General features: G+C 41.8%; 1 protein-coding gene across 1 annotated transcript; it reads right to left on the minus strand.

Annotated features, from left to right (window-relative positions):
• Positions 1-16,291: 16,291 nt before the first annotated feature.
• On the minus strand, positions 16,292-113,875 carry adam19a (ADAM metallopeptidase domain 19a). Its single transcript, XM_028984612.1, has 23 exons — positions 113,645-113,875; positions 94,651-94,730; positions 67,379-67,455; positions 50,995-51,073; positions 44,302-44,378; positions 40,086-40,269; positions 37,735-37,800; positions 35,404-35,475; positions 35,121-35,287; positions 33,063-33,147; positions 32,181-32,323; positions 31,097-31,274; positions 29,131-29,220; positions 27,773-27,968; positions 27,154-27,262; positions 26,772-26,976; positions 26,194-26,271; positions 23,915-24,023; positions 20,776-20,917; positions 20,170-20,266; positions 19,770-20,018; positions 17,921-18,099; positions 16,292-16,885 (listed from the first exon to the last, which is right to left on the minus strand). Exons 1-23 carry the CDS (start codon positions 113,772-113,774, stop codon positions 16,834-16,836), a joined length of 2,844 nt encoding a protein of 947 aa, XP_028840445.1. The 5' UTR covers positions 113,775-113,875; the 3' UTR covers positions 16,292-16,833.
• Between the last annotated feature and the right edge of the window lie 9,071 nt (positions 113,876-122,946).

The following is a 122,946-nucleotide window of genomic DNA, read 5'->3' on the forward strand; positions in this document are numbered from 1 at the left end:
AGCGACTTACAACGTGCTTTCAAATTACCATCGATGAAGAGATCAATTCCGGTTCACTAGGACCCCAACTATGAATACATCTATTTTATTCACTCTGTTGTAGATTCTGTACACAAAGTTCGACAGCAAGAAAATTACAATTTAATCTAAATATTCTTTAAAGAGGAAGGTCTTGAGCTGTCATTTGAAGGTGCTCAGTGACTGAGCTGTTCTGACCTCGAGGGGAAGTTCATTCCACCACCGAGGGGCCAAGACGGAGAAGAGTCTAGATGAATGTTTTCCTTTTACCTTCAGAGATGGAGGGACCAGGCGAGCAGTACTGGAGGCTCGGAGTAAACGAGGTGCAGTGCGAGGTGTAATAAGGGCTGTGAGGTAGGATGGTGCTGCTCCATGTTTGGCTTTGTAGGCCAGCATCAGTATTTTGAACCTGATGTGTGCAGCTACTGGGAGCCAGTGGAAGGAACGTAGCAGAGGGGTGGTATGGGAGAATTTGGGAAGGTTGAAGATCAGTCGTGCTGCTGCATTTTGTATGAGTTGTAGAGGTCGGATGGTACATAGAGGTAGACCAGCTAGAAGGGAGTTACAGTAGTCCAGTCGTGAGATTACTAAGGACTGAACCAGTAGTTGGGTGGCCTGGGTTGACAGATAAGGGCGGATTCGTCTGATATTGTAGAGAAGGAATCTACATGAGCGGGAAAGATTGCTGATGTGAGTTGAGAAGGAGAGTTGGTTGTCTATTGTTACGCCAAGGTTGCGGGCTGTTGCAGAAGGAGAGAGCTGCGAGTTGTCTAGGTAAATAGCAAGATCCTGATGTGGTGAAGTATCTGCTGGAATGAATATTAGTTCAGTTTTGGTGGGATTGAGTTGGAGGTGATGGGCTGCCATCCAAGATGAGATGTCTGTTAGACATGCAGAGATTTTGGAAGCAGCATGAAGATCAGAGGGAGGAAAGGAGAAGAGGAGTTGTGTGTCGTCAGCATAGCAGTGGTAGGATAATCCATGTGAGGAAATGACCTCACCAAGTGATCTCGTGTAGAGGGAGAAAAGGAGAGGACCTAGCACCGAGCCTTGAGGGACACCAGTGGAGAGTCTACGTGAGGTAGAGGTGGATCCTTTCCAAGTCACTTGATAAGATCGCTCATCAAGGTAGGAAGCAAACCACTGCCATGCTGAGCCCCGAATTCCAAGCCTCTTCAGGATTGACAAGAGAGTCTTGTGGTTAACGGTGTCAAATGCAGCAGATAGGTCGAGGAGAATAAGAACTGATGACAGTTTTGCCAATCTGGCTGCATGTAGCTGCTCGGTAACCGCCAAAAGGGCAGTCTCGGTGGAATGAGCTGTTCTGAAGCCAGACTGGTTAGGATCCAGGAGGTTGTTCTGTGATAAATGGAGTGATAGCTGGTTGTAGACACAGCGCTCAAGGATTTTGGATAGAAATGAGAGGAGGGAAACTGGTCTGTAATTGTTAATGTCTGTAGGATCAGCAGTGGGTTTCTTTAGGATTGGAAGAACCCTGGCTGTTTTGAAGGCGGATGGTATGTGGCCAGATGAGATTGAGCTGTTTATGATATAAGAAATGAAAGGGATGAGGTCAGGGGAGATAGTTTGAAACATTGCAGAAGGTATTGGATCTAGTGGACAGGTGGTTGGGTTGCCTGTGGATATAATCTGAATGATTTCATCAGATGTGATCTTAGAAAATTCACCAGGATTTTTGAGGACCCAGACTTTGGAAATGCCTTATGCAACTTGGACAATATGGATGATGTACCAGCTATTGCTACTGTTAAAGTGGTGCCATTGCTAACCAGCCTCACATCAGAGGTTCTGGAGCTAAGTAGCACCGTATCAGATGTCTCAATCAGCTCTGATGACACGGTTATCGTACCATCATCATCAAGGACACAGGGCTGGCCACAGTTTTTCAGCATCCCTGTTGACATTGAATGTAGGTTAAGACAGGCCAATCTGGCCTATCTTAAAGATAAAGAAACATTCAGGTGTCCTTGGGACATGAAAAGCAACATCCTACTGACTGACAAACATCCATGCCGTACTGAAGCAGGATCTGTAGATAGCACCACTTTCTTCAAGATGGGAAATTTTCAGTAAAAATTACGGAAAGCAGGATGTAGAGAGGTCTCCATAAACCCTCCAGAAAGTGTCGAGAGCTCTCAAAAGGCCCAAAAGATGTGAGGTGAATTACTTACCTGAGCCACCAGTCAGACCGAATGAAGAAAGAAACTCAGAAAGGCAGCAATAACTTTGCTCATAGAAGAAATGAAAGAATGGCATTTAAATTAATTAAAGTCTAAATTAATTGTCAAAAATTAATTTTGTCAAAAAAAAAAGTCTAAATTAATTTTGTCAAAAGGAACGCTGGCCAGCTCTCTTTACAGAAAGGCAGGTAAGTGTTCACATTTATATGATTTAGCTGCATTTTTTAAATCTGTCCATTTTCAACCCAGATCTGTTTGTGGTCACCTGGTGCTGTCAGAATGAAAAATGAAAGAAAAGATAGTGAACTGGCAGCTAAAGCTTTCCAATGGGGTCAGTGTTACATCCTCTTTGTATTAAAATAGTGACATATTATTGTCTACTTGGTGTTATACAAATCTTTCAACCTGCTAAATCATGCTTTTATGGCAAGTTAAAGCAAGTTTGGTTGTGAACTACCATCTAACTGTTTCTAATTCCCTGTCTTGCATCAATACATATTCCATTTTTTTTCTACTTTCTTAGGTGTTTTCTGAGTTTAACAGGATATCTGCAACAACCCTGATTTACTTTTTCGAAGTCCTCGACTGCTATACACCACGCTTTGTCTCAATGTTCAAGTCCAAACGGGGAGATGTTGGAGAGCTGCTGAATTGACTTTTGCAACAGCTAGATTTATGGGTGAGTCCACATTAGGATGTATAAGTAGTGATGTTAGCAGCAGAATAGCTGTAAGTTGTGGATGCAAACAGCATACTGGTGATTAATTATTGAATTATGTCCTGGTTCACCCAAAAAGTTGAAAACGGTGTTGTCTACTCATTTAAGTAAAAATTTTATTTGAAAATTTACATTATATTTATAGCATTTATCAGACCCCTTTATCCACAGTGACTTACAATCAGTAGTTACAAGGACAGTCCCCCTGGAGACACTAAGTGTCTTGAATAGGGACAGAATTTTAGTTAGTGGGATTTGAACCTGGGTCTTCTGGTTCATAGGCAAGTGTGTTACCCACTAGGCTACTACAAACCTATGAACTATTACGCGCTAGGTTATACACAAATATTTTTTCCTCTGAAACAAGATGTTACTACAATGTGCACACTGGTACTCTGAGGCCTTCCAGTGCTTTTGGGTGATGACCCCAGTGGCTTCTACCAACCCTTTTGGTATGGTCTTGGTATGGTATGGTTGGAGCAAACATTGCTTTAAAGTTAAGGAGAAATTTAATTTGCTTTTGTATTACCAAATGTTGGGTATCATTACATTAATGATGGTGACATCCCCAAGGGATCAGCACAGAATGGTAAGTCATATTTACCTGTTGTGTAATTGTGCACATGTCTCCATTGGGGTGCTGACGGTCATTGGCAACCACATGCCAAATCTCATCTACCAAGAACCATCTACAGGCATCATCATTGAGGGAAGTCTTGTAATGGATGATCTTAAAAGAGGAACTTTGCATCTTGTTTGGGTTATTGCATGCCTTGCACCTTGATTATCCAAGAAGTCCATAAAGAATACATTGAATCTCATTCAAGATGTGATGCTTGGACTAGGTCAGAACAAACTACTACCAAAATTGCAACGTTAAAATTCAATAATCTGCATGGCTATAGCACCACTAAAACAGACCCTTGCATTTCTTTTTGGTGTTTGTGGTGGAAAGTTGTTTTGAATTAGGCTTGTAAAACCTACAACTTTTGGAGAAAGTATTTAGCTAAAAATAAGAATTAATGTCATATTTCTCGGTCTGAGATTGTAAATATCTTGCTTTGAGATTTTCTGTTACCAGATCTGGTCAAGAGATGGAAAAATGTAGCTCACACTTGTGGGAGTGTGGTGTCATTTTCATTGCAAATAGTTTTTTATATTTAATGTAGAACTTATTTTAATTCTCTTACACTGTTTTGTATGATATACTGCAGTTTTGCAAAACGTATTTCTCTTACTGTTACTTTTATTTCTCTCACTGCTCTGCTCAGTAATTTCATAATTTTCAGGCGTCTGTTTAGACTACTTGAAGAATTTGTTTATATAACTGTGTGTGTTATTGGCTAGTGTTCATGATTAATAATAAATCATTGAAAGCCTCATGTGTAAGTGGTGCAATTGTAAATACCATGTAGAAAAGTAAATTTCAGGCAATCTGTTTCCATGGTTTTCCCAAGTAAGATCAATTTGCTCTTCAAGTAAATGTAACTATGGATTCCAGGTTTGAGGAATTGTTTGATCTGTCAGCACAACTTCATAACCTGAGTTATAATGACTAAAGTACACTTAACATGCAATTGTTAGTTAGGTGAACAAGAAAGTATCTGTCAAGTAATTGCACAACATTGCCTGTAGCCTCAACTCTCAAGTCCTTGTTCACTTTCGTCTTTTTTCAAGTCAATCGGGTTCCTAGCTTTTTAAAAGTAGGATTTACTAATAAGATTTTACAGTGCAGTTTTACATGGAAGGCAAAGTTTCTAAATTAAAAGTTGCATTTTCTTTCAAAAACTCTTATTTATTTTACTATTTTATTTTCTCTTTTATTGAGGTTGAAGAGTCGCGTGCACTTTCATTATAAAAGCATCTTATCAACAAAGCTGTTTGGAGAACATACAGTGCATTTCCTTTGAAAATAACCAGATTGGCCTTTTAGCTTATCTAGTATATTTTAATAGACACACACATTCACACACTTTGGTCTCTGCTGTAGATACACACGCACACACACACACACACACACACACACTCTTGTGTTTCCTTAATGAAAATTAAATTAGATCTTAAACCAGGGGTATCATTAGTGTGCGCTGTAATTGGATTTATTTGGGTAATTACTCTTGGCTGGTTGTGATAATGGCTGTTCCCCTGCCGTATGATAACCGGTGGCAGTGATGCGTCAGGGTTAACCCCCATTTTACCAGAACAAGTGAAGCTTTGAGCTAAGCACTCCACTAAAAGTGCGTTCATCAATGGAGATGTTGTCATGGGTTACACACCTTCTGAACACATTTCTTCTCCATTCAAAAAAGTAGGTGGCGGATGCGGAATCCCGCATTTTATTAACAGCACCAAACTTTACCTGCATATTTATACCGTGAACTGAAGAGCTTTAACTGTGGACACCACATAACACCCAGCAGTGGTTAATAACGGTGGACGGCCGTGATTTCAGTGCACTGACTCAGTTATTTTTTTTGCTCTTCTCCTGCATGAGTTGTGACCTCCCCCGGTGTAATTCATCAAGCATTCCAAAACTTCCAGATTAAATGATGGCAAAAGCAACCCGATTCTGTTAACAAACAGAAACAGACAATAAAAATGAGTATTTTCCCAATACCTTAAACTGTTCTTTGCATTTTCAGTCATTTTTAAGTGCCAGGGCACTATGGTCAGCAGATAGTAGTAAAGCTCTGTGCCTGTAAAATCCCACACATTGTGAATAATTTAATATGCTGGATATCTTCTGTACATTGTGATAAACTGGTTTTACTCTTTGTCTGACATTAAAGCTTTAATATACCCTTATTTTGATAAATTGCTCAACTTGGATCGTTTGGATTCACTCGAACTTAGGACCCATATTTCAGTGAACCAGTGAAACATGCCACTATTTTTTATTGTTCCAGTGTCAGTTTAAGTTTAATGTGTATTTAGACCAAGGCCACATGTTTTCATGGTGCTAAATAAGATTTCTCAGTCCATATTGGTCAATGGGACATTCAGTAGCACCATTTTTTTTGTTGTTTGCATCTGTCTATATAGCATTAACAATTATGCCCAATGCAAGTCTTCAATTGGAACTGGAATTATATTACTGTAGCATCGACTTATATTACTTGGAATTAATATAATCACATGTGGTGTGGGAATAAATAAAAAAGTGGGTCTACTTTTTCTTCCACATCACTATTATAAAGTTCAGATTATTTCCACAGTGGTTGTTTTTTTTTATTTCTTTTTTTCTTTATTTTGTTTGCAGGGGCGGGTGTTCCTGTCTGATCAATCATTCCCTTTTGCATGATTAATATTTGACGGTTGGTGAGCACAAATGAACATCTGCCGTGAAGAGTGGACAGCTGCTACCAAACAAATGATGGATGAAATGGTTGAATTAATGACAGAAAATGTCATCCAATTGCCGTGACTCCACCAGTTTTCTAGGAAAACTGAGTAAGTTGCACTCAGAGTTCATGTGAGGTTTCAGCTCTATACCGTCATTGGACAGCTTGGGCTGCGTTGGTGAGGACGGCCTGTTCCACTCACGCCGCATTAACAAGCACACGAGGGAAGAGATGGGATGAAAAAACAGCTCCTTTTACAGCTTGGAGCTGCAGATCAAAGAAGGCCATGCTAGCTGCATGCTGTGTTCTAGCGAGTGGCCAACCAGCAACAGTGCTGTCAAACTGACCAACGTCTGGTGGACTCAGACACGCTAGACATGGGCAGTGCACAACAACCCTTCATTTAAAGACATCTCTGATATGTTGTTGGATTACCAGAACCTGTTCAAATGACCTGTTAATAAATATTGCTAATGAAACCAGTAAATGAGTTAACAAATCACAAAAGTATGAAGGATTTCATCATATAGGCACTCTGCATTCATAATTCTGAAAGTACTGAGGACTTGATGAATTGTTCAAATGAATGTGGATGCTCTGGCAGTCACTGTACCACAGCCAAGGTGCCACTGAGGTCCCGTTGAGCCACCGTCCCCACACACTGCTCCCCGGGAGCCTTTCATGGCTGCCCACTGCTCATCAAGGGTGATGGTTAAAAGCTGAGGACACATTTCATTGTGTCACTGTGTGCTGTGCTTGCTGTGTATCACAATGACAAAAACAATCACTTTGCTTCCTTGTTTAAGAAATGGTATTTGGTGTTAGGGCTGGGATCACTTTGGGATCACTATTTATCAGACGCCCTGATCCAGAGCAACTTACAGTCTGTAGTTACAGGGACAGTCCCTTCTGGAGAAGCTCAAGGTTAAGTGTCTTGCTCAGGGACACAATGGGAGTAAGTGGGATTTGAACCTGTGATTTTGTGGTCTTCTTGTCCACAGGGGAGTATGTTACCTACTAGGTGCCCACTTCCCACTACATACCACTCAACACCGATCATGGTCATTGGGTAGCGAGAAATCTCACCACCCGTCTGATTGGTTCTTTGAATGTGGACTGTCCACCTCTGAACTTGTGCTCTTCATTCTGGACTTTGCATCGTCTACTGTCAGCATCAGTCAGATCTGTGACTCAGTTCAACTTAACTGGGTATTCTGCAACTCGACCTGTTCCACTCAACAGTTCAGGTTCTCTAATTATCAACTACCAATTAAGTAATCATTAATCATATCATTTTCATGTAATTCTATAATCATATAATTTTCTGATTTATTCAGAGGCCAATTAGATTATTCTTTCAGCACCCAGACTGGGGTCTTATTGTCAGCTCCTTCAACAGCCCAAAATGTCAAAAGTGGAAGACTGCGAATGGATTGGAGAAGAACTATGCTTTTCCACCATGCTGCTCATTTATATTTCCCATTTTCTTCCAGCTCCGCCTGGATTCCTGGTAAGCTGCTGAAATGATTCCACTCTTGCCCTTTTCCGCCCCTCTTTCTATCTTACTCTGCCTTCTTTTACTCTGGTTGTAATTAATCACAAAGCGTCACCCATTTGCAGTGGCAGGAGGAGACAGTGACTCAGTTTAATTAAAGCTGAAAACAGGAGTGTGGAGAAGAGGAAACATTCACATTCTCTTTCTTTTCTTTTGTGCATTTCTTTGAAACTGAGCTGTATTTTTGCCATGTAAGTAGGTTCGGAGCCACCTGATGGGTGAATTATGCATTTGCACGGGTAACAATCCCAGTTCGTGCCCAGAATATGCCTTTACAAGGAAAAATAAGTCCCAAAATACCCTCATCTGTTCAGCATTACGTATTCTGTACTGCAGCACTTCAAACGAACAGCTCCACCAGGAACAAAAAGAGGTTGACAAGGATGCTGATGTTCACATGATGTACACTATAAACTGATGAAAAAAATAATCACTTGTTCTGTTTCTGGTTTTCAGCTGCAAATACACTTGACACACATGCCTACTAACACGTTACTCCTACTGAGTTACTGTATGACGAATAGGTGCATAATCCACATGCCGACACTGACAACCCCACATACTCTGCTATGCTTCTGCATGAAGGTCTGGATTTGCACATGCAGGGAATTGTTCTTCAGGTGCCGGTGATGAATTTGAGCAAAGAAAGTATTTCACTATGTTGCATAAACTGAAATATTAATAAATCTCCATCTCAAAATAAATTTGTTCAGCCCGTTGTTGCAACTATTTTTGTCTGATATGTGGATACCTCTGATCTCCTGAGAGAAAGCAATTCTCCATCGAATCCTCAGTGTTCTTGTCATTCTACATTTAACAATTATTATTAATATATATGATTATTATTAACAAATATGATTAACATTAACAAGTGTATTTTGATTAGAGGTGGGCATAAATTAATTTTCTTAATCTAGATTAATCGCACTGTAATCTCGGAATTAATCTAGATTAATCTAGAGTAAGCAAAATTAATATAGATTAATCTAGAGTAAACAAAATTAATATAGATTAATCTAGATTAAAATGGCTCATTTGAATTCTGCCGAAGGCATTCAGAATATGTATGCTACCCAAATAATGACTAAAAGTAAGTCTTTGAGAACGGGTTTCTCAAGCCAGGTGGCGCATTAGACCAGGGGCTCATCTCCTGTTTCCAAAATGCATCACAAACTGCTTGAGAAAGATGTTCTACTATGATCATTGGTGATGAAAATAAATTATGTTCAATAAGATGTACTTGTGTTTACCAACTGTTTATTCCATTAAATAGCTGCATCCATGTTACCACGTCATGTTTGATGTGGTAATTTCACAGATCGAAGACTCGTTCTCGCCCCCTACAGTGCAATTCGGCTAGGTATACATCCGCACTAAAATATCAAGGTGAAAGTCATCATAGTGTAGCGGTTCTTCTTCTGCGTTGTGTAACTTTTTTATTTCGTTTCTTGAACCGCAAATGATGAGCTGACACCCAAGAGATTTTCTGTGCAAAGTGTATTCTGTACAAAAAGCAGGATCGCGTCACACATCGCGTCTTTCTGCACCTCTCTCTCTCACAACTCACGCCATGTGTCCAAGAGAACTGAACATTAACATAAAGCATTCACAATTTACAATACTGCATTCCTGTACAAAAAGCAAGGTCGCGTCAGAACATCGCGTCTTTCTGCACCTCTCTCTACAATATACAGTATTAAAAGAACATAAAAAATTATTCACAAAATAACACACATGCAAAATATTCCTAATATGTACATAAATTAAAATGAAAGAAATAACTTTTTGCACACAAACCCCACACACCTCTCACAGCTCATGCCATGTGTCCAAGAGAACTAAACCGGGTCTCAAAAACAAAATAAAAGTCTTTAGAAAATAAGAAAATAAAAGACACAAGATAGAAGAAATATACTTATAAATCTAGTGTAACCATTTAACTCACAATAGCACAATAGTTTGCATAGTATAGACCCAGCTCCCAACCCCACTTTGTGAATAGATTAACGGCGATATTTTTTTATCGCCCAATAAGAGTCTCACGTTAACGCAGCACGTTAACACCGATAACGGCTCACCACTAATTTTGATATCTGTTATTAACAGGGCGTGGCCCTTCGATTAGCAGTTTTGTACAATAAGTACGTTTTAATTTCAGGTAATTATATTTTGTGATTATGGTAATCCAGTTAGACCACATCGTCAGCATGGATGAGTGGGAGTGCTCACCTTGGGAATGCTGCACCTCCCTCTCTCACATACACACACACACACACACACACAACACACCTGCACCCGATCACCAGCACTTATCGACTGAGCACCATATTGAAGGACACACCCTTCGCCTTCACTCCCTCCCCTCCGTAGGACCAGGAGTTGTGCATTTGTGCAGGTTTTTAAAGTGCAGACTGGTCAAATGGACATTGAAAAAGTGAGTTTCATGTATACTGTGCATTTCCTAAGTTCCTGATTGTGTGCACATGTTCTGTTTAGTATAAATGTGTCCTTTTCATGTCCTGTCCCCGCCCCATTCATTGTGTGTTTTACTGTGTCCTGACATGAATGTCCATGTGCTTTTGTTTGTGTGTGTGTGTGTGTGTGTGTGTGTGTGTGTGTGTGTGAGTGTGTGAGTAAGTGAGTGTTGTGAGAATGGAGAATGAACTTGAAATGAAGTAGTCACACTGGCCAAACTATTTTGATGATTTAATATCTCTGGGCAACAGACATGTTCATCTATGAAAAGCCTGGATTCTGATTGGCTGCAGCCAGGTCACCTGCTGCTGCACTGTTATATCTAACCAGCATCTCATAATGACAACCTGTCCTTGGCCAGTTTGGGCCATTCCTCTTTGCAGCACCTCTCAAGCTCCATCAGGTTGGATGGGAAGCGTTGGTGCACAGCCATTTTCAGATCTCTCCAGAGATGATAAATTAGAATCAAGTCTGGGTTCTGGCTGGGCCTCTGTGAAGGACATTCAGAGAAGGACATTTGAAGTCACTCCTTTGATATCTTGGATGTGTGTTTAGGTTGTTGTCCTGCTGCTCTGGAGAGTGCTCTGGAGTGCTCTGGAGCAGGTTTTCATCATGTCAATCATCCTGACTAGTCTCCCAGTTCCCCACAGCATAATGCTGCCACCACCGTGCTTCACTGTAGGGATGGTACTGGCCTGGTGATGAGTGGTGCCTGGTTTCCTCCATATGTGATGTCTTCCATTCACACCAAAAAGGTCAATCTTTGTCTCATTAGACCAGAGAATTTTGTTTCTCTTGGTGTGAGAGTCCTTCATGTGCCTTTTACTAAGGAGTGGCTTCTATCTGGCCACTCTACCATACAGACCTGATTGGTGGATTACTGCAGAGATGGTTATCCTTCAAGAAGCTTCTCCTCTGACAACAGAGGACCTCTGGAGATCTGACCCATCAGGTTCTTGGTCACCTCCCTTGTCCCCCAATTGCTCAGTTTATTTGGCCACCCTTTGACTATGTATTTCATACCTATTTCATGTTAAAGACAGACAAATACTTTTACATTTACTATTATGTAATTTCTTACAGCAAACACTGACACTGTAATACGCACATATGAACGTGAAGTGAAGGTCATTGTGAAACACTGCAGCACACGGTGACACAACGAAATGTGTCCTCTGCTTTTAACCATCACCTTTAGTCAGCAGTGGGCAGCCATGACAGGCGCCCGGGGAGCAGTGTGTGAGGACGGTGCTTTGCTCAGTGGCACCTTTGCGGATCGGGATTCAAAACTGCAACCTTCTGATTACGGGGCCATTTCCTTAGCAGCCAGGTCAACCACTGGCACCACATGTGTACCCGGTCTGGTTTTATTTAAAAGAATCACTTCTGTGAGTCACATGTATGCAGGCGGTGTTTTTATAGCTGTAAGTGTGCCACAACCAAATTGTACAGAACATTTTGTCCAACATCTCATCAGGAATACAGAGTACATCTCCTGCATAATTAGTTATCATAAAAGTAATTTTCCTTTTCTCCTCTCAGCTTCACTTCTGAATGCATTTCTGAATGCTAAAATGTAATGTTTTTGTTATGATAAAGGGGGCAGTGGTGGCGTAGTGGTTAAGGAAGCGGCCCCGTTATCAGAAGGTTGCCGGTTTGAATCCCGATCCGCCAAGGTACCACTGAGAAAAGCACCCCACACACTGCTCCCCGGGTGCCTGTCATGGCTGCCCACTGCTCACTAAGGGTGATGGTTAAAAGCAGAGGACACATTTCGTTGTGGCACCGTGTGCTGTGCTGCAGTGTTTCACAATGACAATCACTTCACTTTAAAATATAAAACATTTTTATTATACTGTTCTGCAAAACATGGTCTTATCAACAACAATAAAAAATTGTTCATTAATCAATGCATTCCCCAAAAAACAATGATTAATTTCATTATGTAGCATTTTTGTTTTGTGCTTGCATGAAAGGATATAAAAATCTGGTGTATTTTGGTGGTATTACTTGATAAAGTTTTCTTAGTAATTTCAAGCACAGATGCCACCTAAATATGTCAATGTCAACTGAACTGGCACATTAAACCCGTCTGTATTGGATAGCTACCGCCTCTTCTCCCTTCCTTTTCTTTCCAAAATTCTAGAAAGAGCAGTCCTGGCTCAACTTTCTTCATTTCTCCACAAACATGGTCTTTTCAGTCTGGTTTCAGGAAAGGACATTCGACTGAAACCTCCCTCCTGGCAATGATGGATGACCTTCGTGCTGCAAAAGCTGCCCGCAGATCATCTGTCCTCATCTTACTTGATCTATCTGCTGCCTTTGACACAGTTAATCACAAAATTCTTCTCACCACACTCTCAGATTTAGGAATTACAGGAACCGTACTAAATTGGTTCACCTCTTATCTTCAAGACAGGTCTTTCAAGGTATCATGGGGAGGTGAGACATCTGCCCTCTCTAGGGTAACCACAGGGGTTCCACAAGGCTCTGTCCTTGGCCCCCTTTTATTCTCAATATACACTCGCTCACTTGGTCACATCATTCAATCACATGGTTTTTATTATCACTCTTACGCTGATGAAACCCAGCTCTATATGTCTTTCCCACCAGAAGATACCACTATTGCAACAAAAATCTCAGCCTGTCTCTCGGACATATCAGCATGGATGTCTGAGTGACACCTCCAACTCAACCTATCCGAAACTGAGATTCTGAACTCCCCTCAGCAAAACCTCTCAATTCAAATTGGCTCACTACTGTTAACACCCACGCGTCTGCAAAAAGCCTTGGAGTTTGGATTGACGACAAACTGAGTCTGAACCATCACGTTGCTGTGATCTTCAGATCCTGCAGGTTCACTTTCTATAAACATTCAGGCAATGGTCATCTCTAAACTTAACTATTGTAACTTTCCTGGCTGGAGCCTCTGCAGTCAACATAAAACCACTCCAGATGGTCGAAATACTACGAATAATGGCAAACCAAAACAGGAAAACAGAGAAAAACAAACAAACACCGACAAGCTGCGTCACCTCCTAGGGGAAGCGCAGGGGAAACCGGAAGTGATGTCAAAAGGGAAGTGGTAGGGAGGTCCCATTCTGACGGTCCCACAGCAGGGCTGAATTTTTTTTTTTTTTGCCTAGCACCTAATTTCTGAGCATGTTCTTTTCCTGACAAGTTAGGCCTTATCAGGGCTCTTAGTTTTGTAAACTCAAAATGTATAGAAACCAAACGAGAATTGGTAGTGTCTTCCTCTTGTAAGTCGCTTTGGATAAAAGGGTCTGCTAAGTAAAGCAAAGTAAAGTATAGTTGTACACATATTTAATTGGAGTCATAGGCTAAAAAACACAAACATGTCATCTGCTTTAACTTCAAAACAGGCTTAAAAACATGTTTTGCCCAATTTTTTTAGAAGATGGAATTAATAATCATATATGGAGAAAGAAATGTGCAAATGTCTTAATGATTGGATATTTGGTTAATTAATTCCAGCATACATTATAGTTATAATTCTTCAACTATAGTTTTAGTGATATAAACCAGTAAATGCGTGTGTACACAATATTCTCAATTGCTCTGGCGTCCTCGATTGAACTCAAGCCACACACAGAGAAAAGATTGTTCCAAACTGACCGCTAGATGGCGGTAATAACATTCATTTCAATAGGCTGGGTTGCCAGATTGGTGGATTTCAGTTTTTTTGGCCTGTTTAAGGTGAACAAAAAGATGAAACTTCATCTCAGTGTGCATTACATAAACATGGGTGATGTCTGTTTAACAGAAGACAAAGACAACCAAGGAAGGGGTGCTATCAGTCATTAGTGAAGATAATTGAAAACGTCATACTACTGGTCTAACCAGAAAGTTTGAAAGTCACAAGTCCTTCAGGCCATGCTTTAAACACACAGTTGGTGTCAGAGAAAAGCTGGAGGCACTCACTCACTATATTGTCCATTTTAATGTATAGGGATTAGCCTTATATAATTAAAGATGACCTTATAGCTGACACTTACATTGAACCTGTGAATGCTTTGGACAGATCAACTCTTTTAAAAATCTCAGTAGATCTTTGTGGGTGCACGGTGGCATAGAGGTTAGTGACCTGGCCTCATACCTCCAAGGTTGTGAGTTAGAATCCTGGATCAAACTTTGTGTGTGCAGAGTTTGCATGCTCTTTGGTTTCCTCTAGGTTCTCCATTTTTTCCCACCATCCAAAGGCATGCACACTAGGTGGATTGGTGAATAGTGTGTGTGTGTGTGTGTGTGTGTGTGTGTGTGATGTACACCTGAATGCGCTCCTGCCCAGTGCCTAGTGTCACAGAATGGGCTCCAGCAGTTAAGGATTGTGAGTGAGAGAGTAGTTGTTAGTGGTGTATCTTTTTTTTAAGCCTTTGTGGCAGAAAATGTTTGACAGGTTTACAGGACCTGATGTTCCTCAATGTCGTTGCTAACATGGTTCCAAGTGATTGTTGGTGTTGTGGCTAGTAGGTTAAGGCACGGGCCTAGTAAACAGATTCTCAGAGATCCTCAGTTCAAATCCCAATGGTGCTTTCAGTGGATTCAGTGGACACAGCTACAGCCTCTTTCTTAAGTGACTAAATTGTGGCTTATATTAGAGTAGGAGGTGGAGGACTGTGGTGTTATGTTTAATATTCTTCTATTTGTGCAAGTAGTTCCCTGTAGGCTTTTATCTTGAGAAATGGAGCACCTTGAGAAAATAAGCACAAATTACAAGCCTTCAGCCACCCGCTCAGTGCATTATATTGACAGGCAGAACATTAAGTGAATTGGTTTAACAGCCTGTTGCATGTGTTCCTAGCACATGGATACATGCATAAATTGACCTTGCAGTGCAGCCAAGACTTTTTTTTGGTCCCCAATGTCAATACTTTTCCATTTACAGGAGCCTCCAAAGAGGCTGTGTGAGAATAGGCCAGCCTATCTTCTAGTGTTATGAGGGTAGGTGGGGAGCAGCAGGGCACTTATTTATACTGAACCTCACCCCAAACGCATCTCATTTCATTAGGATCACGTCACCCAATCGGCTTGGCATAGAGCCCCAGGGGTTGTTTTTGCGCGCCGGTAATCTTTTAGAAAACGTCCGTGTCAATAAATCTCCCCTCTGAGTCCCATTTCTCCCCCCACACAACAGCTCATGTGATCCCACCAACCCCTCAAACCTGGCCAGGCGCCCTCCTGATGCATCATTGCTCCGGGATAAGTGCGCACCATATCTCATTTCCAGTGACTGAAAGCCATTACAGAGTGAACAAAAAAACTGGTGGATTGAGCGTCGTCCATCTCCTTTCTGGTCTCAATTTCCTCTGTCTCATGTTATCGCCGCCATTGTAAGAATATATCAGAGAGTCAAACTGCGTCAGCCACATCCATTAGTTGTCAAAGCATTCCAGCTCTGACGGTGTCTGTCTGCTGAGGGTGAACAGGATATTTCAGATCGAAGTCCTGGAATATCTCTGCCTACGGTGTCCCTCTGAACACAGAAGCAAATTCAAGGGGCAAGTTTTAAAAACTATTATAAAACGGGAAAAAACACTGTGTTCTGTTCCTCTAGTGATTCAGGTTGTTTTTTTCCTAAACTGAGAGAAGCTTGCAGCTTTCTAGAAACCTACAGTCACCATATCAGGGAGATTTGTCTATTTTTATTGTAGTCTGTGTGTTTTTTTTGGCAATATTCTTCATGCATCTGCAACCAATAACTTGAAATAGTTGAATAAAGAGCAGACCTGCTCTCCGCCCGACATCAGTGACGTTAATATCCTGCAGTGATCATGCCTGCAGAATGACGGCAATCCACGTTATTCAAGTGAAGGCTTCATATGCCCATCAAGATGACTCAGGGTGAACAATGAAACTGTGGCCTTGGTAAACATTTATCCAGATTTCAGAGCGAAGCTCTCGCTGTGTCAACCTTGAAATGTTTTTCCCGTTGCACAGTTCAGATTTACACATTTAAAAGCAATTTAATGAGCATTTGCTGCATTTTATTATGGCATCATAATTAAAATAAATATGAAAACATTCCTGCATGGACAGTTTTAGTAAAAACCGGTGACTTATGTAACAAGACAAACGAAAAAGAACAAATGGTATTAAATGGTAAACAAAACATACAAAAAACAAACACATCTTTGGCACCATAATACATTTACATTAAAGACATTTTTTTTTTTTAAGTAAACAAAGACAGTTATCAGTTATCATAAAAAAAAAAAAAAACTATGCACGTAACACGTAAACGAACTGACACATTTGGTGACCACCCAGCGGTAACATGTTGTCTCAGTCTGCCATTCCCTGTGCAAAACCGCGTCGTACACCGGGTAAGGTCATCTTCAAGCTGGATGGGGTCTGAACCCCCGAGGGGACGTCCGACTCGCCCCGAGCGCCATCATTTACTGAAACCCCATTGGACAGCCCATCCCAGTACCAGGGCCTGGACAAGGCCTTTTAGTGCAAATAGGCTGACTGCAGTCTCTGCTGAGGTTTTGCACTCCCGCAGGGTCATTTTTTGAAAGGTGATGAGGGTGTGTTTGGCTTTGCTCCTGGTACCGGTCTGAAAGATATCATAAAAGAGAACAAAGCTGTGGTTTATCATGTGCTGCTGATGTTTTTGCTTCCTCTTGAGCTGGTTATTCACATCATCATAACTGTGAATATTATCAGTACAGTTATGTTTAATACTTTATTAGCCCAAATACAAGGTAACCCCCTTTTCTAAAGACTACTTACATTAAAACAAAAGACGACCCCCCCATTTTTTAAACATATTTTTATGATGAAGAAAAAACTAATATCTGTGACAATGTGGTAGTAATGACGATTTTACATACTATTATTTTATAAATATATGCATTAGACAACATACATAGATTTTTGCTGTGCTACAATCATCTTATTTATTATTTTTAAAAAAATGCATTCAATGTTCATACTGTTGTCATGCTGTCTGCCATGGAAACGTATCCATCTTGGCTCTTTTTGATTGCTGCCCTGTCTCCAAAAGCTTGTAGGAATAAGGGTTGGGTACTAATTTCCTAAATTAATTCGTTCTGTGGCAAAGGGTGGTGCAAAATGAGCCCAGGAAATAGACAGACCTTTTTTTTAGGCGGCTCTGTGTCACTTCAAAGACTGAGAACATAATTACACTATTACATGGCAAAGAAATTTTTCTTCTTCATTGGTCAGTTTTAGGATTTTTTTCATAATATGCATTTGCCCTCATTTATTTTCATTTATTTATTTATTCTCATATGTGTTCTCTTCCAGAAATAAATGCATTAATCTGAATTAAAACATTAAGCATTGTTTTAATGAATTAACATAGTTAACACAGCTAGTTAACACAGCTGTAATGTACTGTGTTGGGTCTTCACATATGTGAAGCCTAGAGATCTATATAATCTCTATATAAAGATGGTAGATTATCTTTTAATAAAAGGTTGCCTGACTGAACTTTTATTGTATTTTTTATTTACATTTTTGAATGTCAGTGTTTGCAGGGACCCTTGTCATAGTTAAATAAATAGGTTTTGGTTGGTCCTCACCAGCACCAGTGTTCCTGAAAGGCCAACTGGTCTCCATTCCTCACCTGAGTGCTTTAAATGGAGGCACGGCCGTCACCATGCCTACGGGCTTGGGGCCAACGGCAGGGGGCATCATCACCAGGAGGCCACTGGATGGCTTGGGTGGGACCCCACGAGCAGGGCTGAGGGGAAGAGGCCTCTGAGGTGGAGAAGGAGATGCTCTTGGCTGCAGCTCGGACACAAGCTGAAAGAAAACCAGAGATGGAAATGTGGTGTTCATCTCACAGCTGAGATCACTGTTACCTTTCTATTTGCCTCAATGTTCCCAGCAGTCAATATTTAAAACACAATGTTTGTGGGTGGCAGAACCACCAGTGCCTCTTTTCATTTTCCTCAATGCAGTCTTTACAGTTACTCTGAACCTCTCCTAAATGAAGTCTTGATTGCTTCCATAGAAACTGTCATTTAATTTCCAGACACATTGAAACTTCAAGTTGGATCCACCAAAGCTAAAGTTAAAATGAAGAACAAATTGAATTTGTAATGTTGTTTTTTTGTTAAAATGGAGGACACATTGGCAAAGAAATGGGATTTATCTTCCACAAGCTGTTTCAAACCTCCTCTCCTTCTTTTGATGAGTCTTTTATCAAACAAAAGCACGCACCTTGGGGAGACAGGGGAAAAGAATTGAACCTGTGCGCAATATTGCAATCGAAGTCAATATGATTTGGAACGTTTTTTCATTTTTCCCCCACTGCTACCTAAACGCATTGCGCCGTGATCAATGAAACTCAGAAGAATGGTTAATTTTCCAAAACATGATTCCCACCCTTCAGTTCTGGGGCAGTGGTAGGCATCCCAGGCACCTGTCATGGCTGCCCACTGCTCACTAAGGGTGATGGTTAAAGCAGAGGACACATTCAGTTGTGTCACCGTGTGCTGTGCTGCAGTGTTCCACAATGACAATCACTTCACTCTCGCTTTTAATTTACTGCATTTGAATGCAGTATCCTTGCTCCTGACACAAGAACACAGAAAATGAGGGATCAACGTAGGGTCCGTTTCTCAGATGGCAGAAAAAGAATTGGTCTGAATGAGCTGAGCAGAGGCTTAAAGCAAACTTCATTTATTTGTTTTGTAAGCTCAGTATATATAGTCCTTGGCTGCTGTGCTTGGACTTTTGAACACAAACGATGAACAGTTATATAAGAGATGTGTGGTGTGTGTGATATGAGTAAGCTAAAGAAACACTCAGCGCCCACAGAGCAAGTTAATATCTTCAGATTTATTCACCTGCTGCTATCCCCCTCTTTCCTGCTTTAAACATCAAAATACATAAAGACATGCAACAAAATATATATATTTCCCCTGTGACAAGTTGAATCTGCGCGGAGGAAAATATTTAATTACTTAAGGTTCCAGGTTGGTACTAACTATGATAAGTGACTGTGGTTTGCTATTCACGCCTGAGTTGAGGCAGAGAAATTGAAAACCCGAAAACACAAACTAATTTAACACAACAGACAAGTGAAGAGCATAGAGAACAAATAAAAATAAAGTGTTAATTAGGGCAGACAAGACATGCAAATGGATCTTAAAATCACCAAATTCACCATTCTTAAGGTTAAAGCCATTATTCAAGAATAGGATTTAGTGCAGTAATTAACCACAAACTAATATTGAAGTAAGCCTTGAATTAAACCAGTGGTCAGTAGCCAAATATCATATCAAGGCCATTCATTCATTCATTTATTAATTTTTGTGGGTTTTTTTTTTTTCCGCTCACTCTTGTTACTCGTCCATTGTGTTATGATGTTTAAAGAAATTGTTTGGTTAGCATGTGCATTAGCTCTTAACAGTAATACTTTTTTGAACATTTATTTCGTTTAAAAATGAGAGGACATGGACTCTTACCAGGGGAGATCGTGTAGGGTTGAGGGGGAGGGGCTTTTTCGGCGGGCTCAGCTTCTGCGAGTGCGCTGGGGACTTGAGAGGAGTGGCGGCGGGCTTGTTCACAAGAATCGGCCTGGGGGGAACCTTGATGTCCCGCGGGGTGTGAGGAGACGGGGCGGGACGAAGGGGACGGACTATGTTGACTGGCTGCATGCCGTTTGGGGGGGGAGCTGGTCTAAGTGGAAGCACCTCTTTGCTGGTGTGAGGAACCTGGTCAGAGATAAAAACAGGCAGAGTTGGAGGTAGATAGTTTAAAAGTGAAAGAAGAAAAAAAAAGAAAGAATTTCAAGGACCGCTGGACAGAGACGTATTAATCATCTCCAGTCTGATGTCACAGTGAAGGTCATGCAAAGTGTACTACCTTGATGCCTGGGCCCTTATTGGATGGTGCCACCACCTTCAAGTGGAAAGCTGGGTTCAAGTGACCATTTTTCCCCTTTTCAATCGTTCCCACGTTTCTAAGAGAAGAGCAAGAGGTAGTAAATGGTAGTAAAAAGAATCTACTGCAGAATTGGTATTTTCCTCACTATGCTATTTGAAAAAGGTCTCAAGGTGTCAGGGTTGCTGGCAACAAAGTATTATGTCCCTTGGAGACAGTAAATTGTCCTTCCCAAAGCCTTAAAAGTTTCTCTCCATATGACAAGATAAAAAGTTTGAGGGAAAAACTTACTGAGCAACATCACTGCAAGTATTCAGATGCAAACATTCCTCAACATGCAGTAAATGTGTGAATAAGTCTGCTTTGCACCAACACTGTGGATCTATTCACCATATAACACAGAACACCTCTGATAAAGTATTCGGTGATTAAACACAACCTTTTTCTTCAGATTTGAATCAGTTCTTCAAAAACTAAAAACTTGCAGTGTGTGTGTGCACCCTGCACCCAATGACCCAGGATAGGCTCTGCCACCTGTGAGCCTACTGGTTTCTACTGAAAATGAGGGAGAAAGGAACAGTTCAGTACCTGCTGGCCTTCGCCTGTTCTCTCTGCGACAGCCACCTGTGGTAATAGGAACTTTTGATCTTGTAGCAGTACAGCATGGTGAGGATGGCAGGAAGGAGGACCAGGAAAGTGAAGAGCAGTCCGATGACCAAGCCAAGCTGACCTGAGAACAGCGAGGTACATCAGGTGCATCACATCACATGAAGAAATGAACACTTTTTTTTGTTGTTGTTGTTCTTTTGTCACATGAAATATCCTTTTACTGCTGAAAGGCGGTCCAGGGCCATAAGTGCTAACATATGGTGCGCAGAATGTAAGATGACAGATCCTCTCCGAGCGAACAGCGTTTGTGTTTGTTCAGCAAGTGGTGGGGGGGCAGAACGAGGAGTCAAGGCTACATCACACAGAGACGTGCTCCATAAGCATACGGGCACAGACGTTCGGATCTGCAGGCCTTGGTGGGGAGGTGCTCGTGTAACTCACAGATGGGTTTTTTTTTGGGGGGGGCTCTTCGGTTTTGATGAGAGCTCAAATAAATCCTGCAGATGTAACAACCTCTAGTGCAGGATAAAGTCAAAACATTTGTTGAATGCCCCTTTCAGTCCATTTTGTCATTTGTCTCCTCCACAAAATGCTGCTTCAAATCTGACAAGAATTACAGACTGGAACTGCACATTATGTGAAGGTGTTTTAGCTCTAACAATCCTAGAAGACTAACAATCCTAGAAGCACTTTCACTACCTTCGAACAAAAGCTAAAAACCTTCTTTTTTATGTAACTAATTTGCAGATCAAACGATAGACATCTTAAAGCACTTACGTACTGTACTAGTTTAAAGTTGGGACACACCTAATCTGTCGTGGCTATGGAGACTAGTACAGAGGCCATTTTGAAGAATCTGATGCAAGAAGCTTTTTTTTTTTTTTTATAGCAGGAGAACTATAGTATGTTTGATTAATCTCTTTTTTCAGAGTCGCATCTTCATGACTGCTTTGTTCATTATTGTCATCTTCAAAACTGACAACACTGCTTCCCTCAACACTGCTCCCCTCCTCACCATATCATACAGCCCAGATCTCCACAGCGCAGAAGCTCTCCCATCTCCCAAACCTGAAGTGGGAGACCAGTATCACCCACAAACCCAGCAGACCCAACAGTCTTCCACGGGAGCTGCTGATCCACTTCTACACTGCATTCATTGAGCCTGTACTGTGCTGCTCCATCACAGTCTGGTATGGAGCAGCCACTAATCAGGACAGGAACTGACTGTAACAGACGACAGAAACCACCACCAGTGCCCCCCTGCCCTCCCTCCAAGACCCGTTCCTCTCTTCCTTCCAGGAAAAGGGTAAAGAAAACATCACAGATCCTTCACACTAAACAACTGCAGCATTGCAACTGCACTTTATGTACACTTGTTTTATTTCTTTAATCCTTTTTATTTTTCTGTATATAAGACTTTGACTATAATGTTGTTGTTTTTTGTGCTTGAGAGACACCATCAGACACATCTTCAGTTTTGTTCTATAACATAAAAAATGCAAGAACCATAAATAAATACGTGTCCAATCTTTTGTAGTGGACAATACTCCGGATGGAAAAAGCATCTGCTAAATGCTGTAAATCTAAATAAAACTTTCTTTTTCTGATCATGGAGAAGTCAAGAGAAATGGAGAAGGTTAAAAGGTTTATTTCCAGTAATTGTTCCTGCCATTTGTGCTGCCTGTTTCTGACTGGCTAATTGACAGCGTAGCAGAGAAAAAACCCTACGGAGTTCGGACCTAAAACAAGTCATCATGGTCTTAATTGTTAAATAGCACTCACGGTGGTTACACAACCCTGAAGCAGCGGGCTGCTTGGATGAAGAGTGAGATGGAAAATAGGACAAAGACATACTTTTGGTGTTTCAAACTTCAAGTTTAGTTTCTGTTATGTCTTGTCAGTGAATAGGCAATCAAAGCCCAGGACAAACAGGTTCACCTGACCTGGTTTTCGGGACACTGTCCTAGTTTGTGAGTTTAAATTTGTGAGGGACAATCTCGAAGAACTGGGATGTGGGGTGCATTTGGGAACGCTCTCAGTATGTCCGGTCTAATCTTCAATGCCTGTGTGCAGTGATGAGAGGGGTACTGGAAACCACAGCGAATCCAGACATGAATGCCATGTTCAGTTGGGAGCTGTGGTGCACCCAAATTCGACTGCATCTTCCAGTAAAAGCCGCAGTGCGTACAGAAATGCTTGCTGATGCTCATTTGATGTTTTGATCAATAGCACAGCCTACCCAGTTACAGCTGCCGTATTCAATATCTTCCTATATTCTCCTCCCTAATGAATTAAATAACATGAGGAAGCTGTGTGTAATATTAACAGGAAGAGTAGTAAATGGGATTTTTTTTTGTTTTCCAGCTATGAGACGTTATTAATTGCCAAATGGATGCTCTAATGTATCAAATGCAAAGCAAATACTGATGATAGTAATAACAATAATAGTAGTAATAATGGATTAAGTGTTTAACAATTGTCTCAGTTAAGGACAGTATCTGTCTTAAGACCAATAACGTAAGCCTTAAAATCCTGTACAAGTCTGTATGGTTTTGCTACCACATTTCATCTGATATCAATACTGAATACAAAATGCACTGTTAATTGTCTTTATTGAAATTCTTTATCACTTAAAATGCTATTATATTTTCATGGAACCATGAGGGCCACAAAACCTATTAAGTGCCTATTTAAACTGTTTAAAAGTTGGACACTGTAGAATATGTATTGATTTTATCAGCAAACCTATTAAAATTATAGACATACTTCTTACTTCTAGCCTCCCGAGGTGCATTTACAATTTATGAAAGTGGTTTTGATAGTTAATATTGTCCTTGTGAAGCATGTTATAAGGACACAGTATGAAATAGATTTTTATTTCTACCTAGGGCATAATTTTTTGTTGAAAATATGCTTATACACCAAGTCCAAGAGTCATAATATTGACAACCAAACTGCTTTTTGTGTTTTTGATGGTCTAATAAAAGAGAAGCGGTAAGAAGTTTAAAAGAAATCATGTTTAATGTTTGGAATTCACATATTCCAAATATTAAATTCCCGCACTGGAGAATGACATGAATGGTTGAATTATTGGAAACGATTAAAAGAAGGAACTCACTGTCGCTCTGGATGGGCCCGCTGTCAATACTCCCTCCCAGTCCCGGCTTCTCACAGAGAGGAGGCGCCCAGCCCGGGTTACAGTGGCAGTTCCTGTTACTGTTACACACCTGCATAGTCGTCATACAAAACACGAGCAATGGTTACAAGCAGTCAACATTGAAGTGAGTTTAGTAACCATACTAACAGATTTCTTTCAGTGCATCCTTTTTTCTTTATAAGTTTATTACATGTATGCAGCTACGCATTCTTTTCATTACACACTCTATGTTGTGGGAAAAACAGGCAAGTTGTGCAGCAGCATTTTGGATCATTTGGAGAGGTTGAATCGCACTACAAATTGCGGTTTGTAGATTACAAGAGACAGAACAAATACTTGGGTGGCTTGCATGTAAGAAAATGGACAAATCATTCTAATGCTACAGAGAAGATGATCGGGAATGAGAGGAGGAAAAGAGGGAGGAAAAGGACAAGTTATTGTCCTACCCCAAGGTTTAATGCACACTCAAAGCAAAAGGCCGCAGGCCAGTAAAGGTCATTCTGCCATCCTGCCTTTGTCTCAGTCATCCATGCGTTGCCTTACCCCTCCAGTTCAATGCAATTCAGATGATGTTGCAAACAAAAAAAAACTGCTAATCCGCACTCAGAGACATTCTGAGCTGCTGGCCTTTTCAACGTGACTGAGTACACAAAACAAAGCAAAAATAAAAAGACACGGGTGGAGCGAGAGCAGAGGAGAGCAGGAAGGAGGACAGGAAGGGTGGGAGAGCAGGAAGGGATTAGGAGAGAGAAAGTGTGTGTTTATGAGCTTTGAGGCAATTTGAGGCAATTTGAAAGCGCAAGTCTTACCACTGCCCTGGCTCCTCTAATGGAAGGACTCTGCTGATATTGTTTAATGTGAGCAAAGGGATGTAAACAGAAAGATTGAAATAGTGCAGGCGCAGCTTAAAAGGATTTAAGGGTGTGAAATTATGCTCATCTTTTTGCCGGGGTTGACAAACATGACCTGCCGAAACGGGGGAAAATGTGAATTGCTGTCATGGAGCTGGATAAAATAGCCTACCCGACATACAAGATTTTATTTGAAACCTACTGAAGATGTCTTGGGGAACCTGCAGCACCCTAAAACTTTGATGGTGTATCGACAAAAGGGTGCATCAGAAGCAAGAAAAAAGGTGCCACCGCTTATCCATGGCTCCTCAGGCTCCAAAATAATTAATAAACCAATTTCAAACTGAAATCTTGATTTGAAACAATTAGCCATTTTAAAATTAAATTATTTTTGTTATGCAGCACATCTGAGCAACAAAGGTTTTATTTTTTAAGTTCAGCAAGCAGAAGTGTCTGTTGTGTCACTGTTGTTGATAGGTGCACATGCAAACACACGAAACCCAGTTACATTTGTGGTACAGAAACTGTCCTTTTGGAAAGTCCACAGCACATATCCTCACAGCACTGACCAATTCTGCCAGCATTTGCTCCACACTGATTGGTGAACTTAAATGCAATCTGAGAAAATGTAATTAAACTGTTATCCCAGAAACGCACATATTACACATCCTATCTAAATGTTTTAATATAAATATATAAATATATAAATATAGGGTGGTAGTAGCCTAGTGGGTAACACACCCGCCTATGAACCAGAAGACCCGGGTTCAAATCCCACTTACTACCATTGTGTCCCTGAGCAAGACACTTAACCCTAAGTTGCTCCAGGGAGACTGTCCCTGTAACTACTGATTGTAAGTCGCTCTGGATAAGGGCGTCTGATAAATACTGTAAATGTAAATGTAAATGTAAATACAGACACCACAAAAACATAAGAAAATCACAAGAACCAAAAACAAGAAAGTAAACAAGACAAAAATAAGCTCCAACTGAGGACAAATGAAAGGTGGCCACTAGCAGCAGGGGACACATGCCACTCAATTTCCAATGTTCATCCTGACTATGACTGTAATATAGTTTCAGACTGTTTTTAACCTGAGTCTGCAAAGCTATTCCTCCACATCTCTGTGCTAAATGACTTATTCTTGCTGTGCAAACCAGTCACCCTGAAGAAGCGTTAATCCTCCCCTGCTGCACACCTTCCAACCTTGGTGGCCAAGAGCTTCATTGTGAAGTCCAACAGAACGCCAAGTCCTCAAACATGTGCAATCATCAAATCACGGGGCTGAGAATTAAAACTAGAACAATTCTGTCAAGTATGTCTTTATGTCTTAATGTGTCACTTGAAACCTGACTAACGAGTACGGGTCTGCAGAAGGTGACACTCACGCCGTGGCCATGGCAACGAGCAATGCAGCTCTCCAGCTCTGTGAACGACGCGTTCTGGCAGCGGCGGTCTTTGCACACCTACAAAGGAAAAGAAGGAGGCACTTCGTTAATCAAATGTTCTGTCATTCGTGTGTTTAAACATCTGCCGCTATCTTGTCGTGGTGTGAATCATTATGCTTCTAATAAAATCACTGCCCGGATGTTTTTCAAAGTTTGCCTCTCCCCGGTATTCAGAAGCCCCTGGCGCAGTCATTCTTTCTAGCTGTTCTAGCCACTCTTGTCCACCTCCCACACCTTTCTCTTTGCTGGCCACTGACAAAAAGAGTCCCACTCTGACTCATGGTTTCCTTTAGAAAGAGTTGCTTCTTTGTAGACCTTGTCTCCCCAAGCTGGACCTTGGGTTCTCCAGGTGCCTGGCTTTCTGTAAGCTGCTTTCTAAAGGTATACTTTGTGGATGCAGATATTGAATAATATTTATGTTGACCTGTCTGAACAATACTTTACGGTGAAAATGCACTCAGCTAAGAAAACTAAAAAAAAACATTGTAGAGGTGTGTTAACGTTAGAACAGAACCCACCTTTCCTTCTCCACATTTGGTGCCAGTCATAACCAACCCGGGGTCTGGCAGGTCCCCCTGGCCCTCCAGTGTGGTGTAGACATAGGTGCCCCTGCATTTGACGTCCATGCCGTTTCTCCGGATGGTGGTGTCGATAGAAACAGCATTGGTGCCCTTTGGCTTCTTAGCAGCACTGTGGCACTGGATTTTCCCACACTTGGCATCACTACAACAATAAATCTCGATTATAACCTAGAGGAAGCACGACTGCATAATAAAATGTTAATACTGGTATCTTAAATAAGAGCTTCATGCATAATCTGCATGTTTTGCAGACTCTTTCTCATGCCAAAAAAGGAAAAGAATATTGTATTGTGTTTATATATTTCATACTTAACTTCACCTTTTATGACATTTCACATAGTTGCCTTGTGCATCCTTTCCACAGTTCCCAAATGCATTTCCTGCCACATTGACATCCTGGAAGCAGGCATCGTGTGCAGGACGGGCACCTAAAACAAATGCATAAATAAAATGCATTTCAGCACAAATACCATAATACATTGCTGATAAAGTTAGGAAATAATTTATCAGCTGCAGCATAGGTAGCATGAAGGATGATGACTGTGACTGACAAGATTTTCTCTGAAATGCCACAGTGCATTAAGTTCACATTCTGAATTTTGCAACCGCTGTTGATGGAAGGTTTTTACCCAACAGAGCCCCATAAATACCCCAATAATAGACCCCAATACACCAAATCCCAAATACATGTTCTAATGATGGAAATATGATAATATAATGGTTCATTGCTACAATTTAATTTTATTCATTTTTTTACATTTTATTTTTGCATATTTTCAGTCATGCAGAGTTTATTTTCCTGAAAGAAAGACAAAACAGAGAGTTTGTATTGTACGTGGATTTAAACCCAATGACATTGGCTCCAAATGGAGTTTATTGCCTAAGAGCACACATGCAAAATAAAGTCCCTACTTCCCCACCCTGGTACCGATACCCACCGTAGCCCCACAGCTGCAGACACTGAGCCTCGTGGGTGAGGCACATGCCGTTATAACAGTAGGCATGGCTGTTCTGGCAGGAAGAGCCGTCCAGCAGGTAAACGTTAGCGGGGCAATACGCCGACCCACCGGTGCAGTACTCCGGCAGATCACATGATCCTGCGGCACCACGGCACATTGTGCCGGACTGCTTCAGCTGTGGGAGAGAGTGGAAACACCAGGTTCAGTAACAACACTGCTCCACCCCTGAACAACCACGCCGTTGGCCCTGATTCTGTCCTCACACCCTGCATCTCTGCTCTACCTCTGTGCAGCATTATTAAGGTTCTGTATAACGCAGTGGGAGATTACAGGATTACATGTTTATTTCATTGCAGATTAAGGGACACGTCACAATCTGTTTTCCAGGAAAATAAATAGAAGATAATACACTGCATGTTTGTGTCAAAATGCATTTATATTCCAATCACTTACAGGGTTCACAGTAACTCTACGCACCCTGCAAGGACACGACTGTAGTGGATATTAGAAAGTGCCAGACCGACTGACAGCGATATAAACACTGACATTTTACGCCAGACAACCTGCACATATAATCATCGACATAAAGCCGTATTGAAACGCTCTTGTTTGGCGGAGAGCAGATGACCGCCGTCATTGACCACAACGTAATTGAATAAGGGAGCCCGGGCCGGTAAATGCTGGAGAGGTGTCATAATTTACCAGCATCTGCTGGTGACATTTAGTGGCGCCTTATCTGCCGCTCCACCTGATGTGTGCTGACATTTCTCCTCTGAGTAAGACAATAGCGCACATTTATACAGAGGGCTGGAAAGCAGAGGAGAAATGGCACTGGTGCACTGCACTCCAAAAGTGTGTATATGTCAGGACTGAAGAGATATGTGAACAGGACGCTATGACACTACAAGCATTTTCATTACAAAACATTAAAGCAAAATTTACTAAGTGTCGGTAAAACAATTACAAGATTTTCCTTCAGTGATGTTATGTGACATAAAATGTGTTCTTGTCATTACTTGCCTCTCTATTTTAATTCACCTGAAAATGGAAAAAAATCCATTGCAGTTATTGCTAAATATTTAAAATTGCCACAATTTTTTTTCCACACTTGAGATTTGGACTACTACTGGGCTTTGTGTGCGCGTGTGTGTGTGTGTGTGTGTGTTAAGGTGTTTCTGAGAGTGTGGCTACCTTTTTCTCTAGAGGAAGAAAAGAAGATGAATTTTCTTGTGTGTGTTTATGTGTCAGAGGGAGAACAAGAGTAAAGTGAGGCTTAAGGAGTCTGTGTGTGATGTCAAACAACTCAGAGTATGTGTGTGTGTTTTCTGTGTGCGTACCTTGCATCCCTCACAGCACACCCCGTGGGCACATTGTGCTTCGGCTCTCAGGGTGCAGTTGTTGGCGTTGCAGCAGTCGTTGGTGCACTCCTGTCAAAATTTACATAAACTGAGCAAACACAATACACTCTCTCTCTCTCTCTTTCTCACACACACATGCACACACACATGCAGAAAGTCCATGTCTAATTTTTGTTACAGTGTCCTGTAAAGAACCATCACTCAACACCTCCACCCACTCACTTTGTCACTCACTCAGTGCGAGTCAAGCTATTAACAGTAGACACACACACACACCCACACACACACACTAATAGCCATCAGCTCTCACTGCATCTGCCTGGGGATGTGTAATACCAGCAATTTATCTCCAAAAGTAAAAGGTGGAGTGGAACAGGGCAATAGAGAGGGGGAGGGGAGCGCTGCCACCAATTTCAGGCCCTGTCATTTAGAGATAGACTGATATGGACGCTACTGTGGCACTGTCTATGGCACCAGTCTGGCGTCCGCTTCTCCCGGGGGCACCAGGGGCTCTTAACCCCAGTCACAGCAAGGGGAGAGGTACACAGCTGAGTCCAGTGGATCAGAGTAATAAAAAAACGCACTGACTATATCTACCGATGATTCATAGTAGGTGTGAACACACACACACACACACACACACACACACACACACACACACACACACACACACACACTGCCTACACTGCTAAGTAAGGCTCTCAATAACAGCTGGCCCACTTATTTTGACTTTCCTCCACTTGGAAATGAGGGAACAGGTGCTCTGAATGTGAAGGCGGTGATTAAGGTGTCAGAGAGAGGGATGACTTGATGCTACCTTTGGTGCTCTGAGTGTGTGTGTGTGTGTGTGTGTGTGTGTGTGTGTGTGAGTTACCTGTAATAGGATGTGCTGACCTTGTTCCCATCACTCAGTCACACGCCACCACACCTGTCTGACAGGTATTTCTATCTACTTGTTTCTGTTTGGGTCCCTGTTCATTGTCCCTGTACATTTTCTGTTATATTAAATGTTCACTTTTTAACTGCCTGATGTCATAATTCATTGTTTTCTGCCTAATCTCATATTTTGGTTATATTAAGGCTTCATTTCTGCTTTCGGTGTGTCAGCAAGGCACAAGGCGATAAGAGGAGGACACTGTTTCTGAACAACAATACAGATAAAGTCTGTCCCGCATATAATGGATTATGCGGAGTATGTTTCCTTGGCCAAGGCTATTATCTTCCAATAGCAGGCCATCTTCAGAAGATGCTATCTCGTGTACGCCATTCCCCCTCACACACTGAGGCTTTGTACATGTTGTTCTCATTCATAATTGAACGTAATGGTACGTAATTATTAGTTACCTCCACACTGTCATTTCACTTCACCCTCCTAGTGCCCTGCACGTCAGCAGGCACATCTTATACAATCCGTGTATAAGATGGTTTTGCTGCTGATTTATAATGCTGATTAAACCCTTTTGACTTTCAATTGACCATCATGCATCATTACGAATTTCAGGTTGAATTTGCATTCTTACATTCAGTTTGGATCTGGGATCATGTTCATTCCTTTAATAAGTGCCTCTGTCTGTTCAGACTGGACTTCATCTTGTCCCTGTGTGCTAATGCATGACCTGAATGAGTCTTAATCGCCTAAATGGGTCCTCAGAGGTTGCTTTTTGTGTTTTTTTATTCTTCAATAAGCTGAGCTGTCATCTGACGACAGTGCATACCAACTGTGTGCTTTCTAAAATGGAGCTGATTTATTCGCACTTAACAATTAAACCTGCTTTGGCCACACACACACAACTAAGGTACTCAGAGGAAATAATCAGAATTTTCCAAGGGCAAATCATCATTGTTTGTTATAATGGCAAAAGTCTAAAGTCTAGAAATTATGGACAGGTATGAGTTATGGACAGGTATACTGATGATCCATTAAATGTGCCGTAGCTCTCCTTACCTCAGGCTCCCCGCAGTCACACTCCTCTCCTTCCTCCACAAAGCCGTTCCCACACCTCCTTCCTCCAACAAGGTCCTTCATGTTAGGCATGTTAAACAGGCACATGCCTCCTCCCTTCTGGAAGTAGTTGTCCAAATCCCTTTTGCTGCAGCCACTGAAGACTTTGGGAAACGGGTGCCTGTCAAAATCAACAGACAGCGGAATTAGATTTTCCCATGTTTTATTAAAAATAATTTGGGTGGTGGAAATCCTAACAAGGAATTTGTGTTTCATTCAGAAATCTAAAGGGGTTTGGTGCAATTTTTTTATTTGCCCTTGAAAGCATCTGGCTCCTCGATCTGTCTGTGAGCTCACGTCACGGCCTTGGCGTAATTACTTTTTTTCTGAAAGTTCTTATTCAGTTAAGAAACTGATGCCTCAGGTGAATAATCCTCTAACCCCATGTCCACAGAACCAGGAGAAACGATGAATTAACGGCAAGTCAAATTCCATTACAGTGCTGCGGTGAAATTGGACAGAAGACCTTGGCCTTGATTAGATATTTTTCCAGGCCGTGGCCACTGTCGATCTGATTGGACCAAAAGGAAACATTCGAATAGTGTGAAGCGCAGATGGTGTCTGAAGAACAAAACAACAACAGATCAAGGTTAATGATAGTTTACTTCATGTACACCTCCCACCCTTCCGGCGAACTTTAAACCCAAGGTTCACAAATGAAATCCCTTTGGAAGACCCACAGCCAATTCAGAGTCATCTCTTAGAGTTTTCATGCCTTTGGATGACGTGAGGACAACAGAGAACCCAGGTGACAGCTACATGAGGAGGGCATCTATGTCACAATATAGGAGGTGTGGCTACTACCAATCGATCAACACCCGTGGCCAGCTCACGGATTGCATCTTCCAGTATTCCCTTTTTTTATAGGCCTAAATGTAACATGATTATGTGTCATTTTGGATTTTGTTAAAAAAGAAATGATTTTCAAACAAATATGGTAGTTTGAGCATGATCTAATTGGCCAAATTTTATGCAGATGTTTCCACAAATGAACAGAGCACTGTAAATGGTTCCTACTAGCCCTCACCCAGTTGCAGCTGCCATCACACAGCCGCCCTGCTCAGCAGATGCCTCCACGCAGCAGCCGTCATGGTCGTGGCTCATGCCAAAGTTGTGCCCAATCTCGTGAGCCATGGTGGCCGCCGCTCCAATGGGGAACTCTGAGTGGTCCTGCAGGATCGGGGACAGGGAGAGGTGAGATGCTAAGACACGCGCGCGCACGCGCACACACGCACACACACACACACACACACACACACACACACACACACACACTGGGGATGACTCAATCTCAGGGCCTCCATGACAGGCAACATGATCTGATAGCAGTTTGAATGCTGCCCTGTTTCTGCAGGCAGGGATAAGCATTTGGTACCTCAGTGTCACGACAGAATATGACACCTCCCCAGTGAAGCCTGATGAATAAATAATGCTCCAGACTGAGTGTTTGACCTTATCTCACCTGCCAACATGCCTCATAAGCATGATAGAGGACACAAAACTGGCTAGAACTGAGTATTTCAGGTACACAACAGGAATGTTAATGAAAATCAAAAGTCAGTCAGTCACTCACTCACTCAAGGGCTGTTTCCCAGAAAGCAAAATCTATTCCTGGAATAAAACTGGGCCAATTTAAAATAAAAAGCAGTTCAGTACAGTCCCTACTGCAGGGCTCTTTGAACCTTGAGCTAGAATCCAAACCAAGCCCCGGATACACACTGAAATCTCAAGGGCCGTGTCTTCAAAAAACCTCTCTGATGTCATACCTCAGCCCCCCCGATGGCACACCATCACAGGAATGCAACGGTACATTAGCCTTTTGTTTAAGGAGCTAATAGTGGCAATTAAAATCCAATCAGGCAGGGTCGACCCAGAATGCTCTGGGCCCTCGCTGCCCTCTGATCCTCACCACGTTGATGCCCCCGGAGTTCTCGTGGCTGCACATGCCTTCCAGCGGTGCCATTCCGATGGTCGTGCCTTTGAATATTACCCCCCTGTCGCAAGAGGACCAAACCAATTAATGGGCAAATAAACAAATCACTAAGCCAACATGCAACACCACAGCAGAAAAAAGCGCATTGTGAGTGTGTGAGCGTGTGTGTGTGTATGAGCGTCTGCATTGCACAGATCAATAACTGCTAAAACAAGACTGTGGGGGGGGGGGGTCTAGTGATTTCAATCCACTCTTCACTGGTGTAAACCATCTCTCTGGCCTGTTGATTAAGTGCTCGAGAACAAACAAATCAAGAGTTGGTGAAAATCCAAAATGAACAAGAGGACGTGGGGGTGGGGGGTGGGTGTAGACGGTTCTTGCTGTTATCTGCAGACTAATTATCCTGAGCGCTTTCAATTAACTCCCCCCCCCCCAAAATGTGCTTGAGCAGCCAAACTGTGACGCGTCTTTGGATGCACTGGAGTGTGCTGATGCAATTATTGCAATAAATCTGACAGCTTTTGGAGTTAATAAGGTAACAGTCCAGCGATCCATGGCCGAGCTGAGCCACATTTTCACCCGAGCCGAGCCTTTGATGTGGCAACGCGTCTGATGAACCTGCATTTCTTGATCCACCATGTTCTGGTTTTTCTGTTTGGAACACCGTTTGCACTCTGGCTGTGCTAATGAGAATTAATTGGTCCGGTAATTAGACCCCCCGTGTTGTGCAGAGAACAGCCGGTCTGCGGTGAGCCAAAAGTTTTGCGTCCTCTTGGTTTCCCACTGATGTGAGAAGCTCACCTTTGCCAAGTTCCTGAAAGCGTGATTAGCTGCCGTTAACACATTAACTTAAACAGGAAGACATGGGTGTTTATAAATGAAAGACAATGATGTGCCTGGCTGTGTGACCGCAAAGACCTTAGCAACATCCATGCTCTCCACATTCCTCTTTTCTAGAGCCCCAGCATGTGCTGGTTGAAGGAATTATTATTTATTTTTAACATCTGTACAGAAATGTTCAGAAATGTTTATTTACGTTTGACATCTGTGTGACATACAGCACTGAGCAAAGCACCATCCCCACACACTGCTCCCCGGGCGCCTTTCATGGCTGCCCACTGCTCCCTCAGGGGATGGGTTAAATGCAGAGACCACATTTCACTGTGTGCACTGGGTGCTGTGCTGTGGTGTTTCACATGTGACAACTAATTACATTCACTTTCACTTTAGACAAGGACGGTGAGTCCCAAGGAATGATGTGAATAGCTGAATATGAAGGGTAAAGGCAGGAAATAAGGGGCAGGTCATACCAATCACACCGGCAAAATGCAAAACTTCTACACTAAATTAGTGGTGCCCCCTGCTCACTGCAGGACACAAGGATGGGTGTAGAAAATGTCACAATGAGCAACATTAATGAATAATTTTGTATAATATATTTAAAATACACCTTGTAGGAAGTTCATTGTGATCTATGAAGTCTTGACACAGATATTACAACTGACAATTTACAATGTTTCTGGCATGGATACATGATCTCATGGTTTTTAATTTGCTAAAAATAAATCTAAAAAATCTGTTTTATGTATTTATATCTAAATTACAAAGTAGCTTATAGTTTATGAGTCCATAATTAAATTTTAATTGGTTTGTTTTTCTGTTTTTTCAAGTTTTGTGAACCAGCAAGATGCTTTTCAATGAAAGATGAACCCCCATTGTTCATATAGACATGCTGTATTGTCTATATTATTGTATAAGATTTATTGACCGTTTATTGACGACAATGTTGTGTACAATCTATTGTCACTGGTCACAGTAATTAAGGTGAGTGATGCTCCAGATTACCTGATATCCCTGTGTTGTTGTTGTTGTTATTCATCCTAGCATGAATATTAATGTGAATACTCTGTGTTGTTGGTGGAAATGTTTCATGCTAGAGGTAGGGTGGCATTGTGAGGAGGATATCAGTGGGTGCATGGGCAGCCGGGTATAATCTGGTGTGAGAATTTTGTGTTTGAGGGTGTCTGCACTCACGTGAGGAGCTGGGCGTTGTCATGCCTCTTGCGAGACTTGAGCTTCTGCCTCCACTGCAGGAAGGACCAGAGGGTGGCATTAGGCTCCTCGGTGATGATGCATTGGTCCCGCTCTGTCCACACCTCCAGCCCAATGAGAGGCACACGGATGTTCAGAGCCCTGTAGAACTGAACACACGAAAAACTACTCCTTAACAAAACCTCTGGGTTTCAGCGCTGTTTTATTTTGCAGCAAAAAAACATTGATTCCACGACCGTGTATATAAGATCATTTAGTTACATACCTTATCCACATAGTTGGCAATTTCCATGATTCTCTGTTTTGTTCGCTCCATGTCCTTATTTTGTCTTTTGTACTGAATTAAAAGAGAGGTTAAAAAGTCTTCATTCAAGCAACATAATCTCACCCTTAGGTAATTTTCATAATTCCCAAACTATTTACACATGAACCATATTAAGCAAAATTTCCAGTAACTCATCACAAAAAGGGACATCGTTTGCTTTATTTAACTCCATGTCGACAGGAAAGCAAAGTCTTTCCAAACAGGACTTGTACAACAGTATGCTGAAATATGACGTCCCTGAATCAACAATAATGCATGCACACTGCAATCACATTAAATACTCTTAAATACCAGTGCTAGTGCATTTCTGGGTTTGCAAAAAGTTTGGCACGTCTGTGCCAAAAAGTTTTGTACACTGTGTGTACAAAAAATAAACATGGCAAAACTTAAATATGTTTTACATTTATTTTCCTTAATAGGATGCCAAATTCAATTGAATTCTTAATTTGTAATCAGAATATGAGAAAAAAAACAAAAAAAACAAATCATCAGTAAATCGACAAAGGAAAGGGAAAAAAATTACAACAAACTGTAAAAAATAAACACAATAAACAATAAAATGAATGCCTATAAAACGAATGTTTATTCATTTAAATAATAAGAGCAGTTTTGGCAACAAATTACATCTCTGTTTCACGTTCGGTCAATAAACTGCAGATTTTTGTACAATATGTCGCTGCATTTACTGAAGAACTTACAGCCGATTTCCTGCCGAGAGAAGCTCTGGATGCTGGAATGTCCCCGTAGTGTTCATTTCATATGATTGGGAAGGGGTAATTCACCGGGATTTATTTTACTTAGGTCCAGACCCAAAAGCTGGCCACGACCTGCCGAGAAAGGTGTAACTTTTACACTCTTCCTCTTCCTCGGTCAGGATAGACTGGTAGACACGTAATTTGTTTCGCCGCTTCCCCTGCCTTCTTGCAATAGTATATTGCACTATATTAATATTAGAACAGACAAGCAATTAACCCATTTAATTTCTTCATAACATGAGTGCATTGACAGGAGATAAATTGTTTAAGAAATCTACTTTCACAGAGACATTCCTCCTCTACTCTTTTTTTTATACTTTTTTATATTATAATATATAATATTTATTATATTGGGACATATTTTAAATGCTCACTCCCCGTTTGCAAGCTCATTTACATTAACCTCTGTCTCCCCTCCCGTGTACCATCGTTTGAGCATTGCACGAAGATAAAATAAGAAATATGCTGTGATTCAAATCCAAATCTTTTTTTTTTTTTTTTTTTTGCAGTTGTACCATTATTTGAGTGTTTGCTTCAATTTTCCATGCACAAAGACAGGCATTATACGTGCAAGTCATTATATGACTGTAAATTGCTAGGGGAGAGAAGGTGAGGCATGCAGCATTGCTTTCACTCCACATAATCTTTGCTTTCAGCGTAACTGCTTACTCTGCCCATTGCCATGTAATAAAAAGCCTGCTCTCAATTATAAAAAAAAAATACAAAAGTATAAACATGTAGGCTGCATTGCAACAGAACAAAATTATCACAATATGATACCATTGATAATGTGCAACAATATATTATGGAAGTTTTTTTATTTTGTTTCTCTTAAATTATGTATATAGTGATTAATATTTCAAGCTATGCTGCTGCTTAAATATCATAAACTAATCAACCCTCCTGGCTGGGAGGTGTACCGTATGATCGACTACACCTTTCTTCTGTCCCCACAGTTGAGGAGAGGGTGAGAGGGAAAAAGCAAAACAGGACAAACTGCACAGGGAGGGAACGAAGGGGAGATTGCCATTGTTTTTTTTTATTTAAGAAAAATTACATTTGGGTATCAAATCCCTCCTATATTGAAACAAATTACACATAGAAGCTTTAACATGCTGAAACCCCGCTTTCTGCTTCCCTGCTCTCCCACACCTGTAACGCTATCAATCTGTGTGACTGGAGGAGACAGTGCCACTTCAGAAAGGCCACTCCAGCGACGTGCCCTCTCAAACGCATATGCGTGGCTCGGTGTGTGTGTGCGTGCATGTGTGTGTGTATGCACACTTGATACCGAGCACCCATTATAGCATATCTGCTCATGTCGCCGGAAACAAAGTCCATGTTCTCTTGGCTTCTATTCCAGGCTGGTGAGCCACTGAGTGTTATGTGATTTACGTCACAGATCCGGCGTGTGTGTGGGCTAGAGGACGGTGCCTTGTGACAGTTAGAGGGGTCATTATGACTGTGCAGTCGGAGTGAGTTTTAGTCATCAATCTGCTTGTTAGAATTTGCTTACCAGGGTATAGTCTGCAACGATGTACAGCTCCATGTACTTGGTGGTGCCCCAGGCATTTCGTCTCACCTGCCGACCCAGGTATAACAAAATCACTTTTAAAAGGTGATCTAAACAAAGGTACACAAAAAATTTATTGCATGCTTTCAAATGAGAAGCAATGGTTAAAATATGTTGTCTCTAACCCAGTTTTGTTTGTCTGTTTGAACTTTGACCATAGAGAGGTTATTATTTAATTGAATGGCATTGTGCTGTTTGTTTAATGGAGGATGTTTCAGATTCACATCTTTAAATACAAATGGTCAGTACAACACTGGCAATTAATATGCTAAAAAAAGATGTAAATAATGCTCTGTTTTGGTACTTCTTGAACCTTCACTGAGCTAGAAACAATCAGCTGTGTTTTTTTTCTGGCAGAGACATTGGGGACAAACAGCAGAAAAGCACAATATGCTGGTTCCTGGAATTTTTTTCCAGTAGGAACTGCTATTGCATCCATATTGCAGGATGAGCTGTCACATGATGAGTTTGTGCTGTACCTCACACCATACAATCCTGTCTGTGAGTATATGTCTCTGCCAATTTTAATGCTAATTTGCTCATTGAAAGCATGGTTGGAACCAGCTTAAATCACTTAAAAAGATTTTTTTTGGTTGCAGTGAAATCTTTTTTTAAAAGGCATTTAAGTCTTACCTTTCACTATCTGACCCAATTAAAATTAAACCTGAGATCAGCTGGTGTCAGCATTGCTTTGGGGGTTATCAAGATTAGTGAAAAGCTGCATTATCTCACCACATGTAATGAGAAACTGCCAGCAAATCCCTTATAAAGACAGAATAAAATCCATTTTTAAGATAATATTCAACAGAAGTCGTATCTTTAACACTGGTGGCACAGCACTCATATTGGTCTCCTCTAGCAGCAGTGATGTTTCCGTAATATGAATAGGCTATTTGTTAGTACATTAGTATTCTGTCTGTTTGAGGAAACAGATGAGATCCATTCCTCTTTGTTGAAAAGGCCGGAGCTGTAACCGGGCAGCGCTGTGATCAATCACTAGCCATTCATCTCAAAGCCTCATTAACCCAGAACAACAGCCTGGGCCCTGACAGTGAAGACGCCACACAGGATTTAATGAGACATTTCTAGTGTGAATAAGACAAACAATGCATGTTATGTGTGTTCTTGTGAGAGTGCAAGAAGGGGAAAAAAATAAGCCCTAGTTATTACTTAGCTGACCACTGACAGGCAAATAATTGTTTTTAGAAGGAATGTAATTTGATGTATTGTGGCTAACTGAAATAACCTTTGTAAACATAACCTGTTGGGCTGAAAAAACTCCTTCAGTATAATATATGAAGAGCTACATTGTTTCGACAATTTTGAGAGAAGAGGAGAGGAGAGACATGCCAGCAGAGGACAGAAGGGGGAGAGACAGATAGAAAACAGATCGCCTCGGGAGGTCTGCGACTGCTCTGGTCTTGACAAGCTTGGCTTTTGGGGTTTTATCAGCTTTCAAGGGTAAACTGTACTGCCAGTATTTTCCTTCTTCTCCTTGGTCCAATTAAGACCTTCTTTTCTCAGACAGGCGGTTCCAAACCCAGAAGGGAGATTGGATATGGGTCTGCTTCTGTGTGTTTTCTCCCCGTAAAGTCCTCACATTTCCTCTTTGCTACAGTTGAGATGAGATGGGGTAGCGAGTGGCGTTTGTTCAAATCAAGATCAATCATCTAGCCACGGGGCAGCCATTACTAAAACCCTTCAGCTCCAGGAAAGAGAAAAATTCGCCATGCCGTCGCATAGCAACAGGTAACTCTCCATGTCAAACAGGTGAAAATATAAGTAGAAAGGTATGGCAGCTACAAACATGGCCTTTTGGAACAAAGGCATAAAATCGGACTTCAGTGGTACAGTCTTTTTTGTGTGTAACTCTGCTTCTTCTAGCTGGGAGCAATGATTGCCATGAAGTTAGACGTGACACGCAAACTCCCTTTTATTGATAAAGTGATTCTTTCTATTAAGGTAGCCTGCTGAGCTTCAAATGAAGCTGAAAGAACCAGCATGTTCTCTGGTTTCCCTTGGAAATAAAGAGAGAAGTTTGCTAATTTCATGTGGGACATTGTGAGGTGGAATGGACCAAACAATACACTTGTATAATTGGCTACTTGTAATGCAGGATTTTTATTGTTCAGTCTTGAAAGAGTACAGGCCATTTCATTTTTATGTAAAATGGCCTCCAACCACAACACTGAACAACTGGAATATGCGAGATCTGAATACAGCTTGCTTGGATGGAACATTGTGGCTGAGCTCAGCTGGGTTCGCTCAGTAGTGGCACTGGCTTTTGTCCTCACCCTTTGATGCAAAGGTTGAAGGAGACCGGAGATGAGTTTGGATTGTCCAGTCTGATCCCAATGACCGCAGGCCCCGCCCTTGATTTTTAGGTCTTCAGTGTGGTAGAATGTGTGGTATAGAGAGTCCTGACCCTCTCTAGGTTCCAGGTAGTATGTGTCATTTGAGTTCAAGACTATCAGGCCCCTATATACAAAAAACAGAAAACAAATTGAGTTAAAAGAACAGAACAAATACAAAATTACTAATTCAATACATCAAATATATTGATTTTCAGGCAGTATAATGATTGTCAATACTATTGAAAGTGTTAATTGGCATAGCAGTATTGATGTACAATTTATCAGTACAATGCATGTTTTGATGTAAGTACAGTCATTACATAGATAGTTGAAAGCATGCTGAGTGGGTCCAACTTCATAACTTGCTAATGTATTCAATTTGGCAATGGTGGCATTTAACAAATAATGTAGTTGTTATGAGGCAGTATAGGGTTTCATTACCAACAACTTGCTTTCTAAAAATTAGAACATTTATGGAACACCACCCCACTGGGCCTGGACAACATGGATGCTTGTTTCCAACAACATGACTACTGAAAACAGCAACAGTTTCTGAGTCATACAGTCACGGTGTTGTCATGTGAATAGACCTTAATGAAATTCTTTCAAAATCACTATTCATTATATAAATTCCAATAAACTAAATCCCCTCTTAGAGCTTGTGTTGTGTTGTCTACTGATTTATTTTGTATTTATTTCTGAAACAAAATGCTGATGGCTTAATGCACAGCTATTGGAATGATTATTGCTCTTTCACTAGAGTGCATTGCATTTGGAGTGCATTTTTTACACCACAGGGTTTGAAACCTTAAATCACTGCTTGGACTGAACTAAGAATCTGGCCTGTCTATTCCAGCAAAGACATACTGGCCTGTCTCGGCATAGGAACACCACAAGGCGGTGGCAGAGCACTGACACGCTTTGGTAAAACCATGTCCCAGTGTGCATGTGTTTGCCATTTAACGTCCTTGACAACTGATTTGGGTTGAGTTAAGCTCTTTTGCTGATAATGGTTGAGGTCGTGACTCGGGCAGAGGGCCTTCATCCCAGATCAGCTGCCAAGGGCATGCAGCAATCCAAGCACACCCTCAAACCCTCCAGCATCAAAGCTAGTGCTGATAAGCTGCCTCTGTGGAATTTAAGGAAAGAAAGCAAGAGAGAGAAATAGAGAGAGAGGGAGAGAGAGACATCCCACAGGACTAAGAGCTAAAGAAGGCAATTTACAGTCCGGGAGCTACTCTCTCCATCAGCAACTGTCAGGCGCGAGGACAAACAGCACACAATTCACACATGGCCACTGACACAAATACAAAACATATGCACACACATCCCCTAACACAAAAACAAACAACCTATTGCAATAAATCATATATTTGAGTTGAAGATTCAACCATTTTATACACAAGTGGCCGTGTTATTATTGAATATTTTTTATAATATATATATATATATTAGGTATTAGATAAACACCAACACACAGTGTGTCATTCCTCAAATGACCAGTGACCAAACTTCACAGTGGTCCAGGTTCTATGAAATTTTTACTTCTGAACATTTCTAAACAACTGAGAAGAGGTCGAGGTATAACGTGGCATACAGAAAGCAGCAACATTTGATGTTGGTCTGTGTTGTTAGGGGTGTATTAGGATAAGGCTGAGAATGGTCCATCACCCAAAAATACTCAGCCATACACTCTATACTTACAAGGGGGCTCTATAGGGTATGCGTTTCTAATAAAGTGTCAGGTTAGAATGTGTATCGACCCACAGAGTGAACCTCGACTCCAAAACCAGGCTCCATCAGTCTTACAATACATGCAAATCCAAGAGTGGTGGTGCAAGAGGTTGGTGTGTTCAGTTGAAATTACTGCCGGGCTCATCTGTGCAGAATAACAAAGCCACGCAGAGCGAGTGTAGAGGGGGAATATGTGGACGGAAAAACCCGCTGACTGAGGAGAGGAGGTTTATTGTTGGCAGAGAGACCTCGCCGTTCCCACTGTGGAAAGTTAGGATGATTGCTCTGAGTGAGAACGCAAATGTGGACAATGGACGAGCCATGACAGCGGGGCTGTTTAGACGGGACTTGTTCTGCTCCCGCCAGACGCTCTGACTCACCCACATACAGACACATTCACGACTTAATCAAAAGCAAATGGCTGGTTCTGAGAATGCATGCAATCACTGCAAATTCCACAATCTCAGCACTTTAGAGTAGCAGCGCGTTTCCATGTTCTACAGCATTTTCCCAGAAAGGTTGGACAAATGTAACTTGAAAAGTTTCAATAGATATTTTGATGTATTGTTTTTTTTTAATAACATGGAATTATTTACTACTGAACAGGCATGCAGTGGACAGAGGACACAAGCAGTACGCTCTTCATTAGGGGTGGTTAAAAACGTCTTGCACAATGCAAGAAGCAATGAATGTTACAAAAACACCATCATCAGCAGGAACCAGGCATTATTGATAATTCAGTACTGACCAAAACAGTACTGATATTTAATTCTACCAATACCATTCATACCTAGCATTGACTGGAATACATCAGGCAGCAAGTGAACAATTTGCTTTAGATGGTTGGTGTGTTGGAAGCAAAAAACATCCTTACAAGTGTAAGGATTTGATCAAATTTAACAACAGGGTTCTATGCACTGATGGCAGTGTCCCCTTTGATTGGGATAATGCACCCTGCCACACTGCAAAATGGTTCAAGGAAGGTTTGAGGAATACAAACCTCGACATCTGTGGGATGTGCTAAAAAAGAAGTCTGATTCGTGGAGGCAAATTACAAGCTTACAAGATTTAAAGGATCATTACTGACAGCTTGGTACCAGATACCACAGTATACCTACAGAGATCTAGTGTAGTTCATGCCTTGATGGGTAAGATGTGTTTTTATTTGACAGTAAAATGAGGACCAACTCAGTATTAAGCAGGTGGTCATAATGTAATGGCATGTTTTTTGTGCACCAGTATAAGTATACATATGAAATATAATTACAGGGAAAGGTATTAATAATATTTTGTGATCTGTGATCCACCAAAAGAGCTTCAGGGCCTTGTGGAGGTATTGACAACAGTCTTCAGTGTCATCTGGTGGAGACTATCATAGAGCTGGTGTAATTATTTTATAAAAATTAGCAACATTATATCCAGACCCTGAGTACATTGTGGTTCTGAAAAAAAGAACCATTCCATATTGTTTCATTACTTGTACACAGATGTTAATGGCATTGTGGGAAGTATGACTTCTAACAACTGCAGCTTTTTCCTGGAGGTTTGTCTAGACTGTGAAAAATGTAATTTCATTGTTTTATGCTCGTGTGTGTATATATATTACATTTTTAATTTCAAAGCTTCTCTATGCTGTGAGCATTAATGGATTACTCATCCTGGACTATGGCAGCATCTCACTCACACACAGTCAGCACTGGGATATTAGTCGGGTTTCTGCATGTTATAAGCAGTATGGCTATATTAAAATGACACGCTGTTATTAAAAATAATCTTGGCGAAACACTCCTCTCTGTCAGCATTCTGTAAGCATGCTGGAAGTGGTGGGCTTAAATTTCTAATAAAGACGGATATGGAACAAATGTGAATTCTTTGATGGAGCACAAGTAATGAATCAGGCCATGGATGGTGGGAGGGGGGGTTCTGAAAATGAATTAATCTTCAAAGGAGTTCATTTGCTTTATGTTCACATTTGACTGTTTTGCAACAACAAAATCCACATTTAAAATTTTAAAGCTGTTATTGAGCTATGGATTTTTTTTAATGAAGTTTTGTGGCCTGAGGTCATAGTGACCAAACAAATACAGATCAAGTTTTCCTTAGTGCAGGAAAATTAGTTTGCATGGCTGTATTTTAGCATGCCTGTGCTTGGCAATACATGTTTTTAATTAAACTCTCAGCTCTGGGCCAAAGCTGACATCAAATCAAATTTCAATCCGAATGGATTATAAGTAGCATTCTTATAATGACATTTCAGTTTTATTCACAATATGTCAAACCTCAGAAAACCCCACTCTTGTGTATTATCCAGGGAAACACGTCCTAGAGAGGTTTCAGGCCTAAATCGGACCAATAATAATACTCAAATTTCAATCTTTCAATTTTGTTAAGATTATGGTATACAAAGCTTTAGATACAGTACCTTACTCCTGAACATGTGCTGACAGCAACCCAGGACTCATCGTGGCCTTGCACTTGTCCATGGTAGTAACAGTGATCCTGGGGAGAAGACAGAGGGAGGCCAAGAAAAAGGGGCAGACAAACGGAAAGAAACATAAGTTGGAAGCCAAGAGAAGGAAAATACAGAGTGGGGGGAGAAAAAAAATGGCACTGCACAGTTTTCTTGTGGAACAACACTTACTGGTAGAACAACCTTTAGGCACAGCACTGCTTTATTCCACTCGTCCTCATTTGCTTAGCATTTAATGAGTCAAACTACAAGATTTGACTGCAAAATTCATGCTAACTTTTGTAAAGAATGACAAGTCTGAATTGGGCCCCATGGTGAGGTCTGAGTCGAGCCATGTCCTCAGTGAAGTTTCAATACACCAGGGAACACATCAAACATGCTGGTGTGTGCATTTGTTTGTGACAGATCTGCCAACACCCAAAGGCTCAGCGCAATCACAAGAACAATCCCTGTGTGTGTGTGTGTGTGTGTGTGTGTTTTGGGGGGGGTTCAGCCAGTTTGTCGGTTAAACACACAACGATATTCCAGAGGCAGGGAAGAGAAAAACTGGAATTCTGAAACTAAGGTAATTAGTGTCAAAATGTTACACTAATGCTCGGTCAGTTGACTGAAGCCTGTTACCATAGAGATGGGAAGAGATGTTGCCAAAGACAGACAGAATAATAAGACAGAAAGAAAGAAAATATGTCAGGACAGAACATGGATTCCACCTCTGTTATTAGATCAGTGTAATTCTGCATACAGAATACAATCAATGGTCCATTCAATCACTTGCTGCCCATTTAGTGTGTGTGTACAATTAGTGTGTGTGTGTGTGTGTGTGTATATATATATATATATATATAGTAATTGCAGTTTTTCAAAAACTCTGCATGTAAAATAGTTGACTACACACAGTATATATAGACCACATATAGGCCTGTGCAAGATTTATGAGTGGCGGCTGTCCTGCTCTGACGGCTTCAGGCGCGGGCCAAAGCACGGCACATCCGTCACTCTGGTCAGTCTGCGGCACGCCCCGCTGGGCAGTCCGCCACTTTCCTAGTCTCAGTTATCGCCGGGAACACCTGAACTGTATAACTGGTCTCCTTGACCCCACGGTAGCTTTCGTAGGCCGTCGAGGTCCAGCCGCACGAATTCGCCGGGGGAAGGGCATACATGGAACCTTGGAATCCCACCAGACTATGGTGCAGGCGTCCTACCGACAAAAAAAGTCTCTTCGGATCTCAGCGGGGTGCCATCGGCTGCGTCCAAATTTGGTCGGGTCATTCTGTCACGATGGCTTGACGTGGCGAGGAAGAAGGACGCATACGCACAGCGTCACAAGACAGGGGTTTAATACATGGTACACACGACAGGGGAACATCACCAAACAATGACCCGATGGTGAACAGACACGAACAAGTATTACCAATCAGGAAACCGGACCGGGTCATGTCAATACTTTTATGAACTATAAACCACATTTGACATAATCTAGATTAAAAGGAACTAAAGTAAACATTTTCATGTGCTATTAATATTTTTGTTGTTTGACTCTCAACTAGTAATTCCTCATTCGCGCTGCTCCCTGGAGCGTAAAAGAACATATCGCTCCTGCTGACCTCTGACACGAAGCGAAAGCTTCTCTCATTACATCAGCATTGGTGCAGGACATGATTACACAGCTTCATTTTTCAGAACGGCCTTAAATTGCACATAAGTGACAAATCTTGCTTATATACAGCGCTTTGTTGGCCAATCAGACCATGAAATTAGCTCATTTATCCAAACAGTGGAGCCGACGTGAGTGTGCCGAGGACATGCAAATCAATTGTCACTGAAAATGCCATCAAGTCTATGAAATATTCTGCCCCAGAAAGTCTTGTTTGCTACAAATAAAACAACATCTAGGCGTAAACTGGCACAATCTCTGTGATGCACAATAAGGACTATATGACCATTATTCAGCCATGCTTCCCCATTTTGGCCCATTTGAACTGAGTTTTCTAAAAATGTCCTTTTTTTCATCCCATAAATCCAAACCTGGCCAGTCTTGGTTAAATGCACTTAATCCAAAACGAGGAGAATCTCAGATGAAGGCATAAATAACTTCCTCTGTGCAGATGGCTGTGTTCAACCGCTCGAGGAGCCTTCCTAATTTGTGTGCACTGAAATATTAACGTGAAGAAGCTGGAACGATACAAAAAAAAAAAAAAAAAAAAAAACACTTCAGTTTATTCCAGTTACAGCAAACTGTTTATGACACTGTACACATGCCTGACAACGTTAAAAAACAAAAGAAGAGTAAAATGAAAATACAAGTCTTCAAATCCTTTGCCGCACAGCTCATTTGCATAGAAACCAAATCTATGGTAAATTAGTGTCAAATTATCCAATTACCAATTAAGCCTGAGGGAACTCGATTTGAATATTGGGAAATTGCCTGGAACTAATGCCGCCTTGCTCCGCACTGCCGCCAGCTTATCTACCGCACATAGAGTGCTGCTGTCACCCTGTAGTTCAGCCAAAGACGTAGTTCAGGACAAAAGCCTCATGGATCATTTGTTCGCTTGTGAAGTGTGAGCTCCCGTTTGCTGTTTTTTAATGCTCGCTGTGTCAAAAAAAAAAAGTTTTTTTTTTTCATATTCGTTTTATCCCTCTGTTAAGGTGAAAGAGCTGAACTGTGACATGGGTTTGTGATTTTAACACCCAGGGCGCTTCATCCAGATGTGTGCGTACGATGCCACATATGGCTGCAGTAAAATAAGCTAAGCAGGCAACGAATATAGGCAGACCCTCCCGCAGCATATAATGTGACACCCACAATGCATGCTGAAGATAGGGCTCACATTTTCCCGATTGAAGTGCTCCATTATCCAGAGACCGATTCATGGATAAACACTCTAGCACATTAAGAGACGCTGAACAGTGCTTAAAGGGAAATGCTTTCCTTACATTTTTTGGACAGTTTGACAATTCGCTGAGAGATGAGGCGCTTCCTTGAGCACCTCCAACGCTACCAAATGTACACGTTGATGTGCACGGGCATCTTAACGGATTTGATTCTTCAGTCAAGTGCATCTTTCTTTAATGGTTTTGTGCTCTTCAGTTCTGTTTGCAGATCATAAGAAAACTCCACCTATTGTGTTCTTGTGTCTATTAACTACAATAAGATGTCAATAACTACAACAAGACTACAATAAGCATGTGCACCTCATCCCCCCTTCACTCCTATAGCACCCACAAAGGACATTTTTAAGCCTTATTATTTGCTTTTTACACTTACTAAAGTGACGTTTGATCATACGTCTTCATCACACAATATTTCCAATAAAATGGCCAGGGTGGTGTTTAGTGTTCTCATAGACTGAATAAGAAACAGCGATAAAACCAATCAGGTGTGTGTACACACACATACTAAACTAAAATGCATTTGTGCTGATGTTGTCTGTATGGGTTTAGCCAGCTGTCAGATGGAGGGGTGTTCGCTGTCTTTGGACAAAACACACTGGATTGTGTAATGGATTTTCTCTAATGTCTGCATGTGGTGCTGCTGACAGTTTAATTTTGCTGTTATGAATTAAGTATCCTCGCTTGTTCTTGTGATTGCGCTGAGCCTTTGGGTGTTGGCAGATCTGTCACAAACAAATGCACACACCAGCATGTTTGATGTGTTCCCTGGTGTATTGAAACTTCACTGAGGACATGGCTCGACTCAGACCTCACCATGGGGCCCAATTCAGACTTGTCATTCTTTACAAAAGTTAGCATGAATTTTGCAGTCAAATCTTGTAGTTTGACTCATTAAATGCTAAGCAAATGAGGACGAGTGGAATAAAGCAGTGCTGTGCCTAAAGGTTGTTCTACCAGTAAGTGTTGTTCCACAAGAAAACTGTCATACAGCTGGGGGTGTTCAGGTGGGTGTTTAGAAGTACCTGGTTTAGTGTTAAGGTGGTAAATCTCAGACAACTGTGCAATTTTGAACACTTAGCATTCACATTTCAGTTTATTAAGTTATATTAAAACATATGTATTAAAGTTTGTAATTGTCTTCATCACTTAATTGATCCTGATGGACATTTAAGCATTAAGATTACATAGCAGTACCTCCAGGACTTCACAGGTTTTTTGAGGAATGTCTAAAATGTCTACTTTTGCTATACATTTTCAAAGGTTTTGCAATATATGTTTCCAGTTAGAATAATAATTAGAATAATAATACCTGTTTGCAATATTTGCATATTTGTTCACTGTATACTTGCAATATTTGCAATATTGTGGTCTATAGCAGTCGCTAAAGCATTTCACTGGATATCATACCGTGTATGAGAAATAAAATTTGAATTTGAATTTAATTCCTTTAGCAGATATAGTGCACATGCATAATTTCTTCAGAATATTTATTGGTCAAATGTATAGAAAAGCTGTGATGTAAAAGTATTAAATCAATCATATAAATAGCAATTTGCATAAATGCAATATGAAAATTGTAATGACTTAGTATTATTGCAACACCTGTAATGTTTCTACATCCAAGACTGTCATGCTCAGCAGTCTGGATTGGTGAGCCTGAGAGAAATGACAAATCAAATGTTTCTCAAGTTAAAGCAAAAAGAAATATCTCTACTGAAAACACTACTGAAAATGCATGCCTAGGTGGCAAAAAAAGTAGCGCTTTGTGTTTTGGGCACATGCTCCTCTGTCTGAATTAAAATATGTGATTAATTCTTTGTACAAAAAAAGGAATTGCATAAAAATGAATGAGTGACATTCTTTGCGACATCAACATGCATTTAAAAACACTACAGTTCAGTTAAATATTCCCCTTTGTTATTGCAGACAAAACTCTTAGAACAAGCAGTGTTCTACTAACAATAGAGCTAATTACTGGATATTTTCAGTCTTAATTTCAAATGTGCTTTTATTTTTTGTAAACAGCTCCATTTTGAGTGTAGGTCATTGTCTTAAAATCACTAATTTAAATCATAATAGAAAAATCCTACACAATACAGTAATAACAACAATACAATATAACAATAAAGCACCAATAAACATAAAGAGAACAGAAATTACACTCCACAAAGCAGTTGCTATGCAAAATGGAACTACTTTATATGCTAAGTGATTTACAGTGCATGAAGTAAGTAAAAAAAGTAAGATTGCTGTAAGTAAAATAAGTAACATATAAAAAGTTTTTAAGGGCTTATATAACTGCACCCATAAGTGGTTATGGAAAGTAAGTGAGTGAAATGAGCTAACTGGCAGTAAATCCAACTCAAAAAGCATAGAGAAGAAATCCACCACCTTTGTGTGTTAGTCAGTATCTAGGGCACTTCATCTGACCATGAAATGACACTCAATGTTTCATGCCTTAATGAGAGTTTGGAAAATGACTTGTGAAAACTACTGGTGGGTAGGTCTCCTGAATTGATTTCTGCATTTAAATGAACAAACTGTGAGCAGGTCTTCACACAGACTGCATTCACAATGCAGACAGTTTCTACTGGATTTTACGCATGCAAGTGTATGTCAAAAAGTGAGAGTGTAGTGTGCAGATGTGTGAACTGGTGCAGAAAGCGATTAATGGGAGAGTGTTGTGCTCATTATCGTTGGCAGATGAGGGCTCATACACGGATCTGATGGCTCGCAGCATTGGCTGCCATCATTTTGCCATCTGGAATTGAAAGTGCTGCTCTTTCACCTGAAGCCAGCTTCCACTTGCTTGCTGACTTTCATAGTATAGTTAGCAAATACCTCAACAATGGAGAGACAGAACGTTTAGAGAACCTGCCAGCTGTGCTGGTAGGCCTGACATTTTAACACAGGCACAAATTCAAAGCAAGCCATTTCTGGATGACGCCCCCCCCTATTTTTCTTGTTGACAGCACACGTTTTATTCACATATTTTCTCCATTTGCACATTAGCTCTAATAGAAGAGTTTCACATTTTCATTATCAATGTCTTTTAGCATCGTGCAGCTGAGACATTTTCATAACTTAAATCTGATTAGGAATACTGACAAATTTGCACATTTTCCAGAGTGATGAGGACAGTGTGAATGTGAGCGCAATCAATGAGAAACGATTGAGCCAAACCATTTTTACCATTTACCATCTCTTCACCAAAGCAGGGCACAAAATTTCTTATGAATATTAATTGGGCTAGTTTTTGTTTTACTCTCTTCCATGCGCCGCTTAACAATAAAATGCTGAATTAAATGTGAATCGTCAAGCAACAAGGAAAACACAGCCACACTTATTAAGAGTGCACAAAGCCTACATATGCTTTGCAGTTTAATTCCATGTAAGGCAGACTTGCTGTAGCGCATTGGAAGTTTCTGGTGTACGGTAATGGCCCCATGCCTTATTATAAGCACGATAAGCACCACATGGAAAAAAAACTGAGGAAGAAAGAGAATATTTCTCTAAGTCATGATATGAAAGGAAGTGAGTGTGGAGCTCAACTAAAATGCATCTCTCAAGACCAACAATCATACAGTTATTCATCTAAGAAATAGCTAAAATGCCACAGGCACCGTGTGTATGTGTGTGTGAGTGTTTGATCATGAGGAAAAGCAAGTGAGTGTTTGTTTGCTTGGCAGAACGTGGAGCTAAATCATCATGTGATATAAATTGTGACCAAGTGTGTGAACGTGCTCTCACCGTTTGATTGGTTGTGAGGGTCAGCGCCGTTCCGTCCTCACTGTAATGAGTTTCGCTGAAGTCTTCCCCCAGAAGCACCCTGAGAGAAAAGAGATGTGTTCATATTCTCGCCGTCATCTTCGTACAAACAAAAAAAAAATCATAAACTTTCTTTCCTAATGATGGACTTCCCCTGGACGCTTTGTTCCCGCTTTGTACATTTACTCTACAAAGCAGTCAGTGTCCCGCTTTGATCTGCTGCATGCTGCTGTCGTCGGCAGCCTGGTTAACACAGACTACGCACTCTAGCTGACCTTCAATGCTTCAGCAAAAAAGGAAAATATGTATTCCAAATGTATTTAATCTCCTGTTATCCATGAGAAATATGAGAGGGATTCTGATTGGCCCATAGGCTTTGTAGCATGCCTTGTCAATTGCATGTTAGTTAATGATGAAAGTTGGGCATATCTCTCTCTTTGTGTGTGAGACAAGAAGTCAGGGATGAGCAAGTCGTTTCATTGCCATCTCTTATACCCCCCTCCTTTGTGATATTCTCCCACGTTTTATCGCCACGTTTGATATAAAAAAAGAAAATCCGCAATCTGCTCAATTAAATTTAGCAATGTGTCGCTTTTGAGGTCTAGATATTCTGTTGATTCGATAAGGGCAGAAAGGCCAAGGATCCCAAAGTGAATCCCTGCTGCTTATCTTCTGACTCTCGCCCTGTCACTCAGTCACGCTTCTGAGTTTCCGAAGACACGTTTCTAAATGCGCCACACTTTTTCCAAAGAAATCTGTTCTGCTCCAAAAACAAATAGCAAATTTGAAGGGGGCATCAAAAGGCCTGCCTAATCTTCCTTATGCCACAAAAGACAGTCATATTCCAGATTTGTATGGACCGCTGAGGAATCTCTACCCGATGATCCCAAAACTTTAGCGTCTCTGTTGACATGACTAACTAAATAAGACTTAGTGGGTCACTGTGAATGAGAGTAAGGAGGGAAGACATTAATGCTGTAACTGCCCACATGAGCACAGTGTTTTTCCATGAGGACCTCTAATTGTCAGGTATGATTCTTGGCACTATGTCCAGAGTGAATTAGCAATCAGGAAGGGTCCGTAATTTGATGTAAAAGAAGCCCCCGGATCCTTTCAGGATGGATTAATCCACACGTTTTAGAAGCTACAATAATGAAAGGAAAGAACAGCTTTCAACAGATCTTTGATCTGTGAAAGGGATTTGACTGTGCTCCCTAAAGCAGCATGTGACACTGTCCCTTCTCCACAAAACGTAAAAGTAGGTGTAGCTTTCAGATATGTATGCAGAATTAGCCACAAAGTGCTTATTGCTATATCCTTGCATCTACCTTCAAAAATGCCAATTATAAGAGTAAAGGAGAGGGACAGCTTCCCAAAACTGAACAGACAAACAAAGAAATTCATAACCTAGGCCATGACTATTTTGTCAAATTAATTAATAAAAGCAATTACTTACCATAGAAACATCCATATTCAACAATTTTAACATTTTGCATTTAAACAGAATAACTGAGTTTTTCTACACCAGTTAAATAAAAAAGTAATCATTGATTTAAACATTGGAAGCCAAAGAATTCTTTTTTTTCACCTAGCACCTACTGTAATACCAATTAAAGGTCCCCTGAAAATTTCACTTTGTGAGATTATTTAACATTTAATCAGTTACCCTAGTCTGTCTATTGTCCTGCAGTGGCTAGAAATGTCCATTCTGCTTCACCATTCAGAGAGCAGCAGCTAAGATAGTCAGATCTGGAATTTCCCCCTTTATGTCGTTGTAAGGAGAAAGGTTACCTACTCTTTTTTTTTGTGCCCAGAGAATTTCCCACCCCTAAAAAAAGGAGCTCAGTCACTGCTTACATTTACATTACATTTACAGCATTTATCAGACGCCCTTATCCAGAGCGACTTACAATCAGGAGTTACAGGGACAGTCTCCCTGGAGCAACTTAGGGTTAAGTGTCTTGCTCAGGGACACAATGGTAGTAAGTGGGATTCGAACCCGGGTCTTCTGGTTAATAGGCGAGTGTGTTACCCACTAGGCTACTACCACCGCTTAAAATGTGCAAAGCATTGCAGTGGGTTAATTAATTTTTTCGGAAAAAACGTCAAACAGGAAGTGTTGATGTCGTAATTTATTAGGAGGACCACTAAGACATATATAAAAAAAACATTAAAAAATCATAATATGGGACCTTTATGGAGTTTACATCAACTATGATCTGCTTCACTGCAAGAGACTAGTCGCTAATTTACTTCTTCAATGGTGCTGTCTGTTCCTCTCATGGTACCACTTTCATAAACCTCCTGAAACTATAGTCAAGTACAAGTCAAGTTTCCGTCGTGCTTCCCTGCCAGTGTTGCCACCGGCGTTGTACTATTATTGAACTTCTTTTTGGTCAGGAAGACGTAGGCTGGAGCAGATTCATGTACCTGTTTAAATGTAGGTGGAATCAAAGCTACTGAAGTTTGTCATGTTCACACATCGACATGACTAAACAGCCATACCCCACAGAATAAAACGGAAAACAAGTCGTTTTATATTTAAATGATGGCATGAATGATTGCATTTGAAATTAATCTCATAATTGATTAATCACAATGCAGATGATCAATGCAATGTGGAATATAATTTATTATATAATAATGACATTGCTTGGTTACTTACTGGTGTCAGCATAAAAATTCTATTAAAAAATAGTAGTGACTGTGGCTGCATGATCTGAGGACAGTGACACTCATGGTAGATGTAAGGTCTCATCCACACAGACTATTTTTGTAACTATTTTGTAACTGTGCTTGACTTGCGTTTCACTGGAGTTCGCCTGTTGCTGTTGTTGCTGTTTAACAGCAAGAAAAACCCTGCATGCAACGTCATTTGACTCAATCCAAATGCGCAGCTGACCAAACATACGTGTGGACTTTCATTTGCTCTAATGAACAGAAAAACAGTTGCCGTTCAGTGTGTGCTCACCTGACTCCATAAAAATGTTCAAACGTCCATGTGAACGAGGCCTAGCTCCCATCTCACTGATGTATTTAAAAACATAATTTGAATGAAGAATGATTGAAGAAATTAAGAAAAATTATTGGATGCACCATGATTCATTGATAATCGGTATCGAATTGTGAGACCAGTTATTTTTTTCTGGCAGGTTCACACCACTTTCTCCACAATCTGTTTGAAGACCAGACTGGTAATTAAATATTATATTTGATGTCAGCATTTCAGATTGCATATATTAATACTCAGAGATGATCCTCAAAGAGTGAATCTTTACATAAAGGTTGTTTGCCAATAAACTTAGCTGATCATCTGATAACACTTCACATTTTAATGTGTGTTTTTGTGAACTATGTGGGACAGAGTAGGATAGAGCAGAGTAGAGCCACAACCTGTCGATAGACCAAGACATGGTAGCGGGCAGAGGCAGGAAAAAAAGAAAACCATTGACACATAAGCTGTGACCTTTGGAATCTTCCAAATGCAACAAATTCTTGGGAATGGGAAAGTTAAGATTCCAGGAGCTGCAAATGTTGGTGGAATTCTGAAAGGCAGCAACAGGCATAAAATGCCCCACCACTGAGGTCCAAATGCATAAGGTATGATATCTATGCACTGTGCATTCCAACAATGCAGGATTTAAAACAAGCTCCACTATGACCTGTTGGCCAAGCAACGCCACCCCCCTCATTAGCCTACCAGTCCTGCCATGTGCTCTTTACACCTTACAAGGATTTTCAATTACACAATTCTGGAAAAAGTGGCTGGATGATCTGTATGATTTAAATTGGTCATATTTTCCCAATCTGCAACTATATGTTGATGTAACGTATTGGCATCTCTACGAAACTCTGCTGTCAAATGTGATATTCATCTTAATACACAAAAGATTTAATCCAATGCATGCCAGCCTGAGGGGTCAACTTCCAACGTCTTCAAGTCATGTCAACTGAAGCAGGTTTTATTGTCACATTTATTCTCCAGTGATATTTAAAGGCAGTGATATTTTTCTGACAGAAAAAGAACCTGTGAATTGGGCAGGATAATATGCATAATAAACAATTTTAGTAGAATTGCTTATTCACATTTCTCTCACTGTGTGGACAACTAGGCTCGCTCATTAGGCAGATCTGGCCTGAATTTTTCAGCTGAACTTTTATTAGTTGTAATTGTGTTATTGTGTGATATTGCACTGAACATGCTGATTATATTTGGTCCACACAACAGCATCTGTGTTAGCAGGATGCTGTAAATCACTCACTGAAGGCAAAAAGAGGAAGAGACAGAGGAAGCACAAATTACAAATGACTATTGACTTTTTCCGCTCAAGTACTCCGGAAGGAGCAGCTGCCTTTCGGGGCTCTTGATAACACTGACATGTGCTTAAAATAAATGAGCACGTAAATGAATGACAGAAAGAGCATCACTCCGGGGCTCTCACCACATCAACCTTTTTTAAACAAACCCTGAGAGTTTCCAGCCACATGGCACTCTCTTACAAAGGCTCTAATTAATTCAGTAAACTACACTGCCATTGAACAGGGTCGGGCCCAGCTTGGCTTGTGCGTCCATCTGTAAACTTGCCTTTGTTTTCCATTATGTTTATCTGGTACATGCCCAGAGGGCAGAGAAAATACGTCCCAAAAACTGAGGAAAAATCTGGTGCAGTCAGTATTTTTCTCCTCCTAGACCTAAATGCATTCCAGTTAATCTAGCTAAGAAAATATCTGTTATTCATAGAGTGCCGCAGGGTTCAGTTCTTGCTCCCCTGCTTATTATTACATCGCTACAACCACTTGGACAAATAATTAAATCCACTTAAATGGATTCCACCAGTAAAGCCACATGCATGTGTTGTGCTATGATGCAGAGCATTGAAGGGATGCACTGCAATGCAGCGCAGAGCACGGTGACAGAAATAGAAAATCACACTTTGCAGCAGCAAACTCTGTGCACAGTGCATGTTTTTCCTGTTGAAAGTTGGTAATTGCTCAGTCTCTCATACCTAACCAGCTCTGCTCAAATGACACCAGAAAGATAAGGCCAAATAAAAATAAACACGGATAACAAAGGCCGGGTAAAATTAGGGTAAACAGGTAGGTGTTTACTTGTTTAGCTTATATCTCCAGCTTATCCATCTAAAACAACAGCACCAAGAGTCCTACTAGTCTAGAAATGAGAAACACTCTTTATTTGGAGCAGAATTTTTTTAGTCCTCAGGATCTCGTCAACAAGCCATTATTGTACCGCTGTTGAAGAAAGTGAGGGTTATTTTGTTCATCTGAAAACTATTCTCGTCATGCTGCTTGTAGGAAAACTGCTGGCTGCATGAAGCAGAGTTGTCAGCATACAGCTGTATAGTGGAAAAACGGAAGCGAGGGAAATGGCTGCATAGGGGAAATGATTTTTAATAATGTTTCGCAAATGCGAGCATGGCTGTATCTGTGTGCAAGCAGCACTTTTCAGAAAATTTGTTCCTTATTGCCTGGTGTAACAATGACTGGAGAGGCACCACATTGGGTGTGATACTGTGCATCTGACCTGCATTAAAGTCGCATCTGCTTAGTAATTTTGATGTTCTTTTGCCACTAAGAACAGCATTTCTGTGAGTCTGGCTGATACTCTGCTGAAATTATATTTCATTGAACAATGAAACTTGGCCCAGGGTTTGTGAAAATTCAGCTTCGGCTTTGCCAACAATAGTCATGTTCAATATTTGTCCTCATTTACATAACCAACAATTCCAAAAGGTGGTAGAGGCCTAGGAGTTAAAACACCACCACAAACTCACAGGTTCAAACCCCACTTACCACCATTGTGTCCCTGAGTGAGACACTTAATACCTAGGAGGACTGTCAGTGTAACTACTACTGATTTTAATTCACTCTGGATAAGGGTAATCTGGTAAATGCTGTAAATGTAAACTTGATCATCTCTGTTGACCTCCTGATTGTGTACATCTGTCTTGTTGAGTTTAAATGTATGCCTGTTGTCATGTTCTCATCGGGTCATTGGTCGTTTCCATGTACCCATGTACGTGCTGGTTATTAAATCCCCTTCATTATTAGTCATGCATTTGTTGGGGTTTTTCTGCAGAAAAAGCAATAACATTAAAAACATCATATGCCGTAGGTGACTTCAGTTTGTTGGTAGATTTCTTTATTTTAATTGACCTAATTTATCCATCCTGCTTACTAAAAACAGGAAAATGGTACAACCTCTAAGGAAACACAATGTTAGGCGAATGCTATGAAACTTTAAAAATTCTCGGATCTCAAATATGATTCATATCATTTGCAGATTATGAGGACTTGGCAGTTTGCAACCTTTTTGTGGCTTAACAGTTTATCTAGATGAAAACGTGAAATGGAAGATGCTCAAGCAAAGAAAGACAAATTAATCAAAAGAAAAAAAAGGAGTTGTGGATGCTAGGTGACACTTAACCAGGCGGGATTTGTAGATGTACTTTCAGTTAACGTATTGTCTATTCTGGGTGTGAATCTGTCAGTGATGGAAAGATTTAAAAAAGAAAAACAAAAAGTCAAAAGGTCATAAATGTCAAGTTAAGATCTTTGTGCACATTTGTTTGACCCAATGATGAAAGACAACTCATGGTCCTACAATTTTTAAAGTTAAAACCCTTTTTCCCCTTATTTAGAGTGTTATTTGAGAGCAGTAAATGGACAAAAAAAAATTTTTTTAATTGTCATGTTCAATACACTTGACAAACTGCACTCCACATTAGAAGCATAAATGTGTGTAGAATTGGCTCTGAAAGTTATCACTTGTTTGATAAGGGCATTTTCAAGAAAGTCTGCAGAATTAGATGAGCTAAATGACATGACTGAAAACTATTAACTACATACTACAAACTGCAATAGTAGCTTCTGCATAACCACAATCTTCAGGCTCAACAGACCACTGCCGATGGCCAAAAGAGCACCTACAGAAAATGAACAAATAGCTTCTAATATAGACTTTTTACCCCCACTACAGATCAAAAATATCTGATAATGGACCAATTAATGCCAATCTTCTCTGAATTACCAACACTTGGGATTTTCTTCCAGATTGGTCATCTCAGTGGTAAGTGATTTTCTGTCTATACTTCTTGCAGAGTCCAGTTCAAAATGCAACAGTATTTACAAGGTTACACACCCACACATACACATGTACACACACACACACACAAACAGTTATGCAATTGAAACGTGCATTGAAGTATGGCCTGAATCCAGATTCCACGAAATGCTTACAGTATGTCAGTAACATTAGTGCACAAAAATACATGTAGCATTCCTTGAAATAAAATGAAAAAAGCCTATGAATTGTATGTGACATATAAATGCAGACACTTACAAGCATGATTAACAAATTCCTCACTCAGAGCATGTCAGGAATAATCACAATCCTGCAAGGAAGCATTTGGATTAACACCTGACCAAACCCAGCATGCTGTCTCAGTTTCATCTCCATTTTTTAAAAACAAATGACCCCTCCAAATCCCTAGTCAGAAAAAAAAGAATGCACAGACACCTTTCATTATTATTATTATAATTATAATTTTGCTTTTTCTTCTGTAGCGAGTGACAATGATATTTGACAGACTTCGTAAAAACATTCGGTGGCTTCGGACGATTACGGCGTGCAATGGAACATGTTGTTTTTATGTGAAACTAATATCACCAGCAGCTGTGACTCCACTTTTATTTCTTAACACGAGAACCGGAGAAGATGATGGATTTGTCAAGCAGAGGGAGGAAAATAAGTTGTTGCTCAAGACTGTGGCAGCTACACGTACGCAGACACATACACACACACACAGGAACACATTCAGCTCACCGCCAAACAGAAATTCTGTAGTTTCAAACAAGGAAACGGAAAAGTCCTTGTGGATGAGAGCGCATTTCTTCCTTTTCCCTCTCGCCATCAGAGCGCTGCTATTGTTCCCAGCCTTTATCTGACACAGGCAGCACAGGCAGGCCAGCTGTTAGCTGTCTAACCCCTACAGATGATGAAACGCAGCCAAGGCAATGTTGCAGAGTACTGGCAGAGAGAGAGAGAGAGCAAAGGGGGAGAAGGGTAAGGAAACGAAAAGCAGAAGGAGTGTGACAAGAAAGAGAGAGAGAGAGAGAGAGACTAAAACGATGGTGGGAACAACAGAAACTGACCCAGTGACCCACTGAGAGTCCCCCGTGATTTAAACGTTTCCATTTGTGGCCGTTCGCTCAGCTCGGCTCAGACTAACTCCCTCCCTCTCCAAACTTTTTAACCTCGCCCGCCCAATCCACCCTCATATGTGCCCGGACCAAACCCTTGACTGGAAACACATGTTATTCATGGCTTTTATTTACTTTTGAAAACCAGTCAAGCTGGATGACCCCAAAACGCTATGAACTAGTTATCTGGCCAATTAACTGATTTCTACTCAGTTAATTGGCCAGAAAAGAGAGTAGGCCTCAAAATCCTTCACTGTCTGGGTGGGATGAATTTCACATCAGTGTTATAGGTCAGACCCATCACAGGAAGCGACACTAAATATTTACATGCTAAAAATTAATAAATTATTTGCAACTATTAGTAGATTAGTTTTGACAGCCGTAACAAAACCACCACACAACTGTTGTGAAGGTGCTGTGCTGTGCCAGGCCTCTGCAGCTGCCACATGGACAGAGTGAAATCAGAAACGGCTTCCTTTTCTTTCCAAGCGCCACCGCTCATAATGACACCTTCATGAAAATGGAACGTAGGCTGTCGAGGGAGAGCAGCGGTGTTGTAGAAGTTCAAATAAATACATGTAGCATCACACAAGCAATTTTATAAGAGTGTCTTGCATCATGCTCTGCGTCATTTCTCAGGCGCTGTTTTGTAGAATCACTTGGAGAGGGCATTATAATGATTCATTAAACCATTGAGCAACTCTGCAGGCAACGAGACACGATAAACATAAGTTGTCCAAGAACAAAATCAATCTTCTGTTCGGAGAAAAACACAAAGCCAGAACTGCTGAAGGAGCAGCGGGTTGCGAAAGTGTCACGCAGATGTCATACAACTGCAGTCTGCAGTTGAGCTGAGGTCTAAGGACCCACTCTGTTCAGGGTTAGGCCAGGACGCACCCTGTTCAGCGTTTCCTGGAATGCACTGGGCCACCCACACAGGCCAGAAGGGGATCTTTCTACTACATGTGGTGCTCACATAACATTCCTCTTTCCCACAACTAGCCACAGATCTGAGTTTTGGAAGATTCTAATATATTATGTATTACGAGCAGACCCTGTAAATGCTCCAGAGCACATTTTTGATGTTGCTGTTGACCTCAGACATCATTTTAAGGACATCTTCCCGATGTTTTGATCTGGAAGATGTGTAAACAAGAGCTCTAGTTCTTATGGGTGACCTATCCCAAGAATCTACATCAGAACACAGTGTGTAACATTTAAAAAAACATATTTGACTGCTTTTTCCCTTTTGGCTTCTTAGTACAATGACACTGCTAAAACATGTTTTCCAACTACTTCTGCAAGCATGTTCACTGGATGCATATTGATACAATGGTCCATACAATGCTATTCTAATTCCATGGCTAATTGTAGCCTAGTGGGCAAAAAAACTCACTTATGAAGCATATGACCATAAGTGGCACTGCATAAGAGCAACAGCTAAAATGCATTATCAGGGAAGGGACATTGAGTCAACTCGGCTTGCAGTAGGTTCATTGTGTACATGTGATTTTACAGCTGAAAAACAACTAATTCTCTGTGAACAGAACATTTCAACTTTGATTTAAATGCATTCCACAACTATAACTGCTAGAAGAAAATGACAACTCTGTATCAAGCCATGTGTTATATGGAAATATGTTATGAATGCGAGTTTTTTTTTGCACCATTGACACATTAAGCTTTTCATGCATGCATCATATTTAATCCATTTTCACTTCCTGCCCCAAAATAAAGCCTTTTGAACATGCACTCCCACATGAGGATCGAAACCAGGTTTTTTTGGTTTATGTTCTCTGCATGTAAACCGCAATGCATAACCCAGTTTCCCTCATAGCACTGATATCGTGGAATCCTCATAAAATGCCTGTGATATTCCCAGACAGCTCGTTATTCTCATAGGTGAATGGGGGGGGATGAGGAGGTGTTGACGGTGGGTTTGCCTTGTTACCATAACAGGCAATCAGTTGAGGCCAGCTCACCCTCAAAGCCAGACCCGGCAGTGGAGCTGCAGTCGAGGAGCCGACCGCTCTGTATAATCAGGACGTGCTTCTGCACGCCTGACTGCACAAACCTGTGTAGTGCTAATTGGCCGTCCCCTGTGTTTACGACCCGCTGCCGTCCCCTGAAGGGCCGTGGTTAATCACGCCTGGGGTCCTGTACAGTGAATCCAGCAAGGGCGTGATCACAGTATAATTGTACCTCGCACAAGGCGTGCTGGTCTCTCACTGTATCATCCTTCTCCCCCAACGTCCCACACTGGACTTTGAGAGGGTCAAAGCTATCGTAACCGCTGTGGTCAGCGATCTATGATGCCTGGAGTTTAATGGTGCTCTGCTTTCGTGACAGCATTGTCAGGGAAAGTAAATTCTGATGCACTCTGGTGCCAACGCAGTTTTGCAGAGTCTCTTTAAATATCATTGCACCTTTTTGACCCTGACTTTTGGCTGAATGCCGTTGCTTAGCAACAATACATCGTAGATGGAGACATTTTTTAAAATAGGTTTCTCGCTATAGTTTTTTCCAGCCATTGTTAATGAATGGTGGAGTTGACAATAATCACAGCGAAACTGTGCCACTCAAGGTTTTTATTCTTCTTCATGTGGGCATTAGTGACCATGGCAGCCAGTACCAACATCAATGGGTACCTCTTTACATGTATCATTGCTCAATTCTACGATCCCATGTTGCGTGTGTGTTTTTATGTGAGTGTGCTGTGTGCAATCTGTTGTATGTATTTGACTCAAATGAAACCGTGACTGTAATCAGCAGCGCAGCTTGCATGGAGTCATTTATTATTGTCCCACTTGTGCATCTTATCATCTCCTTGGCATGGTGGAATTGATAGCAGTTCCCGACAGCTGCACGTGCGATGAATCAGCAGCCCCTCTGCCACTAGTTAAGAGTCTGTCATTAAGCCAGTGTGATTCAGAGTGTTGCATGTGCAATGTCAACAGAAGGGGCATTGTGTAGAGCTCTTGCTCCAAGACAAAAGGCAGAGCAGCAGAAGAAAATGGTGAGCAGGAACTTCCTCATCCTCTTTGAACAGTTTTACTCTGACTGCTTGTAAGGGGACTGCCTCTCCCTCGCTCCCTCTCAAAAGCCTCTCCTTCCCCGTGACAATGCGCCTCTTGCAACGGACATGGTGAGAGTCTGAAGGTCAAACAGCTGCTCCCCTGTCAACATCACTTCCCCTGCACACGGCCAACAGCGTGGCCCTGCCGAGGTACTATTCCAGCCACTGCCACTCAAACAGCAGCAGCTGTTTCCTCCCTCCCTCACTTCCTTCCTCCATCACTTCCTCCCAAGGTCTGCACCAATCTCAATTAAACGTTTTTTTTTTTGTTGTTGTTGTCTGCTTTGCATGGAATCAAGATCAGTAATCTCACAACGGATTCTTCAGCACGGCAGCTATGGGTAACAGTTAAAGTACAACTGGAACAAAGGACATTTACACTAATTATGCCAATTAGCAATTGTCTATTTGCTGTGTGCTTAGATTAATAATACAGTGCAGAACGATTGGACAGATCGCACATTTTTGGCCGTAGCTGTGTGTGGTGTGTATGTGAGTGGTGTGCTGGCACCCCAACCAGGGTGGGTCCCTGGCCTGCACCTAATGGGCTCCAGCACTGGGTATTGGATTCATGGTAGCTGAAAGTGAGTGAGTAAGACTGTTGCTTTGCTCCCTTTAGAATCAGTGGATGAAGTAAATCTGGCAAACCCAGCATATTCAACGTCTCACTGAGCACTGCTGTTGATAAAAAGGTGTCTCAAGGCCACCACCATCGTGCCCATGCTAATCACGAAACACATGAAGATCCTGCTGCCCTCCACCCTAGACCCAATGCAATTTGCCTATTATCTGAACCGCTCCACGGTTCCATCCCATCTCCCACCACCCATCCTCACCACCTTCTATAGAGGGACTACTAAGAGCATTCTGACCAGCTGAATCACTGCACTGCATCGGACTGCAAGACCCTACAGTGAATAGTGAGGACGGTTGAGAAGATCGAATTCTCTCTTCCCTCCATTTACCACACACAATGTATCAGGAAAGCCAAGAGCATTGTGAGGGACTCTATACACCCCTCACATGCTCTCTTCATCCTCCTACCATCTGGAAAAAGGTACCAAAGCATTTGGACCCTCACTGCAAGACTTTGCAACAGCTTTTCTCACAGGCCATTAGACACCTGAACACTCAGGGACTTTCCACTCTGAACTGACAAACCCGCTCTACCTCTTATGTTCAGAACATTTCTCTATTTCTATTTCAGCAGTATTTGCAAATTACCACAGCAGCATTTGCACATTGTTACTCTGCAACTTCATGACTTGTTTCATCACTCTCTGTATTGTTATTCTTGCAATGCCTGTGTCATGCCACGTTTGCCCTTTATGCAGCCGGTTTGTTGCACACGTGCACTTTGTCAGTATGTAACTTTTGTTTAATTGTTTAAATGTTACATGTAGCACCAGGTTCCGGTGAAACAATGTTTTGTTTCACTATGTACTAGCTGAAATGTCAAAGTACAACTTGAACTATTAACCACTGTGTGCACATGCATTTGCATGAAATTCCATAAGAATAGAGGAAACATGCAAAAACTTTAAATCCAGTACAGAGTCACTATGAATGGACAACAAAGCAGGAAATGAATTGTGTTAATCCATGGAGACAGGTTTTCAGAAAATACAAAATCTAATCAGCAAATAAACACACAATTTGTTTCTGCTGTTATTTTTTATTGTGTAATGTATAGAAAATACCATTTTGTCCTGCAATCTCAAGCGAGATTTAAATTTAAAATGATTTCTTACACTGTATGAATGTAAACATTAAGATATTGGGAGATTGATTCACACTGAAGTGGAACAGGAATTTCAGGCAGATTGTATGTTTGAATGTGCAATCCTCCGCACTCTTTCTTTTACTCTATGCTTCTCAACCCCATATTTACTCCATTTGCCGCCCCCCATCTAACTGCTTAGCATTTCCTTCCCTTTAACTTTGCCCCTGATTTTTTTTTTCTTTTCAGATCTTTCTCCTCCCACCTTTTGTTTTTAGATGGTGCTGTTCGCTTGTCTCCCTTTTATAAAACGTGATAGCTTGACCACTCTTTTACCAAACACTCAATTACCCTCAGCAAAGGGACAGACAAGAGCCTCGTAACGAACGTCAGTCTAGCTTAGATCTGACATCCACTATGGCTCAAGCAGATTACAAGATCAAAGCCCATTATTGATTTTAATCACAATAAAAGTGAGAGCCGCAGGCAAACACAGACAAGGTCTGTGCACCATGGAAAAAGAAAAAAAAAAAAAAAAAAAAAAAAAGTACAAATCCTGGCATATCGATCCTTACCTGCGATAATGAGGGCAAAGGGACACATGCTCTGAAAACATATCAAACATGTTCTTCAAAATCCACTTATTCACAGGGGATTACTCCTAATTACAGTCCAGCCAAATCCACTGCCTGATGCCCAAAGAAGACAAGGCCTTGACTGCGCTTTGATATGTGCGCTGAGTATTAACCGCATGTACAATGCTCGTTTACATAGAGCCAGATAGGGCACGAGTGAAAGAGAGAGTGAGGAGGAGGCTTAATGGATGCATGGGCCTCATAGTTATCACAAATGGAGAGTTTTTTTTACCGTAATCTAATACACTGCAGAAATTTTAAATGAAATGCAGCCACTAAACAACGTGGTCACCATAATTGCTGAGGTGATTGTGTTCATGTGTTTGTGCCTGCGTGGCCGATAAAGAGGCAGCAAGAGTGAGAAAAGGCAGGATAATTAACAAATGGGTATTAAAGGCAATTAATTACCTGATATGTGGGGGTGTTTTAACAGTATCATCACCTATTCAAATAAGATTTCTTTCATGGCAAAATACAAAAATAACTAAACGCTTTTATTTTTAGATGTTTTGGTTTGGTTACTACTATTGTTATGAATCAATACAAGAGCTGTACAAATCACAATTCAATGAAAATCATGGCTACATTAAGTTAGAATTTAGATCAAGATTCACAAATAAACAAACACAGCTTCTTCTTGGATGGCAAAACTAGTTTTTTTTTTTGTTAGTTTTTTTTTCATTTTTCGATAAAACACTCAGGTTTCAGAGGGCAAGGAGGTAGCAGGGTGACAATGGGTGACAAATATGCCTATCAATCAGACAATCTATAAAATCCACTTAATTCTAATGACTTCTATTTCAAGACCCTGATTGGTTCCAGAGGGACTGTGTGTAGTTACTGAAGTTGCTCTGGAATGTAAGCAAATTGAAGTTAATGTTTTTGTTTTATTAACATTTTGTTCCTCTTCTAACAGTTAACTGCCACCAAAAAAGACTCTGGAGTGGAAAGTTGCAAACAAAATAGTTCAAAAACTGCATAATCTGTGTGTGTGTGTGTGTGTGTGTGTGTGTGTGTGTGTGTGTGATATATATATATTTCTAATAGAATACAATTAGCATATTTGGGATCACCTGACAACATGTCTGGGGTCATAAAGACAGATTGAGAGTTGCATGACTACACACTGTGCTGAGACACACTGCAGAGACTTGATTTTTATACAAGAAATACAAATCAAACTTTTTCAACTATGTTCCTATTAATGATGCCAATCATTTATAGTACATAGTTTTTAGTGCATTTTATGCATTCCAGGCAGCTACATTCAAGCTTTTGTCCTCCTTGCTTCTTACAAGCAAAATTACAAAATCCCTATAGTCTGCTCAACAAAAAGTCAAACAGTTATTTCAGCGAGACTTTGAAAAGGCCAATCTGCAAACCTAAAGCTAGAGTTATGCAACACTGAAAGCACTTCTCGGTTATGGAAAAGTTCGGAGATGAACAGCATAGGCTGAGCTAGAGAAATCCCGGCCCAACTGTTTAAGAAGTTCACCAACTTCAGGATCTTGTTAAGAGCCTTAAGACAGTCACTCATTAACCTCATCCTTCTGTTCTATGCTTTTGCTCTGTTAGATTTGTCTTTTCTGGCATCTTCTCTGACCAATGTTCTCACAGTGTGGTGTTCGAATTTTAAGGGCTGTCTGGGAAAGTCCTGCCCATGGTTCTATGTCTCCAGTACAGGGTTCCTCTGGGTTCGTTCTGTGTATCCATGGGTCTCCTGACCTACATTTTGCCGGCCAGACTAAACCATGCACACCTCGGGGGCCAGTGCGGGGTTAAAATAAACATTACACTGGGTGCTGTTATGTGAGCCAGTGGACTCAATAGGGAAACAAATCCATCCCCCTTGCAGGAAGTCTTGTTTCTTCAATCCCCAACCTGCACTGTATCGTTAAAGCTCAAGAAAAAGAGTTCTCAAGAAACAGTGCACCGTAAGTTGAGATCTCCTTTCATTCCCTGTGTCCATCATAAACATGAGATATTTGCCATCGTTCACGCTATCATATTCTTCCTGTCTCCTCCTATTGAGTGGGAGGTTTTCCTTGGCGTTAAAACAAATAAACTGTATAGACGAAAAGACAAAGCAGGCCATAGAGATGTCTACATTTTAATATTTACTGAGCCTTATGTCAGTTGAGTGAAGCCGAATGACAGGATTTTTATAAACATCGAGGAAGTTGAAATGCTTGGAAATCACTTATACTTCAGGCACATCTAATATCGCTCCACTGAGTTAGGGAATATTGGATGTTTTCATAATGTCTCTGGGCTATCCTTTTCACAATCTTTAATCAAGTCTGTGTTTTTTTTTCTCCCTCTTTTTCTGATATTCATACATTTAATTATTCTTCCTGCAATGGCACCACCAATACTGCTGAATTAAGTTGTTTAGTTGGTGAAGATGTGTTGCAAGAGATAAAACGAACATTTACATTCATCAGAGAGTTAATGAATCCTCAAGTTTTTGGATCCATCTCTGGTCGCTCTGTATCTGTCCTGCTCTCCATCTTTCTTTCTTTCTATTTGTTTTTATGCGTCCAAGGGTGTCCTTCCATATAAAAAATGATGCAAGAATGATGGAAAAGGCTCATCAAGGGTGTCAGAACACTGCCCGCAGACACCAATGTGCTACCGCAGAGGCAGCATCCTTGGCCGTGACTGGAAGGATGGAGAAGAAGAGAATATGAACGAGAAGAGAAAAAGGCCACTCACTGATTACGCTCAACTTGCAGAACGAGATCAAGGTCCGGCGCTGAGATGATTATCTCACCCCATTCTGGATGTTGATCCTGCAGACAGGGAGGGAGGATACAGAGAAAACACATTTAGGCTCCGTTTAGTCAAACACTGTCATGCTATTGCCACCATTTGTTGCCATTAAGACATAATTACCTCCATTTAAATGAGTGCCTTTTAAGAACAGTCACAAAGGCACTCTATTGCAGAGCTAAAGACTCACCTGCTGCATATGTTTAAAATGTATTTAACTCTTCCAAGTATATTTAAATATTGATATACGATGACATTTACCATTTCCACTGTTATTATATATTACATTTTTGAGACATAGTTGAACTAGAGCAGTGGAGTAAACATCATACAACCCCACATCCCCAAACAAGAATCCTCCAGATCAGCCAGACATGACAAGGCACACATTGTAAAAAAAAATGCTATGAAATAAAAATGCAAATCAAGAGGCGTTCTGAAGAAGAATTCCAAAACTAAGTGAAATCACTGCTAAAGAGACGGCTGGAAATGATGAACACAAGACGAGCTGATGAACACAACCTTTCCACACCCTCACCTGTCAATTTGGAACCGTCTGACTGAACAGACTGGCAAGTTTGTTTATTTATGTGAACAGTTTGAGAAGCAATGAACAGAACAGACATCCTCCAGGGAGACCAAAAAAGAGCAGCTGCGTTTTATTTAATATCCCAATAGGCAATGATCACACTGCACAGGAAATAGTCTATTAGATTTTTTATCTAAAGAGACTTCATGCAAGTTAACTAATGCCAATTAGTTGGGTTACGCAGACTTGCCACCAAAAACACTTCCAAACAAGTGAAGTGATTGCCATTGTGATACACTGCACACAACAAAATGTGTCCTCTGCTTTTAACATCACCCTTGGTGAGCAGTGGGCAGCCATGACAGGTGCCTGGGGAGCAGTGTGTGGGGACGGTGCTTTGCTCAGTGGCACCTCGGTGGTACCTTGGCGGATCGGGAACCGGCAACCTTCTGATTACGGGGCTGCTTCCTTAACCGCTAGGCCATGACTGCTTCGAGTAGACATTAGCAGAGCTCTTCACTGAACATGGGCACTGCTGATTTACCATCCAGCTCTACACCCAGTACATTTTCAGTTGTTCTTTACTTAACTGCTCAAGCTAAAGTTGACCAGAGGTTGATCAGTTAATGATGTAGGTCGGGTATTGTTTAAATTGTATTAGTAAATTGTATTGGTTCCAGTTCTCCTTATTGGTTAAAAAAAAAAAAAGGACAAATGATTTTATTCTGAACATTCAAACACTCCTAGCAGAACTGTATGGAGGAACATTTTTTATTTCATTATAAGTAAATGCTTTGAGTAAGCAGACTAATTGAAAAACATTTAAATCTGGCATTTCAAAAGTCAAATTCCTCTTCCATTTCTGTTCCTTTTTACCAGCTGCATTTATTTTTCTGAAATACTACACAAAGCCGTACACTTGTCATAATGTACACAGTCACGGGTTTAACCAGAACACCAGACTGTAAATGTCATCTTTGCTCGAAATAAATAAAAATCCATGATTAAAATCCAAGATGAACATATGCCTAAATGTTAATCCTAGCAATCAACAATGTCTAATCAAGTTTTCACAGTACATATTCTAGAAAAAAACATGATCTACAACAATATATTTTGATTTGACATCTGAGTAAAAATAACCCCAAAAACACTAGTAACCCATTTCTGTGTAACCCATTTCTGAGGTCATACCCAGCAAAAACAGGCCCAGAGCATTTTTAAATTGTGACACAAACTGTCACAGGTACACACTGAATACAAGCTGCACTTGATAGAGCCATCAATTCGAGACAGCTCTGTCTCACCAATGTGCTCCTAAAATGAAAGTGTTGAAAGTGGCAGAGCCAAAATTGAGGCTTAGCTTTTATGCTGCTGATGCAAAAAGTGCTGGGAATGTTGGATGCGGCATGTGCACATGGACTGAGTTCTAGAGAATGATTAAATAGTGTTCAAGCAGCATGTGAATTGGTTGCTGAGGGAATTGTTGCCATTTATGAGCATAAAAAACTATGACCCAGAATATAAACACAGCATTTAATTTTTAATAAGTTTTATTGTAAAAAGTAATGTCTCGCTGCTGGAAACACTTTTAATCAGCCGGCGTGAACCTTGCTCAGAGCCTAAGGCAGTGTACCCACAATCCCCTATTTCCCTCTGCAAATTCAGTTTATTATACCCTGAGCCTGTGAGGCTTAGACACAGGCGCAGCTTTTTCATTTATTAATCATCCTCCGACACACCGGTCATTTGGTGTGACTCACCAGTGTTTCGGCCTGTACGGAATGACTGCTTCCGCAAGCATCTTTTGGAAATGTTCATTGCGCGCGTTAAGGCAGGGCTTCTTGAACACAACCTTCCAAGTGCTGTGACCAAACAAAATGTTTCATTTATGTGCTTTTGAAGTATTTCACAAAAGTAATGTGAAATAGATGTTTGTTTCTGAAAGTGAAAACTTTCCGCAACTGACAGAATGTAAAGCCAAAACCAGACTCATGTTTCATAAAACCGTAGTAAAAAAACATTTAACATCTCTTTTCATCTCAGGGCACTATTTTCAAACTGCCACTAGGCACAGAACATGTGGTTAGTTCACTAGTCTGAGGTCAAAACTCGATATTTACATTTATCTATGTATATAACAAGAAAAAAGCACAAATTTTAATGATGTTTGCTTGTTCTGGGACAGAAATAAACAAAAAGGACAGTTAGTTTCTCTTCATAAAGACACATATAACTACCAAACGGCTCTTTCTAGTTTCATCTATACACTGCCAAACAAGTCAGTAGGAAAATAGCACCCTCAATCTCAATTCTCCCTCCAAAGAGTCCCTTTTTCTGGAATAATGGGTCAGGCCAATCAGAGACATGTCTTTCAATGTGCAGAAATGCTGGAGTCAAAATCCAATTGGAACATGAGGGCAGAGGGGCAGACAGCTGGATGGCAGGTGGGGTGATGTCTATCTCCTGTCTGGCTCTCATTGCCTTACCTCGCAGACAGACAGGTAGATCACTGCCCCACCGAGGACGGGCTACATCTGGCCCGATCTGATGCTGACAGGCTTTCGGGTTCACTGGACCACCACTAACATGCTGGCTGGCGAGCTGAGCCCAGTTGTAGCAAGAAGGAAAAACAAAGTGATGAGAGGGGATTTCAAAGGTTATGAGTGCTGATCTCACCTCCTCTCCCTCACTCGGATGAAACGGAGTTGTCAGAATGTAGAGCTCATTTCTCGATCACATGGTGCTGCGGATACAGACCATGCATGCGAATTTCCACAACACATTCAAAAACATTACAAGAACTAGAAGAAACTCAGTCCAATAGCACAATATACTTCATATTTCAGGTTTGTTTGACAAATGTTTTACCTTCCAATGCAGCTTTTAAAACACAATAACTCAGTTTGAATCCTGACATCAGTTGTGTGTTTGGGGAAAACTCAAAATGCAACTATGGATGTGAAAGTGAAGTGATTGTCATTGTGAAACACTGCAGCACAGCACATGGTGACACAACAAAATGTGCCCTCTGCTTTTAACCATCACCCTTGGTGAGCAGTGGGCAGCCATGACAAGCGCCCGGGGAGCAGTGTGTAGGGTGCAGTGGCACTTCAATGGAACCTTGGTGGTTCGGGACTCGAACCGGCAACCTTCTAATTACGGATCCGCTTCCTTATCCGCTATGCATGCGAATTTCCACAACACATTCAAAAACACAAGCAGTAATTTAGTTAATGGGGCAAATGCAATAATTGCTTCCTTCCTGCTTTAGTTCTGAACTCATGGGTTCGATGGATGAAGTTTGAAAGGTGAAGTTCAAGAACCAGTGCCCTATTAGTGGAAACAGGCTATAGTTCTAAAAAGATAAATGTGTGGTTTCTCTTTCTCTTTGGATCTAACTCCAGACGCATTTGTCTGTGACATTTTTATTATGAGAATTCTTTCGTCTAAAAAATGTCAGTGACAAGATAAGCACAGCCAATCATCAGTTGAACAAAAGATGAACAGGGACTAGCAGCGACTGTGACCGGAACATTTGGACTGGATGAGAAATGTTCTAGTTGTATTGTTCTACTTCAATCCTAGAGGTCTTTCCTGTGGTTGCTTAGATTTTGCAAGAATAACATTTTTGAGCAGAATATTTTAAAGCGTGTAACTACCCCTCTATTTTATTTAAAACAAACCATTTATATGGAATATGATTCATAATTGCCAATCTGTGTGGTTTGCACGAATGGACTAAACTGTGCCCATTTACTTTGAATATAACTGAGTGTCAAGTTTCAAATTTTCCCCTGATGTTTTTCTCATCTTGGTGGATTTCGCGACACGAACAATGGGCTAAACTGAAGGGGCAAGGAGACGCAGGAGGATCAGCAATCTTCTGATTCATTTTCCTCTTCTGCATGTATCATAGTGCCTTGGGAAGATGTTGAGTGGATGGGCTTCGCAATCACTTTCAGGAGAGGACAAGGGGAGGTTACTGAGGACCAGAATAGTGGTGCAGGTGAGAGGGTGGAGGGTGGAAAAGTGAGAGGCATCGTTCTGTGTCAGAGGATACAGCATGGAGGAGATAGGAGTGTGTGTGAGCGAGAGAGAGAGAGAGAGAGAGTGGGCCCACTGCTAAATGACAGATATGCGAGTCAGTAATTAATCTCCCTCTTGCAAGTGCCACAGAAACAGGAATGAAGTGACTCCGCATGGAGCCAGCGGGGGAAGGGGGGTTCAGGGTTCAGGCAGGGCGTATCACTGCTGCTTCAAAAAAAGTAAAACCAGGAGGAAGTACTCCCACACTCCGACAGGCACACACATTTACATATTACACACATTAAAAACCTTAACCTGCATCCCTGTGGTGTGAGTCAGCTGACCCACATGCAAGAGAAAAGGTAATAAAGAATAAAAGAAGATATTTCTCCTCTTCTCGCTCTCAGATGCAAAAAAAATCAGATGCAAAATGAACAATGCCTTCCCAAGGCAGCAGAGTAATGGCGTATATTACAGTGAGGGATATAATGTGATTACACGGCCCTCAGCGGAGTTGACCGATAGCGACGGTTCAGTCTATCTCTGTGGCAATGAGGAACGAATGAAGGTAAAAAAAAAAAAATGTAGATTGCAGCTCCGCTGGTCACATCATCAATAATGTGTCGCCTTTTACAATTCTCATTTCTTTTATTTCATTCCCTACAGTTTTACTTTCGTCGCAGCCTCCCTCTGACTCAGGTAGCCGTTCTTCATTACCCGTCCAGCGAGCGAATGAGCCTGACGTTATGTTGGCCGGCTGCAGGAGTTCCTGTTTGTCATTAATCATCTGCATCTTCTCAGCTTCTAATTTGACATGTTGGAGAAGACAGCGAGAGAAGAGCTCTGAACCGTGTTATTTCATCTGGAATCAAGGTCACTCAAAAATGACTGGTTGCCTTATTGTGTTTCGCTTTCTTGTTTGATGGTGCACCTGCTCTAGGACAATTTATGGACTAATTTGATTATATAATTACTCCACTCAGTCATACAATTCACTAATTAACTCATGCAGCCTTTCACCAATTAAACCAGGTAACGGGTGGTTCTGTAGCCCTTTCACTTAAAAGTTGTACATAAGACAAAGCTGTGCTGGCTGTAACCAATGACCCGTGGACTTGTGATAACAGCCTTATGTGACTCTACAAAATGAAGTTGAGAATGATCAGAAACAACAGCAACTGAACATGCTGGTAACTTCCTTTCTATGGAACTATGAAACAATAACGATGGTCAACAGTTCTTGAGGTGATGGAATTTCTTGGTATGCAGTGGTCTGTGTCTACCAAAAAGGTAGTCCAAGAAACAATTAGCAATTCATACACACCTTCAGTGTAACAGTACTACAGGATGGCAGTGAACTGCCACACTACCAACAACATAGTTGTTGACTTCCAAATCCCAAACCAGTGAGGGGTTCGCTGTGGTCCCAACTCAAAAGGGTTTTGCTGTTAACATCTTATTACCTGATACTAAACATCTTATTACCTGATGCCGTTCTCTATTGCTGCCCACAGTCCACTTTGGCCTGTGTGACGTCCCGTGGCGGAGTATGTGTATGTTCTGTTTGTGTGTGTGTCTCTCTCTCTCTCTCTGTAATGTTGCAGGGAATTGTAACTCAACTGACCAGACCTGTTTTGTGTGTGTTTTGTTGTTTATACGTCTTTGTTTGTAATAAACTGTTAGCCATAAGTGCAATCGTGTCGTTTTAGAGTTTCTGCTCCTTTGTCCCATTTGCTATGTCCCTGACCCTAGACCAGGGACGTAACAGCATGATAGTCTTAATCGTGTAAAACAGGGCAGGTTCGATACTGAGGTAAAAGGGCAAGAGCTGAAGTCTGACATGATTCTGTCTGAATAACATACAACCGCATTCCTCCAGGTGGGCTTGGCAGATGGAGAAGGAACGACAGAAGTCTTCATGCCCTACCACAGTTGGGTGCTACACTCATACACACACAAATGCACTCAGTCAGCCATGGCTGTTAAATTATTACTCACCATGCCCATCATGTCACACTCAATATTCAATTGACCACAATATACCATTCCAGAATGTAAGAATCATATTGTATACAATATTTTATACAATAACACCAGTCCGTACTACTCTGATATGCCATTTTATATATATATATACACACACACACACACACACACACACACACACACATACACACTGGTGTGTGTGTCGTCAAAGCAGTACTCATTGTTTATTTATGTATACTTTATTTTTAGGAACAAGGTCATTTTGAATATCTTTTGTCATTTAGTTCCATCCTGGACCCAGAGAGATACATCATTACATTGTAACGACATGCTGATGCACCTCTTTATGTATAAATCCACTTATTTACATTGTTTACATCTACATCACCAATATTTTGAGGTTCAGTGCACAGTAGTATTGCTTAAATGCACACTATCCAGCAGTACTGTGCTGGTATTGTGCCTCAGCAACTAAGATTCTAAAATAAAACGATTTGCATCTAGACAGGAACCTGTATGAAGGCACGATATGACAAGGAACATTCTGACATGCAGGATCTATCTGATAGAAGATAGAGTTGAGATTTTACCTGAGACCTTATTGGACTGACATTCCGACACCTACTATCTACTTTCTTTGAATAGCACAAAGGATAAATTAAATACAACATGAATAAAAGCTGAGAAGACAGCTATGTCTTCCACTTGTGCCTGTGTGTGCGTTTTTACTGTTTTAATATCTCACTGCAAAGACCACAGCATGAGGCAGCGGTTAAGGAGATCAACAGTCCCTCTAACAATCACGCCGCCAACCACAAGGCATTAAAGGCAAGCTGCAGCATGACCCAATTACAGCCAAACATGCTGCCAAACACTATACAAGCACACCTGCCAGCTCTCCTTTATCTGTCATTTTCATGACAGTCACAGTGCCGCTTCTACTGGGGGGTGGGGTGTATTTATGCATGTGTTAGAGTTCATGCCAAGGCCCCTTTTCTGCCGCAATACACTTTAAATGCAAGTCGGTTGACTCCTTTTTCCTCACTAATGCGCTCACTGCTGTGCTGTGCAGAACACACAGCACTTTGGCTCACTGCATTTTGGCTCACTGGTTACAACGTAGGAAGCACCTACCCAACAGGTTCGCCACAGTTTGCCATGTTCATCAGTGGTTGGACCACAGAACAGCTGCCATCTGGATATTTTCTGGGTGGAGGTCAGCCTCATATCTAATTTTGCTTGATTTGCTCAATGGGGAAACATAAGATTGATCATCTGAAACCCATCTTCTCCTCAATAGGTCAGCTCACACTGTTTCCTTTACATGTGTTTGATGGAGCCTCCATGCCATCTCTTTGTGCTTTTCGGAGTAAAAGATATATAATTTTAATCCGTGGCCTGGTGCGCAAATTGTTACATCATTGGAATAAAAATCCACAAACTGCCAGGTTGCCCTGCTCTCCAACATAAATGAATTATTAGTCCTACAGGAACTGAAGAAAGATGGTGATAAAAGCAGCCGCTACCAGAAAGGAGGAGAGGAGAAAAGAAAAAAAAAGGGGCCAAAGTGGATCAGAAAAGAAGGAAAACGAATACAGGAGGACCAAAAGCTGCTAAAAGGTTAAGATGAGCCATGGGCAAAAAAAGTCCTCGACCTTTTCAAAAAGATAACACACACACACACACACAGCTCACATCTGAAATGAGTTCGCAGGTGCAACCCTTGACTTCTGCGCTTAGTTAATTAAACACCTTGGGCCAGACAGGCTGGGCGGTGGGCGGTGGGCGTGCGGGCGTGTGTGGGTGCTTTGGCCCCGACAGGTTGGCGCTCTGGGGCGAGAGGCCAGAGAGGGCCGTACGCAAGTTGCGCGGTGAGTAATCAGTTCAATCCCCGGGATAAGCTAATTGGTACAGAGAAAGGTGTGCGGGTCAGAGCGTTTCTGTTGTAAATGTGCTTGTAACACAAAACAGACGTATGTGTTCTCCTGACCAAAAAAAAAGAATCATTTGCACATGGAATGCTAAAGTTCATAATTCTGCTGCAGTCAACAGCCTGAGAGCCTTTTTTACACAGTCAGTCAGTAGAATCAATATAAGGTCTCATATGAAGAGGGCTGTTTTCTTTACTGCAACCCAATAAATACCCAATGATTTGGGATTATTGACTCATTTTGTAGGATTTAACAAAAGGACAAATAAAATGTTACAGAACAAGGGTGGGGGAGGTTATGAAGCACTTCAATGTGAAAAAAAAAATTATATATATAAAAAAAGGTGTTCATGCTTAACATCAGTCAAAAATATGCTCGGACAGCGTCCTAAGGATCAGCTAATCCAAACCCACTGCCGGTGTTATGTATAACTACCCATTTTTTACCTTGGTGAAAGACCAAACTGAAATAACATGTCCATATTAATGGCAACACCGTGGACCTCCTGCTGGCTCGTGTGGGGGGGCTGAATAAATCATCCTGAATATAAATTCCACATGCACACATGCGCATAAAAAAAAAAAAAAAAACTCACATGCGCGCACACACACAGACAGAGAGAGCTAACGAAGAGCCCTGGCCTATGTGCTGTCCTTCACACCACTCTCTGCATTCATCAGCCCCATTTGCTGGTCCACCACCTCCTTTTCAAAGTCTCACAAAGACTCATTTATGTCTTGCCAGCTCACCACGATGTCTGGGCAAAATTGCACAGCATTAATCAATTCTCAGTAGCAAAAAATATATAGTTAAAATATAAAAAAATATATAGATAAAAAAGGATTCACACAAGGACTCATAATCATGTTATAAAGTGCAGAAAATCAACTGTAAATGCAGTGATTTCAACACACTTCACATTAAATGCAGCAAGGCATCAGAACCAATCAAGATGAATGGGTGCTGGATGAAAGGTGAGTCTGCTTTACAAGTGCATGGCTACTCGGGCTATTAAAGGACAAAACATCACTGTACAATTGACAGCCAGCTCTTTCTGTAAATGAATACAGTCCTTACAGACACTCTACCCAAGTAAGCAAAGCAAACAAAACAAAATGTTAAGGTTTTCTCCTTTGGCATTCTCCTTTTTGGGGTATTGTGAGAAATAAACTGTAAAAACAATATTACATTAAATGGTTTGCACCTCGGTCACAATATTTTTGGTGCTGTTTGGGGTTTATGGAAAGAAACAGTGCATGGGGAATGAAAAATAAGTGCACTAAGTGAAATGAAAGTGAAGTAATTGTCATTGTGCAGCACAGCACAGGGTGACACAACGAAATATGTCCTCTGCTTTTAACCATCACTCTTAGTGAGCAGTGGGCAGCCGTGACAGGCGCCCGGGGAGCAGTGTGTCGAGACGGTGCTTTGCTCAGTGGCACCTCAGTGACACCTTGGCGGTTCGGGAATCGAACCGGCAACCTTCTGATTACAGTTTCCTTACCTGCTAGGCCACCAATGCCCCTAAAGGCAGAGATGGAGCGAGCGTGGCTAAATTCTTCCAGGTTTGCTGAAGTCTCGTTTCTTGTTTTCTTGCTTCTAACGCAAACATGTTTCTTTTTCTCCTCTCACTCCATTCTTCAGTGACCCCTGTGGATCCCTTCCCCATGGCACTACTTATAACTTTTCTCTACAAACACGATACATCTCTTCTGGAAAGGTTCATCTTATTCACTCCTTTCCCTCCACCCTGACCCTTGTAATCAGAGACACACTGAAGCCACAGGAGTTTCCAGGGGTTTCTAGCGCCTCCCTCCATCTTTTTCTGTCCAGCACAGTCATTAGAACACAGAGGGTTTGTCTTTAAATGAATTACAGTCTGATGTCAAAAGTCAGGGGTGGGGTTCGATTTAGAGAGACAATTTCAGTATAAGACCCCCGAACGGGCAGGAAAATTGCCAATAATGGCTTTAAAGAAAAAAATCAATGTTTATATCTAGACAATAAAACGGGATCCACAGTATGTCTCCTTATCATCTCATCTGGTGTCTATTGACAGCTTTATTTTTCGGATTTCCAGCATGGCAGGTGGATATTTGATATGTAAGTGGAGGTTATCACAGCTGGCAGACAGTGGCGAGAATATACCAGTCCCCTCAAAGGGTAGTGTCACTTTTTCACAGACAGACTGAATTCCCTCAAATAATAGGCCACAGACTAGTTTGGAAAATCATGATCACTCGATGTGGTGCCAGGGACCGTATACCCATAACGCTCCAGAAAAATGATTGCTATGCTCCTTTAAAAAGAGCTCTGCAAAACCTCTTTTGAATAATCTCAGATTGGAGATGTGTGTTCTTGGGAAGACATCAAACAGGAACTGATAAGCCAGTCATGTTTTCTCATGTATTTTATGTTGATTAAACCCTCTATTTATGCCATTTGCACATTAAACATGTATACATGTTCTAATTAATGAAGCAGATGGGTTTAATATTGCTATATGTGTCATGCTGCATGCATGAATTAAGCCAAGCAGTACGATAGAAGCCAAAGTGAAGAGAAGCAAAATATAAATCCAAAACAGTGTGAGTCCAAACCTCTCAATGCATGGAACTTGATGGTAAAAGAACAGACATAGCACAAATGCACAATATAAATGCAAGGTGGAAAAAGTCAAGGCAATCATGGAAGCACAAGACAGGGGGGAAAGTTCACATCCTGTAAGGATTCATGGAGTGTCGTATCTCTCTGTCCCCCTTTTTCATGTCATAAATGTACCAGCAACAGTGTTCTCAAAATGTTATTCTAAAAACACTCATTGAGTCGCAAATTTTGGGGAATTTTTATCAGTTCATTTTGTGTTTGACCAGGCAATTGATAAGGAAGGAGCTCTAATAGTGGAAACAGAGCAGGCACCCAGTGCTGAGAGCAGATGCTTATTAGTAATTGAAATAAACTCATACATGGATGCACGCTGGCCTTGATGAACACCATTCACCAAATTGCCTTGTATAATTTTGCAGTGTAAGTGAAAGTCGGAAGGTAAGAGCAGCTTCTCTAGAGACTTTGTGTGTATGTATGAGAGAGAAAGATAGAGAGAGAGGCATATGTACAAGTGTGTTTTGTAGCATTGGCCTTGGAACAATGATTCACATCACTAAAAAAGCTTCATTAGGCCTCTGTGCCATTTATCTCAAGACATATTTGAGGCTGGGATCCCACATGGAATAGGTGTCTCTCTGGACAAGCATCATTTGACAAGCATCATTTGGGTGGGAGAGCATCATTGAGTTGTCAATCAGGCTCCTTCCATTTTGTCATGGCAGCCTTCCCGGCTACAGCACACTTTAGTGCAGGCCACGCCCCCCTGATTCCTTCACTGTGTAAGGTTACCTGCTCCAGTGTTCCAGGATCTGGTATTGCTCCGTGAACCGGGCAACCATGTTGGGGACAGTTTTGCTCCTAAGACAATTGTAGTCCTTGGTCACAGTATACTGGTATACTGGTATATTAAAGTTTATGTTGTGTCTGCAGGTCCTTGTGAGTACATTTGGTGTTTTATCTGAAGAGTGTGTCTGACCTGTGCTTTTGTCCTCTGCTTTTAACCCATCACCCTTGGTGAGCAGTGGGCAGCCATGACAGGCGCCCGAGGAGCAGTGTGTGGGGACTGTTTCTTTGCTCAGTGGCACCTCAGTTTCTCCTAGGCATATCGGGAATCGAACCGGTAACCTTCTGGGCCACTTCCTTAACCGCTAGGCCAACACTGCTATATGTTTGTCCTTTTGAGTTAAAAATAAAAGTGGTGGAAAGAATCTGTCCCTGGTTCCTACCCTTTCTATGGCCCGACAGACTCTTGTGTGTTATTCTGTCTGTGTTCTTACACATTTTTAACACTGTGGGTGACAGTAATAGTTACGTACCATCTTAATCAAAATACAAATCACTAAAAAGTTTTCTGATTTAATATTTTTATGAAAATCCAAAGGATATCTTTTATGCGGCAGAGCTAATTACTATTCTATTTTATTTTACTTTTATTTATTGTTATTTTTCGTTGTATTTCACATTTTCTTCCTTCCCGGTAGATTAATTAATCTGATTAATCTGAGCAACTGTATAACCAAGAGCAATTTCCCTCTGGGATTAATAAAGTTCTTTGAATCTTACAATAGTGTACAAGCCCCATACAAAGTCTACAATCCCTAAAACATCCGTACAACTGGTTTTTACTGCAGAAACAGCAGAAATGTAAACTTTATAGAAAAACAGGGTTCTGGAGAACTGCTTGTGTTCATGTGATCCCGCTTGCAAATTGCAGCCTCTGAGCATCTGCATTTTATCAGATTTCCCCGGACAAGACACACAGATATGGTATGTCTGCAAGGTCCATAATCATATCAATCTGTTTTACACAGGGGAAATGTCTTCTTCTGCGAACCATTAATATCTCCCACACACAAATGCACATTCTTGACCTACACACACACACACACACACACACAGACACACTTGGTCGCATCCCTCAAACAAAAAGCCTAACTGTCATGACATCACCAGGCAAACACGTGGCCTTAATATAGACTGTACGCCCCCCCCCCACTACACACGCGAACAGGATGTCCATTATCCTATCAGTAGGCACACTGTATCTCACACTGTAGCACTGTATGTCCATCCCCAGTCAGTCAACTCCAACATCTGACTGGAACCTACTTTTGTACAAAATATATACAGCTATAAGTGTGCGTAAAGATCATGCATGGAAGCAATGTCAGGCCTCACATCTCAGCTCCATTTTTGACTGTGTGTGTTCTCACACACACACGGAGAGATGCCATGCTATTTTCATCTGTCTGTAGCATCAGTCAGATGTTTTCTAAATCGCCTTTGTTTCAGAAGTAAACCCCTTTCAGATATGAATGGAAGATGACCTACATACAGGAGGAGTCGCATCCTTTTCTACACCATTGCGTCAGTTACCAGATCCAGCACAAAGACGCTCAGCATTTTTCGGCAGAAGTGACTTCAGTTTTCCAGCACAGTCAAGTGTACAATGTGTACATTCATGAAGGGTACTGTAACAATGCAACACAATATCTATATTATACCATAATATTAGTGTGTAATATCACAAGTATCATGGGTTGGGTTATGCTCTGTAACAGAAAAAAAAAAAGACCATTCTCCAGATACACATCGCCTAACCATTTTTTAAATCTTCACCTGTCTATTTCCTTATACACATCTCTGTTTTTTACAAGGATGTGGTTCTGACAGTTGAATTCTATTGGTGAATTACTAGTTTTGTGATTTTGTGTAGTTCACATCAGTCCTGTCTGGGTGATGCTGGTCTCCCAGCCAGCAACAATCAGCCTGACAACAGGGATCTAATCATGGACTGGTGCCGCTGGTTAGGAGTCCATGATTAGAGCCCTGTTCAGACGCTGCTGCATTGTTGTGGACTTTATTCACCTTTGTGTTTGTTTTAGCTCCTGTCAAACAACACACAGCTAAGGGTTTGTTTTTGGTTGCTTTGTCCCTTTTTTGGCCATCGGGCCATTGGTCATAGAAAATAAATTATTTCCCTGAAAACGTGAAAGTGAAGTGATGTTCATTGTGATACGCTGCTGCACTGCACACGTGCACACAATGACATGTGTACTCCACTTTTAACCATCACCCTTAGTGAGCAGTGGCGCCCGGGGAGCAGTGTGTGGGGACGGTACTTTGCTCAGTGGCACCTTGGTGGACCAGGATTCGAACCGGCAACCTTCTGATTACAGGGCTGCTTCCTTAACTGCTAGGCCACCACTGCACTGAAACATGTCCTCCTTCTGAGCTTCCTTTCCCCCACGAACCCAAGACGTGACAACGTCCTCCTAAAGCAGCAGGGAGAGCAATAAGACAATGCAGCTAATGATTCTTTCCTTCAGAGAGAGAATTTCAGATGTTGTGGCATAATCATGATACCATATAAACTCCGCTGGCTATTCTAAAAACACTCACAGAGAACATGCAATGAAGCGCAGTCAGTGACTCAGAGAACATCTCAGAGAACAGATATTTGACAACTGTGATGTTTTCCTCAACAAATAAGGCAGTTTCAGTGTGGGCTCAGTTACTGTGATTTAATAAATGGGTGCAAAACACACATACAAATGCGGCATTTTATTCAAATAATCCCATATATTTGCATAGGAATACAAGATATTTTGCAAAGCAAAACAATGTGAATTGATTGATTGAGCAATTAAAACCCAGTGAGTTTTTACTACAGTAGGCGAGTCAGTTTAACTGTGTGTCAATTATTCTGTCTGCCTTTATGTCTTAGGTTTCTGTCTTTCTTCCTTTCTCACTGTGGCTATTGCTCACCAGGATGCCGAATGTTTCCTGTCTCTGCGCTGTGGATGCCGATCGATTATAATTCATAAGAGCATTCAGAGAGAGCCGCTCCTCGTTTTCACACAACACGGGGAGAGACACGCATGGAATTAAAACAAGAGCTGCTGGAGCGGCACCGAGCACTCGCCACGGGCCGCCCGTCTTCAGATGGCGATCAAAGCCTGCCAGCCCCTGGCACAGAGGGCAGCCCTGCATGTGCGTACAATGCACGTCCGACACGGTGCGAGGCAGAGAGCATCTCGGCTTTTGGCTTCATGTTGAAGTGGGGGGCGAGGGAGACAGAGCAGGAAACGTGATGCTCGGTCCCTAGCCCTGCCAAGGATTCTCAGACGCAGATCTGTTGGATGGAGATGTGTGTGTTAGAAAGGGAAGGGTTGGTTTTCTCTTGCCCTTCCCCCTGTGTTTTCTGGCTCTGGGAAAAGGCATTAAACGTGTAATTATTGCCTCATAACTCTGACATGCTGCAAAAGGTCTTTGGGTCTCAGCGCTGTCAGACTCTCCCAGAGAGATTGCCAATACACAGAGACAGACACACACACCTCGACACACACTCCAGATCCAACACACACACACACGAGCTGCTGATCTCTCATTTCCCTGTTTTCATGGAGAAAAAAAACTTATTTGCAATCCATTCTATAATCTTTCCCCTCGAATTTGTGCCACACACTTGTGTGAATGGTAATTGGCTTTGCCAACAATGAGGACGTGGGTAGTTTGGAAATGATATGAAAGGAAGGAAAAACATACAAAGATTAGTTTTGTGTTGCTACTTGGCTCTTTTCTCATCTAAACTACCCAGGCATGTTTACTGTTATTGTCTGCTTCATGTTTAGTCTGAGTTCAGAAAAGCAATGATGCTGAATTAGGCTTCTCACAATTCACTTTAACAAATCTTGAGGGCTGTTTGTTGTCTGTGGTCAGGTTTTGTGAACTGTGTGCCATGATGGGCAAGACAGGCCTGGAAGACAGATGCCTTAAAATTCTGGTATGTCTGTGGTAATGAAAATAAAACGGTGTAGTTATGGAAGGCCTCTTATGTTACCTTCCACTGAATATTTTCAGATTTGGTCATTCTGTTGCATCACAATTGGAAAAGAATTGAAAACAAGTTTTTGACCGCTAACTAATAATGTTGAAACATGTCAGCTATTGATGTAACTAGTATATGCAAATATCTTCTCATCCCGTTAAATGGATGCTATATGTCACCGGATGTGATACGAACTGTTCACCTGACATCCCAGCATGGAAGTCTGAGTCAGAATCCATATTGCTGTAGTGAAGCAGAAGTCTCTGCAGTTTCTCTTTGCTATACACTGAGGGATTAGATTCCCAGCTGTATCTCTGTTGGTCTGGACCCCAGAAAGTGTCCATCAGCAGTCTGACAGAAGCCTATAGTTGAGGGTGCCACCATCTCTTCCTCCATGCTAATGCAATGTTGGTGACAAGATCTGTCAAAAGATGTGGCCGGCAGGCTTCCCAAGCAACACAGGGTTTGAATAGTCATGTGATGTGCCAAGATAAGATATTAACAATGAAATAGGTTAATAAGAAAATTGCAATTGGGACAAAAAAAGGGGGCAAAAAAAGAGGGCCATTCATTTGCTCTGCCCTGAAACAAGAGGTTTGATTTTGCTGAGCACTAAGTACAATGGAAGTCAGTAATATTTCTCACTTGTGGTCACATGGCAGATCCCCAGGCCCTTGCCACAGCATGTGTATGTGTGTGTGCCTATAAGCTCATGTTTTAATGGATCCATTCATCAGCTGGCCCGGATAGGACTTGCAGTATTATCTGGCTCTGGAGAGGTAGTCTGGGTCCCAACAGTGAGCATGGAGAATTTTATTCCTTTATTTGGTCAATGGTATGTCTGTTTGCCTCCCTCTCTATTAACATACATATCACGACAGTTAAACTAGCTTCACAAACACACACACACACACACACACACACAGAGAGAGAGCTATGGAGGAATATTTCAGGTTGAACCTCATTACCCATAAGCAATTGGAGTTCAGAGCGCTTATGGGACCACATGGGGCAGTGGTGGCCTAGCGATTAAGGAAGCGGCCCTGTAATCAGAAGGTTGCGGTTCGAATCCCGATCAGTCAAGGTGCCACTGAGAAAAGCACCGTCCCCACACACTGCTCCCCGGGCGCCTGTCATGGCTGACCACTGCTCACCAAGGGTGATGGTTAAAAGCAGAGGACACATTTTGCTGTGTCACAGTGTGCTGTGCTGTGTATCACAATGACAATCACTTCACATCAGATGAGTCTTCCTTTAACATTAACATTTTATGGGCATTTATAAGGGTGTATCTGAACACCCCCCACCACCCCACCCAAGCAGGCTACTCCACTCTCGCAGCTTTCAGACCCAGTACACCACAGCAAATAATGAAATGTCAGACCGGACTTGATGTAAGGTCTGAAATAATGAGATCAGGCTTTGCTTTCCACATTGATCTTAGTTCCCTGACACCATTTTCTTATCAAAATTCATACTGTCATAAAGTAGACATTCTCAGAAGAAATATATAAAAAAAGAGATCTGAATAATGTTGAAAGTGAAGTGATGCACATGGTGACAACGAAATGTGTCCTCTGCTTTTAACCAATCACCCATGGTGAGCAGTTGGCAGCCATGGCAGGCACCCGGGGAGTAGAGTATGGGGATGGCACTTTGCTCAGTGGCACCTCAGTGACAATTTGGCGGTGCGGGATTCTGATTCTAATTAGGGGCTGTTCTCCTTACCCACTAGGCCACCACTGCCACACTGCTGTTAATGAACAGTTGAGCCATATGCACCCGCAACCCGCAGACTTTTTAAGACCACTTTAAATTTAAGACCCAAGAGCAAGCACTGGTGGCTGGGCTTTCACCCATGGGGCCCAGCCGGGCCCAGCCCAAACAGGATACATGGGCTCATCCAACTGTGGACCCACAATGCGCAGGAGGAACGTGAAGGGTCCGGTGCAATGTGGATCATGTGGCAGACCAAGGCGGAAGCTTTGGCGGTCCGATCCCTGGACAAGGAAACTGGCTATTGGGACATGGAATGTCACCTCTCTAGTGGGGAAGGAGCTGGAGCTTGTGGAAGAGGTTGAGCGGTACCGGCTAGACAGTCGGACTCACCTAGACTCATAGCATTGGTTCTGGAACCCAAGTCCTTGAGAGGGGTTGGACACTCTCCTTTGCTGCAGTTGCTCTGGGTGAGAGGGCTGGGGTTGGGATTAGCCCAAGACTCTCAGTCTATTTGTTGGGGTTTCCCCTGGGGGACGAGAGGGAACTTTCCCTGCGCCTTTGGGTCGGGGAAAATATGTCCTGACTGTTGTTTGCGCTTATGTGACAAATAACAGCTCAGAGTACCCACCCTTTTTGGAGTCTCTGGGATGATTGCTAGATAGTGCTCCGACTGGGGACTCCATTGTCCTGCTGGGGGTCCTAATGGCCGCATGACCTGGAGGAGCATGATTGGGAGGAACGGCCCACCCGATCTGAACTAGAGTGGTGTTTAATTATTGGACTTCTGTGAAAGCCGAAGTTTAGGCATAACGAACACAATGTTTGAACATAAGGATGCCCATCAGTACACTTGGTAGCAGGGCAGCCTAGGTCGCAGTCGATGATTGACTTTGTAGTCGTATCATCTGACCTGCAGCCGTATGCTTTGGACACTCAGGTGAAGAGAGGAGCGGAGCTATCAACTGATCTCCACCTGGTGGTGAGTTGGAGATCAGATGGCAGGGAAAGATGCCACGTAGGACACCGGGCAGAAGAACCTGTCAAGATTCCAACCTCCGGTAGAGCTTTGTCCCGTGTCCCGAGAGCAATTGATGAGGTGGCTTTTGCTAGCTGTGGTCGCAAAGTGGCCGGTGCCAGTCGTGGTGGTAACCTCCATACATGCTGGTGGACACCAGAGGTTAGGGGAGCAGTGAGGCTGAAGAAGGAGGGCATGGCTGGTCTGTGGGTCTCCAGAAGCAGCAGACAGGTACTGGACAGCCAAGTAAGGTGCAGCAGTGGAAGTCGCCGAGGCAAAATCTCAGGTGTGGGAGGAGTTCGGTGAGGCCATGGAGAAAGACTATCGATCGGCTCCAATGAGGTTCTGGCAAACTTTCCGATGCCTCTGGAGAGGAAGGCAGCAACTCGTCCACACTGTTTACAGAGGGGATGAGGAGCTGCTGATGTCGACTGGGGCAATAGTCAGCCGGTGGAAGGAATACTTTAAGGAGCTCCTCAATCCCACCAACGTGGCTATAGGAGGATCACACTCCTCAGCCTTACTGGAAAGATCTACTCTGAGGTACTGGAGAGGAGGGTCCGGTCAATAGTTGAATATCAGATTGAGGAGGAGCAATGTGGTTTTTGTCCAGGCTGTGGAACTGTGGACCAGCTCTTTACACTGGCTAAGGTTGCTAAGGGCTGTCTGGGATTCCCTACTTGGGATGCTGCCCCCGTGACCTGTACCAGGATCAGCGGAGGAAGACAAGGACAACGGCACACCTTTCTTGGCATAATGGAAATAATCAAAAATCAATCAAATCGAAGCACTCTACTTGCCCAGGGCTGCCTTGGAGTCACATAGAGAAACTATATGGATTTGTAACTTTCTTCCTTCTCATATCATACCTTCTGTTAAAAAGCATGAATATATTTTGGCATTCAGTGTCATATAATGAGGCACAGCAGAATCCCGCATGTCTGAATAAACAAGTTATCAGGTGAGCAAGGTCACTTGTATTTTGGCTCACCTGGTTCTCTACACGACATGAATTGTCAGTTCAACATCTTGATGCCTAAAAAACATACTGATTATACAGTTTTACACCAGCTACATTATCTTCTTAACTAAAATTCCAAACCTTTTTGTATTTTTTGTATCCAGTAAAATCTGTATACCTGTTTTAGAATAACAGAACTAATGGTCTGTCAGCCTTTGCAGTGTTTCGACTGCATGTGCAGAATATAAGATTTCCATGCCAACAGGATACATTGTGCTGCATTAGCTGATGTGTCTTCCCAACATTATAGTCAATGTGTTGCATTGATTTGGGGGTTACTGAATGTAAATAAGTCTGCAGTGTTTACAAGCTAAAAGAATAGATTTTTTGAAGAGGTGATTAACTGGTATTAGGCAAGAAGAAGCACATTTGAATGCAGACGGCTCAACTCACAGAAAACGCTCCCCCGCAAATGATGATGGATGCTGCACAAGGCACAGCTGAGATGACCCTGAGGTAGAGGGGTGCAGTGAGTTCACACTTCCGCTTCACTCCAGCTGTTCTCTCTTGGGTCCCTGCATTGGCTAATAAGGCCAGTTTCCCAACTCTCATACAGTCTCGAACACACATGGCTGAAAGCGCAGCTTCACTGGCCTGAGCAGATGTTTTGGACTGGTGTGTGTGTGTGTTTCTGTGGTGTAAGACAGCCATAAGGCAGTTTGTGTGTTTGTCCTGTCAAAGGAAAATGAGAATTTTTGTAAGAATGTGGACATTCGGCATGTCACAAGGATGTTGTTATGTGAAAAATATATATGTTACATAGCTACCATCCACCCTCTATTTGCAGACTGCATCGCAGGTCTGAATCGCAGGGTCCTCAGGGCTGGGCTGATCCTGTTTACCCAGCAGCACTGAGCCTCCATCCCAAAGCACCTCCTCAGGAGCGTGAGCGCCCAGATGAAAGCTGCTCTCAGCAGGGTAAACAGCGTCTGTTTATATTCCCCTCCTCTTCTGCATCTCGTGGGACCCACGCCCGTGGCTACATCCTTCACCTAAGTCAATTAAACTCAGGGTCCCTGATCAAATGTCAAGCTGGCAGCCAAACAGAAGAGTGAGCGAGAGATGGAGAGAGGAAAAGGACAGGATGGATTAAGTTTGTCCTTTTCTTGGAGGTCCTTCTTATCTGCATGCAGTCAATTTCATTGCATGAATCTTAGCTGACCATTGATTAGTCAACCAACATAAATAAAACAAATTGATTAAATATATTACAATGTTGATATGTGGCTGGAATTACATTGAAACATCTATTTAAAAGTCCAATGAAAATGTGCTTGGGCGCCAACTAATTACACACAAACTGCTCCCTATTTGCAGGTGATGCCATGTGAATAACAACAACCAGAGTAAAGAAAACTGCTCCGTCGTTTGCATGTAACACACAGGCCTTTTAAAGAGTGTCTGTGCCTGTGCCACTTTGACAGGATCTGCAAAACGGTGAAAACAAGGTGAAAATGAGCTGCTGGAGGTGAGATAAAATGCTCTTCCAGTCGCCTGTAAAGGTTTATATGCGCCTGAATACATTTGCTTTCAAAATTCTCAGATGCTTTTTTTTTTATCACATGCACAGTAAATCTCATGGACATCTTTCATGGCTTGTATTTATAAATATGTCTGTTCCAGCTGCTCTTACGAGACCTGAAGCCCATAGCAAGGCAAGCGACCCAAGAAATGAACTCCGCAATCTGGAGGAAATAAAAAAAAATAAAAAAAAACTTTTCCGCATTTTGGGGAAAAAAAAAAGTAATGAGTAATGGAGATGTAAAACTGGTCAGCTGAACTCCAGTGATACTGAACACAATGCAGTACAGTGGGGGCTTGGGGTGGGGAGCATGTGTAAAGCAATGAGGCCTGATTCACAATGCATTCACATGCATTCTTTTGCATTGGCTTGAGGATGGGCCATGGATCCCTAAACCCAGCTCTGGACCCAGCATTATAAATGTGAGTAAGTGAATGCTCCATGAGAACTGTCCCTTAATTACTGACTGTAAGTCACTCTGGATAAGCGCATCAGTTAAACGCATATAATAATGTACATGTGAAAGTATTTATTAATATTTCATTATAGCCATTAATAAACATGCATAGGAGTGTAACTGTGTGTGTGTGTGGTGACCGCTGTAGCATTCATAGGTGAACGTCAGTCAGTGCATTAGCAGTTTCAGAATAAATTGCAACGAGGTATCTGATAATCTAATCACCAGAGGATGAGAGATACAGAGACTGAAAGAGGGAACTAAAAGACAAACGGATGGGAGGGGTGAGCGAGTGGGGGGTGGATGAGAGATCAGCTCTTCCCATGAGGCCCCGGGGCTACAGTTAACTCCTTCTCTGAGGGCGGAGGCTCACAACATCCTGTTGCAACAACTACAAAGCCAAGAGGAGGAACCAATATTCTGCATGCAGGCTACAAAAAACACAAAAGAAAGCTCAGACGGCACGGTCAAGTCAAGTAATTGGAACACGTGCTCACTCTCCAGCCTTTTTATCTCAGTATTTTATAGCCTGATGGACAATCTGTGAATGTATGCATATATCTGAAGGATGAATGTGGTACTGTGTGCAAAAAAAGTAGGGATGTGTACTGATTCAGGTAGAACACAATGCAAAATTTCAGCAAAATAAATGCAGGGGAGCAACATTTTTATCAGAGAAAAATTGAAAGTAGGATTTACACAAAACCAAAGTAGCCTCCTTCACACCATCATCACAGTGAACCTTGTGCAAGTGGTTGTCATTTCCTTTCAGTTATTATTTAGTTTATGGTGACCAGCTCACATCTATTCAGTGCGGTCGATGACAACAAAAAGAAATGGCGTTTGACGAATTCAAAGTGTCATTATTGCAATGTTTATAATCTTATCTGTGCTGTCTTCACCCTGACAGGAGATGCAAATGCAATCTTTGAGCACCATTACTTCTCCTCTCAGGAAGGACTAAGAGTGGGGTTGTAACAAAATGCAAATAACACATATTAGGTATTCAGTCCATGTTAAGAAAAACAGAATACAATTATGTAAAAATAAGAGAATACTTAAATTTAAAAAATGATCTGCATTACATGCTTCTATGTGAAGATGTATATGACAGTCCATAAAAAAATACATGTATGTTCAAACTAAACAAAGTAACCGGGGAAGCATGTGACTGTGTACTTCTTGGTATTGATTCCAAGTCCGGAAAAAATGTGAGGGTTGCGGTCACGTCTCGGGATTGAAGCGGGAATGAGGCGCAGAAGTGGGACGTCATAGTGACAAAAGGGCTTTATTACAGCACGGGGGCCAGAACTTAAAACAACCAGAAGCCATGTGGCATATGGCCAGGAACTGAAACGCACAAAACACATGGTACGAGTCAGGATCCATGTGAGTGTTGCAGCACCCACTGGGAGTCCTGAGTAATCATGCCTAAATGGCTTCATCTGAGATTACGCAGGACTCCTTCATTAGGTGCCTTGGCACCGGCTGTGCGCACACAGGCCACTGGGCATCACAGTTGCATCCGGAAGGGCATCTAGTTTAAAACCTTTGCCATGACAATTATGCAGAAATCCAGACAAGCTGAGCTGCTGTGGCAACCCCTAATGGCAATAGACGAAGGAAGACAATAATTTGTGCTGATTGCCAAATGTAGCGTATTAACTGGGATGTAATTTTAGCCTAAACTGTTAAGTCTCACACCAATCTTGTCATATGTCTTGTAGAGATGTTTTTCTGGTGTTTTGTGGTGTCAGGTGAGCATGGACTGGACGCAAATCAAAGTGTCCACACGGGCGTTCAGTGTTCTGCCGGCGACAAATAAATGCAGCATGTAAGGCTTACTTCATGTCAATTTCTCCAAAATACTTAACCTGTTTCAAGCGAATGCCAGTGAAATGCCAATTAAACACACAGCAAAAAAAAAAGGGAATTCAAAAAGCGTTCATTTTAAACATCCATGTGGACAAGGCCGATCTCCTGCCCAGAGTGGAACTTTACTCAGATCAGGCAGCCATAGTCACTACAGTAAATCTCCAAGCAATGTCATGATATAATCAATTATGTTCTGCACTGCATTGTTTCAGAATGTTGATGCGTCGATTATGAGATTAAATTTCAACACCCTTAATATCTTGGTTGCAACTCACATTTAAATATTCCACATCTCCTACACTCGTTTAAATACAGATGTAGTCAGTAAAGCATGATATGATCTGTTGATGCTGAAAAAAACAGATCATGACAATGCATAGTTGATTAACATACAAACCCCAGGTGTAAAATATGTGAGTTTCTGAATACTTTACACAGACAATAAAACACTGTACACAGAGAACAGAGATATAGTAGCTAAAGTAGAAAATAAAATAGAGCTTATTGTAGCATACACTATTTAAAAGTTTTTAGAGGTCTATTTCACACAAATAAAAATGTGTTCATTTTGTCCATTGATGTCGTTTTATTTATTGATATGTTGATGCTGTTTCTTGTGTTTTTCTCTCTGATACTCATCTGCTCCCATCCGCTCTTAAACACTAATCTGTTCTCCTTAGCATTACATTGGCGTTATCCTGGCGCCAATTGTCAAGGTACAGAAGAGGGGCAGGGGCTTGAGGTTGGTCTCTGGCCAAAGAGACGAGACAGAAACTCTGGTTCTCTTGCTCAAAAAAAGATTCTCAGTGTAGCATATGGGTTATTAACATATTTCGGACAATACTTGGATGTGATGCCTCTATATCTGGTTAAATTATTTGCTATTGCATAAACACTTTTTCATTTTATTCTCATCTTTATATAACTTACAATATAACGGTGAGGGACAAAAGTTACATTTTATTTCCTGTAAGATAGAAGATATGATGATTTGGAGCAGTGGTGGCCTAGTGGTTGTCAGGATCCGGTCCGAAATGGGGTTTAATTGTTGTCCTGTGTAACGTTCCCTAATCGTTTTCACCTGTGTTAATTGTATAAAGCTGCCCTGTTCGTTTCTGTTCGCTGTCAGGTCTTTGAAGTTATGTTCCGTGTTCACCAGTGTCTACGTCTCGGATGTCTCCCCTGTCCTGTGCTTCACCATTAAACCCCGGTTTCGTGATGTCAGGTGAAAGAGTGACGTCATTCCTCGTCACTCTTCGTCCTCCTCTCCATTCACCCGCCGCGTCATGCCCGCATGGACGTGACAGAAAGACCTGACCCACATTTGGACGCCACCTGACACAGCCCCGCAGTCCCTGGCCTTCCATGGCTTCATGTTCAGCAGGGTCCCGACCCATGCCTCTCAGTCCCGTGTCTGGCGGCGTTGAAGGTGAGGAGCGGCCATTCAGCGGACGGCGGACGAGGTGCCGGTACCAAACTGGCCCGAAGCCGTCTGCGCTGGAGAACCGCCGCTCGTCCATCGTGAATACCGGACCAGTCATTCATTCATTCATTAATCATTCATCTCAGCTCATCTTTTCTATCCTGGTTCACTCGAATCGATTCTGTTCGATTCCTCCTGTCCTGTTTTGGACTTTCCTCCCTCCTTCATACACTGCTTCATCTGGCCCGCCAGGTGTCGTGCCATAGGAGGGGGGATTCTGTCAGGATCCGGTCCGAAATGGGGTTACTCCGGTCTGGATCAGGATCCGGACCGGAGTTTAATTGTTGTCCTGTGTAATGTTCCCTAATCGTTTTCAACTGTGTTAATTGTATAAAGCTGCCCTGTTCGTTTCTGTCCGCTGTCAGGTCTTTGAAGTTATGTTCCGTGTTCACCAGTGTCTTCGTCTCGGATGTCTCCCCTGTCCTGTGCTTCACCATTAAACCCCGGTTTCGTGATGTCAGGTGAAAACGTCCTTCATTCCTCGTCATTCCTCGTAATTCTTCGTCCTCCTCTCCGTTCACCCGCCACGTCATGCCCGCATGGACGTGACAGTGGTTAAGGAAGCGGCCCCATAATCAGAAGGTTGCCGGTTCGAATCCCCATCCGCCAAGGTGACACTGAGCAAAGTACCGTCCCCACACACTGTTCCCCGGGCACCTGCCATGGCTGCCCACTGCTCACTAAGGGTGATGGTTAAAAGCAGAGGACATATTTCGTTGTGTCACCGTGTGTTGTGCTGCAGTGTTTCACAATGATAATCACTTCACTTTTCACTTTCACTTCATGCACAAAGACATGGTTTTCATCAAAGGAAAGAACGGTGTAGGCAAAGGTAATCAGATAAAATCTTTCTTACTGCTTGGCTTACAGAGCAACTATATATACACACACCTATATAGCCATATGCAGGAACTGTAATAGATGTTACAGCAGCAGTGCAATTTTAACTCAGCCCCTGCATCTACCAGAGCTAACAGATCCTAATGCGTGTCTCCATCTGCCCTCAGACCCTGACCGCTTCCTAGCTGAGCCATCATATACAACTGGAGCCATCAAAAAGCGCAAGCATATAGAGGCTAGTTTGAAATGACTGAAACTTTGTTGTGAAAGTTTTTTTTGACACAGTGATCAAAAGATATTTAGTGCAATTAAAAAACGCCATCTAAAAGCCTAAACATTTCCAGAAAGCGGCATCTGAAGGACCTGCAGCATTCCCACTGGAATGTCAAGATATTCTAGCCGACCTCAGATGGATCACTCATCAGACCCTTTTAATCTTTTGAAAGCAGAGACACATCAATTTTGTACCACAGTCAGCGTATGTAGCACCTCTCATTGTTCCTGGTCTGACTACAAATGTTTTTTAGGGGTCAAAAAGTTTCATCTTGTTTTCTGGAGTACAGCTGTTTTTTTCATCTGTAAAATTCCTTTTCTGTGGGCTCAGGCCTGTGCATGTATGAACTGAATGGAATGCACATATGGAAACAATATAGGGTCACACAGTGGTGACTGTTTCTGTAAATCTCAGAGCAAGAGAGAGACAGAATCTTGAGACAGGGATATTGTTATGCAAGAAATGAACTAAATGCACCCAGTTAATGCAACAGTTTTTTTATTTTTACACAATCAAGCCATCCAGTGGTCAGTATGGATAACAGTACATTATTTGCATATTTCTGCAAGTCTTTTCATTTTTCCACCACTCTCTACCCCATGCTGTACTTTTTGCAGCTATGTGAGTGTGGGTGTGTCTGCCAGAATTATGGATGTCTGATCATTTTCCCTGCTGTATGCCCAGTGAGTCTCTGTGCACAGGGAACGCTGTTCAGGGATTTTATTTGGAAGTTTGAATTCAGTTGGAAATGTGTGCATGTGACTCTGCAACGAGAGAGACTGAGAGAAACTGTTATTGTAAATGCTGGTACTGGTCTGAATCGCTCCTCTTTCTCTCTCTCTCTCTCTCTCTCTCTCTCTCTTTCTCACACACACACACACACACATTGTCCAGCAGACTCGCGACATGGTCGACCTCTGGGTTTTGTTCAGTTTTTTTCTTTCATTCACACGAACACAGCAACATAAATCATTCAATTCTTTGATTCTGAACCTGAATCCCAAGTTATCTCATTAGTTCCCGCTACCAGGCCAGGATGGGGATAGAGTGGCCAATAGGCCGAAAAGATCATTAAGGGATAGTGGGAGTTACAGACCTGCGAGTGAGTCCCAGCATCCCGTCTGCTGCGTCCGTGTGAAAGCCACTGAGCTGTAACACTCCGCCCACCGGACTGACCTGCAGAGACACAAGCATAGTGTACATAAGTGACAAATTTTGTTTTTGTGCATGCTGCTGTTATTGAAGTATGTTTATCTACACAGTTATTACAACAACAAAAAAAATCCTCAAATCACTGCTGACCATAATGGCCAAGAGACATTTGAGGAATGTTTGGACCTAATGCAAACACTCTAATTGCATTCAGTCCTAATCGTCTTGTTTCACCAGTTACAATGTAAACTGACAAGCATGTCACTGTTGACAGACTAAGGTTGCTTAGCAACAACACCAAGATCTTCCACTTGCTTAATCTCAACCTAAAGAATTTTTCACTTGATTCTGTAATGGGATTCTGTAATTGGGGCAGTGATGGCATAGCAGTTAAGGAAGCAGCCCCATAATCAGAAAGTTGCCGGTTCGAATCCTGATCTGCCACACACACTGCTCCCCGGGCACCAGTCATGGCTGCCCACTGCTCACTATGGATGATGGGTTAAAAGCAGAGAAGCAATTTCCCTTGGGATTAATAAAGGGACTCAGAGTAGAACCGCTGCTCCTCTACATCGAGAGGAGCCAGTTGAGGTGGTTCGGGCATCTGGTCAGGATGCTTCCTGGACGCCTCCCTGGTGAGGTGTTTCGGGCATGTCCTGCCGGCAGGAGGCCCCCGGGTCGACCCAGGACACGCTGGAGAAATTATATCTCCAGTCTGGTCTGGGAACGCCTTGGGGTCCTGCCGGAGGAGCTGGTGGAGGTGGCTGGGGAGAGGGCTGTCTGGGATTCCCTACTTGGTATGCTGCCCCCACGACCCGGATAAGCGGAGGAAGACGACGATAAAGTATATATGAAAAAATATTTCAGTTTTTGGACTTTTTCCATTGATCAGACAAATCAAGTAAGTAATGTAAAATGTGCAGAGTGACAACATTACAACATTGAATAAAGGCCTACAGTCTCTTATCGCTGTTGAGCTGGGCTTTAGTTACTGATTCACTCATTCATAAAGGCTTTAATTTGTGGATGTGAATCCTTGAACATCTTATTTCTGTGTGCACCCTTTTTGCAGTGGCTGTTTGCTTTAATAAATCCTCTCAGCCAATCAAATACCCCATTGAGACGAATATCCATCTCATTCTTCCAGGGTTTGGATCCGCTGAGCCCCATATGCTTGGCTCTTTCCTCAGGTTTGAGGGTTGGTGAAGGAGGGTAGTGCAGTACTGTAAGTTTAATGAATGACTCACAAGCATGATTACTTCTACATTCAGGGTCATAATTGAAAACAGATTTTTTTTCTTCAGCAAAAACAGGCATTTACCCTGACACAAAAGGAAAAAAATGATTACTATACAAGGAAATCTCCACGGCTAACACAACATTCCTACTTCCCGGCTGTGAGGAAGATTGCAGGCGACGGGAAATGCGCTCACTGTGAGCTCGTTGCCAGGCCTGACCTGACAATAACTAATAACGCCATCATTTGACACAAATCATTGGACCGGGGTCAGCAGACACACATGTGACTCCCACCAAGCGTGATTCTTAACCGGGTGACTTCAGCGCTATGTGAGGAACAAAACACACACTTTTCTACTGCATATTGCATTCGAACTCCCTGCTTTAAAATAAATAAATAAATAAAAGAGAAGTTAACTACAGCAAGTAAATCATGCTCACTCATGGGGCAGCAGCCCACCACAGGGCACGCACACACTCACACCTCAATTTATAGTCAATTTAAATTCAACACTGGGAGAGCATGCAATTCCTGTGCACTGGTCCAAGATGGATTCGAACTCACAACCTGGTGTGGGGCCACTTCGCTAAGCACCGCACGACCCCTCAGGATATTAAGTTGATATAAAGGACACACTTAAAACAATGGGGCAGTGGTGGTCAAGTGGATAAGGGAGTGGACCCATAAAGAAGGTTGAATGTTCGAATCCCCAAACTGCCAAGGTGCCACTGAGCAAAGTACCCTGGGTTACTTTCATGATGACTATTAATGCTATTAACAGTGACTGTTTTAACCAGATATAAAAATGGGCTCACTCACTCAGACACAAACAAACATTCTCATTCATACAAAAACACACAGCCACTCACATGCCCATTTACACATACACACTTGTTCATTACCAACACACACACACACATGCACACAGAGACAAACATTGTCTACATCTGAGTGGCTGCTGTGAGAATGTCCTCTGCCCTTCCTTCTCAAAATGAATAGTGAGGATAACACGCCTCCCTCTCCCACCTCTGACGAGGAGAATACCAAATGGGCTGCAGAAGACAGGGATGCTGGGTGGGAGCATGACCTTGCACTCAAGCGTCCGCGTTATGGGGAAAGCTCTCCTCACAGCCTGAGTGACTCGGCACTGAACAGCCCAACGGCCCGGTTCTGTCCCTCTCGCAATCTCTGCGTGAAACAGCCAACTTGACTGGAGAAACTCCTCTTTGGGGCTTTTTGTTGGATGCGACCAGTAATCTCCTTAGAGCAAAAGTTCACTGCAAATCAACACAAGGTGCCTGTGAGAAATTCTTCCGGCATGTAGATGCCACCTTCCACAGGCTGACAAAGTGGTCGATGAGTATGAAAAATATGGAAACAACATGACACCCTTCAGTTACAAAATTTAAGACCAACTCAACACCTAAGCGATATCTGGAATGGAACATCTGCGATAAAGACCATGACATTCATTTGGTAGCTTTCTCTTCTGCTCGCCAAGATAAAGTAAACTAAGTTGCTAAAAGTAGTAAGGACACATTTTCAAAGCACATTCAGCACAATCTAGTATCTGGTATGTAGGGACAACTACAATGAAAATCACAAACACAAAAAAACTATGGAAAAAACACCAGTTTTTGTGTGAAGCTAGAGTGATATATCTGGTTGTAGATTATAGTCCAGAAAACTCATCTTTATTTTAACTTTAACACAAAAACCACAACCAAAAAAATTATTTGGAAAAATTTTGGAAAATCACTGCCAGACCGTGCAAGGCCAAATTATGTAGAATAAAGTCACATCTAAAATTTTATGAAAATGTAATGAATCAATACTTGACAGCCAATCAATACAAGTTATTGTCTGTACAGTTTCTAAGTTAATAAAGCAGCAGTAATGACACTCCTTTTGGGTATTTGGAAGAAAATGAAAATGGAATAGACAGGGGGGGGGACAATCTTTGCTCATCCAAATATCCATGAGAGGTGCACAGCCTTTTAATGAAGCTCTCATTCACAAACACACACACACACACACACACACACACACTCCTACAGGTTAAGTGTGTCTCATTTGTACGTACGTCATTGTTTCGAGCTCCTTTGCATTTGGATTAGTGTAGGTCTTTAAGGAAACAGGACAGTGCCCTCCCTCCCCCTGACTCAGAGGAGGCAGTTAATCAAGGAGCCAGTCGTAAGACCGGGGGAAATCGGAAGGGTATTAATATAACCCATTACTGGGAGTACTCCTTTTTACCACTCAACACAGGACGAGCAGGAACACAGGAGGGGGAGTATGGGCAGAAACCATCCACAGAGCGAATGAGAGTAATGTGCATTTGCTGCTTCTGAGTCATGTGATAAAAAAAAAAGAAGCACACACACATCCGGTTTCTTCAGAATGTGCTTTGACTGTGGCCGTGACCTCAGAAAGTAATCAAATAAGTGTAATTTGGCGCACTTTATTCTGCTGAAATTTGGCTAGTGAAAACAAAGAGCAGTGGAACGGGAACAGTGTTCAGGCAATGAATGGTAGATACATATTTGTTTTAAATTTATTGTAGGCTTCCATGGCCAGTGTCATATTGAGCAAACCTAGACAAATGTTTTCAGTAGACATTTAATATGTCACAGTCCCTCCAGGATTTCATGATTGCAGAAAAAAATAAGTTTTACCAAATAAGCAACACAGGAAAATATATGCATGAACTTCAATACAAAATCACACTATTACAAGATTTGGAACATATGCACGCATATCAGGCAGCCACATATAGGACCTCAAGGATGCTTTTACATTTGAAAAGATACTGTAATATCTGGCAGAAAAAAACGCTGCAAAATCCTAAGGGACTGAATGTAGAACTGGACACATGCATGATCATGCAATACGATATACGCAACAATAAATACCAATCGTGAAATATGATTACTGCATTGTCCAGTGTGTCCGTGTATCTGTGTGTGTCCATGCACATTTGTTAGTGTTGAGCATTGGCAGTTCGGTCTATGGTAGTCAGACATGCAATATGTGTTACTGGACAACCACCAATTTCATGCTCATCCAAAGACTTGGGAAAAACATCAGATTGCGCTTTTCAGTTCCTCATGCTATTTTATATTTCTTTGACCTCAATACTACACCAACGAGAAAGACATTTCAGAACATTTTATTAAAATGATTCCTCTGGTTGTGTAGTTTTGTTGTTGATCAATTACATAAATAGGACCCATACACTGGAAAAAATTGAACACTGGCTGTGTTCAAATGACACACCTAATATTTTAGCATTGACAATGTAAATACACTAGTTTACAGCTTGATTGGTTTATTTAAATTACGTCAATGCTAAAATAAAAGGTGTGCTAGATTAAATCACTTATTAATCTGCCACACCAAATAAGACAGTGTTAACTTTTTTCAGTGCATAATGTAGATGTGTATGAATGGGCTGAGATAAAGTCAGTTAAACTCTTAATGTTATGCAGATCTAAAATGTTGTATCCTACAAAGACTTCATATTCTTTTTATGTGCATTTCCATATTCGCTGGAATTTGATTAACCAAATTGAAGTGCTACAAAAGCACACTTTCACATGGAATTCAATTCATTATTCATTTTACACACAAAAAAAAGTGGCTTCCACATACATCATAGTTCCCCATATTAAATACTTCAATGTTAATTAACATCCAGCACGGCATTAACTCACATTTCAGAAATCTTGTCTTTCTGTACCTCGGCACATTGTGTGACAGTCAAATTATGATGTCAGGTTTTTGATGCTTGTACACCATATAATAAACATGTTCGCTAATGTCATTTATTAATTTACAGAAATAAATACATACAAGGCTGATGTCAAATTACATATAGTGTATATTGGAGAGGATGAACTAACTATCCACGTGATTGTCAGTTCCCCCCACATCCAGTTTCTGATCTCTAGAAAATTTTACATTGGTCCTATCAATACATCACACATGCAAAACTAGTGTCCATCTCCTCCACACATAATACCTCAGATTTACAGGGTTCTAACAAAATCGCTGCTGTAGCCGCTCCTATCTGACGTAGCACTGGGAAAACACGACACAGGACAGGGCACTGTTTCATGATTCATTCCTATTGGTCGCTTAACAGATGTAGGTCATAGCAGTAACGCTGTGATATACTAGAATTTAGGGTCCTGATCAGAGAAATCGCCACCTTTCACCTGGACACATCTGGGTGACGTTAGTCTGACATTTTGAATGTTTTTAGCATTATGAAGGAGTTTGAGAAATGTGGTACATATAATTAAAAAAAAATTCAGCATTTTGAACAATTTCATTTATAGCTGAATCTGATTTTTTTTGTGATGTTATATTGTCTGCTAGATGCCAGCTTGACATCCCATCTTGACATCCCACTTCACAAACAGCCCTTCATTTTCCCTTCTCTTGGTTCAGACACACACCACATCAGATGTGATTTTAATTATCGGCACAACTGGAGCTGCTTCTTACTTGTCCATTGACGTTAAGGTCAGTCAAGCATAATTAATATTAGCAGGGAGAAGCCAAAAATGTCATCAAGCCAGCAGCCACAGGGGGGTGGTCGCCAAGCGCACACACATCCAGATCAGATGAGTCCCACCCATGGTCACTGCCCAGACAGACCTGTCAGACACACAAATGCAGACAAATGCCCCCATCCACAGTCCTTATCAGCGTCCCTTATGACTGAGTCCACTGAGAAAGTGATGGTATTGATCTGCTCTGAGCGCATCAGGGGCAGATCCATCCTCTCCCCCTCTGGTTCATTTTTTCCTTTTTCTCTTATTCTTCTCCTCTCGCTCTCTCTCTCCCTCCATTTCTGTCTTGCCCGGGGAAGGACTTTCATCACCTAGGCATGTTGTCAGCTCTTTTTGGAGCTCTAGCCCAACTCTGCAACATTAGGAAACTGCAGGTCTGTAGACCTTTGTGCATTTCTGATAAGGCCGAATGTGAAACGTGATGTTAAAAGACGCAACGAGTCGGTGAACGTTTAGATTTTAAGGATTTTCACTTGATTCATCTTTGTAATTGCCAACGGGTGCCTTTCACACCTTTTGAGCATAGAAACAGGCTGAGTGTGTGCAAATAAAATTATACATCATAAAAGTGGCTTTAGGATTTAAAAAGTGTAGTTTGGATTAATATTGGATTTTATTGCTCATTAAATCAGTGAAAGTGATTGTCATTGTGATACACAGCACAGGACACGGTGCACACAACGAAATGTGTCCTCTGCTTTTAACATCACCCTTGTTGAGCAGTGAGCAGCCATGACAGTCGCCCGGGGAGAAGTGTGTTGGGACGGTGCTTTGCTCAGTGGCACCTTGGCAGATCGGGATTCGAACTAGGCCACCACTGCCCGTCAATTAAATTACATATTTTTATTTCATATTTAATGAGCATATATCTCCAACTTTGATTATTTAGTACAGGGTTTCTTGTCAAATTGCATCATGAATCCAGACATTTTTCCCAAGCACTTTCCAAACGGTTTGCAAAGATGATAACTGTTACTGTATCGGAGTAGTGGTGAACTGTTAAATAAACAAGTAAACATTGATTTGTAATGTTCTTTCCTGAATAGGGACACAAGTAGTGCAATTCATTACCATATTCACCACCATTCAAACGTTTGGATTCATGTATGGGTCTTCAACACTGACACAGGACTTTTGGTGGCATTTCTCACTCTTGGCTTCTTTCCACCAACTTAAGTTAATGGGGATGGTTTCCAACAGTCCTGAATCATTCACTCTTATCATTCACTTATGAAGTGGCATTTGATGATGACAATAGTGAACAAAGCAGTAATCAAGGTAAAAAAAAATATCAAACATACTTTGCTTTGTCCTTCTTCAAAATGGCCTCCATCTTAGGGTTCATAACCACCACAAAGTAGTTGTGTCCAAACATTTGACTGGTAGTGCACTGACCTTTTTCATTTGACAGAAAAATGTCCTTGAAAAAAAAAAATCATCTCACATTGCCCTTCCTCAATTATCAGTATCTGCAAGGTGCTATGCACAAAAAAAAAAGTACATTACGGAAAGTAGGCACACCCACAGCTGCTCAGTAGGATGTTTAGCAACACTCGGTCCCAGTGACACCGATCCCGCAGACTCCATCAGTCTACGCCAAGCCACATGCTGCTAAAGCCATTTTCCAAACTAAATGGGCTTAGCAGAGGCATTAGAGAGAGTGAGACCGAGGGATGGAGAGCGAGTCCATGCTGGTTTTATCACATGGTACCCAAAACCATCAGTCCTAGTGAAACCTGTCTTAAGGGTACTTTTGAGAAAATGAAACTTTCCCCCTCATCCGCACCCCGCCAGTTCGACTCACCCATCCCACTCACGGCTTACCCTTTGTCTCACCAGCCCAAAACACCTTCACCAGACCTCTGATAGAAACTCTGGTTCCATGATTATCCTATATTATCTTGTATTAGCAGTGGGGTTCAAAGGCCTCGCAGCACTGGAGAAATTGATCCTATTTAGTAAATTTAGTCTTACAAACGGCTACAGACAAACCTGGAACATTTGAAAAATGTATACAAAAATCACAGAATCTTTCTGCATTTGCCTGAATCGTATCCGATTTCCACTTTCTGCAGACCTGAAAAAAGGCATGGCCAGATGTAGGTCCTTCAAAGACAAGCACATTGCTCCTGTTTATGATTACCTAGGCAGCCATTTGGCTCCAGTCATGTAAAGGCTCATGAAAAAGATTCTTTGTCCATCTCCATCTCAGGCTAGAACGAATTTGTGTCACAGGTCAAACTAAAACAAAGAGTTGCAGTAACTGAATCTTCATTTATTTTGATCTTTTACATATTTTAAATGAATTGCAACTAATAAGATGTTAATTATGACAGCCATAATAATTATTCTCTACTATATCTCCTTTGGTCTCCTTGTCTCTTCCTTCCTCTTCCCTTTACCTTGTTTCTGTTCCTTCCTCCATCCAGATTCTCTCCTTGCTCTCGTTTGCTCTCCCTCTGATATCAGACCCGGACCTGGACTGAGCTTGAGCTCTTTTGATACTTTTTTTTTTTTATCCTCAGCAAAGTGCCGAACCTCCGGGCATCTTCTCAGAGTGAGAGAGACCGAGAACGATGGAGTGAGAGGGCGTGAAAGTGTGTGTTCTTTAAGGTAAGTAGATTTTTTTAACAGTTCTCTTTCATGTCTCTCCTTTCTAATGTCTCTGTAATGTCTCCTCTATCAGAATAGCAGCGTTTCCACCCAGCATTTGAACATCTCCAGATTTGCAGAGTGGTTAAAAAGAAAAAAAACTTCAGTCGAAAAAAAGGCAATTTTCCCTAACAAGCAGAGAGACAGCATTGTAATCATTTCTCCCATTGCTGACCTACGGGCCCTCACAAAATTAAATGTGCTGAGCTAAGCAAGAATGATAGAAGCTCCATCCTAATAATTAATGATCGAAGCCTCGCTTTTCAGCTCATTTTATCATGAAAAGTCTGACTGACAGGATCGGTGTGTTTGAACCCTAAGGTGTGTCATTACAGCAGATGGGTTGTGTATGTGTGTGACAGTGAGCAAGTTAAGATTGAAGTAAATGTTCTGTTCCCATGTTCCAAAAGGGTTAACAAAATCCATAAATCAAAATGTATTTGGTTATACTATGCCACAACATAACATTTATTAAATAAAACAATTTTATAGTAATTACATTTTGTGTATAATAAATGCAATGCAATTCACATGGTGAAAAGAGTACAGAAAATCATTTAGTTCTTGTTGCAGTGAAAAGTCAATGCAACAAAATGATCTAGTCCAACAATACTGTTATGTTTCCCCATATGTTTCACTCAGTGCATTTTCCATTCAAAAATTATTTGAGTAACGCTTGGCCATTTATTCGGACTACTAAGGCAATGGGAAATCGATTCCTGATCCTGCTACAAACTAACACAATACTTTGGTTTTTGTCTAATGCCATGTAAACATACTGACTGAAAAAATACCCAAATATCTATGAAGCTTTTCTCATCTGAACTACAATTCCATTTGTTTAAATCAAATTGTGATTTTGTCCAGAGCAATAGAAAGTTGCAAACTCTGGTGGAAATCATTATGGTCACTTGGATGCTTCTCACCCTATCATTTAAAACTGGGAAACTCTAGCCTTGGTAAGATTTGAAGAAATCAAATATTTTCCCTAACACTACCCTCTCTTCAAACCATTCCATGCTCTAACACATAGTGAAAAGAAGTTCCTTCTCTGATCCAAAAAAAGCTAGTTTCTGACTTACACACTACTATGATGTTGTTCAAGAGTTTTTGAATATAGCTGGGCCACGCTTCCTATGCTCCAGGCTAAACCAATTCAGCTCTGCTTACCTCTGCTTCGAGGACATCCCTATAAGCCAGAAATCATTCTTGTAGTGCTGTGCATGTTTTCACAGTTTAAAAATCACATTTTAAAATGTAAATCTACAAAGATGTAGTCACACTTGAGAATGTAGCATTCAACCTACCAAATGAGTTCCTGACATTAACTCTGGTCTTTACTGCACAAATCCTGGATCCAGACTTTTGCTTTTACGTTTGAGTGTCCCAAAATGTGTAACTGAAACTCAACTCCTTTCCATTTGCTGATATGCAAAGATGTGCTGTTTTTATCGCCACATACATCCGGTAAACCTTTTGTGATTTTTCAAAATGACATTCTATAAAAGAAGAAAAAAAATATTTAAATCCTTTTTTGTAAACTCATGTGACCACGTTAGTAACCCTTGTCCAGACAAGTACAAATTTGAAATTCTACATCATAAAACCAAGCCACCTGAGCATATGGTGTTATGTGTAAGCAATCAAGTGTTCCCTGTTTGTAGGATGACAAAAAAAAAGTGACATCCTACTTTATTTAAAAAAAAAAACAACAAAAAACAGAGAGAGGTCCAATGGCTTTTGCTCTCCATCGACCCCCTCTGTGTGCGATTTAGAAGCATCCGGAGAGTCTCTGGTGCTGCCACCAATCAGGATGGTGCAGGCTGTAAACAACACTTTTTGAAATGCACACCTGCTCTAACAGTCTGTTCGTTCTGGTTGTGCCTGAAGCCAAAATGGCCATATGAGATTACATAAGGAGCAGCCACTTCGGCACAATCTGTGAAGTTTACTGCCAAATGCACAGGGATGCTCACGCAGAGGAGCAGGAGAGGAAAAGAAAGCAAAAAAAAAGGCATGGCTAGAGGATTACCAAGGTTTACTGAAAACACTAGTAAATAGAGCTTCTCTCAATATATGACTTATGGAATATTTATTATTTATTGTGAGCTTGATATTGTAATATGTATTCCTTATTTGCCTAAATAAAAAACATGTTACATTCACGGTCTAGACAAACTGAACGCTACAAAATATTGCATTTTTAAACATTTAAATTAATCCTGAAAAGAGGGATTGTCTGGTTAATGTTCATTTGATTTAAAAAGAAAATATCCCTATTCTTTTCTACAGAATTTAAACCTGATTCTGAGTCAAACAAAGTGGCATCAGCTGATGCATATGGGTTTCAAGGCTGGTGTTGTGCTGTGCGTCATGCCATAGGGCTTAAAGTAAGTAAAGTGAAGTGATTGTCACATCTGATACACAGCAGCACAGCACACAGTGCACACAGTGAAATTTGTCCTCTGCATTTAACCCATCACCCTGAGTGAGCAGGCTTTTATACTTGAAACAACGAAACCAGAACAGAAGTGCACATAACATCAGCAATGCAGGAACAGGGAGTGGTGGAAAAAACAAGCATTTGAAGGGTTCTAATCAGCCATGCCAAACCAGCATCAGCTGGAGGTGACTAGAACCCTTGCGTGTATGCGACTGTCCGCACCTGGCTTGCCCAGGGCTGCCTTGGTGTCACACCGTAAAAATCGTAAAAACGTGAGCAGCTCTCAAGCCTGCGATGCCAAACACCATCCACATTCACAGTCATAATTTGCTAATTATTTGTTCATTCAGCATTTGCTAAAAAAAAATAGCTTCTAGCACTTTTTACGTTTTTATGTTGGTTATCTGGTCTAATCTAACTCCTCAATTAATGGTGCTTAAAATAATACAAACTGTGGTGTTTGTATTAATAATATCAGCGATGACGTCTATATGTCACATCTGCGCTGGCTCCGCCCCCTCCTCCCCTGAGTATTCGGGTCATTGTCTGTGTGTCGTGTCACCTGGAGCCGCAGGTTCCTGAGTAAGTCCCAGTCCTGCAGAGTAGACTTGACGTTACCTCTCTCGCGTTTCCGCTGTGAGGGTTCTTTGTCACGTTCCCTTCCTAGGGCCCTTCGGCACAAATACAGATACCGATCCCCTACAAAGCCCTGTGTGAGCTGGAGTCTACAGAGCTACCCTCCAACATGATCCCCACACTGGTATGTGCTGCAGTTTGTGTCTTTGTCAAGGATCGTGCATAGTCATGAGGACCTCCTGTGACTAGTCAGCCGATCCAAGGCGGAGTACTTTGAGGGCGTGTGACTGAAGATAGTGACATCTGGTCGAGTGCCTAGATCACCTCACGGACAGAGAAGACCCCACCCCCATTCAGCGCACTACGTGATGTTCTATATTTCCTTACCCTGGTCCTTCGTTTCAGTCCACATGGCTTCACGACCTGCCACACTCGTTGTTAAGCAATTAAGAAACCCCTGAGCCTAATGAAGGTATGGTTCGAGTGAAGACAGACGTCCCTCCAGGACCAAGGTTGTGAAACACTGCTACAGAGTGGTAAAGCCCCAAGGCCTTATTCACAAAGTGGATACCAGCACAAGTGGAAAGGGCTCTAATAACTAAAACACACGCTCAAGTTCTTAGCAGATTTCAAATGTAATTATACTGAATGTTGTTGTACTGAATTGACGTTGCCACAGAGGAAAAAGAAATCCATCTAACAGTTCTTTTGTCCGCTCGTAAACAAGCAAGAGGCAAAAAAACAGGTGAAAATGAGGCTCCGCATAGACAAAAATAAAAAGCGCTCTTATAAAAAACAGAGAAGTGGGACTCAGACACACTAATAAAGGTCTATAAAAAGCGTTTTATGCTTGAGCCGAGGCTGGCGACATTGTCTGGCGGCAGTAATACTCAACCGCCAGTTCTTGTCTTTACCCACCAGAGTTCCCGCATTTACACAGAAACGACATCCCCGGCAGACAAGCTCGGAATAACGATGCGGCGGCTCGGCAGGGTTAGGTTTTTGTCTGGTTTTCAATCCCCCCATACTCATCATCTTAAGTCTCTTTCTCTGCTGTTCTCCATCTGATCTGATGACACTTGATGATTTCTTCCTGGTGTGTGCTGCTGTTTTCTGCTTTTGATTGTCCGGTTTTAATTGCGAGTCACATGACACTCCGGCTCTCCAAGACTGCAGATTTGGGGTTCTGGTTTGTTAGAACGAGCCGAGAGGAACCTTATATAAAGTGCAGGGATGGACAGAGGGGTCCTTCAGGAGGCAGATGGGCTTTTTGCGGGTGGGTGACAGATGGGGTCGCAGGGACCGATAACTTTGGGGGATTTGTGGAAGTCTCTCGACGATGGTCAGGACCGTGGCCATCCGCTCCTCGCTGTGGTCACCAGAGCGTGGCAGCGCCATGGAGGGGTTTGCTTTGGCACAGTGCGATACGGGGCCCTGTGCCACACGCTGCAGAGCCAGGGGGGACATTTCAGGATCGGAGGGGAAAACTCATTTCCAAGAATTCAACATGGGTGAAAGAACGAGCGTGTGTTCATACACATGTATGTGTGTGTGTGTGTGTGTGTGTGTGTGTGTGTGTGTGTGTGAGCAAGGTCATATCTAGTTATCTAGTCCCGTTTCTCTCTCTCTGCATCTCCAGGGTGCCGTTTAAGCGAATCGAATATCACCAAGCGTTCCGGGGACCAATCTCCACTGTGACACTCCGTAGCCATCAGACTATACTGCTCCGTTACCTTTGCAAATGGAACTCTTTCTCGCCACCTAACCACACTTTCTTTATCTGTCTTTTTCAATCCCCACTCTCTCTCTCTCTGCCAGTTTTTCTACAATCTCTCACTCTTTCTTTCATTACTCGCCCTCAGTTCCCTCTTTCTCTCCAACTATCACTCGTCACCATGAGGCTGAGACGGAGAGAACTCTCTGTGTCCACCAGAAAGCCACCGACCCCCGCTTCACACCGGCAGAAGGGTTTTCCTCCAATTAAAACCGTAAATAACAGAAGCATCGCTTTCCGTGCAAAACTCCTCATAAAAGATTTTCACACCTGAGCTCTGAGTAAAGGACTCTTCAGACAGCACATAAAATTTAATTGTGATTAATGTTTTGCATAAATGAATAGTTATTTTGGCCCCATTGACTGAAGACATAATTGCATGCAATTCATTTGGATTTGCGCCACATTCTCTAAAAAGTATTCTTCAAAAACAACTCAAGGGTCTACAACACTGACATGTTTGACAGTCTTCCAGCTTCATAAACAATTTTATAATTCTGTTTCTAACAATAATTTGCAGGTTTTAAGTGGTTTTAACATTGTGGCTGTATACTTTACATGATACTCGTACAATTTGTTCTAAAAATCCTACCTACATCCTAATGAACAAGACCAATGAAAAACCCATTTTCAAAGCCTGTCACAAAGAAAATTATCTAAATATATGAATTAGCAGTTAATTGTGCAGCCCTATTATGAAGCATTTAGGACCATTTAGCAACAGTTATGGGATGCCCTGCAGTACAAGGTTCATTGTAGGTTAATGTACAAGTATCTGAAAAAAAAAGTCCTCCTGATGGAACAGCAGAACTTGTAAATCCTAAGGACTGAAGCAACTGAACCAGAATATGAACTGAAAACAAGATTTTCTTTAAAATGCCATTTCAATTCTATGTTTTTAAGGAGTGTGCCCCAGGGCCAATAAAGACACTTAATTCACCCCCGTTTATGACTACATTATTTTGAGCCAACTGCAAGACCCTGACACCTTGAAGTAACATTCCCGTCCAAACAAAGTCACATCCTATTGCAGTGATTTATGCCTGACCACAGCTTCCGATCGTGGAGGCGGGATTCCCTGCTGGGAAGTTCCACACTCTCTTCTGTGAAGAAAAACCTGGTCAGCCCAGCACATTAGTGAGCTGACAGCCCAGGAGAAAATGAAACACACCCAATTTGATCCACACACGGTAGATACACCTCCAGCATGCCTGACTATATTGAAACCCAACTTAAGAATTAACTGCGAATTGCATGAGTTAAAAAAGAAAAAAAAACTATCGAGAACATCTGAAAAGATCTGAGCCCACTCAGTCTGCACAGAGAGGAACTGAACTGGGCTCAGATAATGAGGCCGATATGGACTATTAACTGCTGTGTGGAGGGGGGCTCTATTCAGACCTCATTTCTCAGCATCGTACTGCACCGCTGTACTGCGCCTAATGGAAAATCCCTAGGATAATGCTTTTTTTAAAACATTTTTGCTAAATAATGCATTCATGAGTCCCTCGCTGTCATACGGCCTCTCACTGCATAAACATAAGGCCCATAAATGAATAATGGCCAGTAAAAGCAAACCCACACGAAACGTTACCACACACCAGAAAAGGACCACAACACAAACTCACCCACGCAGTGTGTGTGTTTTTGTGTATCTGTAAAGCTCGGCACATTTTGTGGATTGCTACAGTGTATGATGATGAAATCTAACGTGAATGACGATGTGGCTGGTGCGCCAAAGAAAAATGATATAATGTGGAAGACAGATTAAAATAAATTTGGGTTCTATGAGAAATATCCACAGCGGTTTGCTAAAACCTTTACACAGTGTTGCAATACTTAATAATTAGCAAAGGCTGTAAACAAAAAAGCAAAAAGGCCAAAACCAAATCCAATAACACGAACACACCCTCACACAACCTTCATAGGGGAAGACCAACAGCCAGACAAAAGAGCAAAGTCTGTGGAATATGGGGCAGAGGAAACATGTTCTATGAAGTGACAAAACACATTCTCTGCTTGGCAGTGAGATAAGCGAGTCTGGGTGGAAATGTTACCTGCCTGAAGCTTGGTGGAGGGGAGATAAAGGTGTGAGGCTGCTTTTTCGGGGTTTGAACTAGGCTCCTTATTTCCAGTGATGGCCAATCTTAATGGTTCAGCATTTTGGATAATTCCGTGCTTCCGAACTTAAGGACACCCTATGGGAAGGTCCTATTGCATCTTAGCATGACTGTGCCCTTTATGCTTGCTGTGGAAGAACCTGACTGGAACATACAGAGCCATGACCTCAACCCCATCAAGCACCTTTGGAATGAACTGGAACAGAGATGGCAAGACAGGTCTTTTAATCCAACATCAGTGGCTGACCTCTTAAATGACCTACAGAATGATTTGGCACATATTTCCTCTGAAGAAAGCCTTCCAAGAAAAGCGGCCTCAGCCTCAGTCCACGTGTCGTTACAGACCTAGATCCAACTATAGATCCAACCAGAGTCAAAAGCTCATGAGACAGGACATGGCCAGGCTCTCTGGTCACCCGTACATTTTCTACTTATGTATTTCCTAATGCAGTGAATGTACTGATAACCATCCTTATCATTAGCAGTCTTATAAAGACATAATGAGATAGTTTTACTGTATATATTTTCCTATGCCCTACTAATAGCGGTCTGGGTTCCTTACAGAGGTGTGTGTGTGTGTGTGTGTGTGTGTGTGTGTGTGTGTGTGTTTGTATTTATGTGGAGCTGTATTTCTGCCAGTGGACACAAACCCACACGCTTCAAACCCACTCAGTCCATTTCACATTCCTGCAACAGCTCAATCATGCCCCGGAATAGCAAAATATGCAGACGGTCACTGCCAAAGTTCACCGCAACTGAAACCGACAGCCGTGTTAAAAAAAGACGGTGGAGACGTCATGATGACAATCAAGTGAGGTGCAGTCGCAAACAATACTGTCAAGTCTGAAATATACCCGCCATGCTTCTTAGTGATTAAATTAATGATTAAATGAGTCACGCACACACACACACACACACACACCTTATCCCATCACTCGCTCATAATAAATCATTTAGTGTTAATATAACAACATAAAACACTCATCGCTACTGATGACTCAGTCTGCTGATCTGCTACCCAGATTAAATCGTAAGAACACTTTGCCATTATTAGGCCGTGTCACCACCTCGCTCTCTGGGACCGGACAGCGAGGGGCGGGGCCATAATTGCATCTCGCCGTCTGCCTTCTTTCAAATGCATTAGATGGCGACCGGGAAGAAAAAACAAGAAGAAATTCATTTTAGGTCTCGCGGTCCCAGGCCGAATCTTAGTTGCCGCCGCATGGTGTGTGTACAGTAAGCTGTCAGAGAGAACGAGGTCAGAGTTGTGGCGGCAGACTTCATGAAAAGTTCCCTACGTGTTCAAAAATAGGAAAAGTCTTTTTTTTTTTTCTTCTTATTCCATCTGACCCGACCTGGTTTGTGGGACTGTGACAAAAACCCAAAAAGGTGAAGTGAGAATTATCGGAAATGGGTCGCTGACAGAAGTGTACATGCTCCAAATAAAAAGAGGAACAACTGAGGATGTCTGCACCATCAGGGACCTGGATCTCCGTTTTTGTGCTTGGCAGTGATGTTATGTTTGACAAACTGAACTGAGACTGCCTAAAACTTCTTCTTACGGTAACTATTAAAACCCAGAAAGGTGAAAGAGCTGCAGAAGAGCTGAGGCAGCAGAGAAACATTCCATAATAGCCTTGAGAGATCGCTGGGTGGGGCGCAGATTGAGGTTACCAAAATTATATTTGTAAACATTAAATGTATAAAATTCCAATAACACAGCCAATAGGATAATCAAAGTATGTAAGTAGACTAGAGCTGTCAATCTTGGGAAAGATTCAAACTCAATTTCTATCACTCTTGTCGGGCTCGGGTCATGTCGAGCCCACGCGTTAAATGAACAGGACAAACTTGTATAGTACATATCCTTGGTGTATGATTCGCTGCTTGTAAATTTGTTCAGAATATCTTAATTGTCATTGTAACAAGTACAACGAAATTAGGTACAGTCCCTGCATTAGACAGAACACTTAACCCATCCTGGCATTTAACCATCACCCTTGGTGAGCAGTGAGCAGCCATGACAGGTGCCCGGGGAGCAGTGTGTGGGGACGGTGCTTTGCTCTGTGGCACCTTGGTCACTCGAGATTCGAACAGGCAACCTTCCGATTATGCAAAGTAGGCTTCATTATTTTAGCGTGTTATATACATAAGCTCGTTTCTTGTGGTGGACTAGTGGTGTGGTGGCCCCGTAATCAGAAGGTTGCCGGTTCGAATCCCGTTCTGCCGAGGTGCCACTGAGCAAAGCACCGTCCCCACACACTGCTCATCAAGGGTGATGGTTAAAAGCAGAGAACACATTTCGTTGTGTGTGCACCATGTGCTGTGCTAGTGTTTCCCAATGACAATCACTCCACTTTCACTTCACCAATGAGAATAATAACAGCACTGATGCTACATCTGCAGGTTTGGTTCGTTAGTTGAGATGTCTGTGATAAGTCTACTGGCGATACTGTGATCAACTTTTATTATGAGGACTGAGAGGTAAACGGATGAGGAAGATGGAGCTGTGCTCAGTATTGCCAGATTGGTTGGTTTATATTCATTACTTTGGGATAAATTATTTGTCGCAAATAGAAATTAAAGAAACCCAAAACTCATTTAAGTACGTTAAATAGTCACAGCACTGTTTCGTTTAGTCATTTTTGTGCATGTTTTGACCTATTTTTGTTGCTGAAACAGTACGTGATCTGGCAACACTGCGTGCACTTCTTCGCACATATGAAGTATTGATGGCAGCAGGTTTTAACCATCCAGCGGTTGCATGAGAGCTGCTCTGGGTGACAGAAATAATCACACACCAACAAAGCGGACAGTTGGTTACTCTTTCTCAAGATACAGAACTCACAAGCCGTTCTTTTTTTCTATCTACGTAAACGACGCCGTTGACCTAACACTAGCAACCTTTCCCGAAACATGTGGCTTACTTGGGCGCCCGCCACAACATTTCATTTAAAACTACAACTGTGCACCAAGCAAAGACAGACAAAAAAAAAACAGGAGTTTCAAAAAGTCTTCTTTTCTGCCCATGCCTGAAGGACATATGGAATCTATTTCTAGGACCACGGATTTTAGACGATTTTTAGGACCTGTTTTCGTCAACTATGTGTAAAGTGTGTTTTAATTGTGCGTTTAACTTTCACGCAGCTCACGCAGCTCTTCGCCTGTAATAAACGCAGCATCGGCAAGGAAGTTCCTAAAAAAATGAAATATATAAATAAATAAAATGTCCACATTTCAACAAAATGTATGTGTTTTTTTGCAGCAGCAGCAGTAGTAGTAGTAGTAGTAGTAGTAGTAGTAGTAGTAGTAGTAGTAGTAGTAGTAGTAGTAGTAAGAGTTGCTTTGACCCGCGCGTCTCTATTCGCGTCCTTTTAAGGTAATTCAATCAGCTCCGCTTCTCCACGCTCCTCCGAAACAAAGGCAGCCGAGTAATTACAGGCGGGCCGGTGGCCGAAACGCGACTTCCACAGCAACTTTCTCTCCCCGCTCCTTCCTCTCTGTGTAGTTGTAGTAGCGGCGGTGGCGAAGGTAGTTTTTTTTTTTTTTTTTTTACCTCCTCCCGGAGTGTCCCCGCTCGCTCCCCCCAGGACGCCGTGGAGCAGCAGCGGCAGCAGCAGCAGCAGCAGCGGCGGTGGCGGCGCGGGCAGAAGCGGGCCGCTTTTCTGCCGGTGTTTGCTGTACATCCCTCCGCCTCTCTCGCGGCAGGAGCCGTTGTCCGTTCTTCCCGGTCGCTCGCGAGCTCCTCACTCGCGCGGCCCCCGCCCCCCCACCACACGCGCGCGCGCGCGCGCACACACACACACTCACGCACACACACTCACTCACTCACACACACACACTCACTCACACACACACACTCACACACGCACGCACACACACACACGCACGCACACACACACACACACACTCACAGCACCACCACTCACACACCCACACACACTCCCTCACACACTCCCCCACACACCACCACACTCACTCACACACTCACACACCCCCACTCACACCCTCACACACGCACACACACCCTCTCACGCACACCACACACTCCTCACCACACACACTCACACGCACACTCACACACCCCACCCTCACTCACCACACACACACAACACCACACACCACCCCCACACCACACACACACACCCACCCCGCCTTCAGCAGCGGCGCGCAAGAAAACAAGACATGGATCTGAGAGCGAGGAAACTGTGTTTGCATGTATGTGTAGATGCGTGAGTATTTTGTGTGTGTATGTGTGTGTAGCAGCCCTAATGTCTCTATGGTGACAAATGTGTGTCATAACCAGTGTTTGTGAGTATGAAAGCGAAAGCGAAGTGATTATCATTGTGAAACACTGCGGCAGAGCACACGGTGACACAAAGAAATGAGTCCTCTGCTTTTAACCATGACCCTTAGTGAGCAGTGGTAGTAGCCTAGTGGGTAACACACTATGAACCAGAAGACTACAGAGTCACAGGTTCAAACCCCACTTAATACCATTGTGTCCCTGAGCAAGACACTTAGCCCTAAGTTGCTCCAGGGGGACTGTCCCTGTAACTACTGATTGCAAGTCGCTCTGGATAAGAGCGTCTGATAAATGCCGTAAATGTAAATGTAAATGCAGTGGGCAGCCGTGACAGGCGCCCGGGGAGCAGTGTGACAGTGCTTTGCTCGGTGGCACCTCAGTGGATTTGAACCGGCAACCTTCTGATTGCTGGGTCGCTTCCCACCGCCCCAAATCAGTCCAAAGGCAGGCACTCGAACCCTGGAACCCTGAACCAACTAAGCCACGGCACCAAAGCTTGTAGGCATGTCTGTGTGTGTGTTGCCCAGGTGTTACCTAAAGATTTGTGTCACAGCATTTGTGTGGCTGGGGTCTTGTAACAAATCGGAAGTTACACATTTACCGCATTCACGTATGATACATATTTTACAATGTTATAAACCTATGTTGTTACAAAGGCATCAGTTGTGTGTTTGTGTGTGTGGACATATACACAGGCGCCGCTCAACACTTTAAAGATATGGTGAAAAGCAGGATTATATGTCACCATGCTGATTATTCATTCAGGGATTAATGAATTTACATGTCGTATGATACGCACAAAAAAAGCCAATAACGAGGCCCAGAACAGTGACCACGGCCACTGCCTGTTAATGACAGTCTCAAAAGATTCATGTTGTTATGCGACTCACACCGTATTGTTCGCATTGTGTCATAATGGGCCTTGATATTTATCGTAAGTAGCCAGGTTTCCATGAGATCAGAGACAGACACACTGCCAGGCAGGAGGATTTCACTGATGCTATGTGCATTGCTCATTGCATTAATCAATGGTGGGATCCCAGTGCTTTAAAAAATTAGTGAGCTGTACCTACCAAACACCTCCTACTCACTGTGCCTGAGTCACTAATCAGCCCTCGAATTCAAAGATGGATCTGTCAGATTTTACTGATTAAAAATGTATAGGTCTAGACGGTTTCAAAAACATTAAAAGCTGCAGCCACACCATCTTGCAGGCATGAAGCATGAGAAAACACTCCCAGTCATAATCCAATTTGCTGTGGGCATTGTCTATGTGGACGTTGTCACCCAGTATGTCCAATTGTGTCCCAAAATGTAAGTTAACTTGCATAAAATATGCCTACTCCACCACTATCTTCATAACACCATATGAGGTAATATATATTGGAAGATTAGGGGGTTTGCCTCTTATAGAGGAATAACCACTGCAGAATCTGTGAGTTGAAGGTCTTCTGTGAACTTTACGATATTCATAACTTCTGACACCAAGCCCCTCAACACTTCAAGAACCTTAGACTGGGCCATAGACAGCTCAGTAACTACATGTTATGAACACAATAATTACATGTAAGGGATGTATTAGTACAATATGTAGTGTAAAATAAGACTATCAATATAATTAGCATATGAAACACTGCCAAAACCAAATTGAAGTACTGTCACAAATGAACTGTGAACAGTGCAGCAGAAGAAGCCAGATGGAGATATCCTCCTCGGAAATAAATAAATAAATGTTCGCCGCTGAACTCCCCCTCGAGAAAATGTCAAGTGCGGGAAATACATAAACGTCTCTGAGCTCGAAATGTCACTCGGCCCCTCCGTAGGCCGGGTTAAACTGAAGCGAACATCCAGCGTGCATTTAACTTCCTCCACTGGGAGCCATTGTGGCTGGCATGAAGGGCATGGAAATTATGCCATTATGGAAAGATACAGGCCGGGATTGAGCCACTCCAACACTTTCATTAAAACGAATGCATGCAGCAGCCCATCAAGGTCGGATATCGCAGTTGTTGTATGACCTGGACCACACAGAAGACCATGGCCCATGGCCTCAAAAATTATTTTCCAATTTTCTGTTATTAGCTTTTTTTTTTTCTGTGTGTGTTTTCCTGCCGTGAATCAATAGAAACGGACAGCTCAACTGAAACAAAATGGAACTGAGCGCGCCCCTCATCTTTCTGTTTGCCTCCCTCTATCCATCAGAGCACACAACAAAAATCCTCGGTTCTGATCCCCTCTCTCTCTCAAAAAAAAAAACACACACCCATATAACACCCTGGATTACTCTGTGCCCAACAGAGGCCAGACCCCATTGTCATGTAATGTGACACCCGGACCATGTCACCAGAACCGTGACCGAAATGGACGTTTGTGTGTGCGTGTGTGTGTGTGTGTTTTCTTTCTAACACGATTTCCAGGTTGGGAAATTATTGTTGGGATTAGTGCTTGTTGACGGGCGAGATTTAACTCCCCTCGTCGAACAAAATGGGTCTCTTCTGCCTGACCGCTTGGGTTGATTCTTTAGCCTGCTCAAGGACCCCGGACACAGGGCGAGTGTTCACCGAGTTTTCACTTTTGGTTCTTCTTCTCGTTCTTTTGCTTGGCTTCAGACGTCTTAGATTGGGGTTAACAATGGGTGAAATCGAACAACACATTCCCAGGGTGCTGCACAGCAAATCCTCTCTTTATATACACAGAGCAAAGCAAACAGAAAAGGAAGAGAACAAACGCACCTCTGAAAAATGTCTCCCGGCAAAATGTTCTCAATCATTACTTTTTTTTTCAAACATTAGCCTTTATTATGATGTATTCTGGCAACAGTATTGCCGGATGGTAGAGGTCCGTATCATCAGACATGGCAAGAATTCTCAGCCTCTGGCCCCATTGGCTGCAACACAGCGGTGCTCAATCGCGGCCCTGGAGCCCCATTGCCCTGCACATCTTAGTTCCCACACACTTGACTGCGCTCATGAACGGCCTGATAATTGGCCAATGAGTTGAGTCAGGAATGCCGGAGCATGCTGGAAGTCCAAGCTGTGCTTGACACTGAGGACTCAGCACCAGGAAAAAGATTGATGGATCCAAAGCATAGATAAAATGTCATATGAATTTGTTTTAGGTCTAATTCAACACAGCATTCCAACAACGTCTATATTTTACATTTATGGCACCTAGGAGACTCTTATCCAGAGCGACTTACAATCAGTAGTTAAAGGGACAGTCCCCCCTGGAGCAAGAAGATCATCAGAGTGGCACTTTACCTTTGGGACAGTAGATGTGTTTGAATATCTCTGTGATTTCCTTTAAATAGTTTACACCTAATTGAGACCGGATGGCAAAATTGGCAGTGATTGACAGGTCAAAGATTTCTTAGCTCTTCAAACATGTACTTCAAATATTACAGTTAATCCTGTGTAATTACCATCTTATCTTTATTTGATAGAGTAATCATTAGGGACAGGACGCCTCTCTAATTAATACAAAGTAAAATGACTTCCAGGGAAAATCCAAACGAGCAGGATGAAACTTTTTTTTCCTCCTTGGTGTCACTTGATCATGCTTAAATCTGAACTCTGCTCATGGGCTGCCACTTTCAGTCCACAATCAGACAGAGCTCTGATTTCCTCCACTCTTTTCTCCCCTTTATATCGAAGTCTCTGCAGGACACCACCCTTCTAGAGTCATGGCTGTCCCATCAATCGCATCTGGCTCCAGAGAGGTGCCAAAAATAACAACAGGTCTTTTACGCCACAGGCGGGGGTTGAGGCTCTCATCTGTCGGACCCTTTGAAACTGGCCTTTCACCCTGACCATCCAGATCATTCTATGGCTTTTGACAACACAGCAGAAACGAATGTATAGATTTTGTATTATAACAATTTTAAAAGCAAAACCTACCCACTAAACATTAGACGTCATATGGGCATGCAGATTATGTCTATACTGTGTCCGTCTCTCCAAGACCAATTCTGGACTTTAAAACGACGTGCAAATTATGTCAGCTTTTTTGATGTCTACGTATGACCCGTCTAAGTATGACCAAGGTAACTTTTTGAGATGTCTAACACAGGTGCAAGAAATTGACACTACCCACTGGAGGTTCGGAAAACATAAAAAAAAAAAAACATAATCTGCCATCACAGTCTGCAGCTTCAGAGGACCAATAGCGAAAACAATGTGAAAGACTACCAACACTCATCTTTTTGTGTAGCATGACCTATAAAGGCAAATCACGCAATTCTGCCACTTCCATAATACTCAATTTTTGATCCATTCTAAAAGCAATGTCAATGTCATCCCTGTTCTTCTCAGATTTAAATCTTTATATGAAGTACAGCCACACCAGCAGCAAGTCTCCACATGGCCATTGAACCTCACCCACATCTGAATTAAAGTAGTAAAATTTGATATTTCAGTCTTCCCATCGAATGTACTGAAAATGTCTTTAAAATTGTATTTGTGCCGTGAATGTTAGCATTTACTTGCTCAATTACATCATTACATCATCAGCTGTATCTCTTTCTAAGGTTATTTATAATGTTATTTAGATACTTTCCTAATCACATTAGTGGCCAGACGCTGAGATCCAATTCTTCCAAATATGTCATAACAGATACTGAAATAGTAGCAGAGGCCTTTTCAACAGGTTATATGGCCTGTGTAAGAAGAAATAGGGTCTGCTAATATTTTAAAAAGGAACAGGAAAGGGCATCATTTCCAGTCTACCACAGTTAGTTCCGATCTAGGCTATAAATATTTCATGACAAGCACGGTCTGACTTATATCTTTACATGTCACTCACATCATTTACCACATTTTACCAATCATAATGTAAAGTGACAAGCATCTTCTACCTACCTGACTGCTGATTGAATGATGTCGCTTAGCAACAACATCAACAGCTCGTTCAGGGATAGTTTTTTTTCATGGTTGAGCAAAAAGAGGAAGTTTCTCACTACCAATTTTCTTTCCGTTTATCCTCATAACTGATATATTATGAATAAAACAGCACAGCATGGATAAAAACGAGACAGTGTGATTCCTGCTTTCACATATTAGGTTGTAACTGCAAAAAAATGAAAAGGCATCCTGACGTCCTGAGAGAAATAAGGGGTGGTTTCGAGAGAAAGGAGATTTGTCCTTAGATGAGACAATAACAGTACAGACAGCAGCCGTGAACGGGCATCTCTGTAGGAAAGGGCAATGAGCAAGGTCACAACCAAAGTTTAATCTGTACAGTGAGACCATCACAAAGAAGGCACTAGAGGGTCTTATATTTGAGAATAATTAGGAATGCTGATTATTCCAGCATGACTGCAGTCTCAGAACAAGGTCTTCAGAAAATGATGGATTAGATAGCGCAGCATGCAGAAGGCTGAAGGCTCTACTCTAGTAGAGGTGAAGCACTTAAGAAGTCTAGGAAGAATCCTGAGCTGTGACGGAATAAGTAGGGTGTAATCAGAAGAACAGAGTAATGGAGATGATAATAGATGATAGAAATACATAAGGACATTGATGCTGCAAGTATGATGAAGGGTAAAGAAAAGGTTAATTACTGGAAAAGCAAAATCTAAGCAACTAATCTAAGCATCTGAATGTGTTTGGTTCTTGGATCCGTGGTAAAATAAACGATAACCACTGAATTATGTATTGAACCCCAAATAAACCACATGCATGTTAATGTAAAGTTGTAATACGAATGAATTGTACTAATCATTTTTACTATGAAATTTGATTTTTAATTATAGATTGGTAGAAGTTTAAACAACAGTTTAATAATGGAAACATCCCCTGCAGTTATAAATCCTCAACCCTTCAGCTGTAAAAAAAAAAAAAAGGAAATCATATGACATGATTTTTTAACTTATGTAGAAATGTAGGGTCTAATTAAATCAGTAGCTGTAATGCATTTACACAAATTGAAACGGTCACCTGCCACACCACCTTGTTGCTGCGAAACATAATTCAACATGTGCAACATACCATGTTGCTCCTATAGCAACCTGTAAAGGTAAGAAATGGAAATGAACCATTGTAATGGTCATCTGAACATTTATTGTATGTCCCCCCTAACAACAGTGTGTTGGTGCATGTATTGCATATTTCCCAGGTGATGACTTTTGTTGCAAGCGTTTACAGAACGGAGGAGTGTGTTTCTGTGTGTGCGAAAGAGAGAGAGAGAAAGAGAGCGAGAGTAATAAACCTTAGCAGTGGTAAAGAGAAATTGGCTGAGTCTCCAGCTTGCCCTAAGGGTAGTGTGCTATCACGGAGAACAATGCCCCTCTAAGCCGGCTTGCCTGACACAAGATAAGTGACAGCGGGCCTGCCCAGGTCCTCAAGCTGTTTTTATGGAGATACACAAAAGCATCACTCACAATCCCAACACCCCCACAGACAAAGCTCAGGGCATGAGAGAGATGCCGAGCGAGGAGAGAGAAAGCGAGAGATTTATCCCTTTACTGCCGGTTTTGGATGGTTGGTACACGTCGTCGTCAAATAGCCGAAGAGCATTTCACATCCATTGTCACTATGGTGTGACAATGAGGATTCCTCTCTCGGCAGCTCCTGCTGAGAGACCCATGGAACTGTTGCCAGTAGCCAGATAAATAGCATTCACAATGTGAAGGAAGAAGAGTCTTGTCACTTGTGAGTCACATGCCGCTCTTCCAGAATTTGCTAGTTGGGGAGCAGCACAACATGTTGATTTGAGCACCATGTGTTTGTCCCTTTGACCACGTGATTCTTTGTGCTTAGGGGACGTCAAGACTTTTTAATATTAAAAACATCTCTGTCCAGCACTTCCTTCCTCTAAAGCCAAGGCCAGCGAGACAGCCGGGGAAATCTCTGGGGCCTTCCTGGCAAAAGCAATTATTGTAAGCCAGTCTTCAACTTCACATTTCCATATTACATTAGATTATCTGCGGTAGCCTCATTTTGAGGAAAAAAATGGTGTTGAGACCGTTATCTCAGAGGAGAAATTGTGCAATTTTTTTTTCACTTTAGCCAGAGAAAAAGACACCAGAATGACTCATAATGTTGTAATGGTGTGAGTCTCAGGAGTGAATCTTTGGCCTCCTGAGAAATGAGAATCATTTTACCTGTTTCTGTCAGAAGAATAGAAAAGAAAAAAATATGACAGCAAATAAAAACAAAATAACTTAATTAGCCTGAGGATGATAACAAAATTACATTCATTGTCTCTTGTTAGTGTGTTTCACACCCTCCATTTTTAACAGGGGTCATTGTCTGTCAAGGAGCTGCACGTGGATCACAGATAAGACACTTAATTATGGAATTTTCTGAGAAAGGTCTCCCAGTAAAAACCTAACATAAAAAGACAAACAACGTCAATTGCTGTTATGGACTTGAGTGGTTTTAGCTAGTTTTATGTATAATCGGTTATTTAATGAGGAATATTCTGGTCCCTATCCTCAGGCCATTAGAATGCTGAACAAGGACATGGGCACCACATCTCACACCTCTCAGCCCAACCATCTGAATGTTCATCTCTTCATTGCCTGCTACAGCGGTTATTGCGCAATCAATGCACTATGCACTTTAACTCACTACTGTACTTTTATAACTCAGTATTTTACCCTATTTGACTTCACTAAACATTACATCTGCTTCATACTGTTGTCAGCGCAGTATACATAGTCACCCCACACTGATGAGTCTGTCTGTGTCTCATGTTCCTTTCCTTTCTTTTACTAGCCATACTCCTCTTTTATTCAGGGTGGTAGTAGCCTAGTGGGTAACACACTCGCCTATGAACCAGAAGACCCGGGTTCGAATCCCACTTACTACCATTGTGTCCCTGAGCAAGACACTTAACCCTAAATTGCTCCAGGGAGACTGTCCCTGTAACTACTGATTGTAAGTCGCTCTGGATAAGGGTGTCTGATAAATGCTGTAAATGTAATTCAGTTTTATTTTAACAATGCGCAGCATAAACGGAGAGGTTGCAGATACATTTCCCTGCATGGTGTACTGGTATAACTACACATGCGGTAAATAAAAATCTTGAATCTTGGTTAAAAAAAAAAAAAAAAAAAAAAACATGTCTTCAACCTTAAATGTCAACATATAGGTGGCTTTTCAACTGATGTCTTGCAATTCATGTTCATCAATAAATTGTTTAAATAAACAGTTGCATCTCTGCACCTCTCCACAAGAGCACATATTCATGTGCCCATTATAAATAAATAAATGAGCAACACTGCAAGACTCCCATTCCTGCTTGAGTGATCCAACCATTTCAATTGATCATAGCTGGAGTGATTGCTGTGCTGATTGGTCTCAGCGGGGACCATCTTTTCATCAAGCAGGATCCATGACAAATGAAAACCTTCAGTGTGTGAGCGGAGCATGGATTATTCAAATTCCTTTTAAACCTATTACAGCCTGTTTTCTTCTCCTTTCCTCTATACGTTGGATGTCAAGCAATTGTAACTAAATACGTTGAAATTCAATACCGGGAGAACATAGTCGAGGCGAAACTAATCTCATGGTCTACCTTAATTTAATCTTGTTAATTTGAAAGCGTGGGTTCAC

This window comes from Denticeps clupeoides, chromosome 1, assembly GCF_900700375.1.
Source record: "Denticeps clupeoides chromosome 1, fDenClu1.1, whole genome shotgun sequence".
Lineage (NCBI taxonomy): Eukaryota > Metazoa > Chordata > Actinopteri > Clupeiformes > Denticipitidae > Denticeps > Denticeps clupeoides.

What these genes read in the sequence shown, in the direction of transcription:
- adam19a (XM_028984612.1), bottom strand. Translation starts at nt 113,774, where the DNA reads ATGTACAGCAAACACCGGCAGAAAAGCGGCCCGCTTCTGCCCGCGCCG. An exon ending in ACTCCGGGGGCATCAACGTG is followed by an intron (nt 32,324 to 33,062) that starts GTGAGGATCAGA and finishes CCGATCCTGCAG; the next exon opens with GACCACTCAGAGTTCCCCAT. An exon ending in TGTGCTGTGAGGGATGCAAG is followed by an intron (nt 27,969 to 29,130) that starts GTACGCACACAG and finishes TCTCTCCCACAG; the next exon opens with CTGAAGCAGTCCGGCACAAT.